At 43.1% G+C, this 121,896-nt stretch overlaps 5 protein-coding genes across 5 annotated transcripts; 1 reads left to right on the top strand and 4 right to left on the bottom strand.

Moving 5' to 3' along the window:
- Window positions 1–2,317: 2,317 nt before the first annotated feature.
- LOC309338558 (sulfotransferase 6B1-like) lies at window positions 2,318–12,599 on the bottom strand. Its single transcript, XM_081855883.1, has 7 exons — window positions 12,386–12,599; window positions 11,256–11,401; window positions 8,875–8,964; window positions 8,630–8,753; window positions 6,433–6,527; window positions 4,981–5,137; window positions 2,318–3,333 (listed from the first exon to the last, which is right to left on the bottom strand). The coding sequence occupies exons 1-7, from the start codon at window positions 12,582–12,584 to the stop codon at window positions 3,203–3,205; spliced, it is 942 nt and encodes a 313-aa protein (XP_081712009.1). The 5' UTR covers window positions 12,585–12,599; the 3' UTR covers window positions 2,318–3,202.
- Window positions 12,600–13,087: 488 nt separating this feature from the next.
- LOC309338623 (uncharacterized protein) lies at window positions 13,088–59,434 on the bottom strand. Its single transcript, XM_081855943.1, has 14 exons — window positions 59,068–59,434; window positions 57,404–57,648; window positions 56,385–56,521; window positions 55,305–55,394; window positions 52,811–52,937; window positions 50,914–51,008; window positions 49,796–49,952; window positions 20,410–20,691; window positions 19,096–19,241; window positions 18,540–18,629; window positions 18,297–18,420; window positions 17,655–17,749; window positions 15,786–15,942; window positions 13,088–14,327 (listed from the first exon to the last, which is right to left on the bottom strand). The coding sequence occupies exons 2-14, from the start codon at window positions 57,603–57,605 to the stop codon at window positions 14,197–14,199; spliced, it is 1,833 nt and encodes a 610-aa protein (XP_081712069.1). The 5' UTR covers window positions 57,606–57,648; window positions 59,068–59,434; the 3' UTR covers window positions 13,088–14,196.
- LOC309338557 (sulfotransferase 6B1-like) lies at window positions 24,925–44,993 on the bottom strand. Its single transcript, XM_081855882.1, has 7 exons — window positions 44,364–44,993; window positions 33,740–33,885; window positions 33,117–33,206; window positions 32,041–32,167; window positions 29,233–29,327; window positions 28,614–28,770; window positions 24,925–25,234 (listed from the first exon to the last, which is right to left on the bottom strand). Exons 1-7 carry the CDS (start codon window positions 44,557–44,559, stop codon window positions 25,104–25,106), a joined length of 942 nt encoding a protein of 313 aa, XP_081712008.1. The 5' UTR covers window positions 44,560–44,993; the 3' UTR covers window positions 24,925–25,103.
- Window positions 59,435–68,548: 9,114 nt separating the features above from the next.
- Window positions 68,549–76,902, bottom strand: LOC309338559 (sulfotransferase 6B1-like). The gene is made up of 7 exons (XM_081855884.1): window positions 76,589–76,902; window positions 75,844–75,977; window positions 75,290–75,379; window positions 74,019–74,145; window positions 71,274–71,368; window positions 70,093–70,249; window positions 68,549–69,095 (listed from the first exon to the last, which is right to left on the bottom strand). The coding sequence occupies exons 1-7, from the start codon at window positions 76,788–76,790 to the stop codon at window positions 68,965–68,967; spliced, it is 936 nt and encodes a 311-aa protein (XP_081712010.1). The 5' UTR covers window positions 76,791–76,902; the 3' UTR covers window positions 68,549–68,964.
- Window positions 76,903–102,602: 25,700 nt separating this feature from the next.
- Window positions 102,603–119,088, top strand: DACT2 (dishevelled binding antagonist of beta catenin 2). The gene is made up of 4 exons (XM_081856034.1): window positions 102,603–102,938; window positions 114,616–114,748; window positions 114,933–115,217; window positions 115,989–119,088. Exons 1-4 carry the CDS (start codon window positions 102,696–102,698, stop codon window positions 117,770–117,772), a joined length of 2,445 nt encoding a protein of 814 aa, XP_081712160.1. The 5' UTR covers window positions 102,603–102,695; the 3' UTR covers window positions 117,773–119,088.
- The last annotated feature ends 2,808 nt before the right edge of the window (window positions 119,089–121,896 follow it).

Here is a 121,896-nt window from a genome sequence, read left to right as displayed (position 1 = left end):
ATTCTGCCCCCTACTGAGGTCCAGCTCTGAGGGCCTTCTGGTGGTTCCCTCCCTGCGAGAAGTGAGGTTACAGGGAACCAGGCAGAGGGCCTTCTCAATAGTGGTGCCCACCCTGTGGAATGCCCTCCCAGTAAATGTCAAGGAAATAAACAACTATCTGAATTTTAGAAGACATCTGAAGGCAGCCCTGTTTAGGGACGCTTTTTATATTTGATGAATTATTGTATTTTAATATTTTGCTGGAAGACGCCCAGAGTGGCTGGGGAAACCCAGCCAGGTGCACGGGATATAAATAAATTGTTGTTGTTGTTGTTGTTGTTATGGTGCACCTGTAGCAGCTGGGGGCACTGTTATACAGTGGTTCCGCTCCTTCCTCCTGGGCCGTGTCCAGAAGGTGGGGGGGTGAGTGTTCAGACCCCTGGGCTCTCACTTGTGGGGTGCCTCAGGGTTCTGTCCTCTCCCCCATGCTTTTTAATATCTATATGAAGCCGCTGGGAGAGATCATCAGGGGGTTTGGACTGGGTGTTCATCAGTATGCAGATGACACCCAGCTCTACCTCTCCTTTAAATCAGAACCAGTGAAGGCGGTGAAGGTCCTGTGTGAGTGCCTGGAGGCGGTTGGAGGTTGGATGGCGGCTAACAGATTGAGGTTGAATCCTGACAAGACAGAAGTACTGTTTTTGGGGGACAGGAGGCGGGCAGGTGTGGAGGATTCCCTGGTCCTGAATGGGGTAACTGTGCCCCTGAAGGACCAGGTGCGCAGCCTGGGAGTCATTTTGGACTCACAGCTGTCCATGGAGGCGCAGATTAACTCTGTGTCCAGGGCAGCTGTCTACCAGCTCCACCTGGTACGCAGGCTAAGACCCTACCTCCCCGCGGACTGTCTCGCCAGAGTGGTGCATGCTCTAGTTATCTCACGCTTGGACTACTGCAATGCGCTCTACGTGGGGCTACCTTTGAAGGTGACCCGGAAACTGCAATTAATCCAGAATGCGGCAGCTAGACTGGTGACTGGGAGTGGCCGCCGGGACCACATAACACCGGTTCTGAGAGATCTGCATTGGCTCCCAGTACGTTTCCGAGCACGATTCAAAGTGTTGGTGCTGACCTTTAAAGCCCTAAACGGCCTCGGTCCTGTATACCTGAAGGAGCGTCTCCACCCCCATCGTTCAGCCCGGACACTGAGATCCAGCGCCGAGGGCCTTCTGGCGGTTCCCTCATTGCGAGAAGTGAGGCTACAGGGAACCAGACAGAGGGCCTTCTCGGTAGTGGCGCCCGCCCTGTGGAACGCCCTCCCATCAGATGTCAAAGAGATAAAGAATTACCTGACGTTCAGAAGACATCTTAAGGCAGCCCTGTTCAGGGATGTTTTTAATATGTAATGCTGTATTGTTTTTAATACTGATTGGGAGCCGCCCAGAGTGGCTGGGGAAACTCAGCCAGATGGGCGGGGTATAAATAATAAATTATTATTATTATTATTATTATTATTAACATGACGCCTTCATCTGCCCAACCTGCAACAAAACATGTCTCCTCCATATCGGTCTCTACAGCCACAGAAAACGCTGTCACTCTCCAATGGTTTGACTTTAACCCTGAAAGTGCACCCTTCAGTTGTTTTCCGAGACAGATGGATGAGCTTCCAATTGCTTTCTAGTTCTGCATTGTGATTTATTTCACAACTAATGTGGCCTTTTTAAACTACACCATAGATTCTGGCCCCTGATAGATCTGGAATGTCCAGAGCTTGTATGTCTCCCAGGGTAACAGAAGTTTTTTAAGTCATCTTCATCCTTCTCAGAACTTCTTTCCAAAAGGGTGCAACTATTGAGCAATTCCAGAGTAAGTGACTGCTGCAGCTGGTTGTCCAAGGTGAGAACAGAATGATGGATTAGAGAGGCCCTTGGCCTGATCCAGGAGGGTCTTCTAGCATTATCTATATGGCACTAGATCATCAGTATCTATCCTGGCCCATTCAGGTGCATTAGAGTCTAATTCTGATCTCCAGAACATAGCCTGGGAAATCAAGTACGCTTTGTAATACATAAATTGGGGAGAGTAGATCTTCTTTGTGCAACTGTGAGCTTAATTTAGAAAAAGCAATATGCGGCTTTATGCCTGCGTCCAAATAAACTTCCCAAACAGCTTGCCTAAAGGGAGGGTGTGAGGGGAAGACCTCTTAAAATATACATTGTATTTCTTCTTAACATGTGCATTCTAAGTGCATTTCTTCTTAAAATATGCATTCTGTCAGGCGGCAGAGAAACCAACCCCCACAGCAGGTTGCCAGGAACGGACAAGACAAGGAAAAATGCTTTACATCTGCTTTTATTCAATATTTACAGAGAGAGGCTTGGGAATGTAGCCTTTCGGAATAATGGCATTGTCCCGAGTGAATCTCCACCCCCTCCGTCTCTCCCACGTCCTCATTTGTCAATCTCATAGTCTCTCCTTCAGGTGCTGAAAAGTGCCCTCTGCCTTTGAGCTCTTTGCTCTCCTACTTTCAAGTCTCACCGGATTCTGGGAGGGGGAATCCAGAATGCTTTCTAAAGAAACTGAGTCCGTCAGTTGTTGCTCCCCTTCTTCTTCCTCCTCCTCCTCCTCCTCCTCCCCCTCCTCCTCTCCCATTATTTCCCAGCTTTTCCCCTCATCTGCCTCTGAGCTGTGACCTCCCTCAAACCCCTGCTGTAATTCTGAACTGTCTTCCTCTTCTCTGGAAGGGTCCGGCTGGGGAGGCGGTCTCTCCACCATTCCTCCTCTGCCCAGTCCCTGACACATTATAATACATAGTTTCAACTGGAAGCTGCTTTGCAATGTTCAGGGAAAAGCAAAATCTTAAGGATAACTATGTTCTGATTCATATAATAGTCCATGAGCAGAGATCAAGTCAGTTTGAATTAAGATCCACAAAGAAAAAATTCCTCAAGCATCCATAATTTAAACAGGCCATCCTACTTAAATATCAAAACTGCTGAAATTGCAAGACACAGGAAACATTATGGCTCCATCAATGTATTGATACACAGAGTGGCTGGGGAAACCCAGCCAGGCAGGGTGGGGGTATAAATATATTTATTATTATTATTATTATTATTATTATTATTATTATTATTATTATTATTATTGAAAGTGACAAAGCTAATTGTATTCCAAGAGACAATGCAGGAGGCAGGCAGCCATTCAAATATAGGTTGCCTCCTCAGATCTTACAGTAAACCTCATACTTCATCTTTGCTCCTAGTTTGCTTTTGGCTAAACACTCTTCAAACTTTCTGTCCATTTCTTGGTTCTGAGATTCTGAGAACAGGCTTTTCCAGTCACCGACAGATCCTGCAAATTTTTAAGATAAATGAATAGTTGTAACATATATTCAGAAGGTATTTTATTAAGCTGGAGTCTCTTCAGTGGGGTGGATTTGCAGCAATGGCTTCGCAGATGCAGTGTCACTGAGACTTGCTTGAAAAGGGAGCAGATGGCCAAGAGGGGCAGCAAAATTATGGCAGTGTGATGGCAGTCTTTTACAAAGGAACTTTTCTTTGCAGCTAAGTCAAATTTAACTTTAAAAGAGGATAGTGGATTGGTTCTCGCTTCACAATAGGGTAGACAATTATGCAATGTCAAAAAAGTGGATTTGCATACATTTGAACAGAAATACATCTCACCAGATTGAGAAATACCCCAAGTGACTTGCCAACCTTGGACTGGACAGCCCTCAAACAGAGGACACCTTTAGCTAGAGAACGACTAGGAACAGCTCCTAAAAATAGATCACTGTCTTCTGTAAGGTAGGACTCATGGGCATCCTATTCCACAATCTCCAACCATCTCTTGTGGGATGTATGTCCAAGTGATATTTGAAAAATCACCACCAGTTTCTCTTTTAAAATGTATTATCCAATTCAACTACTTCTGACACCAAAGTAGGAGACACAAAAGACAGGACTACCTGATGGTGTGAGGGGGACCTTGGTATAGTTCCTTCTGATGGATCCCTCCCATGCCAAGTCCCCCATATAATATGGGTGCCCTCTTAGCTCTTGGAAACAGGGGGCAGAATCAAATCTTTGTGGGAAATCTAAGTGGTGGCTCCCAGTTGCTCAGTGCTGTCCACTACTGGGGGGGGGATATAATAATAATAATAATAATTTATTATTTGTACCCCGCCCATCTGGCTGGGTTTCCCCAGCCACTCTGGGCGGCTTCCAACAGAGATAAAAAATACACTAAAATGTCACATATTAAAAACTTCCCTGAACAGGGCTGCCTTCAGATGTCTTCTGAATGTCAGGTAGTTGTCCATCGCCTTGACATCCGATGGGAGGGCATTCCACAGGGCGGGCGCCACCACCGAGAAGGCCCTCTGCCTGGTTCCCTGCAACTTGGCCTCTCGCAGTGAGGGAACCGCCAGAAGGCCCTCGGAGCTGGACCTCAGTGTCCGGGCAGAACGATGGGGGAGGAGACGCTCCTTCAGATATACTGGACCGAGGCCATTTAGGGCTTTAAAGGTCAGCACCAACACTTTGAATTGTGCTCGGAAACGTACTGGGAGCCAATGTAGGTCTTTCAAGACCGGTGTTATATGGTCTCGGCGGCCGCTCCCAGTCACCAGTCTAGCTGCCGCATGTGGACAGGAGAGTCCAGAGCAAGCATTAGAAAGGGGTCCCAATGGGGCATGAGGAAGTTCCCAAGTTTGCTGCATGTTGATACCAGAGACATGATGATGTTAGCTTTTTCTCCAGCATAATCCTCAACAATTTCTGAGCTGATTTTATTCAATCAAACATGGATTCCTTTTCCTTGCCTTGAAATCACAGGTCTGGACTGAAAATTAAACCTTGCAACCCTTTGTGGCATCCCTACTTTACAAAAACATACACAAAAAATAACTTGATAAGTAACTGTAGATGGTTGTGATCACTTAGCAGGCAACTATTGGTGAAGAATCTTATTAACTCCCACCATACTCTAGAAATTTACCTTTGCGGAAAAGAACATCTCCAAATGCTCCATGAGTTTCAGCAGATTTCTGCTTCATAGCTTTGAAGCTGCCTTTTTCTGCAACACTTTTAATTTCTTCTTCAGTCAGGGAAAACCCAAAGAATTTAGCTATTTTTTGCAATCCTGATTGTAGATCCTTTTGTTTTTTCATAAACAAGAGAGAGCATATTGCATATGTCAAAAACATTACATCTATAGTGGAGCAAAAGTAATGTGTTTGTTAAGTTAACCTATCATCTACTACTCAGTAGTCCAAAGATTTCACTACCCTTTTGTCAATCTCATTTAAATACCTGTTTAGGCATATGGACATATGAAGCTATATGTTTAAATTAGGATTGATGGATTATTATTTTTGTATGTCAGCTGGCAATGTTTTTTCCCTTTCTTTTTGTTATATTTTAAAATAACATTACTTAAAAATATAAATATAAAAATGATGTTTTAACTCTACGCTGAAGGTGGAGACCAATGTCATATAAAAAGAAACTCACTCAGCTGTGATATCAGACCTGCTTCCTCCTGGCCTTGTAATAGTGACAGGTGTAGAGTGATCTAGGTATTCTAGCCTAATACATGCTTTTGCTTTCAAAACTCTGGCCAGAAGAAAACATCTCTTTGGCTTAGCTTCCAGCTTAGGCCACAAGCCTACACAACAACTGTGTTATGAGCATTTCAGGAAACAGTCAGGAATGAAATGGCATGTCCATGTTCGGATTCCTGCTCCGTGTTTGTAGTCATGGGATTGTTGTCCATCACGTGACGGTGTATGTTTTCTTTTTCTTTTTTTAATAAATATTTATTAAGGTTTTTAAATATAAATGCACACATAATAAACAATCTTATTTCTGTCATAACAATTTCATCACTTCTTTGGACTCCCTCACGTCTCCCGCTCCCATTTACATCGTTAACGACGGTGTATGTTTTCATTCCACAGAGTGGAAAGTGACGGAGACAGAATGTTTTGATATTACTGTGTTCCGGAAAGTGGGACTATTGTCCTTGTTCTTTCTCTCTTTGCTATGTGATGAGAAAGAGGAAGGAGCTAAGTCAGAATGTTCCGAGTGTATTATATGTAAATAAATGTAGATTAGCCAAAGTGCTGTGCTACTGAGTTCTGTTACGCAAACTGCGAATACTCTGTGGATCCCTAAGTGTGCTGATGTTTCTTGGTATCAGTCACTGTGATGTTCGGGCTGAAGAAAGCTTTGGAAGCTCCCGAACGACAGACCAGGAGGGAGAGAACATGCCAGTTGGGCATGTGTCTCTACTAGGGTCCTACACGAGAATAGGACGATCCTAACAGTCTGTGTGCACTCATCACAGACAGGACATTCACCTATAAAGTGCCCTTGTGCATTTATCTCTTCAACAGCATTTCACAAAGAAACCTAGTTTTGATATCCCTGGGGCTAATGTTAACCTCACCTCCTTAAGTTCTTCGTAACATATGCCCATGACATTTTCATCATCAACGTACTTGTCCCATTCTGAGACATGGTCAAAGTAGGAGCCCCAAGACACTGGATAAAAAGGAGAAGAGAGCTGCATGATACCAACAATTTAAAGCTTATCATTATAAGCAAATTCAGCTATACAAAATAGAATTGCTGGGGGAAGCAGCACTGTTTTCCACAACAAACACATTGAATTAGAAATTATACAAATTAGAGGAGCATTTCATCAGTTTTTCCTTTCTGTGTGGGGGTTTAAGAGGTTCCTAGCGCTTTCCTTTTGGTGCGCAGAAGCTAGTAGCTTTATTTTTCAACTTTTTCCCCAAATAACCCAGACACAGCATTTTATGTCATTCTGAGTGGAAAGAATGTGTGACCCACCAGTACCCTACCAGAGTAAGCTCGCCAAAACATCTTCACCATTTTTGTGGCATCATCCCTGGTTTCTTCCATGCCCAGAGCCCCCTAGAATTCACACATACACCTTAGATCCTTAACGCAAAGACTATCTGAGAACTTTAAGCTCACCGCTAGCATACACACATAAACTCATGTGCATACAAACATGTGGGAATTCTCATTGGACTGGCATTCCCATTCATGGGGACATGGATGTTTTAAGAAGGCATGTACATGATGGCTGTCATGGTCTGGCTGGATGCACAGGAGTGGCGAGAGGCACCAGCTGGGGAATCCCAAAGGGAACCTCCAAGTGATGACAGCTCAGAGCCCAGGGAATTGGTGGTGGGACAATGATGAGTTGTCAGAGGGAGAAGAGGGAGCAGGCTGGGAAGAGGGGGTGTCAGAAGCTGAAGAGGGGAAAGGGTTTAGTGAGCAGGAAGAGGCTGGGGCAGAGAGCAGTCCAGAATCAGAGAGAGAAGTGGAGACTGGAGAGGAGAGGTGTCAAGAGGCAAAGATCAGGCAGGCTGCTGAAGAATCCAGGGGGTCTTCCCCTCCTGCTGCAACTAGGTACCCCCCGGTCTCCCAGAACCCATAGGGGTATGAAGAGGGCAGAGTAGAGGCAGGCAAGGTGATGGAGCCTCAGATTGCTTGGAAAGGAATTGGGGGAGGAGTAGTCTTAGGCAGATGCGGGAGGCGGGGGGACCTTTAGTCCTTGCAACTGTCTCATTGGGGCAAGATCTAATGGGAGGAATTGCTGTGCTCACTAGACCTGAGCTGTTTTGTCGCTTTGAATAAAGAGTTAACTTCACCGACACATTGTGAGTTATTGCTGACCTGCTCTCGATTCCCGCCCTGATAATATAGGATTTTAAAGGTTGAAACCAGCACATTGAAATTAGCTTAGCTTAGTGCAGCTCATGTAGGTCTAGGGTCTGGATACTGAGGTCCAGCGCCAAGGGCCTTCGAGAAGCGAAGTTACAGGGAACCAGGCAAAGGGCTTTCTCAGTTGTGGCGCCCACACTGTGGAACGCCTGCCCATCAGAGGTCAAAGAAATAAACAACTACCTGTCTTTTAGAAGACATCTGAAGGCAGCCCTGTTTAGGGACGCTTTTTATATTTGATGAATTATTGTATTTAATATTTTGCTGGAAAATGCCCAGAGTGGCTGGGGAAATCCAGCCAGATTGGCAGTGTATAAATAAATAAATTATTATTATTATTATTATTATTATTATTATTATTATTATTATTATCAGGTCACATGTGGCCAAAGGTTAGCATCCAACAGAAGTTATGCCGCTAGATTCTGGAGTGATTGATGTTGCCGGTCCATCTTCAAAGGCAGAACCAGGTAAAAGCACACTAGAGTAGTCAAACAGTTATCATACATTGGAGCCAACTCCTAGGGGCCGAGGTCTCCCTTCGCCCTCCCCCCATAAAATATTTGAGGTGGCCAGCTCCCACCGAAAGTTGATGGACATTTCCATTCAAATTGTGTCTGTGTGCTACTTCCTGAGATTGATTATGCGGGGAAGGGCTTACCTGCCCCTCCTGACATTTTATTCAAGTTGGCACCCTTCTTTCCATAGCATTCTTGACTGAGTCTAGGTCCTAAGTCTCTTGGAAAGGATGAAGCTGGCATATTAACCAGAGTGGACAGTACACACTCTCGGCTTCTGCTGCCACCTTGATATCAAAATGGGGTGCTGGATCCAGAACCTCTTCCCATATATTATTTTTGACATTTGCTGTAAAATAAAAAGGATACCTTGTCCATTCATAAAATCTGTGAAATATGCATCCCATGTTGCATTAGGAAAGCCAGGAAAAGTATTGTTGAAATGAAAATAAGACACCACTGTATCTTTGGGATTCCGAGTCAGCACCAGTATCTGAAACACAAAGATATAAATCATGCTTTAAGATTGTGCTCTTAATGCTCTGAAATAACATTTAAGTGAATGCTGTAGTAACACAGTCTTAGCTGAAAGACTATAAGATGCATGTACTCACCTTGGCTTTACTTTTGAAAATAGATTTGGGTAGTAAATGAGGAGGGAGATGAGTTACTATGATCCTTCTGGAAGGTAATTTCGTCATCCTCTTAAATAAGATAGGAAATAAACACTGTGGTCAATTTTGAATTTAATCAGTTCATTTCTTCGTTACATTGTAGTATGGATTGCAATGGAAACACTTCCTTCGAGATTTTTCACTAGATCTATTTTTATTTTATTTATTTAATCCCTAGCCTGCTTGGTTCCTATATGCCTACATAACACACAAAGCGCTCTTCCCAATTCTGATTTTCAAACACAGCTACCACTGTTCTGGGAAACATTTTTTGAATATGTGTCATGTAAATAAAACTCTTTGATTGTGTGCACAGTTATCAGTATTTTACAGTTAATTTTTTAAAAACCTGGTGTTAAAGAATGATGGATAAACTGCCAACTGACCAGGAAAAAGGAAAAAGAAACATGATGATGAGCTAGATTTCTGGCACTGGCAGATTTCTCAGCTGACATAACAGTTTATTTGTGCTGCTGTTAGTACAAATGACACAGTGAAATCAACATCTGTAAGGGAAAGTGCATCTCCAATCTAAACCAAACAAAAATTGCAAACCCTCTTCCATGACTTCAGGTGAGGTTGTACCTCCCTGGTACATGTTATTATTATGCCCTATGTCTTCAATCTACTCTTAGGCTAAAAAGAATAACAGTCAGAGATGGGAATACATGCGACTGCACCATGAAATGACATGAAACAAGTTCAGAAAATAAATACATAAATAAACTTGCTTCAGAGACACGGTGTCCATCAGGCCATGAATACTTTGGCTTGGCCATCTATGCCCCTCAGGCTGACGCTACATAATCACCTGGCCAACTGCTACCAAGCCGCAGCTTCTTATACAGTGGTACCTCAGGATGCGAACGGGATCCATTCCGGAGCCCCGTTCGCATCCCGAACAGAACGCAAGATGCGACAGTGCGTCTGTGCGTGTGCGGGTCATGTTTTGCCGCTTCCGCACATGCGCGTGATGGCATTTTGACCGGAAGTAACACGCTCCATTACTTCCGGGTCACCGCATAGTGCAACCTGAAAACGCTCAACCTGAAGCGTATTTATCCTGATGTATGACTGTAGTTAAAAATAGGGGAGAAGACAGAAACTGGCCACCTCATCAAAATATTACTCCCCTCTTGAAATGAAAAAGGTATTTAAATATACCTTCTCGAAGAAACCAGAGGCCTTTCTCCTGGGTATGGTTAGCCATGTGGTGTTAAAGAAGGATAGAACTTTGTTTTTGTATGCCACAACAGCAGCAAGGATCCTTATTGCAAAGTATTGGAAGACACCAGATCTACCCACTTTGGAAGAATGGCAGATGAAAATGACAGACTACATGGGACTGGCGGAGATGACGGGCAGAATCCGTGACCAGGAGAAGGAGACAGTGGAAGAAGATTAGAAGAAATTTAAAGACTATCTTAATAAATACTATAAGATTAATAAATGCTAGATTGACAGGGGTTTAAAAATAATGTGGTTTTCAGAGATCTTGATTAAGAAAAGGAATGGAATTAGTAAAAAACTCTTGGGAAATAAGGGAATGGATTTGCTGATTGGATAATGAAATTAGAATACAAAACGGGGAGGTATGAGGAAGTCGGGGAAAATAGGTTGAGAAAATAAGATTGGAAATTATACCTGTTGGGTTTTTGTTTGTTTGTTTGTTTTGTTTTTATTGTTGTTGTTTGTATTTGTATGTTCTTATTGGAAATTTTAATAAATATCATCTTAAAAAAACAACAAAATATTACTCCCCTCATCCCAAAGTGATGCAATTCCCCCCCCACACACACAAACACACAAATATAAGCAAAATCTCCATGGAAGGTTTTCCCCAAACACCAAAATGTGCTAGGGAAAGCATTAAGGCAGATCCCCACTGTACATTTAAAGTACCTGTATGTTCAATGCGCATTTGTAACAGAGCTCACAGAGCTACAATTCCCAGCAAACAAACAGTTCCCAACTGTAACAAACTATAGTTTTCAGGATTCCTTGAGGGAAGTTAAATGTGTGGTGTGGCTCTGCAGTAAGTTGAACAGATAAGTTGAACACCCAATTGATTGGAAAGAGTGTGTGCTGCTGGTTGACATGAGCTCATCATATATGAAGGAAGGCCACTGTTATTTCCCTCTAGCACGGGAATCCAAATGTGTGCTCCTTGGGTGACAGAGATCTGCACGCCATTCAAGGGGGTCTGATGCTTCCTAAACTCATTTTTTAAAAGAGTGGTTCTCCTAGACAATGAGCACTATCTGTCTGCTTTTCAGAGACTAATTAATGTCAGTGATGGTGCTGATTGCTGATGAACTAACCTTGATGGCATCTGGATCCTCAAACTCAAGACGTGGAGGCAGTGCCAATTCCTCTTCAATCGCCATTCTTCTTTTATTTTCCTCTTCTGTATATTTCCCAGCCCTGAATTCCAAGTCACGTAGCATGGTTTCAAGCCAGTTTGTACCTGGATGAGATGCAAAATGTCTGGGGCATGTGCTTCATGCTTCTTTTTAATAACTTGCTCATGGAAATCCCTGCTGCTCAAGGGCACTGTCCTCAAATAAAGAATTTGTCCAAAATGTATAAGTTATGATTAAATTGGCATTTAAAAGACGAAATTGTTAAGGATGTAAGAATATAATAGTAAAATGACCCCAAGACTTCAGATATACAATAGAATTGGAGAAATGAGAAAATCTTTGAAAATATGATATCAAAGTTACAGCCTGCTATTTAAAGAAAGAAAACTTTTTAAAAATGATGTATAGGTGGTACCTCACTCCATCAAAATTGGTGAAAATGAACAAAAAAAATCAGTAGTAAGTACTGGAGATGTAAGTATAAGGATGGGAATCTATTCCACATGTGTCTTTAGAAAGCATTCCAGACCCCCCCTCCCAGAACCTGGTGACCCTTGAAAGTAGGAGAGTGGAGGGCTCAGAAGTAAAGAGCCCTCAGCACCACCCGTAGAATAGATGACGAATGAGGAAGTGGGAGAGAAGGAGAGGAGAGATTTACTCGGGGCAATGCCATTATTCCAAGAGGCTGCGTTTCCAAGCCTCTCTCTGTAAATGTTGAATAAAAGGCAGATGGTAAGAACTTTTCCTTGTCTTATCCATTCCTGACAACCTGCCACAGGGGTTGGTTCCTCTGCCTCCTGACAGTAATGGAATTAGTAATGGTCAGACATGAATGTGTAGTCTGGGGGTGAAGCCAAATCAGACAGTTCTCCATTTTTTAGTGTATCAATAGGGAGAGTCATACTGTATAAGTACTTCTCCTATGACTCTTTCCTCATCATGGTTGGGCTATTGATATTCCTTGGCTATATGTAATTGCACCTATGTAATTTGTTTTTCATACTGAATATGTTCCACGTGTGGTTATGTTCTTCATATACTACATTTCATAAGACATTTTTGTTAGAGTGGAAAAGATGGCTACTCACCTGTTTTAGGATATCCTACCAGGATCACATCATCCGTTCTGGCTTCAAAGGTTTCAAGAGCTTGGAAATTTTCTAGCTTGCAAACAGCAAGAGGATACAAAATCCCTTTATAGGTAAATAGCTTATCTTCTGGAGCTAGCTTGTCACCATCAGCCAAAAACTTGTCCAGAACTTCAATACGTTTCCTGTTCGTGTTCATCTTTGTGTCTGATGGGATGGACACTTGATGAAGACTGAGATTTGAGCTATTCTGCCTGAACAGATTAATACTTATGTTGATCAGAAAAAGTTAATATATTACCAAGATTACGATTCATATCTGGTGATGCAGTTCACAGTGTAAAGTTACTGTTTAACCAAGATGCCTGTAAAGTACCTCTAGCCTTACATTTCCCATTCCATGTTCACAGCTGTCCTTGACATTTGGGCTTCTGATTCTTTCAGAAGTCATCAGCATCAAGAATAGTTTTGCTGGATCAGTTCAAAAGCCATCTTACCTAGCATCAGGTTCTCACAGAAATTGGTTTAGTGTCTTCAGAAAACAGTCATTGTGTGTGTGAAACAGGCGAGAGAGACTCATTAGTAAGTGTGGTAAACAATGAAAAGGGCCAGTAAGTTGTACAGCAGCCATAATACCATGTATATGTCCATTGATTGAAATTATAGCAGTGCAAATAAATGATTTTAGACCACCACTTCCAATGGTTTGTAAAATAGTGTTATTTTCCAACAGCATTTTACAAGAAGATAAACAATGAGCCATACACAGTTGATAACCTTCATCCATATCAGCTAGTTTCTTCTGCTTTTGTCTTAAGAGAGCTATTTATTTCTCTGGCTAAGTTTTCTTAAACTATTGCACACAGTAGTATGAACTACTGTGGCCACACCCTTACATAAAAGCTTTGCTTTAAATGCCTTATCTTGGCATTCTGAGACCAAATGCCACCCTTCAAAGTTTAGCACCTCAGGCTCTGAGAATGAGGAAGTGAGTGGGGAAGGAGTTAGCACCAATTAAACTGAGCTGACTGCAGCTTCTGGGAGCTTATGACCAGAGGCTGTGACCAGGACTCATAAACAGGGGAATTTGTGAGGATGTTGAGCAGGGAAGGCCCTTGGTGCTGTCTCATGGTATGCATAGACCCAAGAGACATGGGAGATGAGGAAGCTGCTGCAGTGACCTGCAACACCTGTACCATGTTTGTCTTCCTCCCAGAGAGCATGCAAAAGTACACTTGTGGCAACTGGAAACTGGTTGCCTTGTTGGAAGAGAAGGTATAGCAACTTGAGGCCCACCTAGCCCTACTTTGAGCTACAGAGCAAGAATTTTTGAATAGAGTTGAGTGGACCATGCTGGACTAGTAACACAGGTGGGGTGCGCCTAGAGAGGAAGAAGATTGCCCACTGCAAGTGATGAACCCCTGGAGGAACATGACACACAGAAGAATGGCTGTCAGGAGCCATGCTGCATCACTGGAGCTGCAAAATGGATCCCACACGCTCACCTCACAGTTTCAACTGGGAGCTGCTTTGCAAAATTCAGTTAAATGCGAAATCTGAAGGATAACCAATTTTTATACAATAGTCCATGCACAGAGATCAAGTCAGTTTGAATTAAGATCCACAAAGAACAAATTCCTCAAGCATCCATTATTTAATCAGGTCAACATGATTAAATATCAAAACTGCAGGAATTGCAAGACACAGGAAACATTATGGCTTCCTCAATGTTCTGTACAAGTACACAAAGCTAATAGTATTTCAGGAGAGCATGGAGGAGGCAGGCCGGCCTTTGAATCTAGGTTGTGTCATCAGCTCTTGCAGTAAACCTCATACTTCATCTTTGCTCCGAGTTTGCTTTTGGCTAAACACTCCTTAAATCTTCTATCAACTTCTTGGCTCTGAGATTCAGAGAACAGGCTTTTCCAGTCACCAACAGATCCTGCAAACATTTAAGATAAATGACTAGTTTTAACATATATTCAGAAGGTATTTTATTAAACTGGGGTCTCTTCAGTGGGGTGGATTTGCAGTGTCATGGCCACTTGCTGGAAAGGGAAAGGGAACGCCAAGACAGCAATGAAGTCAATACTGTGTGATGGCAGCAATAGGTGTTCTGCTGTTGCTCCTGTGCAGCCCCACCCTTGCCACTTGCTTAGCCTTCCCTTCCCCTGAATAGCAGCAGTGGCTCCACTGTTGGAAGGCTGTGGTTTCACCTCTGTTCCACTGAGCCTGCTGCTCCTGTTGACTCCTTTGGAATTTGTTAGCTAAAGGAGGTAACTGACCTTGACAGAAAGGAACCATAATTGTTTGCTCCTCAGCCAAACATCACACAGCTGCTGTTAGGATTTACTATGAAACATGCACTCACCGTGCATAAGTCTCTCACACAGGAGCTGTTAATTACAACTAAGTCAAAATTAACTTTAAAAGAGGTCAGTGCATTGGTTCTCGCTTGACAATAGGGTAGACAGTTATGCAATGTCAAAAAAAGTGGATTTGCATACATTTAAATAAAAATACATATCACCAGACTGGGAAATATACCAAGTGACTTGTGTGCTCTTTAAACAAACCTTGGCCTGGACAGCCCTCAAACAGAGGACACCTTTAGCTAGAGAACGACTAGGAACAGCTCTTAAAAATAGATCACTGTCTTCTGTAAGGTAGGACTCATGGGCATCCTATTCCACAATCTCCAACCATCTCTTGTGGGATGTATGTCCAAGTGATATTTGAAAAATCACCACCTGTTTCTCTTTTAAAATGTATTATCCAATTTATCCACTTCTGACACCAAAGTAGGAGACACAAAAGACAGGACTGCCTGATGGTGTGAGGGGGACCTTGGTATAGTTCCTTCTGATGGATCCCTCCCATGCCAAGTCCCCCATATAACATGGGTACCCTCTTAGCTCTTGGAAACAGAGGGCAGAATCAAATCATTGTGGGAAATCTAAGTGGTGGCTCCCAGTTGCTTTGCGCTGTCTACTACTGGGGGGAAAATATGTGAACAGGAGAGTCCAGAGCAGGCATTAGAAGGGGGGTCGCAATGGGGCATGAGGAAGTTCCCAAGTTTGCTGCATGTTGATACCAGAGACATGGTGATGGGAGCTATTTCTCCATCACAAACCTCAACAACCTCTGGGCTGATTTTATAAAATCAAATACAGATTCACATTCCCATACCCTGTGTTCTTGAATGATAAATAAAAATCCAGAAGAAGAACTTGGATGCCTTGAAATCACAGGTCTGGACTGAAAATTAAACCCTTTGTGGCATCCCTACCTTTAAGAAGGTTACGCAAAAAATAACTTGATAAGTAACTATACATAGTTGTGATCACTTAGCAGGCAACTATTGGTGAATAACCTTATCAACCCCACCCTAGAAATTTACCTTTGCGGAAAAGAACATCTCCAAATGCTCCATGAGTTTCAGTGGATTTTTGCTTCATAGCTTTGAAACTGCAATTTTCTACAACACTTTTAATTTCTTCTTCGTTCACGGAAAAACCGAAGAATTTAGCGATTTTTTGCAATCCTAAATTTGGATCCTTTCCCCCCGAAAACAAGAGATAACATGTCAAAACAGTATATTCAGTCCTTTCATTTTAGCTGTATGCAACAGTGCGTAGTACTGCCACCTTTGGGGAGGGGGAGGTAGCACGAGGGCTCTTGGAAGCATTTGTCCAGCTTAGGACAAGGAGGCACAATGCTCTGACAGGATCCTGGCGGCCTGCTGTCTCCTTCCCAAAGTCAGGCAGGGGAGGCTTCTTCACCCAAGCAGCAGCACCCTGGTAGGTGGGTGGGTGGACAAGGGAGCATCAAGCAGCCACTCCACCCTCACCGCCCAGACTTGGCATCAGGCCATGCCCCCCCCACTGGCTCCTCCCCCTGCTTGCTGGTGAGTACTGACACTTTTTTCAGTAAAAAAGCACTGATTGCATCTATAGTGGGACAAAAGTAATGTGTCTGTTAAATTAACTTAGTACCATCTACTGCTACAGGTCTGATGGGTGGGGTATAAATAAATTACTACTACTACTACCCTTTTGTCAATCTGATTTAAATACCTATTTAGGCATATACAGCTATATGCTTGAATTAGGATTGATGGGTTAATTTTTATTGAACATGTTGGCTGGCTTCCCCCCCCCCCCTTTCTTTTTGTTATATGCCCATAAAATAATTAAAAAATATAAAAGTTCTAACTCTACACTGAAGATGGAGACCACCCCAAAGAATTCAGCTTTTTTCTTCTTCTTCTTATTCTTTTTGCAATCCTGAATGTTGATCTTCCCCCCCCCCAAAAAAAAAAAAAAATCCAAGAGATAACATATTGCATATGTCAAAACATTACATCTATAGTGGGGCAAAATTAATGTGTCTCATCATCATCTACTACTCAGTAGTCCAAAGATTTCACTACCCTTTTGTCAATCTCATTTAAATACCTATTTAGGAATATGGACATATGAAGCTATATGTTTAAATTTGGATTGATGGATTACTATTTTTTTGTGTCAGCTGGCAATGTTTTTCCCCTTTCTTTTTGTTATATTTTGAAATAACATTACTCAAAACTCTGGCCAGAAGAAACCATTTCTTTGGCTTAGCTGCCAGCGTAGGCCACAAGCCTACACAACACTGTGTTATGAGCATTTCAGGAAACGGTCAGGCATGAAATGGCATGTCCGTGTTTGGATTCCTGCTCTGTGTTTGCAGTCATGGGATTGTTGTCTATCACATGACGGTGTATGTTTTCATTCCACAGAGTGGGAAGTGACGGAGACATGATGTTTAGGTATTACTGTGTTCCGGAAAGTGGGACTATTGTCCTTTGTTCTTTCTCTCTTTGCTATCTGATGAGAAAGAGGAAGGAGCTAAGTCAGAATGCTCCGAGTGTATTATATGTAAATAAACGTAGATTAGCCAAAGTGCTCTGCTACTGAGTTCTGTTAAACAAACTGCAAATACTCTGCAGATCCCTAAGTGTGCTGATGCTTCTTGGTATCAGTCACTGTGATGTTCGGGCTGAAGAAAGCTTTGGAAGCTCCCGGACGACAGACCAGGAGGGAGAGAACATGCCAGTTGGGCATGTGTCTCTACCAGGGTCCTACACGAAAGTAGGACAATCCTAACAGTCCGTACGCACTCATCACAGACAGGACATTCACATATAAAGTGTCCTTGTGCATTTATCTCTTCGACCACATTTCACAAAGAAACCTAGTTTTGATATCCCTGGGGCTAATGTTAACCTCACCTCCTTAAGTTCTTCGTAACATATGCCCATGACATTTTCATCATCAATGTACTTGTCCCATTCTGAGACATGGTCAAAGTAGGAGCCCCAACACACTGGATAAAAAGGAGAAGAAAGCTGCATGATATCAACATTTTAACACTTAACAGACTCTCTGTTAGCGTACTCACATAAACTCACCTGCATACACACATGTGGAAACGCTCATTGTATCTGCTTTCCCATGCATGTGGACACTGATGTTTTAAGAATGCATGTGCCTGCATGTAGGTTTTTAAATGCTGAAACCAGCACTTTGAAATTAGCCTAGATACAAATTGGGAAACAGCGCAGCTCATGAAGGTCCACTATCATGAGTCGTGCTGCTAGATTCTGCACAGATGGACGATACTGGCCCATCTTCAAAGGCAACCCCAGCTAAAGCACATTACAGTAGTCAAGTCAACAGGTTGCCATAGCATTCATGACAGTGTCTAGGTCCAAAGTCCCTAGGAAAGGATTCAGTGGGCATATTAACCAAAGGTTAACACTCCCAGCTTCTGCTGCCACCTGGACATCAGAATGGGGGGGGGCAGATGCAGGACCTCTTCCCATCCTGTGAACTACACTTGCATGTGTGTGTTTTTTTCAAAATAAGGATACCTTTTCCATTCATAAAATCTGTGAAATATGCATCCCATGTTGAATTAGGAAGGACAGAAAGGTTATTGTTAAAATGAAAATAAGACACCATTGTATCCTTTGGATTCCGAATCAGCACCAGTATCTGAAACACAAAGATAAATCACGCTTTAAGAATGTGCTCATAATACTCTGAAATAACTTTTAAGTGAATGCTGCTGTAAAGGAATCATAGCTGAAAGAATATAAGATGTATGTACTCACCTTGGCTTTACTTTTGAAAATAGATTTGGGTAGAAAATGAGGAGGGAGATGAGTTACTATGATCCTTCTCGAAGGTAATTTCGTCATCCTCTTAAATAAGATAGGAAATAAGCACTGTGGTCAATCCATTCCTTTCTTCACTACCTTGTAAATTGCATGTAACAGAAACATTTCATTCTAGATCTTTCATTGGAGTATTTTTATTCTATTTATTTAATTCCTTGCCTGCTCAGTTCCTATGTGTTGACAACATACAAAGGGCCCTTCACAAATTATCGCTTTCAGGCATAGCTACCATTTCTTTGGAGAAAATTGAATATGCGTCATGTGATAAATACAACTCTTTTATTGTGTGCACAGTCACCCACATGTTTTTATATTTCCTGTAAGGTGCCCAGAGTACCTGAGGAATCCTAGCATGATGGGTGCATAATAATAATAATAATAATAATAATAATAATAATAATAGGTGTTTTTAAAAAACCGACAACTGTGCTTAAAATGCTTTTCAGAGATGAAATAAAGTCAGTGATGTGCTAATTGCTGATGAACTAACCTTGAATGCATCTGGATTTCCAAACTCAAGGCGTGAAGGCACTGATAATTCCTCTCCAATAGCCTTTCTTCTTTCCTTTTCCTCTTCTGTATATTTCCCAGCTCTGATTTCCAAGCCGCTGAGCATCGTTTCAAGCCAATTTGTACCTGAAGCAGATGACTTATGTCTTATGTATGTACTTGAGACTGGCACACATGACCACTCTGGCTTCGTGCTGCTTTTAAATATTTTGCTCATGAAAATCCCTGCTGCTCAAGGACACTGCCCACAAATGTCCCCTGGTATCCTTTACTGGTGACTTCTCACCAATGAGAACTGCATGGGCAGAAAACCTCAGGGGATTGTGGTTATACAGGTAATATCCGTGTGTTGCCCCTACTGACTGACAGATGGGGACTACAGCACTATGACTTAGGGATGGGTGAATTGGTCGGTTTTGGTTTCTCTCAAAGCTTGAGATCTTTCTGAACTTTTGGAGTTCTGGATTAATTGGACTTGTTGAGATGCCAGAATGTTGAAGTAATTGGTTTTATTTCTGAAGGAACCAATGCATTAGGAATTCAGCAATGTTCTCATTTTTTCTTTCTGAATATTGCAGATATGTGCTTCAGTTCATTGGTCATCCTGCTCCCTTCACATCACATGATAATTGATACTGATAAGTTGATATATGAATAAATTGACATTGAGGACATCTCAAAAAAGCAAACTTAATGTAATTGCACATACAATTCTGTCAAGACTCTTTTTGAATGGACATGTGGGCACAGTAACAGCCCCACAGAAAATAAATTGTGCTGTAGTTGCATGTACAAGCACAACAACTTTGCTTTTGTTGAAGTGTTTTATCAAACTACATGTGCACATTGCTGTCATCAGGGTGTGGGAGAGGGGAGAAGTAAATGATCTAAAGATGTGGAGAACAGAGTCGTGATGTCCATGCATCAATTCTGAATTTTTGACATTCTATTATAAATGAACTTTTAATCTTGACTTTATTTTGACTAGATCAGTAATGGAATTATCAATGATCAAACATGAATGTGTAATCTGGGGGTGAAGTCAAATCAGACAGTTCTCCATTTTTTTGAGTATATAAACAGGGAGAGTCATATAAGTACTCCTCCCATGACTCCTTCCTCATCGTCTACATAGATACATCGTCTACATAGATACATCGTAAAATCTTGGCTATATGTAACTGCACCTTTATAAATTGATTTTTATACTGAATATTTTCCATGTATGGTTATGTTCTTCATATACTGCCTTTCATAAGACATTTTTGTTAGGGTAGAAAATATGGCTACTCACCTGTTTTAGGATATCCTACCAGGATCACATCATCCGTTCTGGCTTCAAAGGTTTCAAGAGCTTGGAAATTTTCTAGCTTGCAAACAGCAAGAGGATACAAAATCCCTTTATAGGTAAATAGCTTATCTTCTGGAGCTAGCTTGACACCATCAGCCAACAACTTGTCCAGAATTTCAATCCCATGTTTACTTCTCATGGCCATCTTTGTGTCTGATGGGATGGGCACTTCAAGAAAACTAATATTTTCTGTATTCTGCCCAAACAGAACAAAGTTAATAGATTACCACAGTTGCAATTTGTATCTGCTGAGGCATTCAGAATGTAAAGTTACTCTTTAACCAAGATTGCTGGAAGATGTCTAGAAAACATCTCTAGCTTTTGCATTCCCATTGCATGTTAACGTAAGGTTACCAGACGTCCCCGTTTCCTGGGGACAGTCCCCGGATTTAAAAATCAGTCCCCATATAAAATCCATTTTGTTGCTCAACCCCCTTTACAACTGTGCTTTGGGGCCCTGCAGATTTCTGTTCTTTCTCTTGAGCTACTTAATATTGACATTGCTGTTGGGAAACCTTTGCAGCTCGAGGGTCACATTCCTGCAAGATTCCAGGAGCCACATGCCAGTGCTGGGCAGGATGAGAGGCCAAAGTAGACAGAGCAATGAATGCAAATTTTTACCTTTCTATAGTAGGTACACCCACACGTAGCCCACTTTAGCATTTATCCAGGTAAGCCAGAGTCATTATCAGAATCCAGCCAGATAGAAACCCTCATGAAGAGTATGAAACATGGCCTGTGAGGGGGGTCGTTTGAGGAGAGGAGTGTGTTGCTTGGGAGGGATATGTCCTGGAGAGATTCCCAAGGGCCAGATAAAGAGGCTTTGGGGCCATATTTGGCCTGTGGACCTGAGGTTCCCCACCCCTGATCTACAGGGAACTCCCAGGAGAGGTCATCTAGAGATGTGGGTGGAGATATCACCAGTATATGGTGATATACAGCTTTCCCTCTCTTTTCTGTCAGATGCAGAGGAGGCTGTGGGTGTCCTGAATCAATGCTTGGGCATGGCAATGGGCTGGATGAACGTGAATAGACTCAATCCAGGCAAGATGACGGTGCTGTAGGTGGGTGATTCATACACCCAGCTAAATGGGGTTCAACCTATTCTGAACAGGGTTGGCATTCCATCTAAAGAATCAGGTTCATATCCTGGGGTCAGTTACTGATCCAGCTTTGTCATTAGTGGTTAAAGGGACCTCTGTGGTTTCTTTCTATCAGCTTCAGCTGAAATGCCAACAGCAACCATACCTAGGTTGAGATAGCTTGGCCACTTTCACCTCCTATTCAGACTATTGTGACATGGTATATGGCAGGTGGCTTTAAGGACAGCCCAGATTCTGCAGAATAACTAATGGAAATGGGCAGTTGGATCATATTGCACTACTGCTTTGGTCGGCCAATTTAAGGTGATGGTTATTATCCTTTTAACCTGACTTGGGACCAGGTTACTTGAAAGATCAGCTTCTACCATATATACCCCCCTACCAGTCATGGCATGGCTATACATTATCTCCTGTAAGAGAGGCAGCATACCTCAGAAAAGCAGTTGCTGGGAAACAAAAATACCTAACACGCTGTTCTCTCTACAGGGCAGTAGGAACACTAGTGAAATTGTATTGTGAGTACAAGCAACTGGAGTGTTGTTTTCTAGCAGCGTTTTACAAGAAGATAAACCATAAGACAGCACAAAGAGTAATATGAAGTTGAAGACTTTTATTCCATATCAGGTGGTGTCTTCTGCTGCTGTCTCAAGAGAGCTATCTATTTATCTGACGAGGTTTGCTTAAACTTTTACACACTAGGAAGGTATGAACTTTTGGTTCCACACCCTTACACAAAAACTTTGTTTTAAATGCTTTAACTTGGTTTTCCCGGAACTTAAACCCCACCCTTTGACATCTGGCGCCCCAGGGCCTATGAAACATAAGAGCTCTTGCCTCTCTAGTCTGGTGTGTGGTTTCCCACAGAAGCCTCTGAAGCCCCCATGGGAAGCCCACCAGCAACCACAGGAAGGCAACAGCCCTCTTCTGCTCTTGTTTGCCAGCAAATGGGATTCAAATGCTGCCCCTGACCATGGAGGTAGAGTGGTAGTCATTTTGACTAGTAGCCTTATTCTCTATGAATTTGTCTAATAGCCTGAATTCTTGCCATCTCCACATCTGGTTAGTGTGAGAATGTTGAGGAAGGTAGGAGAGGATATATTGATTAAATATTATCCCTCCTCACTCACGCTACTTAAGCAAACAGCAGAGCACATTCCATTGCAGATTGCTGGAAGCAAGTTGATGATTTGTTAGAATCCTTTAAATTAAGCAATGTAGTCTGGCTTGTCTGGTCTGGCTTGTTCCTGGTAAGTTTCCCCTTTATTTCCATTTTAAAATAATAATAATAATAACAACAACAACACAACATTCTTCTTTAAAAGTAAGAATAAAGTTGACTTACATTCAGTTCACAGCAGTAATCTAAAGGTAGGCTTTATCTTGTGCTTACATTTACATTTGTGGAGAAAAGAAGTCTGAGCTGGGCTGCAGACTTTCTGTCCTCTGTAAGGAAGAGCCAGAAGATGAAGTCCACGCCTATCTACCTGGTCACACACAAGGGGAAGAGGCTCCAGAGCAGGTATGACAGGAACTGGAGCCACATTCCCCTGCATGTCCACTCTAGGCAAAAGGAAAATGTTGCATTTGACTGCTTCAGTGATGATACATCCCACAGTTAGGTACTGTGCAGATTCCAGCAAACTGCTTTCACCAAGACTTCTGGGACAAAGCGATAGAACCTCCATTTCTGAATATGTGAAATCCAGTAGTTATTCATATCTGTCTCCAGTCCAGATACATCCAGTCCAGATAAATGTAACTTTTAAATTTGTCATATGCAAAACATAATCTGCTCAAAAAAGTAGTCTTCAAAATCATTATACCAAATTTAAAAATGGAAATTAAAATTCTTAAACATTTTCCAGCTTAGGAAGTCTTTCTTCTTTCTGTTCTAGTAATTAGGTCAGGCAAGTTTGAGGCCCTCCAGAGGTTTTGGGACTACAACTCCCATCATCCCTAGCTAACAGGACCAATGGTCAGGGATGATGGGAATTGTAGTCCCAAAACAACTGGAGGGTCGAGTTTGGGGGTGTCTGAATTAGGTGAATGATACCACACAAGTCTGCTCACCCCTCTTTGTGCGGCAGCGTTACAGGATGGCAGAGGCTTCACAGGGGCCCCGACGAGGCAACTGAAGCAGTGGTGCCCTACTTGGTAGACGGTGGGGGCTTAAGCCCCCTCCGCCTATCAGGAACTGGATCATAGCCTGCACCCGGCTTTGGTGAATGGGGATGCAGGCTGTGGACTTGGGCTGAGCCAGGGCGCAGAGCCGACAGAGCAGGTAGGCTTCCCTCGGATCCACCCATTGGCCATTTAAGCAGCCCGCATTTAAGCAGTCCTTCGCCAGGTTTTCTTCCCTGCCCACCCACCCTCAGTTTCAGCTGATAGTCAGTGACTTTGCTGTGGCTATGGTAGTCGCTGTTCTTTATAGGGCCGGGTAGGAATTTGCCCACCGGGCTAATTGGCACCGACCTGGTGGTTGTGCTTACCTCATAGCAATTGTCACAACCAGTTTGGCATTGTGTCAATCCTTTGTTTTGGATGGAGGGGAGGTTGTAGTCTCTGCCTGCCCCTCCAAATGCTGGGGTATCCCATTAAAGGGATCCAGGGGGAGTGGCCATGTCTGTGTGCCCAGGCAGGGTCAGGGCTGAAGGCACTCCCCCAGATGGCGGTCCCCATGGGTGTCACCCTTGTTGGGAATTCCATTCCACCCTTTGCTGCAGATATGTGGATTGTTACATGTCACATGTCTGTTTACATTCCAGCACAGATTGCTGGCATGAGTGGAACTTCCGCTCTATATTGCTTTTGTTTTTTTCTCTCTCCGAGAAGACGGCAAAGAGAGAGGCCATGTTTTCCTTTGTCCTGATTTATGTAGAATAAATGTGTAGCTTAGTATTGTATCCACGCATCAAGCCTGATCTGTTGTGCAGTTTATACTGCTGAGTAATGTGTGCTCAAGCATACGCTGCAGCTTGAGTCACAGACACATGCTGGAGGAGGATGATGATGGATCTCCACAGTGGCAAGGCTGAGAGGGGAGCCACTCTGGCTGGGGCCAAGCCTGCTGGCTTTTCAACCCCCAATTCCGACAACCCTATTTGATGTAAGTCTTAGGAACCCCCATCTGGATTGACCACACCTCACTTCCGGCCAGCGGGCCGGAGGTATTTTGATTGTCCCATGCCCAAGCCAAACCTCTTTCATTTGTATTCAATAATGTTGTGGCCTATTTTGACCCCCAAAAAACCAGCCTCATTGGACTCTTATTTGCATGGGTTGGGGGATGGGAACCTGACGCCTGGTCCTGCAAGTACAGTTTCAGTTCAGAAATAATAAAAACTGTTGGAAATAGTTGACACTTTGAAAAAAGAAATTTTAATAAATTTTACTATGAAAAATTTATCCATTTTATTATGGGCATGGAGGGGGGCATATACCAGAAAGACGTGCCTTTAACAAAACCAACCCAAACATGTCTTCCTTTATGGACAAAACTGAAGGCATGAGAGAACTGTAGCACCATTGCCCTCCTTAGCTCTTGCAATATAGGTCGTACTTAAGCATCTTTCCAAGCTTAGTTTTTCCTGCAGCCTCCTCAAATTTTCTATCCATTTCTTCATTCTGGCTCTCAGAGAAGACACTCTTCCAGTCACCTACTATGCCTGCAAATATAAAGCATAATAAAGATTATAGTACAAGAGAGAGATATTTATTGTGCCATGAGCTTTTGGTGACTGGAGTCACTTTATCAGACACATGGAAGTGTTATCTTAAATGAAACCCCGTTTTTAATTCTCCACAACTACCGCCAGATGGGCCCCCGAAACTGGACCTTTTCAGGTGCCTAAAACGTAAAGCAGCTCCCCAAGTCAGGTTCACTTGGCCCCTTTGCTGCTTGTTACATCAAAAGCCCTCTTCTGATGTCTAAGACACACACACATGGGCTAAAAGTCAGGAGGAGACAAGGGTGCACAGGAAAACAAAGTCCCTGGTGTCCCCACCTGTAGCAGGGGAAATTTGAAGGGGGATTGTTAATATGTTTTGGTAAACACACTTAGCATCTTCCTTGGGACTGGGATCCCCTGGGATCAGGAAGTTGGGCAGGAATACTGCATTGGAGAGTGCATGCATGCTCCTGTCTCCTGCCGATTTTCAGCCCACACACATCTGGGTGAATGCCTGAATAGGGCTGTAGAATATTTCATCTCAGTGAGCTTTTGTGGGTTGCCACCTTGCAATATGTGCTTACTTATTTTAGAGCTCCAAAGAATGTTGCACTGAGTGGTATGAAACTGAGTGGTAAGAATGAATACAACAATTACAGCCTGGGATTGTTTCAGACTGATTATGGTTTTATGGACACCTCGTTGTTGGTAGTGATGGTTTGCTGTTGTTGTTTTGCTGAAATCCACCATTAATGTTTTGTTGAGAGGGTGCCCTTCAGAGGCAAAAATATATTATGATAAATATATTTGGCTCAGAACCGCAATACCTCAAGAACCACCTCTCCTTACATGAACCAACCCAGACCCTGCACTCATCATCTAAGGCCCTTCTTTGTGTGCCCTCTCCATGAAAAGTCTGTGGAGTGGCAACACTAGAACAAGCCTTTTCTGCAGTGGTTCTCCACAGGGAGGTTCAGCTGGCCCCCTCATTATATACCTTTAGGCGCTAGGCAAAAACTTTCCACTTAAACCAGACCCAGTCAGTCTGACATCAATACCAGGGAGGATTCTGGAGCAGATCATTAAGCAAACAGTCTGTGAGCACCTAGAAAGGAATACTGTGATCACCAATAGTCAGCATGGATTTCTGAAAAATAAGTCATGTCAGACTAACCTGATCTCGTTTTTTGACAGAATTACAAGCCTGGTAGATGAAGGGAACGCAGTGGATGTAGCCTACCTTGATTTCAGCAAGGCATTTGACAAGGTGCCCCATGATATTCTTGTAAAGAAGCTGGTAAAATGCAGACTTGACTATGCTACCACTCAGTGGATTTGTAACTGGCTAACTGACCGAACCCAAAGGGTGCTCATCAATGGTTCCTCTTCATCCTGGAGAAGAGTGACTAGTGGGGTGCCACAGGGTTCTGTCTTGGGCCCGGTCTTATTCAACATCTTTATCAACGACTTGGATGATGGACTCAAGGGCATCCTGATCAAATTTGCAGATGACACCAAACTGGGAGGGGTGGCTAACACCCCAGAGGACAGGATCACACTTCAAAACGACCTTGACAGATTAGAGAACTGGGCCAAAACAAATAAGATGAATTTTAACAGGGAGAAATGTAAAGTATTGCACTTGGGCAAAAAAAATGAGAGGCACAAATACAAGATGGGTGACAACTGGCTTGAGAGCAGTACATGTGAAAAGGATCTAGGAGTCTTGGTTGACCACAAACTTGACATGAGCCAACAGTGTGACGCGGCAGCTAAAAAAGCCAATGCAATTCTGGGCTGCATCAATAGGAGTATTGCATCTAGATCAAGGGAAGTAATAGTGCCACTGTATTCTGCTCTGGTCAGACCTCACCTGGAGTACTGTGTCCAGTTCTGGGCACCACAGTTCAAGAAGGACACTGACAAACTAGAACGTGTCCAGAGGAGGGCAACCAAAATGGTCAAAGGCCTGGAAGCGATGCCTTATGAAGAACGGCTAAGGGAGCTGGGCATGTTTAGCCTGGAGAAGAGGAGGTTAAGGGGTGATATGATAGCCATGTTCAAATATATAAAAGGATGTCACATAGAGGAGGGAGAAAGGTTGTTTTCTGCTGCTCCAGAGAAGCGGACACGGAGCAATGGTTCCAAACTACAAGAAAGAAGATTCCACCTAAACATTAGGAAGAACTTCCTGACAGTAAGAGCTGTTTGACAGTGGAATTTGCTGCCAAGGAGTGTGGTGGAGTCTCCTTCTTTGGAGGTCTTTAAGCAGAGGCTTGACAACCATATGTCAGGAGTGCTCTGATGGTGTTTCCTGCTTGGCAGGGGGTTGGACTCGATGGCCCTTGTGGTCTCTTCCAACTCTATGATTCTATGATTCTATGATTCTATAAACCAGACCTTGAGCTGATTGACATCCAATGCCTTTTTAAATGTGTTGTGGGTGGGAGAATTCTTATTTTTATTCCCATTTTCATTATGTATTTTGTGTTTTTTATATTGTAAATCTATGGATGAAGGGCAGTGTACAAATTTAATAAATTATTGTTATCATTATGGTTATGATCATTAAAATGCTATACCACTTAACGTAATAAAAATATCTAAACAGCTTATATTGTAAATGATGAAAACAGAACATCCAACATTCACTAAATATGTGGATGAATTCATGTGGAAAAACTGTAAGCAGAGCCCTGAAATCCAAGAGGAAAGGTAGGTTTGTGGCATATTCATGAAAACAACAGATTCTAGGCTACTTTCTACCTGATGTAACTGAAGCATTACGGAGGTGTGGTTTCTCTCCCTCAATAGAGCATCACTGAAACATACAATCCTGATCTACATACTAGAGTGGTACAATCCAGTCCTAAGACTGTGCTACATTTATAGATTTACTCTAAAACATTCCACTTATAGGCTTACTTCTCATACTGCACAATGTTTCTGGAAGAAAATGTACTAGAGAAGCAAGGTATGTACTGTTGATGATAGTAATTTAACATATTGGAACAGGGATCGGCAAACCACGGTCTGCGGGTTGGATTCGGCCCAAGGGGGTCATTAAACTGGCCCCCGGCCCTTGCCACCCACTCAGTCAGTCCCTGCGTGGAGCTAAACCGGGGCAGTGCACTGTTTAGCTCCACACGGGGACTGACTTCCGGGACGCAGCCACGGCTTCCTATTGGCTGCAGGAAATTCCTACAGCCAATAGGAAGCCATTGACACCTCCTCGTCCTCCCCCGCCATGGCTCCGAAAGCCAGCGAGGAAAGAGCAGCGGGCATGTGTGCATGTGCACGAGTGTACATGCTCCTGTGCGCAGGCGATCTGGCCCACCGGCGGAAAAGTTTGCAGACCCCTGTATAAGAATGTTACCTTTACGGAAAAGAGTGTTGCCCATTTTCCCATGGGTTTCATTGGATTTTTCTTTCATGCTGTTGAAACTGGTCTTCTCCATAATGGACTGAATATCTTGTTCCGTCACAGAAAAATTAAAGAATTCAGCTATTTTTTTTATTCCCAGAGTTGTGTTCTGGATAAAGAGAACAAGGGTGTCACAAGTGAAAAATACTGTGACCTCATGAAACTTTTCCAGATCCCCAGTTCCTGTTTTCGTTCTGCGTTCCACACAAGAGTTGCAACCAGCACATAACTTTCTTCAATCCTGCTCAGTTGTTCTTTGACTACTAAACAATATGTTTTGTAACAGAAAAATATGTGGCCTTATTATTGTTTCCAGATGTGTCTTTCCTTGCAAGCTGTAATTGTTTGGAACTGTCTATGAAGAAATAGTCCTCAGTGACTTCCAGAAATCCAGTCAAAATAAGATTTAACAAATCCAGAAGTTGTATTTTGAAAGAAAACATTCATGAGCTGTTTACCAGTCAAAGAGGGTAGAGATGAGCAGAAACCATGATTTAAATCCTGTTTCAATTTCCTTCACACACTCTCCATTAGAAATGCTTTAAAAATAATTTTTAAAAGTGTTATTTACCTCTTTTAGTTCCTCATAGGTAATAAACATAATATTTTTGTCATCCAGATACTTGTTCCATTCAACGATATGATTAAAATAAAGGCCGTAGGGAACTAGTAAGAAGAAAGCAGAACATTTTATTCATGTAACAAATCTCTGATAAGACAATGATAAAGGCTTTTATGTAAAATCTGAATTCATTTTCCACAAGTAACATTTGCTTATGCAAGCTAATGTTTGGAAAGGTAGCATATGAAAATGTTTTTCAAAATGTATTCCATGGATCTTGTTGTTGATGGTCCTATGTTATGTCTTTTACGCCAAATCCGTAATTCTACCGAGGGAAGACTAGCCTCTAGGCCAGTGGTAGCCAAACTTGGCCCTCCAGCTGTTTTTGGGCTACAACTCCCATCATCCCTAGCTAACAAGACCAATGGTCAGGGATGTTGGGAATTGTAGTCCCAAAACAGCTGGAGGGCCAAGTTTGGCCACCACTACTCTAGGCGTTTGGTATACAGGGTGGTACAGAGAAAATTTGCCTTAAAAACTTTGATTGGACAGCTTCCGAGGATCCAAGGTCCAAATCTGAGCCCCATATAATAACTGTGTGAGGGGTTTAGCTTGGAACACTTCCAGGACCGATGGTATATGTTTACCACCTTTTGTGTAGAACAAACATGTCAGAATTTTGGCATTTTGGGACGCTTTTTCTTTTGCACATTTCTGGTGTGCTCCCCATGACCCCATAAATTGGAAAATAAGGCCAAGATATTTGAAGACTTTGACCTGTTCAATTAGCTGGTTGTCCATGCGCCATCTATGGGCCTTATGTAGTTTCTTGAGAAAACCATGACTTTAGTTTTCTTGTAAATCACAGCCAGCTGTTCTCTCTGTTATGTCTTTTACAATGATTCATGAGGTTAATTAAGTAATAATAGTTTTCAAATGCTCTTCACTTATGTGCCTGTGCATTGTGTGCACCAATATTTATTATATGCGCTAGTTCAAATGTAATTCTTTTCACTTTATTCACTTTTCTGGAAAGTATAGACCACCACACATAGCTTAGACCACTTTGGCTTTTTGCCTCTGGTGACTGCTTGCACACAAATCACAGGTTGTCTGGACTTGTTCTCCAAAACTTAAATTCTGTATGTAAGCCAGTCAGCAAAGGTATGTTGTATAAAAATTTATTTATTGTTTATGATGCCATGCAAGATTTCTGGTGCTTTTTTAAAAAATGCATTTGCAAAATTGAAAATCTAAAACTGCTCTACTAAAGATTTGTGAAACTCCAAACAGTTTACAGCAGTGTTTCCCAACCAGGCGCTATATGGCCCCCTGCCCCCCCCCCGGATATTCCAAGGGGGGCACAGGTGGAAATTACGTAATGAGGGTGCACAGAGGGAAGTGAAAAAGAAAAGTGTGTGTGTGTGTATCCTGATTGGCTGGCTGGCTATCTGCTTGCCCAATCACAAGCAGGTAAGTGGGCAGTCCACCAGGGGGCCACCTAGTACTTCTTTTTGCCCCATGCATTTTCTTGGAGCAGTCCTGGTTTGTTTACAGAAGGAGAGGACAATCATGATTGCACCTGTTCTGACCCCTGCTTGTAGCTGCCACCAGTATTGGGCCAGGTGGCAGCCTGGGCCTGACTCTGCAAGGCACAGGGTGTGTTCCACCTCAGTGCCAAGCAGATCAGTGCCTGCAGATGTTGCCAAGGGGCACAGGGCCCGTTGACAGCATCAGCCTGCCTCTGCAGCCCCAGCACCTAGCCGCATCTGGTGCTGCTGACTTGCTAGTAAATAAGTGTCTTTTTAGAAGAAAGCCACACTGAGTTCAGTGGGCCTTACTCCCAGGTAAAAGTGTGGGGGGTTATAGTGTTTTATCTAGACAGCCAGGGCTCCTCTGGATGACAAGATATTTTTGCACCAGGTCAGTAAGCACCGCTTGCTTTTTAAAATTCTCCCATATATACAGAACTCCCTGTGAGCCTTTTGCAGACCCTCCAAGTGTCCCTATCTTCCAGGGACAGTCCCAGATTTACAGAAGTCATCCCAGTTTCTGATTTGATGCTGGAATGCCCCGCTTTTCCTTAGGACGTCCCTATTTTCACCAAATGTTGAAGGGTATGGAGTTATTCAACTCGTGAGCCATCTGAAGGCAGCCCTGTATAGGGAAGGTTGGTGTTTTTTTTAGTGTTTAACATTTTATTATGTTTTTATATATGTTGGAAGCCACCCAGTGTGACTAGGGCAACCCAGTCAGATGGGCGGTGTATAAATTGTAAAATTATTATTATGGAAGAGGGCGTCCCAATTTTCATTGGAGAAATGTTGGAGGGTATGCTCACAGATGTTTCCCCCTCTGTATCAAATAACTGTGGTCAAATAAGTGTTGTTTACGTTTTATAATACATGGAAGATGGATCTCCCTTGGGAGGATCTGGAATTTCCTTCCTTGGAGGTTTCAAAGCAGAGGTTGAATGTCATGCATGCTTTAGCTGAGTTTCCTACATTGCAGGGGGTTGCAGTAGAAAGATGACCCTTGTAGTTCCTTCCAGCTCTCTGATTTTCCCCCTTCAGTAAAATTTCATTAAGTTCCTTTCATTTTATGTAATTGTACTTTGTATAAATTTAAAATAAAACATGTTCTATTTAGAAATGAAACATTTCCACAGGAAGGAAACAAGGTTGGAATAGGGCCACGGTCAGAGAAAAGTTGGGAAACACTGATTTAGAGCAACATGATCTTTTCTTCTTCTTACAAATTCACATTTCTGTTGTACCTAGTCTAGAATTTAACAGGCTGAATGGAAGAGGCACATACCTATTCCATTCATAAATTCTGAGAAGAACTGATCCCAGGTTTTCTGATCAGGGATGATGCTCATGCCTTTGGAAAAATGGAAGTAGGATACAGCCGTGTCTTTCGGATTTCGAAACAAAACCAGGATCTTCAAAACAGAAAGAGGCAGAACAGGTATGCAAAACTAGGGGGACAAAGTTCATATCCATAACACCAAAAACATAAATCATCTAAACTTTTTCTTTAATACATAGTATGAAAATATTCATGTATTTGGCCATGAATTAATATGACGAAGTTTAGAGAAAGAGTATAAAGCAAGGGGACAAACCCCTTAAAAAATAATAATAATGAGATGAGCTCCTAGCTCATTGTTAGAAATTGTTCGCTGAACATGGAAGTCAATTCCTCAGAATCCCAGGTAAAAATTGTACAGGATTACAGCATCAGGGTGGAATCCAATGTAGCCCCAAAGCCACTGTTCCATCAGCTCAAGGATTTCTGCTTGTGCAACAGAAGGCCTCACCCTCTCCTTTCCTTGTACTCCCCCTTAAACTACTCTGGAGTTTCCCCCAACCCTTTGGAGCAGATTTGGAGAGGACATGGGGCATGTACAGAGAGAGGCAAAGACTTTTTGAACAAGTGTAAATCCTTTGGTTGATGGAACTCCTTAGCAGAAAGCCATCCTTAGGATGGCAAAAGCCTCTGCTTGAGACCCTGATAAACTTCTGCCATGCAGAATGCAACCATTCAGTGGCTGGGCATGATGCTAATGTATTCTTTAGCATTATTTTTTTAAAGCTGCAGCAAACCTTAGACTCATGGGCTGCACCTCTGCTCTCTCCTCCCTCTTATACAAGGAGACTGAAAACTTCTGCCCTTGGTTTTGAATAAAACAGTTTTCCATTGTAAAAATGAAAGAAACAAACCTAAAGATTATTCTTACCAGAATCTGAAACAAGAGTTTGTTCATTGCCATATTTTGGTATGTAAGCCAATTTGATGAACTTTTCATGAAAAGTGGTATATAAATATTCTAAATGAATGGATGGATGAATGGATGGATGGATTGAGGGAACTTTAAGCAGTGAACTTACCTTTGCCTTCTTTTGGAAAATAGATTTGGGAATCTTTTGAGGAATGAGATGTGTTTTTATCACTCTTCTGGAAGGTAACTTCTTCAACCTCTTTAGTAACATGTTAGAAAAAAGAGAAATGTTAACATTCCTTTGTGTGAAAAATAGCATGGTGGTTTGATTGTACTATAGGAATAATCCACAGCAAGTTTGACACATTGAGAGCTGCTTCACATAACTCTGAATGTAACCATTTCTCTGCAGAAGTAAGTCTTATTGAATTCATTGGAGTTCACTCCCTGGTAAATTGGGTTAGGATTGCAGCTTTAAATATTAGGAAGCCAGACAAGGCACAGCTGAAGTCACTTGTTTTTGTCTCTGGCTTGTACAAGCTCATCCAAACAAAAATGCCCAGAAGAGGTTCTGAGTTGAGCTTTGGCACTGAGTTGAGCTTCGGCACGGAGAAACTGAATTCAAAGCAGGGAAGCCAGCTACACCAATGTGTTCTCTCTACCCACCCCAATGGCACTAACTCATCAAACTGACTGCATATTTCTGGAGGGCAGTAGGTTGGAGAAGACCATGTGGTATCTCTCATGTCATTCAAATGCATCAAGCTATGCACTATTCTCACCAATACTGACCTCAAACTTCCCGGGATCTCCAAATTCAAGGTATGGCAGTAATTTTAATTCTTTCTCTATTTGCTGCCTCCGCTTCATTTCTTCTTCATTGTATTTTCCAGATGTGGCTTCCAACTCTTTTAAAATCTGACCAACCCAGTTAGTACCTGAAGGAATGCCAAAGGACTGTTAGAAATCACAGAAAGAGACTCCTCATACCTACTGTAACATAGGCCTTGCATCACTATTGCACAGCCAAAGGATCTTCAGAAACGAGATTCATAACCATGGAATTTGAATGTAGTTGTGGTGTTAAAGAATAGTAAAGGTTAAGGGACCCCTGACCATTAGGTCCAGTCCCAGACAACTCTGGGGTTGTGGCGCTTATCTCACTTTATTGGCCGAGGGAGCCGGCATACAGCTTCCGGGTCATGTGGCCAGCATGACTGAGCCACTTCTGGCAAACCAGAGCAGCGCTCGGAAACACCGTTTACCTTCCCGCCGGTATGGTACCTATTTATCTACTTGCACTTTGACGTGCTTTCAAACTGCTAGGTTGGTAGGAGTAGGGACCGAGCAACGGGAGCTCACCCCGTCGTGGGGATTCGAACTGCTGACCTTCTGATCTGCAAGCCCTAGGCTCTGTGGTTTAACCCACAGTGCCACCCACGTACAATCAAATTGAATGTTACGGGAGACTCCAAAGGGGGTAGGTTGTTTTGTTTTGCAGATGAATACAACATACCAGGTGGCGCTATGGGGACGCTTGTGGCACTGTGGTCTAAACCACTGAGCTTCTTGGGCTTGCCAATCAGAAGGTCAGCTGTTCGAATCCCTGCAGTGGGGTGAGCTCCTGTTGCTCAGTCCCAGCTCCTGCCAAGCACGCCAAAAAGTGCAAGTAGACAAATAGGTACTGCTCCAGCAGGAAGGTAAATGGAGTTTCGGTATTCCATTGTGCTAGAAGTGGCTTAGTTATGCTGGCCACATGACCCAGAAAAACTGTCGGCTCCCTCGGCGCCGCAATCCCAGAGTCGTATGCGACTGGACTTAACTATCAGGGGTCCTTTACCTTTACCTTTTACAACATAGATAAGACCATATGTGTGCAGTGGTTTGCATTGGGGGTTTTTTTTTGTTTTTTTTTGCAGGGGTGATAATGAGGCTGACTGGTTCTTTCCCCTAGACCTAACTTAAGAATGATGTCCATTAACCTCTCCCAATTCAGATCAGGGTCCCCTCTGTAATAAACAAAATCTGCCCTTATTCCCTTATGGGGGACACAAAAGGCCTTATAGAGTCCGTTGTAGGTTCTCCATCAGTAGGAGAAAATAACAGAGGCCAACCAGAGAATATTGAGAAGCAAAGCAGCTAGTAAGCCTGATCTTTATTGAAGTGTTGCAACAGAGTGCCTTCCTCACACGCAGGTAAGGAGGAGGACCCAGAACCAAGGTGTGCCTGCCCTTATATAGACATTTTTAATTGCCTTCCTTGGAGCCCAAGACCACCCCTCCATACATCATACATACATCACAGAAAAGGTGGTCTACAACAAAAATTATAATGTTGTTTTTCCTGTCTGCCAGGTTATCTGATAATGCCTTATCTGATTGCCTTTCCTGGTAGTCTGGCCATTCTTTTGACATGGTGATTACCCACTTCCTGAGACAATGGGAAGGTTCCCTCACCCCCTCTCTCCTTGCAGAGAAAACATTTGGTCAGTTTGGGAGTCAAAATGGCTTCAGGGCGGTCTTCCTGTGCTGCTCCAGACATGTGGTCCACATATCTATGTATGTGCTTGGTTGGTACATTTATGAACATTTTATATATATATAAGACCTTAATTTTTTTTATTTCAATCCCCCCTTTGGGGCTTAATTTTTTTATTTCACCACTGTCACTCTGTTCCTTTGAATTCTGCCTTTATAGATCTATGTTTTCTCATATATCTCTGTTTCTCTAGGTCCATGGGCTTTGCAAGAAGTAAAGTTGTGATGGAGCTGAGCAGGGCAGAATGATTTTATTGTATTGAACCCTTCAGGATTTTGTCTATACACCAATAAAAGGTTTGAGATTGAGATTGAGATTGAAAAACAAAACAAAACAATGTTATACTTGCCAATAGTGTGATGCCCATGATAGGGCACCCCATTTGTGGAACAGTCTCCCCTCACATATCTTGTTGATGCCAACTCTGAGGGGTTTTAGGTGCCTTGTAAAATACATTTTTATTTATTTAGGCATTTTGTTAGCCGACTGTGAGCAGGGGTGTAATGAAGCAGGGTGGATTTGATTTAAATCACTAGTCAGTAAGACTTGATTTAAATCATTTTTATTTATTTTTGCAGAAAGACTCATTCTTGCTGGTATAATCTTAATATTTACAACCAGATGAAGGTTTCATTTTTGGAATAATAAATTTTCAGAGTAGATTTTACACTTATATCAAAAATTACTGATTTGGTTGTACAGTACTATTAGAAATACATAGACAGTTAATTATGAAATTATTGTGAGGTTTAATAAGTTAACTGTTTATATTTGGACAACATTTCTGCTGTACTTTATGGGAAGAAAACAAACAATCATTTCCTTAATAACAATTTAAACAATTTATTTAACTAAAGCAATAACATGATATCATATGTATCCATGTTTGTTAACTGATATGGTTAAACTTTTTTAAAAAAGAAAAACTTAGACTGAGTTTTAGCACACATGAAAAACTTAAATCCTTATTTCCTGATGAATAGCCTTTGGACTATAACGTAACTTAAATAGAAAACTATTTTTAGAAAGATTTTTCCTCCAAAAGCATTTTACAGTCATACCTCGGGATAAATACACTTCAGGATAAGTATTTTCGGGTTGCACTCCATGGCAACCCGGAAGTAACGGAGCGTGCTACTTCTGGGTTTTGCTGCTCATGCATGCGCAGACGGTCAAAATGACGTCACACGCATGCGCGGAAGTGGCAAAACGACCCACGCACGCGCAGAGGCGCAGTCACGTCTTACATTCTGTTCAGGATGCGAACGGAGCTCTGGAACAGATCCCATTCACATCCTGAGGTACCACTGTATTTCAAAAATCCAATTTAAATTTAAAAATCCAATTTAAATATAAAAAAATCCAATTAAAATTTTAAAAAATCCGATTTAAATAAAAAAATCTGGGACTTCCGGTTTTGGTCGCGGACAGTGAGGAAGCGCGGAGAGCCCAGCTCGGGGTTTTCCGATCATCGCGGAGGCTTTGGGGAGACGCAAAGGCTCTGCGCACCCCAAAAATCCCAGGGGGGAGACCCCTGGGGGATAGGCCGCCCAGCAGCGTGGGAGCGGAACCGCCGTCTTTTCGGGGCGTTTCCTGGAGAGAGGTCACGAGGACGACGGGCCGTGAGCGCAAACGGGAAAGGATCGACTCCGCGTTGAGAAGCCTCTAGCTTCCACTGGAGAAAGCGACGAGCTTCCATAAAGATTAGAATGGATTCCCCAGTGTTTACAGTCTTTTTATAAAAATAGGACGTTGGCTAAAAGCTGGGAGAATCTTGGATGCTTTTGGATTTCTATTTGGTATCCACCCGGTGGACGGATTAAAATGGCGCAGATACAAAGTTGCAGGAATGAGGAAGGAAATTTTTGCTAGTCCGACTGAGTGAGTACAAACCGAGAACCCACGGCAATAGAGGGAACTATAGACTCTAAATTTTAAATAGACACTGTGGGAGAACTTTTATATAAAATCATAAGTGACAAGGAGGACGCCAATTGGATATACTCGCTAACTCTTAATTAGACTTGCTTACATGGTTTCCCCCCCTCCGCCAACGTTCTCTATTTAAGGGATTCTAAAACCTTAAAGCGGGTGAAGAAACGACGGATAACTAAAGATTTTCGGAGGTGACGCTGTGTGTTGATATTTCTCCACGGCGGCACATATATTAGCTCTCCGTCCCATGGTTTATTCCACCGTGTTTTGAACTGGTTCACGGAGCTTGTTAGCCGTCCATCTTTTTTGGTATTGGTTCTTAGATGCTTGGACATTGTAGTATATTTTTGGGGGGATTGTATGTTATTTTACTTTATTTGACCGCCGAGTTCTCACCGCTGGTTAAGATACCTCCTGTGGATTGGAGTGAATTGACGTACTCAAGAGACTTACTGAGAACTTTCGAGTTCCGAGCTAGAGAGATTCCCTTGGTGGGGATTAGAATAGTGTTCCCTCACTGATCAGAGACACTGCTCCGACGAGAATTCCCCCTCCTGATTTAATATAAGCTAAGATACCCCTCCTGGGTCTTTACACGGTTTTTTCCTCCAGACCCCTTAACCCTCCCCCCCCCCACTCCCAACCGCTTGGAAATGTCCTTTTTATTTTTCCCTGCGTTATTGCTGTTTGTTTCTCTTTTCTGTTCTGTTCCAACATCAGTGACTCCCCCTATTTTACCTTCCTACTGTTTCTGACTCCTTTGGCAACAAAACCGCGGGCTTGTAAGAATAATAATTAAATAAGAATCAAAGCTACTAAACAGCGGATTAAGTAAGAGTGTGAGCCCTTTAAGGGAGAGAATTGGCAATGACGGGGAGAGATGGGAAAAGGGGAGGGGGGACTCCAGGGGACAGGAAGCCATTAAGACATGAAGAAATTAAAGACCTAGAAAGCTTATGGATAAAAATAAAGGAGGAATTTAAACAAAATGAATCACACATGGAAAGTAAATTGGGCGAAATGCAGGAGATGATTGATAAAAAAATAGAAGGTGCAGTAGGAGAACTCTCAATTAAGATCCAAGAGCTATCTGCAAAATCCAAAATAATCGAGGAATCCAATAAAAAAATGCAGAAAGAGATGAGGGAACAGAAAAAAGAGGCAGTAAGGATGAAAGAGGACCTGAGAGAATTAAATAAAGCACAGGAAAGGATTTGGGATAACTTAGCCATGACAGAATTGCGACAAAAACAACTTCACCTAAAATTTAGGGGAGTGGGAGAAGAAAGGAATGAGGATATAAAGGATAGAATGACTAAGGAATTATCTAAGTGGCTGGGATTAAAAGAAGAAGAGATGGCCCTATCTATTGAGAACGCGTTTAGAATTAAAACGAGACCTCAACACTTAAAATCAAACAAATTCCTGGGTGACTGTCTAGTGATTTTTAATTCACTAGAAATGAAAAATCGGATTCTAAAAACGAGCTACCGGAATAAGCTAAGAATTGGCGGGAGGACCATTATTATCTATAAAGAAATACCAATAAGACTGCTACGTAAAAGAGAAGGGTTTAGACAAGTGGTAGGCGTTTTAAAAAGAAATGACATACAGTATAGATGGGAGTTCCCTGAAGGGATCACCTTTTTTTATAAAGATAAAAAGTTTAGGTTATTGGACACCCAGGAGGCTGAGAAATTCCTGAGAAGGTATGAGAAGGAGCTCGGTAAGGTAGAGAGTAGGCTAAAGGATGGGGAGGAGGACGAGGAGGAGGAGGGATGGAGGGGGAGGGGGTCGGGAAGGGAAGAAAGGGAAGCTGAGGAAGAAAATGAAGAGGATGAAGCCGCGGTGGGAGAAGAGGCGGCAGGAGAGGAGGAGGCCCTAGGGAACAAAGGCTCTAGATTATAAGTTTGTTAAACCGTCTAGAGTGTTAATTACAGTTAAGAGTTAAACAATAGCCTCTACATTGAAATTTTTATCCTGGAATGTGAATGGGGTGAATGAGAAACTTAAAAGGAATAAAATTGAGAAAGCCTTGAAAAATAAGAACTATGATGTAATTTGTTTTCAAGAGACACATATAGCAAAAAAACATAAACACATCTTGGTAAATAAAAAATTAGGGGTAGAATTTATTAACTCGGAAACAAATAAGAAAAAGGGGGTAGTGGTATACGTTAAAGAAAAATGGGACCCGGTACTAATCTGCAAGGATGATGAGGGGAGAATACTGGGAATACAACTTAACTGCCAGGGAGAAAAAATTAATGTAGTAACGGTCTATGCCCCTAATACAAATAAAGCTGAATTCTTTGTGAAGTTAGAACAAATCCTGCTAGAATTAGAAGATGATAAATTAATCCTGCTCGGGGACATGAATGGCGTACCAGTACCGGAACTGGATAGAAATGTAATGAAGGGGAAATTGAACCAAGGGAAGCTCCCAAGATCATTTAATAATCTTGAGGAGAACCTAGACTTAATTGATATATGGAGGCATAAGAACCCTGTAACAAAGCAATTCACACACTTTTCAGAACCCCACCAGAGCTGGGGTAGAATTGACCAGATCTGGGTGTCAAGAACATTATCGACAAGAGTAAGGAAATGCGAAATACAACCCAGGACTTTATCAGACCACTGCCCAATAGTCCTCGAATTAAAAAAAGAAATATCCGGCCCATATAGGTGGAGGATGAACGAATCCCTTTTTGAAATTGAGGAAGTGATAGAGAAAGCCAAAAATACCTTAAAGAACTATTTTGACTTAAATCTGCACAAGGATACTCCCATTGATATAGTCTGGGATGCAGGTAAGGCAGTCCTAAGAGGCCTCTTGATACAACAAAATAGTTATAGGAAAAAACTGAGAGAACAAAAGAAAGAAGAGATTCTCACCCAGTTAAAAGATTGTGAGAAAAAACTGGTAATAAGGCGAGGAGACGATAGGCTTAAACAAACTTCCAGGATGCTACAGGCACAATACTCTGCATTATTAAACCAGGAGGTAGAATGGAAAATCAAATTTATGAAGCAGAAATATTTCGAGTCAGCGAACAAGTCTGGGAGACTATTAGCCTGGCAGCTAAGGAAGAGAAAAAAGCAAAATGTGATAAATAAATTAATAGTAGATGATAGGATAGTAGAAGATCCAACTGAAATAGAAAGAAGGTTTACCCAATTTTATGAAAAGCTGTACGAGAAAGGAGAAGAAGAAGTTGCAGAAATAGAAAAGTATTTGGCTGAATGTGGAGGGATCTGTTTAACTGAAGAAGACAGAAAATACCTAAACAAGAAGATCACAGTAGAGGAGGTAAAGGAGGCCATCAAGAAAATGAAGCCTGGGAAGGCACCTGGCCCCGATGGACTAACCACTAAATACTATAAAATTTTAGGAGATCATATAGCCCCAGTACTTAGTGATGTTATCAATAATATCTTTCAGGGAGGGAGGATCCCCGAATCATGGAAAGAGGCACATATTACATTAATACCGAAAACGGAAACAGAGAAAATGGACATAAGAAATTATAGACCGATCTCCCTGCTCAATAATGACTATAAAATCTTTGCAGATATTTTGGCGAATAGGCTCAAGAAGTACCTAAAGAGATCTATCCATAAAGACCAAGTGGGATTCCTCCTGAATAGGCAGTTGAAAGATAATGTTAGGCATATATTGAATATTATTGAATTTTTAGACATGAGGATAGACATTCCGGCAGCATTGATCTTCATTGATGCCGAAAAAGCCTTTGATAATGTTTCCTGGAATTTTTTAACACAGTGCATGAAAACAGTAGGAATAGAAGGCCCTTTTCTGGAAGGTATAAAGGCAATATATTCAGGGCCAAGGGCCAAGTTGATTATTAACAATAATCTTTCCAGCTCCTTTAAGATCACGAAGGGCACAAGACAAGGCTGTCTATTATCTCCCCTCCTATTTATTATGGTTTTGGAGATACTTGCAAATAAAATAAGGGAGTCATCAAGAATAAGGGGGATAAGAGTTGGAGAAAAGGAGTATAAATTAAAGGCGTATGCCGATGACCTAGTATTATCTCTAGAGGAACCAATGGACAGTGTTAGTAATGTTTTAAAGATTCTAGAGGAATTTGGCAGGCTGTCGGGGTTCAAATTAAATAAGAAAAAAACCAAAATCTTAGTGAAGAATCTGGATGAAGACGCAAAGAATCAGTTGGAACAATTGGCAGGTATTAAGGTAGTGAAAAAGGTTAAGTACCTGGGAATATGGATCTCTCCAAAGAATATAAATTTACTAGAAGATAACTATACTAGGGTCTGGAAAGAAATCAAAAGAGACCTAGATATCTGGAACAGGCTAAAACTATCATGGACAGGAAGGATGGCCGCGATTAAGATGAGTATCCTACCAAAATTACTGTTTCTATTCCAGAACATCCCCATAATCAGAGGAACATCATGTTTTAAGAACTGGCAGAAAATTTTGGCGAAATTCATATGGCAGGGGAAAAGGGCTAGAATTAAGTTTAAACTCCTGACGGATGCGAGAGAAAGAGGGGGCTTTGCAGTCCCAGACTTAAGGCTTTATTACGATGCTGCCTGCCTTTGTTGGATAAAGGAATGGGCCATTTTAAAAAACCCAGATTTACTGGATCTTGAAGGCTTTGACGCCAGGTTTGGCTGGCACGCCTACTTATGGCAGGATAAAGGAAAAGCCCACAAAAGCTTCTCCAATCATATTATCAGAGGTTCGCTACTTGAGGCATGGAATAGGAATAAAAAAGTGATTGAAAGAAGCATGCCCTGGTGGCTCTCTCCAATTGACATCATAACACTAAAAAAAACAAATCAGGAAGGGGAAAGATGGACATATGAAGATCTTTTAATTAAATCAGAGGGAGGCTGGAAGATTAGACCCTATGAAGAGCTGAAGGGAAAGTTAAATGGTTGGTTACAATATCATCAGATTAATGCACTGTGGCTCGAACACAAAAAAACAGGGATGAGCGAAAAAAAATCGAAATATCAGGTTGAAATTCTGGAATGTAATACCAAACTCCTCTCTAAAATGTATAAGCAACTGTTGGCCTGGGAAACTAAGGACGAAGAAGTTAAGGGGGTTATGGTTAAATGGGCCAGAGATTTGGGACATAATCTGGAGCAGGAGAAGTGGCAGAAATTATGGAAGAGCGGTATGAAGTTCACGGCATGTGCTGCCCTCCGAGAAAACTTAGAAAAAATGATGTATCGCTGGTACATCACTCCGGCAAGACTGGAGAAGATGTACAAAACCGGAAGCAGCACTTGCTGGAGATGTAAAAACAAGGTGGGAAACTTCTTTCATATGTGGTGGACTTGTGAGGCGGTGAGAGGATTCTGGGACCAAATCTATGATGAATTAAAAAAAATACTGAAGTACAATTTTCCTAAAACACCGGAGGCGTTCCTCCTAGGTATGGTAGGAGAGGAGATCAAAAGAGAGGATGAAATTTTTTTTCAGTATGCTACAGCTGCGGCCAGGATCTCATTGGCGCAAAACTGGAAAACGCCTAATACCCCCACGATCAAAGAGTGGCAGATGAGACTGTTCCAATATATAGAGCTAGCGAGATTGACACAAAGAATTAGGCATCAAAATAACATTAAATTAAAAAATGATTGGAATAAATTTTTAGGCTATATTGAAGTTAATTTCGGAATTAATAAAGTCACAGTGGACGGAATTTAATACCTGCAATGTTTGGATTATAGTAATGGTAGTATAATCTGTGAGAAGGTTATAAGAGTTCCTAACCCAAACTGGGTCGGATGGAGGTCATTGTGTTTGTAATTTCTGTTCTTTTGTTTATTATCTTTTGTTTTGTCATTTTCTCTTATATATGTTCTGTTGTCGATTTTCTTATATGTTTGTCTTTTGTATGGTGTATTTTGTAAAAATTTAATAAACAGATCTTTAAAAAAAATAAAAAATAAAAAATCTGATTATTATTTTTTTAAAAAAAAAACATTGATTTTTATCCACCCTGTAATGAAATGTAACAGGGTGTAACACGGGGCGAGGTTCTGCATGCTCTGCCAACATGTGAGAGGGCCAGGAACAGAACCCCCACGCAAAATGGTCGCTGCCTATATATGTGTAAATAAACCATATACCCTCATGACACCACACCACATTCTCTGCTGTGCCTCATTCCAAAACAAACACGAACCCTGGGTAAGCGCCTGGAACCCCCGGAATCTCGCACTGCTCAGAGATTGGGGTGCAACAGTATGCGTGCAAGGACATGACTGGGAAGGATAATGCCCCCCCCACACACACACACACCCGTGCTGCATCTCACTGTAATGCTTATAGAACTTGGCATTTTTATTTCCATGCTTATTAATGCATATCATTTAACATGTAGGAGGTTTTTAAAATCATAAATGGCAAAATCTCATTTTGCAGGCCCTGTATTTCTCCCTACCCCCCACCCCTTCTCTTAAATCATGGGTAGGCAAACTAAGGCCCGGGGGCCGGATGAGGCCCAATCCGGTCCATGGGCGGTCTGGGAATCAGCGTGTTTTTACATGAGCAGAATGCGTCCTTTTATTTAAAATGCATCTCTGGGTGATTTGTGGGGCATAGGAATTCGTTCTCCCCCCCCCCAAAAAAAAAACCCGCACCCCCCCCCATAGTCTGAGGGACAGTGGACCAGCCCCCTGCTGGAAAAGTTTGCTGACCGCTGTCTTAATACAAGTGTTTTGTCTTTTGAGGCACTTTCACCAAGAGAGCTCACTAAATGTTTCACAACTAGGTTTCTGCTGATTAAAAAAAGGATGTGGTGTTAATTACAATGAGAACCTTAATATTATAATATAAATGCTTTATTATTATTATTATTATTATTATTATTATTATTATTATTCTCTCTCACACACACACTCCAAGTATTTCTTGCAAGACAAGCATACTCACCAGTTTTGGCGTATCCCACTAATACCACATCATCACTCCGAGCTTCAAACGTGTCAAGAATTTTCATTGTGTCGGGACAACAGACTATGCTAGGATATAAACCCCCATCATGCATAAACAACTGGTCTTCAGGAGCAGCCTTTTCAGCTTCTTCCAACTTCTTGTCCATAATTTCCTTCAATCCTTCCTGAGACATGATTGTGCAGCATAGGAGACTAGTGCACAGGTAGACTGAGATCTCAACCAATAGTGAAATAAAAAAATATCGTCTAGTCACGTGCTAAAGAATAAGTTGCCGTGCCTTCCTTGAAGAAGAGAACTGGTTACAGATTAACTCTGAGTTGGTGTTTGGAGCGCAAGAAAGGACTCTGACCTTTTTCTTCCAGCCTGCACAGCATTTAGTGAGGGTGCGGCCAATTTGTGCTGAGCCAGGACACTAAGAAATGTTTGTTTCTGAGAGAGAAAATTGGCCAGAGGGAGAAGGAGGAGGGGTGCATTCCCTGGAAACATGCAAATAGAAGAAGGCAGTTTTGCTTGCTTCCACCCACGAGGAGGAGTAATAAACTAATTTCTAAGCTGAGATTTCAACATCTGGAACTCCAAATTGGACAGAAGCACGCACATTACTGGGAGTGGAACTGCTTACAATAAACTCGTACTCATGCAATCCATTTATTTTCATTATGCTGGGCAGAATCCTGCCCTCAACTTTCTGGATAATGCAAGAGGAGCGGATTCCCCTCGCCCTGCCTTTTTCTCAGGATGCTTTTTTTCCTCAGGATGATGAAATTTCAGCAGAAATTTACTTTACTTAAGGGGTGTGTGAGAGTGAGTGTCTTCTTCCATTATACTGTTCTAGATTAGGGACACACACACACACACACCAAAACCCTAGAAATTAATAAATGCTAGGATTTTGATTATTTCGGATGTGAAGGGAGAAATACCAGTTGCAGAGGAATTCCACATGGAAGGCCACATTTGGCCTATGGGTCTGAGGTTCCCCACCCCTGATCTACAGGGAACTCCCAGAAGAGGTCATCTGGAGATGTGGGTGGAGGTACCACCATTATGTGGTCTACTCTTGGCTTTCCCTCTGCTTTCCATCAGCTGCAGGGGAGGCCGTGGGTGTGCTGAAGCAGTGCTTGAGCATGGCAGTGGGCTGGATAAGGGTGAATAGACTTGATCCAGATAAGATGAAGGTGCTTTCAGTAGGTTACTCTTAGACCCAAGTTCTCCGTAGAGGTTGTGCTCCTTCTAAAGGATCAGGTTCACAGTCTGGGGTCAGTTATTGATCCAGCATTGTCACTGGAGTTCAAGAGGCCTTTGCAGTTTCTTTCTATCAAGTTCAGCAACCATACCTGGGTGGAGATAGTTGGGTCATAGTCACCTATTCTCTGGAAACCTCCCATTCAGACTATTGCAATGTTTTGCTGTGTGTCATTCTGCCTTTAAAAAGAGAAACAGCCCAGATTTTGCTGTTGATCCAAAATAGGGCCACAAGATAACTTACTGCAACTATGCAGTTGGATCATATTACAGTGGTACCTCGGGTTAAAAACTTAATTCATTCTGGAGGTCTGTTCTTAACCTGAAATTGTTCTTAACCTGAGACACCACTTTAGCTAATGGGGCCTCCCCCTGTCGCCGCGCAATTTCTGTTCTCATCCTGAAGCAAAGTGCTTAACCCAAAGTACTATTTCTAGGTTAGCGGAGTCTGTAACTTGAAGAGTCTGTATCCTGAAGTGTCTGTAACCTGAGGTACCACTGTACACCACTCCTTTGTCAGGTAGACTGGCTCCTTGTCCATATATTTGTATTTTTATGTTGCCCTGTGATCTTCGGAGGAAGAGTGGTATACAAATTTAATGAATAAATAAGGACCCAGTTAAAGGGTTAGGACCCTTTAAGGCAGGGGTTGGCAAAGTTTACCTCGCCTGGGCCAGTTCACTCCCGCGGAGATTGCTCTGTGGGCCGGAACGCATCTGCGCAGGTGCAGGCACGATTTCCAGCGTTTGCATCTGCGCAGATGCGATTTTTGGCATCTATGCATGTGCAGACACGATTTCTGGCGCCACGGAAGCAAGTCCCCGCTCTGCGCTGCGCCAGTCTAGTGCAGCGCGTGGGGACTCGCCAAGCAGGCAGCTCGGTTCGGGGGTGGCTCGTGGTCCATGGGCTGCAGGTTGCCGACCCCTGCTTTAAGGTCTTTGTGGCCTGTGATCATGTTACTTGAAAGATCACTTTCTTTCATGTATGGCTACTAGTCATGAATGGCCACAGTGGTACCTTAGTTCCCGAACAGCTTAGTTGTCAAACAAATCGGCTCAAACCCAGAAGTAAGTGTTTTGGTTTGGTTTGCGAATGTTTTTCGGATGTTCTGGAAGCCAATCAGAAGCTGCACCTTGGTTTTCAAATGGTTTCAGGAGTCGAATGGAGTCCCGGAATGGATTAAGTTCAAGAACCAAGGTACCACTGTATATTATATCCAGTAAGAGAGGTAGCATACTGTAACACAAAATAGCAATTGCTGGGAAACAGTACTGCCTGATCATTTTCTCCCCTTAGAGGGTGGTAGAAACATAGGTCAAAGTGTTGCTGTGAGCACAGGTAACTGGGGCAATATGTCCCGAGAGCATTTTACAAGAGGGTAAACAATGAGAGTGCAAAGGGTAGCACGGAATAAGGCAATTGATAACCTTCACCCCATAAGCAAGCTTGTTTCAGAGCTATCTGATTGCCTTCACTGGATTTTTCTTAAACTATGGCATACTAGGAGTGTATGAACAGCTGTGACCAGACCCTTACATAAAAGCATGCTTTAATTATGCTGGAAGCCGCCCAGTGAGGGTGGGGCCAGAGTCTGACTAGGTTTGCTTAAACTTTTACACACTAGGAGGGTATGAACTTCTGGGACCACGCTTTTACATGAAAGCTTTGCTTTAAATGCTTTAACTTGGTGTTCCTGGAACTCAAACCCTACCCTTTGAGGTTTGGAGCCCCAGGGCCTATGAAACATAAGAAGAGCTCTTGTCTCTCTAGTCCGGCATGTGGTTTCCCACAATGGCCTCTGAAGCCCCCATGGGAAGCCCAGCAGCCGCCCTCTTCTGCTCTTGTTCGCCAGCAAATTGGATTCCAGTGTTGCCCTTGATCCTGGTAACCATTGTGACTAAGAGCCTTGTTCTCTATTAACTTGTCTGATGTCCTTTTAAAGCCAACTGAATTCTTGCCATCACCACATCTTGTAGTAGGACATTCCATCATAGCTGTCAACTTGTCCCTTTTCTTGCGAGGAATCCTATTCGGAATAAGGGAATTTCCCTTTAAAAAAGGGAAACGTTGACAGCTATGCATTTCATAGTTGGATAATGTCCAATGTAAAGAGGTGGGAGCTGGATGGGACTAACCTGATTCAGCTCTGCCTGCCTGGATGCTCTCGGCAACACCAATCCAGGCCAGAGGGTCAGCAGAAGGCATTGTCATAGTTCATAGAACTGGTTCTCACACTAGGAGCTACACTAAAGGACTTGCATTTGGCATGGTGCCGTGGAGACAGGCTGAAGATGCTTTCGGTATATCACCCACTCTCCTGCCCAGTGAGCTCCCTGATGGAGGTGGTCTCTGGTGCCATGTTGGAAGAACCCAAGACTGTGCTAAGACTGACTCGGGGTCACCTCAGAAGTTCAAAGCCTCCTGTGGTCATTATGGGACTGTCTCAGAGCAGAGCATACCATTGACTATGATCTGAAAAGCACAATGTGATTGTTTAAGAGGCACTGTAGGCTTAGAATAAAAAAAGGCATTCCCTGATCAGTAATGTTGCCTGCACACAGAACTAATGGATTGGCTTGCATATGTAGTAATGTTTTACTGTTTTCAGATAGATCTACTGTCTTTTGCCATTCTTTTGCAATGTTCTGTTGTGTACTGCTTTTGATTTTTTTGAAATCTAAAACAGTATATAAATATTTTTAATTAAATAAAATGAATAAGTAAAACAAAAGATCCTGGAGTAGTTCTTCGAATATTAGGGGTTGTGATCTCCAAGGTGACCCATGCAAAAGGTTCACAGGATCAGAGCAGGGCAGGCTTTACAGGCTATCCCCCTTGCAACTTCTGATGATGGGATTTTGACAAGTGTGTGTGAGAGAGAGGCAACTCACCTGTCAATCATGTGATACTGCAATGCCATCATGTGACTGGCAAGCAGATTGCTCCACCCACATCACAAAGCTAGCCCAGAAGGTAAGAACCAAACAGATTCCTCAACTGTGGTCTAAGGGGGGGAGGGGTGTTTGGCAAAGTCTAGTTTTGTGGAGGTTGGCAAAAGGTGGGGGGAGTTTGGCAAGTGGATAGGTGGGGCTGGTGAGCAACACAAGCAGAGCCACAACCCCTAGTATAAACATTTTTGGATAATACATCTATTTGACAGTTTAGTGTAATAATCTAAAATGCATAACCAGGCTAGTCTACCTGAGGAAAAATTAGTGAAACGGAAAAAGTGTGTTTCTACACTAACAAAAGACTAATCAAATAAAATATATCATTTTACAAAGTTTATATCTTTGAAAGAACAATCTGGCATCGATCTGATTAGGATTAATTATAGGATGAGTACATGTACGGTATATATTGAAAGTTTTCACCAAAAAAGCTGGTATAATTTCTCTTGCCCTTTCGTATAGATATAATGTTGATGAATTCATTCCAAAAACCTGGATTTCTTGCTGTCCTTGAAATTCAGAGGATCATTTATGAATCCTCTCCTAGTAGTTACATCTGTTCTTCAGTCTTCATTATTTACAATAGACATCGTATTTTATATTTGATCCCACCTTGGTCCCTGCTAATCTTTCTTTAAATATTCTGTCCATTTCCTGACTATTTTCTTGACTGAAAAGTGTCTTCCAGTCACTTACACCACCTGAAAACAAGGAAATATAAAATTATATATATATACTTCCACAAGCAACCATGATTTTCTATTTGTGGTCCAGAAATCACATATTTGCAGTTGCAGGTAAGCATTAGTAAGTCCAAAGCATTATTGGAACTACTAAAGCATATTAACTACTTTTGTGAATAAGTAATTTTATTATTTTTACCCCGCCCTTCTGGCTGGGCCTCCTCAGCCACTCTGGGTGCCCTCCGGCACACATAAAAACATAATAAAATGTCAAACATTAAAAATGATGAGTAACACAATTCCTACCCTTCGTGGTGCTGCCATTTTGTTACTTTTTCAATTATTGTTATTTTTAGACATTTCACTATCTTTTTCTGCATTCTAAATAAAATACAGATCCCCTGAAGAATTTTGGGGTGCTTCTCCTGAAATCTTGTTTTTTATGCAATGCATAAAAGCTATTTATTTGTAGCCTTGGGTGATTTTTCCAAAGCTGGAAGAAGAGTATAGGTTGCTTTATAGCATTTACCTTTACGGAAAAGAACATCACCAAATTCTCCATGGGTTGATTTGGAATTGCCTTTCATAGCTTTGAAAGTGCTCCTTTCTGCAACACCAAGACAGTCTTCGTCACTTAGGTTCAGTTCAAAGAATTCAGCTATTTTTTTGGCTCCTGCAGCTGTGTTCTGCAAAGGGAAAAAGGAAAAGCAATGTGTGTGACACTCCGATTGGATGTTTGATGAAGTAAGTTAATCAAACTTACTTATATAAATTCATACATCCAACAAATGAATCCAGCTTGCTTAGGGAAAGTCACAATGCAACACACTTTACTCCCATTTGCAGTAAAGGACCCCTGGACGGTTAAGTCCAGCCAAAGGAGACTATGGTGTTGCGGCGCTCATCTCGCCACTGACCTAATCCCATAGGGCTCGTCTTATGTTCTTACTATCTACACTGTATAAGCTCACATAATGGTGTTTCTGGGGATAGAGCCTGGGGCCGTCTACAAGCAAAGCAGACATTTTCTCACTAAATAATGGCCTTTCCCCATACATACAGTTCATGTATTTTCATGTATTTGTATTACAGAAGTGCCTGCTGGGGTTCTTGTTCTTTATAGCCTGGTGTGGCGACTCAAATCCAAGTTCTCCAGTTATATATCAAAACACTGCCTGTAACATCTTCTGCAGGTATGAACCTCAGTTCAGTTGAACTAGGTTCAGCTCAAAGGGGCCTCTTCCAACCTAAAATGGGGTCATGCAAGAGATATTTGAGGACTCTGCTTATTTCACTTATGGAAGCAAACACTTGTGTGCTGCTTGGAACATTGTTGTCCTCCTGCTTTTGCATTGCTCTGAATTTTGTGATGGAGTTTTTGGCTTTAATAATGTACATTAGGCTGTCGAAAATGGGCGGAAATGTTAGGAAAAATCCAAACGTATGGCAACCCATGTAGGAAGTGTAGTTTTGGTGAATTTCCTTAAAAATAGCTCAAAAACTCAACAGCTTTGGCCAAAAGAAAAGGGGGGAAAGCTCAACAGCTTTGCTAGGGTTTCCATATTTCAGTTTTTGAAATATGGCAACCCTCTTTTAGCTGAACACTTGCCTGAACTACAAGGTATATCTGAACATGATTAACCTTACCTCTTTCAGCTCTTCATATGTTATTGGCATGACATTTTCTTTATCAATGAATTTGTTCCACACGCAAAGATATTCAATATAGGAACCCCAGGGCACTGGCAAAAATCAGATCATACAGCAATGGTGAGAGCAAGATTTATACACAATAATCTTGTAGTAAGTCCCATTGAACCCAATGGGGCATACTAGGCATGCATAGGGTTGAACTTACACTCTTACTGTTAAGAATAAGTATAGAATTCGTATAACCATCTTCATTTTCCGCAAACACCATGGCTAAGCTCAGGAATAAATGTTAGACTTACTCTATGCCCCTCAAATTGGGAATGTGCCATGCAGGATTGTTCCACACACCATCATGAGGGAGAGAAGAGGATAGACTGGGATGTAGCCTTCACAATGGCTGACTGTCATGGACAGTGGTGGTGGGGTTGCTGGTGCTTACCTGACCTCCCACCAGCTGAGTTGCTGCTGCTTACCGGGAGGGAGTGGGATGAGATGGTGCAAAAGCAAAAGATTGCCTTCATCAGTATGTTTGCACCAGACTGAGCTTACTGCAGCCTTGACCTTCTCCTCTCCCACCTGTAAGCAGCAGTGGTGACTTAGCCAGCAGAAGGTCAAGAGAATACCTGAGGACTACCATTGCCCAGTATGTCCCTATCCAGAAGTCCTGATTAACTGGGGGAAAGAGAAGTTTGGCACTAGGAAGCAGCCATGCGAAGCTGAGCACAACATTGGGGGGGCAGTCACATGTGCATGACATCACATGAGATCGTGGGAGGGGGAGCAGGAATGGCGAAAACATCCTCCAAGCCTCCTGCCCCACAGGAGGCAGGGGATGGTGGCCCCCTCGATATTGGGAGGGGTGAGTCCCAGGCCTCAAAATATTGAGGGGGCTGAAGCCCTTTGTGCCCCATATACCCCATATACACGGCGGTCCTGCTAGAAAGCAATATTAATCCTTCAGCTGCAAGGAGCATGCCTGCCCAATGTTCTATGAACTGATCATGAAAATACAAATATGTATTTTTGATGTGGAATGAAATGTGCCTTCCTTTTGCGTCAACTCTCACCCCCAAACCCTGGGCCTTAATAGTATCAAAAGTCTGAGAAGCACTGGAATCAACATATGGTAATGTTGGTGCTCCATGGTTCTCATTTAACTGAATCTCAAAAAACAAATTTATGATGGTATAGTAAATCAGGATTTTGAGCATGGGAATTAGGACTGTCCAGCTGATGGACTTGTCAAGGAGGCATTCAGTCTGAACTGCCTGTACAAGTCAATGCAATGACAATAAAGATTCTTATGCAAATCAGATCTCTAGATATCTAAGCAGCAAGTCTGACACTTCCTAAGAAGTGTACATGTAACACCATAGTTTAGTGTTACATACAGGAGCTTTTGACTCATGTGTTTCCCCTTCCTACTACTCTTCAGTTCTCAAGGAGATTGGAAACATCTGCTTCCATTTTCAACTAAATGTCATTTGTTGTTATGTTCAATTTGGGAATTGTGATTGGTGTTAACTATTTTTTATCGGATGAAGGTAGGATCATTATCCACTGTCAGATGATGCCTGAATGAAATGGAATGTTTTTTTTAAAAAATGGCTTTACAATATAATCCCTTCAAATTCAACATTGGATGACTTTAGAGAAGACATAAAATCAATAGGTTGTATCCAACAAAGTCATCCAATTTGTGCAAGGACTTCCTCTCCCTTTCCTCTTCCTACATACCCCACACTCCCCAAATCTGCTTGAGAGGGTTGGGGATCTCCCAGAACAGATTTGGAGGATGGCACACGAACAACTTTGTTAGATGCAAACCATTGTGCTGTTCATATTATATGCATTATTATAGTTGACATAGATAGGAAAAGGGAATTTCTACTTTGTCCTTCCATTAAAGCTCGGAAGTAATCTTCAAATTTATCATAAGGGGGATATGGAGCGAAGGTGTTCGAGAAATGGAAAAAAGATGCAGCGACATCCTTTGGATTCCGAATGAGCAGCAATATCTAGAAAACGAAAACATGGGAATGATAAGTATGAGATGATGGAATTGCACTATCTACAATGCACCATATTTCTCATAAATCAATGTCAGGGACTGGACTGAGGAGGAAGAGTGGTGGAGACCACTCCCCAACCTGACCCTCCCAGGGAGGAGGAAGAAGAAGACGGTATAGCTTTACAACAGTGATTTGCGGGAGGTCACTGTTCAGAGGCAGAAGAGAGGAAAAGTTGGGAAATAATTGGCCATGAGGAGCAGGCAGAACCAGAGCAGCAGCTGGCAGACACGTTGTCACTAGAAAGCATTACAGGCCCACCATCTCCTAGAACCTGTCGAGCTTTAAAAGTAGGAGAGCAAAGAGCTCAAAGACAGAGGGCACTTAGCAGCATCCACAGAGGAGGTGATGATGGTGACGAATGAGGAAGTGGGAGAGACGGGGAGGGTGGAGATTCATTCGGGACAACGCCATTATCCAAGAGGCTGAGTTCTATAGGTTCTCTCTGTAATGTTTGAAATAAAAAAGGGCGGTAAGAAACTTTTCCTTATCTTTATACTTCCCTGGGCAACCAGCCAGGAGCCGCTGACAGTACCCTGACAATCAATTAACACACCACATGTTATCACTGCAATCTAATGCACTGGGAGTGAGACCCATTGCAGTCATTGTGATGTCTGAATACAAATTGAGAGAACTGGGCTGCATAGCACATAATTGACAAGAATGTAGGAAGGACACTGTAGGATCCCACAATGGCCCATCTAGTCCCATATGCTGTTCTTACAGTGGCCAACCAGATGCCTATGGGAGGGCCACAAACTGGACATGGGTGCAACATTCTTGTGTTCCTCAGCAACTAGTGCTCAGAGGCATAACACTCTCACAGCCATCATGACTAGTAGCCATGACTCATCTCATCTTCCATGAATTTGTCTAACCTCTTTAGACGAGAAGCTTTCACCCCCCAGGACTGGCTGTCATCCACATTCATTTTATCTGGTAAAAGCTACCTTCTTTCCTGCTGCTTTTAGCTACTGATTTACAAGTACAAACATGTCCTGTTGCTACTATAGGATTTCCTATGCGGTGCAAATTGGACCAAGTCACGCTACACAAAAGGTGGCCAGAAAACACACCTTCAAATCTCACACTGTGGGACAATTGTTGCATTGTACTTAAGGGACGCGGGTGGCGTTGTGGGTTAAACCACACAGCCTAGGACTTGCCGATCAGAAGGTCGGCGGTTTGAATCCCCGCGACGGGGTGAGCTCCCGTTGCTCCGTCCCTGCTCCTGCCAACCTAGCAGTTCGAAAGCACGTCAAAGTGCAAGTAGATAAATAGGTACCTCTCCAGCGGGAAGGGACAGCGTATCCGTGTGCTGCTCTGGTTCGCCAGAAGCGGCTTAGTCATGCTGGCCACATGACTTGGAAGCTGTACACCGGCTCCCTCGGCCAATAAAGCAAGATGAGCACTGCAACCCCAGAGTCATCCGCAACTGGACCTAATGGTCAGGGGTCCCTTTACTTTTACCTTTACTTAAGCGGAACAAGGGACAGAGTAGAATGTCAGCACCAGGATTAAAGCAATAAAGCAGCCCATTGCAGTCCTGGCAGGACTTATTTCACCAGCTTTGATGGGCCATTGTTGATGGGAACAGGCCTGGGTCTATTTCCCACACCAGCCTGGGAGCTGGCATAGCAAAATTAGAATTTGAACTTTCTCCCATACCACTCTTCTGCTCCGGCTGGTGCAAGTAACAGGATTGTAGATGCAGTTGTGGCTATGATGCTCTGTTATATCTGATTTTGTTTAATTTTTTTAAAGTGCTTGTTTGTATATTGGATTCTTACAACATATAATGACATCGTGCACACATATAGTAAAATATCCCTCCCTAACCCAGAAGACAGAGTCTAGGCATACATGCAAAAAAGAGAGTTAAGTTCCTATCCTAGACAACCATTTGTATAGAAAACAATAAACAAGTCAGGTTAACTAAAAGATTACATAATGTGAGGAGAGTCCTCTGTGTTCATCTGAGCTATATGCATAATAAAGCTACACCAATCAGTTACAAAAGAGTCTTTATGCTTCGCCCTTGTGCCAATGTTATTTTATTAGTGAAATTTTCCACAAGTGCTATTCTACATGCTTTACTGTACCAATTTGTCAGAAAAGCACCCTCTAAGTTCTTCCAGTCTTTCAAGCCTGGCTGCTGGTAAAAAAGAAAGCTTATTAGAGGTTTGAGCTGTAAGTTAACATCTACCGGTACCTTGAAAAGCACTTTACTTGTTTGCTTACAGTTATGAGCTGGTTCAAGGCTGATCTACATACAAGTACCACTTAAAATATTTTTGTGATAACAGTACTTACTTTGGCTTTATTCTTGAAGACAGATTTTGGAAGCTTATCAGGGCGGAGATGAGTAAACATCACTCTCCTGGAGGGATAGCCGTTCATCCTCTTCCAGAGGCCAAATTAATAGGCATGAAATGGAAAACAGATGATTCATTTTTTTAAAAAGCCAACTTAAAAAAAAATATAATCAGTTCTACTATTTGCCAACAGCATAACTGATTGGGCAATCCAAGCTTTGTGCATGACTCTTGAAAACACTTCCAAGAACTTCAACATAGAAATTGAAGCTGAGCTGAAAATTTGCAGAGAACCCTTCCTTTGGGCAGCTTCTTTTAAAACTTGTTGTTGTTGTTGTTGTTGTTGTTGTTCCTGCTGCCACATCTAGAGTAGTAGCAGCAATGGAACTCTCCTTAGTGACCACTAAGCCTCTAGATGGTGGCTGCCATTTTGACTCCCAGAATATCCAAAACTGCATACTATTCTGGGGCATTTTTGGAGGGGGAGCCTTCCATTGGGGGCCACAATGCTATGCCCCTTCAAAAGGCATCTGGGTTTTTTAAAAAACCACAAGCTTCTTGGGAGGGGTAAGTTTTTCCCACCACAAAATTTGTCCTTAGCTGCACTGGTGTCAGTGCAATGAGTCAATGCCCTTTTCATGGAAGTGATCAGGGAAAACTTTGCCCAGGACTCGCCAGTGTGGTGTAGTGATTAAGAGTCACGTAATCTGGGGAACCGGGTTCGCGTCTCCGCTCCTCCACATGCAGCTGCTGGGTGACTTTGGGCCAGTCACACTTCTTTGAAGTCTCTCAGCCCCACTCACCTCACAGAGTGTTTGTTGTGGGGGAGGAAGGGAAAGGAGAATGTTAGCCGCTTTGAGACTCCTTAAAGGGAGTGAAAGGCGGGATATCAAATCCAAACTCTTCTTCTTCTTCTTCCTTAGGAAGGTCCACATTAAACTTTAAGAACTATTCTACCAGGGTAGTGGCACTCATGGTGGCATTGGTGACAAATGTGACAATGGGAGGGGGGGTTATGTCTGGGCAATCCAATGATGTCTGAGCAATCCTGGTTTCATTACAAACAAAGAGTACTAACCTGATACTTTTCAAGATCTCCAATTTCAATGTACGGAAATTCCGCAAGTAGCAATTTTTCATTCAGTTTCTCCGGTTGATGTTTCTTTGCAGATGTGACTACTAAATCTGTAACTATTTGGCCAACCCAGTTGGTACCTAGGAAAACACAGAGCTGGGAATGAAATGCTTTTTTTTCAGACTGCCAACAAATGCATAATAATCGGAGAACTGATTAATTCATGAACAAGAATAGTGAGTTTCAAGAAACTCTGATAGAAGACATTCTTTCCCAATTTTTTTTTATCATAATTGTTTTCTCTCCTCAAAAAGCAAAATTACTTTGCCAGAAAACAAAGGAAAAAGGAGATCTTTAAAGACTGCAATAGAATATTCACTAACATACAATCATACTTAAGGTGTGTGTGTTATATAAACAGAAAGACTTATTCACATATACTTGTGAGTGTCACCTAGCTGTTTATTTACCTTCCTGTTTATTTCATTAGTCTACCAAGACAGAGCAGTCTCTAGGCAACCTTGACGGTAAAGTTTTAAAATATTGTTTAAAATAGGCCTTAAATCAAATTTAAGAACAAATCAAGACAGAAGACAACAGCAGAAAACTAACTAATCTGAGTGATGCTAACATTAAGTCTTATCCCATCAACTGCCTGGGAGAAGAGGAAGACCTCCCTACATCTAATCAGGATCCCTTGGTGGTTATATCAGCTAAAGACAAGTGTCCTATCAAAACAACCTGTCTCTTTTGAACTCTCTCCCCACATTAACATGTCTACATTTGTAGCATATCCCCTTGTCATCAAAGTTCTGCAGCCAAAAATATTCAGAAGATTAGAACTGAGGTTTGTTGTTGTTCTTGAGAACCATATTTTTTTTCTGTCTTTAGGTCTTTGCAAATTATGGTATTATACTGCCATTTATTCAATAATTTTTTTATTTTATTTTTTTTGCATACTATCATTCCAGTCTCCACTATCACTTTGACTTTAACTAATGTTAACATGGCCACACACTCACCGGATTTGCAGTATCCTGCTAGAAACACATCATCACTTCTTGCCTCAAAAGATTCAAGAGCTTTGAACTGCTCTGGGCTGCAAAGAGCTGTGGGGTACACAACTCCGTCATAAGTAAATAGCATTTCCTCTCGAGTCATCTTTTCACCATCTTCCATTGCTTTTTCCAGAATGTCAATGAACTTCTGTCTAACGTAAGGCATTTTTCAAAGGTCTCTTATTCTTTCTCTTCTGGAAGTGGAGTGACTGTAAAGGAAGGCAGAGACTTTGGCTTACACACTTGAGTTACTATAAAGGTAAAGGGACCCCTGACCATTAGGTCCAGTCGTGACCGACTCTGGGGTTGCAGCGCTCATCTCACTTTACTGGCCGAGGGAGCCGGCATACAGCTTCTGGGTCATGTGGCCAGCATGACTGAGCCACTTCTGGCGAACCAGAGCAGCGCACGGAAATGGCGTTTACCTTCCCACAGGAGCGGTGCCTATTTATCTACTTGCACTTTGACGTGCTTTCGTACCACTAGGTTGGCAGGAGCAGAGACCGAGCAATGGAAGCTCAGGGATTCAAACCGCCGACCTTTTGATCGGCATGTCCTAGGCTCTGTGGTTTAACCCACAGCGCCACCCACGTCCCTTGAGTTACTATAGGTGCTGCTTTTTTTAGGACAGCTTGCAAAAAGTACCGTATTTTTCGCCCGATAGGACGCACCGGCCCATAGGACGCACCTAGTTTTTTGGGGGGGAAATCAAGGAAAAAATTTTAATTTCCCCCCCCCCCAAGTTTGCGCAGCCATCCCCAAGCTAGAAGAGGGAGACGGAGCGCTCCATCTCCCTCTTCTGCCTTCAGGGACAGCCTCCCTAGCCTCTGTGGGGCAGCGCACTCTGCTGCCCTGCAGAGGCTTTGCGCAGCCATCCCCAAACTAGAAGAGGGAGACGGAGCGCGTCTCCCTCTTCTGCCTTCAGGGACAGCCTCTCTAGCCTCCATGGGGCAGCGGCTTGCCCCGCTGTCCCCCGAGTTTGTGGGGCTGGCCTCACAGATCAGGTCGGGGAATAGCGGGCTGGCGGCGCTCCGCCTCCCCGCTATCCCCCGAGCTTGTGGGGCTGGTGGGGGGGAGAAGCAAGCTTGCTTTTCCCCCTCCCCCCGCCAGCCTCCAGACCAGGTCGAGGAATAGCGGGGTGGCGGTGCTGCGACTCCCCACTGTCCCCCGAGCTTTTGGGCTGCAGGCTGCTGCCCGCAAGCCTTGCGAGCCCGCGGGACCTCCCGCCGGGCTTGCAAGACTTACGGATAGCTTCCTGAAGCCTGGAGAGCGAGAGGGGTCGGTGCGCACCGACCCCTCTCGCTCTCCAGGCTTCAGCGAAAGCCTGCATTCGCCCCATAGGACGCACACACATTTCCCCTTCATTTTTGGAGGGGGGAAAGTGCGTCCTATAGGGCGAAAAATACGGTAATCAAAGCCATAATTTTTAAAAGAAAGCATATAAAACAAACAAAAATAAAAGCAGGACCAGTTAAATTTTAAGTTTTGTCTTTTGTGTTGAAAAAGAAGACCCTCAACCCTCAGCATTTTTAACAGAATATAGATTGAAATAATGTAATTGTTTTAGTCATTTAAAAGTTAGCAAAAGCATGGCCAAAGGTGCTTCTTGGGGGGGGGGAGTCTCTTACCTGACCCCAGATTTTTCCCTTCTGTGATCTGAGGAGCTCCAGTTAGGTTGAGCTGTGGACCAAACTGAGCAAATATCTCCTTCCCGATCCCATGAAGCCTTTATACTCGTCCCAAGTCTCTCCCTCGTCCTGCCCTCCTTTTCATCCCACCCTCCTTTATTCATGTATTTCTGGGTTGTTATGCAATCGCTGCAGATTTTGCAGTATGATCAAGTCCAAAGTACAGGTCCATCCAGGTTGTGGGAGTATGTCCAGTTTCCATCAAATATTACTCAAGGGGTCAGCTGGCTGCAGTTATCAGGCTTACTTGTTGCCTTGCTTCTTCATGATGTTGCAGCCTACAGGGAGCCCGAGAAAAAAATGAGAAAGCAGCATGATCAGCCTCGAAAACGTGCCCAAACCAGTTATTCCCATTTGGCTCTGCTCTCCTTCCCCTTTTATTTTTGCATTCCACAATGCTTGCCTCCTCCTTTTCTCTTTCTCTTTTAGGATTTTTTGACCCTTACTTTTTCCATTTTCTTTAACTTTTTTCACTGAGTGTGTTTCTCAGATAGCTACTGCTAGAGATCCGTTCCTTTCTTTTTCCACCACATGACCACAAGCACCTCTTCTATATTTGTGGAATTTTTTTTGAGCTATGGTTACTAAATAAAATGAGAAAGCCACTCTGCACATGCTTTGGTACCTCGGATTTGCAAAATCACCCACTGACTTTCCTTGGACCCTATTCTTCATTTGCCATGGTCTGCACCCCTTTTAGCACCAGGAGAAACCATCTGATATTCAAGAAGTAGAGGACATTCAGTAATGAGGATCATCTCATAGATTGCTCATAGAATGGTGCATAGATATTGCTTGTGCTTACAATTTCCTGCCACCAAATAATATTTGTTGTTGTTTAGTTGTTTAGTTGTGTCTGACTCTTCATGACCCCATGGACCAGAGCATGTTAGGCACTCCTGTCTTCCACTGCCTCCTGCAGTTTGGTCAAGCTCATGTTGGTAGCTTCGAGAACACTGTCCAACCATATCATCTTCTGTTGTCCCCTACTCCTTGTGCCCTCAATCTTTCCCAACATCAGGGTCTTTTCCAGGGAGTCTTCTCTTCTCATGAGGTGGACAAAGTACTGGAGCCTCAGCTTCATGATCTGTCCTTCCAGTGAGCACTCAGGGCTGATTTCCTTAAGAATGGATAGGTTTGATCTTCTTGCAATCCATGGGATTCTCAAGAGTCTCCTCTAGCACCATAATTGAAAAGCATCAATTCTTCAGCGATCAGCCTTCTTATGGTCCAGCTCTCACTTCCATACATCACTACTGGAAAAACCATAGCTTTAACTATACGGACCTTTGTCGGCAAGGTGATGTCTCTGCTTTTTAAGATGCTGTCTAGGTTTGTCATTGCTTTTCTCCCAAGAAGCAGGCGTCTTTTAATTTCGTGACTGCTGTCACCATCTGCAGTGATCATGGAGCCCAAGAAAGTAAAATCTCTCACTGCCTCCATTTCTTCCTCTTCTACTTGCCAGGAGATGATGGGACCAGTGGCCATGATCTTAGATTTTTTGATGTTGAGCTTCAGACCATATTTTGCACTCTCCTCTTTCACCCTCATTAAAAGGTTCTTTAATTCCTCCTCACTTTCTGCCATCAAGGTTGTGTCATCTGCATATCTGAGGTTATTGATATTTCTTCCGGCAATCTTAATTCCGGCTCGGGATTTATCCAGTCCAGCCTTTCGCATGATGAATTCTGCATATAAGTTAAATAAGCAGGGAGACAATATACAGCCTTGCCGTACTCCTTTCCCAATTTTGAACCAATCAGTTGTTCCATATCCAGTTCTAACTGTAGCTTCTTGTCCCACATAGAGATTTCTCAGGAGACAGATGAGGTGATCAGGCACTCCCATTTCTTTAAGAACTTGCCATAGTTTGCTGTGGTTGACACAGTCAAATGCTTTTGCGTAGCAGAAGTAGATGTTTTTCTGGAACTCTCTAGCTTTCTCCATAATCCAGCGCATGTTTGCAATTTGGTCTCTGGTTCCTCTGCCCCTTCGAAATCCAGCTTGCACTTCTGGGAACCAAATAATATATCCATCCACAAAACCAGGCCAACACAGATCAACCTTTCACACAATCCAGATTCCAACAGTGGCATATGGAGAAAGCAAGCACTAAAAGTGTATAAATCAAGTAGCTGTTCTCAACGGCAGCCTACATATCAAGTCACACAAGTAGCATACATATATGTAGGAAAGTACAGTTGACCCTTGGTTCTCAAACAGCTTAGTTCCCAAATGTTTTGGCTCCCGAATGATCGAAACCCAGAAGTGAGAGTTCTGGTTTTCGAACTATTTTGGGAAGCCGACGGGGCTTCCACAGCTTCCGATTGGCTGCAGGAGCCTCCTTCAGCCAATCAGAAACCGTGCTTTGGTTTCGGAAGTCGAACGGACTTCCGGAACACATTCTGTTCGAAAACCAAGGTACGACTGTATTAGGAAAGGAAGTTTTTATAAGCAGTTTAGGCTGCAGACCTATAAGCACTTACCTGATGGAAATAAGCCCCAATGAAAACAACTGGGTTGACTTTTAAGTGGGCATGTATAGCAGGGGTAGTCAAGATGGTGCCCTTCAGTTGTTCTTGGGCAATTGTCCTTGCTGGCTTGGCTGATGCACATTGGAGTTTAACAAGATCTGGGTGGCTCCATGTTGGTAACTGTGAAAAGGGCACATTCTGTGCTAGAGATCATTAGGAAAGGAACTGAAAAGAAAACTGCAACCGCATTTGTATTACTGTTTGTACAGTTCTGGTTGCCTCAGTTAAAAAAGGATTATTGTAGAGTTGTGAAAGGTGCAGAAAACAACCACAAGTGATTCCCTATGAATAAAGATTGCAGTGCTTGGAACTTTTTAGTTTAGAGAAAATATGAGTAAGAAATGACATGATGGAAGTTTACAAACCTATGCATGGAGAGCACCACAGTAATACTCATGTTGAGACACATCTAAGGCCCTTCTAATTCTGTTTCCCATTTTACAAATGGGAAGCACAGAGGTGGAAAGTCTCTAGTCTAGCAGCTACTGCACACTGAGGCTGACATCTTCACTGGGTCGACATCTTCATCCAGCTATCTACTATGACCCCAAGGTCTTCCTTCTGGTCCATCACCCCTAGTTCATACCCCATGAGTGCAAGGGTGAAATTAAGGTCTTTTGTTCCAACATGGGTCACTTTACGCTTGTTTACGTTGAACTGCATTTGGTGTTCTACTGCCCATTCACTCAGTTTGGTGGGGTCCTTTCAGAGCTCTTGATAATCTCTTTTTGTTTTAACAACCTTGAACAATTCAGTGTCATCAGCAAACTTGACGTTTTCCCACTCTTTGGGGGAGGGGAACAGAAAGCATTCAGAAAGGTCACTCTGACCTCTGCAGTCTGCATGCAGGAATCTATTCCTATCTCAGCAGTAGTGCTGTAGTGGTGGCACTTTTCAACAATGACAGAGGCAGTATGTGCAAGGCAAGGAGAATTTGAGGAGCCTGCACCAAAGGAGATGTAGGGGTGCCGCACATCTCCCACAAGGCATAGGTAGCTCACCTCTGCATCATATCAATGCACAATGCTGAAAGAGGCTGCGGTTTGAGTGCGCACTGCAAATCCCATCCCAGTCTCCAGCTTCTTATCTTCCATTGTCTAGTTCATGACAGACAAAGCAAACCTGCTTGGCCTTGGATTGAGGGTGCAGAGATTATAGAGGCAGTGTAGTATAGTGGTTAGAGTGTCAGACTAGGACCTGAGAGACCAGATTTCAAATCCCTGCTTGGCCATGCAGCTCACTGGGCAACCTTGGGCTGGTCACTGTTTTTCTCCCTAACCTTACCTCTCAGGGTTGTTGGGGGGAGGGTTAAATGAAGTAGAGCATAGCCATGGATGCCACGTTGGACTCACTGGAGGAAAAATTGAGCTTTAATTACAATAAATAAATATTCACACCAGCAACAGGTTCAAACGACAAAGTCAGCAGAAGCTTTTGTGCTCTGAGTGGTTACTGGAAAACTCAACATGAGCACATAATTTCTTAAGTAAACAACTTTATTTTTTTAAATGTAGATTTTTCTAAGCCTCTGAGGTTTCACAACATTCAAGCAGTATATAAATATTGCGAAACAACTAACTAAATAAACATTAAGTGCAGAGAAGGAAGGGATTAAGTGGCTGGTTTAGAACAAAACATGATTTTAAAGGGGAAGTTTCACCCCTTGAACAAAACCTGGGTGTTCCCTGTCCAACTGCTATGCCTGATATGCCTTTTCACCACCTGTAAATGAAAAAAAACCCCTGTTATTCTGGAGAGATAATGAGGGTAGGGCAAATACTATAAATTATGTTAATCCCATTGTTTGCTCTTGCATTCACTCGGGTTTTATCTTCTTTTAGAAATAGTCATGTGTGGTGGTTTTGAGTCAGACAGAATGAGAGATGGGAACTTTTTTCTATTTGCCCCCACTCCAAACCCATGGTCCTGATCTGACCCCCCCTGCACCTGCAGTGTCTATGGATGGTTGAAAGTTGCCACTGAAGTGAATGGGAATGCTTTTTCTCATGCAAATTGCAGGTGCAAAGGAGCTGATCTGGATCAGGACTGTAGCAAGGGCAAAGGGGGAAAACTCTGGCTAACTCTGAAACTGCTCCCCCGAGGAATAGCCCCATTGATTCTGAGCGACCAGTTTCAGTCTGGCTGGCAGACAGCAGTCTTAAACAGTCTTCAGAAACTAGGCCTTGCTCCCCAAACCCTCATAACTATGGGCCTGGGCAAGCTAGAACCATGGTTAGGCAAAGAATCGTGGACATAGAGAGACAACAGGACTGTAAAAGGGTCCCCGATTATAAAATCATAGAAAACGGGAGATACGTAGCTGCTCCAGCAACATATCTCTATTTCCTCACATCCAGAAACACAAGAAGGGCTTTCACTCTTGCTAGAAGCTCAGCTTTGCCCTCACCGGTTCCAGAAGGCTCCTATGGAAGAGTCCTGTACGCACAGAGACTTTGCACCTTCCCATTAGGGGAAATAGGAAGCCCTGAACATATATTTTTAAGATGTCCTTTTTATGTTGAGATTCGTAGAGACACCATTGATCCTTTGCTGAAAAGGCTCGCGATCTTTCAGACAAGTCTAAACTTAATTCTCTCCTCTTAGGCAAAGATCACAAGACGACCCGGCTGGTAGCCAGATTCTGTGCCCAGATTTGTAGGCACAGATCATCCTCTAGAATAAATAGGGAAATGCTGAAGTCTCCCTTTGGGGTGCCTCAGGGTCAATTTTTATGGAAGCCCAAATCTCAGTTGTACGAGTGTATGTATGTATCTCAATTTTAACTCATGAGCTATTGCTGCAATCTGCTCCGATTGTATATTTTATCTTTATGAACGCTGTTTTTATTGTGTTATGCGAGCTGGTCTTTGACGGTAATAAATTATCTAAATTATCCCTACCACCATCCCCAAACCAGGGCCCCAATCCAAATGAGGGCCCCTATGCTGGTGTCAGGGACTGAACTGCAGAGGAATGGTGGAGGCTGCCCCCCACCCCACCCCCGTAGCCCAACAGCTGGCTATTTGGGAGAGAGAAATCATGCACTGCAAGTGACGCCATTAAGAACATGTGCAGCTTGGCCTTTAGTCTCCAATGGCAGAGCTCAGTCCTCCAAAGGTGCTATGGAATTCCCTCCACTCAGACAAGGGAGCCCCTAGAAATAAAGACACTGGAGCCATAAATCACATTTCTATTAAACATACCAGCATTTTGGGTTATATCTAATGCTATTTTTCTAGAAAAAAAAAGGTGCCGGATCTCACCATGACCGCCTCCCTTGTTCTCTTATAATGGCAATGACTCCCACGTGAGAGGTGCCAGAACTGAGTTCCAGTGAGTTTCAGCTGGAAAAAAAGCCCTGGTTAAATTGTAATTTGGGGAGTTGGATCCAAATGAGTAAATACGTGCACCTTGGTTTCCTTGACTTCATTTTGTCATTTATTACTTTACTTATTGTATTTATATATTGTTCTTCCCTCTAAAGGAACCTAAGACACGATGTAATAAAAACAGCACGATTTACAACACACCACAAGCACAGCTGGATTCAAAACAGGTTTATCTCCTTAAAGTTCAGGGGAACAAATGTCAAGGAATGGCTAGATGAGGAAGAGTGATGGGAGCCGCCCACCCAAGAGCCCCCCAGGGAGGACACAAAAGACAACGACTTAGATCCTGGATCCTGGTGGTGGAACACTAAAGATCAGTTTGCAGAAGGGACTAGCTGGGAGGTGCTAGAAGCAGGGAGTTTGAGTGATCAAGGGGGGGGCAGAAGGAGGGCCTTCCAGGACAGGCTTAGAGGCCGAAAGTCACAGTGTGAGTGCAGACTCAGAAAGAGAAGAATCAGAGGCTACACAGCATCAGGACAGTCCCAGTCTGCTGGTTCTCCTCCCCCTCTGACACCCCGCTTAAGGAGAATCCTGCAAGTTGCTGAGCAACAGACCAGGCAGCCTCCTCGCTCACCCCCTTGCCGCAGCCTTTGTCTGCTTGTGGGGGATCCAGAATGAAAGGCTAGAGGGGGAATGGCGGAGCTAGTGGTCAGTTTCAGCAACGTCTCAGCTGGATTAAGACGAACCAGAGGACTCTACTGTGTTGTTATTTTCTATAAAAAGTTCTATAAAAAGTTAATTGCATTCCCTGTCTCCCATGTATGTGCCTGCCCTGTGGTTGACCTGGCTTGCTTGACAGCTCCTTGACAGCAAATATGTTTTCAGTAGGCATGCTTAATCATGGGTCGAGTTACAATCTAATATCCAAAATCAACAAAAGTTCTATTGTAATTCCGCTGCATTGTACACCTTCATGGGTATATAGTTGTGCCTGTAAATTCAGTTTGCTTTGGAGGTTTTTACACAAATTGCCAGCACTGGAGAGGAGAGCCATTCAGAAGCCAAGTGTGGACTGCTTGAATTCATTACACATATACCAGGCTTCCTCAACCTCGGCCCTCCAGATGTTTTGAGACTACAATTCCCAGCATCCCTGACCACTGGTCCTGCTAGCTAGGGATCATGGGAGTTGTAGGCCAAAAACATCTGGAGGGCTGAGGAAGCCTGACATACACTATGTTGTGGGTCTGAGCTGCATTAAACCCTCTCCCTACACTCCCGCCCTCATATGTGGCAACTTGCATTTGTTAAAACAACTTTGATCCATTTTAATGGGATTTTGTTTCCTTTGCAAATTGCGGGTGTGGCTCTCCCAATTTGGGTCAGTGTACAGTGAAAGGGAGGGATGCGGGTGGCGTTGTGGGTTAAACCACAGAGCCTAGGACTTGCCGATCAGAAGGTAGGCGGTTCGAACCCCCGCGACGGGGTGAGCTCCTGTTGCTCGGTCCCAGCTGCTGCCAACCTAGCAGTTCGAAAGCACGTCAAAGTGCAAGTAGATAAATAGGTACTTGCAGTGACAATTTGTGTAATTAAAAAAACAACACATCAAACAAATCTGTACTTACTGCACAGTATTGACATCTAGTTCACCTCTCAGTGAGTTTTTATTTGAGATACTGGGTCATTTAATTTGTTTGCCAGTCCTAGAATGACCAAATCAAACATGTTTGATCTTTGCACCTGTTGCATCACTCTTAAACGGTTTGGAAGATTAATGGATCTGTGAGCATATAATAAATGATTAAATAGCTCTTCAGAAGAGGAAAGTACACATTATGGGCCAATGCCTATAATAAAACCTTGACAACGGATACTATATATCAAAATGAAAGCACAGTCATAGGCCTTTAAATACCCCTATGTTCTAAGAGATAAGGGCACCATAGTTTCTCTTGCCCGTTCCTGCCCCCAGTTCTGTCATCCATCAAGTCTCCAACTTGCTGCAATTGACCAGGACTCCAAGTATGCCATACAGCACAGGGATACCATGGAGGTGTGGAAAAAAGTAAGACCCAGATAGGAATGCTTGAATCTGTCAGTTTCCATTTCTTTCAGTTTCCTATTTTTCCAATCTTCAAATCAAGTCATTTCAGTACATAATTACTACTTCTTAAAATTCCTCTTAAAAATTAATCAGCAGTTTTGTGTGCATCTATCCAAACATACACATTTTTGTATGCACTTTTGACTTTGTACACATTTTTGCATGGAATTTTCCCTAATATAATGCATTTCCATTTGATATTTTAACCAATCTCTTCATGTTTATGCACACTTTCCCCCAACAGACAGCTTTGTGTTTTGGCTACATGTTTTTGGGAGACTGAATTTTTTATAGGTTAAACCGTGAAAGTAAGGTGGATCCTAAAAACATATACCTCAAGGGTCAAAAGCCAGGGTAAAGAGTTGCATCTGCAGCATTCTCTGAAAGCTGTCTAATGAAGATGCCAGATGCATGCCTGGAGAGATTTTCCTCAAGGGCACCTCAACATTCCTTGTGAGTTTCATACAAACCAGCAGAAGGTCTAGCAGGAGAAACATTTTAAAATGTTTCAACTGTAAAGTGCCTGGCACGAAAACAAAACAAAACCCTTGGTCCTATTTGACTGAAATTTTGATGCCCTGCCCTCAATCCCTGCACATTTCATAAAGTTATGTTCAGAACTGTAAACACTATAGGCTCCCTGGGACTTTGCCAGAGCCATAGCTAGGTGATCTTGTATCCCTAGCAGAACCATCCAGATTGAGTCCCACAGACAAATTACCGTAGTTCTTCTTTCTGCCTCTCCTCCAACCCCCCTCCATTTATGAGGTAATATTTATTTATTTATAAATATTTATGCACATATTTTTAAGTCAATTTTGGGGGGGCTCGCCTGCGCCCCCGGTGGTGGCCTTTCTCACTACCCCCTAGCGACGGCCTTGGACTTTGCCACTCAAATCACTGGAAAACACAAGCAAATCTTCATTCATGAAATAACCTCATAAAGCAGGAATGAAATGAAACAACATATGCTCACAAAGTAACAAAAGATAGTTCACACATTACACTTAAAAGGGTACACCTCACATGTATAAGTGTTTGTGTGAAAGAGTGTACACTTCTTGACTTGTATAGCAGTGTTACAAAAGCAGTGGCAAGAGTCCATGGGGTCCCAGGCACACACATAGGGTCTGTGGCCCTTTGGAGAATAGAAGACACGGTGGAGACTCTTGTGCTTTAAGAAATATGGTTTATTCACCTATTTACACCTTCAGTCTACATGGAGAGAGTCCAGATCTTACGGCATAGTCATTCCAAGATGCAGCAGCATAAGCTGCCTGCAGCCAGCACACTCCAAAGACGGATCTCAGCCCTTTCTTCCTCCTTCTTTCTCCCAGCAACCTTTACTCAAAACCTCTCTCTTCCTGTCCCCTCAAACACACCCCATCACCTTGGTAACAGCTCACTCCCCAGGCTAAAGGATTCTTCTCCTCAATGGTCCATCAACTAGGTTTGTTTGCGTAAGCCAGCCCAGGAATTCCTTTGCAGCTTGCATTCTCCTTTCATATCACAAATAACCAAAACCCTATCATTTATTAACTTCCAGGGTTTACCCTAAATCTATAACAATATGTTCACAAAGTAACAAAAGACAGTTCACACATTACACTGAAAAAGGTACAGCCTCACATGTATAAATGTTTGTGTGAAAGAGTGCACACTTCTTGACTTGTATAGCTGAACTATTGTGTACACAGGTACAAAGACTGGACACTGCTGAATGCAACTTGTAAATGCCTCTATACAAATAGATAGGAGTTGCACATCTCTACTAGATACAGACATAACATTTTGAGCTTTGGCACTCCCCTCATTATGCTCAGTTTAAACAAGCTTAGCTCTAGGATTGAGGGAGTCCTGGGTCAAGACTTCAAGCCTTGCAGTACACCCCATATTTTAACTTTCTTCCCAATTCTGTTCCACCCAAGCGTTCTTCAAATGTTGCATCCATTTTTTGGTTGTGCTCTTCACTGAAATGATTCTTCCAGTCGCTAACACCACCTGAACAGAGTAGAATATCATTAATAATAATATCCTCAACAATACGTTTTGATCAATTGACAACTTTTCCTGCAATTCCAGATTCAGGGTGCTCTAATAACATTTCCCCCCTATCCACTGGTGTGCTATTGCTTTCAAAAACCAAATCTGCTCACTGGTGTGTCTTCCTCAAAGAAAGGGAAGAGAAGACTGGGCAGTACTCTGAACTAAAGAGAAAATATCTTCTGAGAAAGCCCAGATGGGGCTAGACTAATGATCTAATCTGAGCCTTCATCTGCACTATACATTGAATGCAATATTAAACAGGCATGGCTCCTCTCAAATAATTCTTGCAACTGTAGTTTGTTAAAGTTCATGAGAGTTGTTGGGAGACCCCTACTCCCCTCACAGAGCTTCAAATCCCAGAGTTTCCTGAAGAGAAGGGTTGAACGTTAAACCACTCTGAGACCTATAGCTCTGTGAGGTGAACAGGCTCTCCTAACAACTTTCAGTGCCCTTTACAAACCACAGCTCCCATAATTCTTTAGGGAAGCCAAATAATGGCTTAAATATGTGTTGCAGATGGAGCCTCAATAAATGACTACCACTCCTAATGTCACAATGAGGCCACCAAGCCATTCTGTTCCTTAGATCAGGAGATGTGCTCTTAGTGATGCTTCCAGAGGCCTTAGTTTCACATATGAAACTCATCAACCAACCTTTCATCACCAACTTGCCTTCAACATAAGGGGAATGTTGTGGTCCTCAAAATTCTTCTCCGGCTTGGATTTTAAGCTGAGTGGTAGAACTCCTCCCTCTTTCCCACCCTCTTTCTTATCAGACTGCCACAGCAGTTCCAGTGTTGACAGGGAGAAAGGCCTCCTCTCCCTGACTCTGTCTTTGACTGAAATGCAGCTATATCAACAATCCAGGCACCCAGAGCCCCTGGACATGCAATTATATGGTTGCAGCTATTTTTAAACTCTAGCAGAACATTAACATTGTCTTTGAAGTTTACCTTTGCGGAAAAGAATATCACCAAATGCGCCATGGGTTTTTCCAGCATTTTCCTTCATAGCTTTGAAACTGCTTCTGTCCACAACCCCTTGAATCTTGTCATCAGTTAGTTGCAAGTCAAAGAATTCACTTATCCGTTTCACTCCCAAAGGTCTATTCTGAAGTAAGGAAAGTAAAATATGCAACGTTAAGTATTAATTGTTTCTGGAGGAATTGTCAAAAATGCAATCATTGTGGGATCTACAATGGAGAAGCATGGAGGGTACAGTTCTGCGGTATCTTGGAAGGCTTTGCCAGGAACCATAGGATGTAAGAACTACCAAGGCACTTTGGGGAAGGAGGGATAGAAGGAAAGAAGGGCCAATAGCTCAACAGCAGAGAATCTGTCCCAAGTTCAATCCTGGGAATCACCAGGTAGGGCTGAGATATGCTCCTTGGCTGAAACCCTGGAGAGGCACTGTCAGTCAGCATTTTTAGGGTGGGGTGACTGGTGTGGTCACACTGGGTGCCACGCTGCAGGGGGCACCACAACAATGGGGTAGAATGATTGGATTAAAAAATGCTGCAGAATGAAGAGTGAGAAGCGGGGTCACCAAATTTTAGTATCACGCAGGGCACCGCTGGAATTTGAGAGCCCAAAGTCTGCCACTGAACAATCATCCGACACAATATAAGGCAGCTTGCTGTGGTTCGAAGGCCTTTACTAGTCATTCGATCACATATCACTCAAAGATTATAATTACTGTACTTTATGCAAGATACTTCTCTATAAAGAAAGACGCATACATTTTGATGTAATACAAGTGTTTTGACTGGTTCGTGTACAGTGGAACCTCGGGTTACATACCATCCTCCTTATGAACGCTTCGGGTAACGAGCCTCGCTAACCCGGATGTAGGTGCTTCTGGTAGCAAACTTTGCGCCAGGATGTGAGCGGAAGTGCCGTGGTGGTGGCACGGCAGCAGTGGGAGGCCCCATTAGTGAAAGCGTGCCTCATGTTAAGAACGGTTTCAGGTTAAGAATGGACCTCCGGAATGGATTAAGTTCGTAACCGGAGGTCCCACTGTATTCCAGTTGAGCCTACCATTAGGCATCGTTTTCTTGACTGGATTCTGCTGGCCAGGATTCAGCAGTGCCCTTTGCCAAAAGTGCAGGGCATCCTCTACACAGCAAAGCACTTACCTCCTTCAGCTCCTCATACATGATTGCCATGACATTTGCATTGTCAGTGTGCTTATTCCATTCAAAAACAAAGTCAAAATAAGAGCCCCAGACCACTGCAAGGAAAGATAGAAATACAAGGCTGGTTAGTTGAGGATCAAAACATTCCTGTGAATTCTGAATATAATGAGGCTTTGCTAGTCAGGTGTAGATGTTATATCATTCAAGGTAAAGGTATCATTGACCACTAGGTCCAGTCGCAGATGACTCTGGCGTTGCGGCGCTCATCTCGCCCTATAGGCTGAGGGAGCCGGCATTTGTCCGCAGATAGCTTCCGGGTCATGTGGCCAGCATGACTAAGCCACTTCTGGTGAACCAGAGCAGCGCACAGAAACGCCATTTACCTTCCCGCCGGAGCGGTACCTATTTATCTACTTGCACTTTGACGTGCTTTTGAACTGTTAGGTGGGCAGGAGCAGGGACCAAGCAACGGGAGCTCACCCCATCGTGGAGATTCGAACCAACCTTCTGATCAGCAAGTCCTAGGCTCTGTGGTTTAGACCACAGCGCCACCCGCTATCATTAGGCACAGCAAATCAATCCCTTCTTCATAGCTCCATACACAGAGGAAAGTGACCCCTTTTTGCCATCTGAGGTGAAAAGGGTATGTGTTGCCATGCGACCCTGCCCCTGCGCCACCCTGGGAAGCCAAAAAGGCAATGCCCTGAACAGTGGCAGAAGAGACACTGGTTTCTGGTGAGCTCTTATGAAATCTCACTTGAAATCAGTACCACTTCTCCAGAGGTGCCGTGGTGGAGTGGGGCACCTGCGGGGTGCCACCTCTTTGGCTTCTGTTTCACCCTGTCTCAAGGGGGGCGGGGTCAGCCCTGTCCATACACCTTTTTTCTTCTACTTACCCTTGCCCAGAGACAGCATGCAATTTGAAACCATGGACAAACTAGGTTTTCCCCTAGATGCTCCTTAATATATGTGGAGAATCTGCAGGCCTGGCATTTCCTAACCAAGAGCCATGAGAGAGAGATGCCCTCTTACCCTGGTCTGGAAGGAGGGGCATCATTTAGATCAGCCTGTATATCTGGCCCTCAGAACCTTTCAAACACCACACTTTTCCAGAGCCGCACGCCTTTCTCCTCAAGCTATACACCCCTCTCTGGTCCTGCTTCACACCCTCCTTGAATGTCATTGTCTGACTGGAATATGTACACCAGCGTGGCCCACACATTTTACTTGTCTAGATAGAGAAAAAAGGGGTATGTTTGTATAGCGATCAGTTTACTGTACAAAGGTAGAATTTACATTTCTCACTCTAGCCTCTGGTCTCTTCAAACACTGGCTTGTGACCCCTGTAAGGCTGACCTTGAGATAAAAAAGATTCCCAGCCTCTACTTTCTGAACTTCTGGAATTAAAGACAATGACTGGTGGCTGTAATGGGCATGGGGTCAAACGAAGTATGAATCCTATCTCTGTTTCTTTCCTTTAAAAAAATACTGTAACATAGTGAGCATGACTAATAACCCAAAGGTGCAGTAGCAGAGTATTACATGCCCTCCAACATTTCTCCGATGAAAATGGGGACGTACCATTCCATAATGATAATTTTACTATTTATACCCCACACATCTTACTGAGTAGCCCCAGCCACTCTGGGCAGCTTCCAACATATATAAAAACATAATAAAACACTAAACATTTTTTAAAAGCTTCCCTATACAGGATTGCCTTCAGATGGCTCATGGGTCAGATAATTCCATACCCTTCAACATTTTTCCAATGAAATAGGCACGTCCTAAAGAAAAATAGGACATTCCGGGATAAAATCAGAAACCGGGACAGCTTCTCTAAATCAGAGATGTTCCTGGAAAATAGAGACACTTGGAGAGTCTGATATTGATACAAAATGTTCCTTTTCAACCAGGCCTTTGGCTGATTAACATCTTATACCCCTTTTAAATGTGTCTGTGAGAAATGGTGGTGGGGAGGGAGGTTTAATATGTTTATTGGTTTGTGTTTTTTGTTCTTGTTTTTTCATGTATTTTGTGTTTTTATATTGTATTTTTATGTTGTGAACTGCCCTGAAATCTACAGATGATGGGTGATATACAAATTTAATAATAACAATAATAATAATCACCATATATAATAATCACCATATACAAAGCAAGCAAGAACACAGACAATAAGAGGAAGAAGTGGTAACACACCAATATGAATCAAGGCATCCATATTCATATTTCCTGAAGGGGCATTGACAGTGAATGGCGGTCATCTAAGTTCAAAGCATAAGAAATAAAACCCAATCCAATGACGCAAAAGTGTTCTGGATTTTGTGGGCCAAATTTGGCCTGCCAAGTCTTTCTTTTTCACCTTGAGGCCATTTTATTCATGCCATGCCCTGTTGACTTAAGGGCAGGTAAAGGTGAGGTTTAGCCAAAAGGGACTTTGCATTTCCAAGTCCCACAACAACCAATTGTGACATCAGATGGCTGAGTAGGTGTCCCACTCACTTGCCCAACCTGGTCCACAGGGTGTTGTGGGCCAGGTTTAGCAACCAGGTTGTGGTCCAGGTTGTGGACCAGAGTTGTCCCACCAGGTCAAAAAGTTCCCTTACCCCTGGACTAAATTGATCAAACTGTGATATTGATCCAAATTAATGCAGTCATTCTGATGGGCCTACAGTGCTTTTCTTTGCATAGTTATCTACAGATAAATCTCAATGCTTTCAGTTGGGATATGAGGGAACATACTTTGTCCATTCATAAAAGCTGTAAAGAAGTCATCCCAGGTATTGTAAGAGGGAAGAGGAGATAACCGATTGACAAAATGGTAAAACGAGGTGGCCACATCTTTTGGATTTCTAATGAGCAGCAGTATCTATAAATAAAAAACAATATTTATAATGTTTACAAAGCTGATTTTAACAAAACTGTTGTAATAAAAATATTATTTGCTTGCTTATTTGTTGGCATGTGCGTGCTACCCCATAACTCTCACAAGACATATTGTGGCTTACAATACATAATACGAAGGAGAAGGAGGAGACCTAATGTAAAAACAAAATAAATAAAGCCATAAATAAAAATCTACATGTATACAACAAAAGCAAACTTCATTCAAAATTAGAAATAAACACTTAAAAAACAAAGGCCCAGGTTACCTAAGTTATTAAATGAAGTCCTGGGTGAATGGAAAGGTTTTCCCCTAGCACTGGAAAAGTCAAGAAGTTGGTGCCAAGTGAGGCTCCTTGCAAAGCAACAACAGCAGACCAAAACTGGCTGTCACAAGAACACCTAATGGCATGCCATTGAAACTCTAAAATGGACAATGAGCCGCTAGAGAGCTTAGTAAATCTAGCGTTGTCATATTTCAAAAAGTGAATCTCCGGACAGAAAAATTTGCAAAATCACAAAGAAATTGGACGTTTCCCCCCACCCCGACATTTTGCCAATTTCCATGCAGATACTGCTTGCTGCTGCAGTGTTCCAGATATGTCCGTGAATTTCCTGATTTACTACATAAAAAAATTCCTTCCAGTAGCACCTTAGAGGCCAACTAAGTTTGTTATTGGTATAAGTGTGCATGCACACTTCTTCAGTATCTGAAGAAGTGTGCATGCACACGAAAGCTCATACCAATAACAGATTTAGTTGGCCTCTAAGGTGCTACTGGAAGGAATTTTTTTATTTTGTTTCAACTACAGTGGTACCTCAGGTTAAGTACTTAATTTGTTCTGGAGGTCCATTCTTAAGCTGAAACTGTTCTTAACCTGAAGCACCACTTTAGCTAATGGGGCCTCCTGCTGCTGCCACGCCACCGGAGCCCGATTTCTGTTCTCATCCTGAAGCAGAGTTCTTAACCTGAAGCACTATTCCTGGGTTAGCCGAGTCTGTAACCTGAAGCGTATGTAACCTGAAGCGTATGTAACCTGAGCGTATGTATGGCAGACCAACACGGCTACCTACCTGTAACTGATTTACTAAATCAGTCCAAGTTCTCCACACCATGAAGACTCACTCACCTTGGCTTTTTTCTTGAAGACCGATGCAGGAAGATTTTGAGGAGTGAGGTGAGTAAATATGACTCTTCGAGAGGGTAAATTTGCCATTCTCTTTGGTAAATTGTATGGGGTAGAGAGACAGTAAATAAAGTTTAGCATTTCAAACAGAAAGTTAAACCGAGCTTTGAAAATCAACAACAAAGTGCAACCCTATATACTGTATATGCTCAGGAGTGAGCCCCATTGAGTTCAGAGGTGTGTACAGGATTGCTACCTAAAAGGTGCTGATAGAGAAGATGATCAAATAAAATAATTTAAGGGCATTTGGAATAGCTTTTCTCAACAGCTGTGTGAAGAAAAGGTTTGAAAATGGTACAGAGTAGAGTTGCAAATGGTTCAGCATCTTTCTGGAATGAAAGAACATCTTTCTAGATTGATATATAAAGTTCATCCCCTGGTACAATGCCATCTTTATCATGTTATATATACCATACAAGCTGTCACTAATAAAAGAGAATTCACTGGAATAAATCAGAGTCCCTTTCCACAGTCTTAGTAAACACATTTTTATCCACCTGGTACTTCTCTGGATCTCCAACTTCAAGATAAGGAAATTCTTCCAGTTCTTCATTATTCAGGTTACTTGTCTCTTCATTATTTGCAGATGTTAGTACTAAATCTGTTAGGATCTGACCAACCCAGTTTGTACCTGAAAAGTGGAGAGAGGGAATGTGACGTTTTTACCTCACAGCTACAATGATTAAACAGTTATCAGTGCTAATGTACCAGGGTACTTTTTCTTTTTATGAAAAATACATAAATATAATGAATGAATTAATAAAATTGTAAAAATGGAAACAGTACACATATCACACATGTCTTATTACTACCTCTCAAAATAAACTTTTATCGTTTTGACACCAAGCAAGGACTTTAAAAACAAAACCCTAACCCTGGTGGCATGGATGGATGTGCACTGCAGATGCAGTAGTGGATATTGTGGTTGTGATTTCCTATGATTATGATCTTTTTTTTCTTCTTGTTTTCTTGTTGTTGAAGATGAAGCTAAACCACCCCTTGCCAGCACTGCAGTCTAGTTGCCCCCTCCCTCATGGTTACTATTAATTGTTTCCTAATCACAAATCATTTGTCATGATAGCTGTGACATATTTTGGCCCTGATATCTCTGACATATCAGGGACGGGTCCTTGGACATTTCATTTTAACAGTGTGAGCTATGCCCCCTCCCACCCCTACCAAACCACCATTCAGAATTATTCTGAACATGACATCTGTTTATAGCAAGCAAATGATATTTACCAGACTTGGGGTATCCTGCTAGGAAAACGTCATCACTCCTTGCTTCAAAGGACTCAAGAGCTTTGAAGGTCTCAAGGCTACAAACAGTACTTGGAAACAAAAGTCCCTTGTAAGAAAACACTAGCTCTTCCGGTGCCATCGTTTCAGCATCAGCCATTGCCTTATCTATTAAGGCAATAAACTTCTTCCTGTGTGTGGTCATTTTCTCCTCTTACTTGCCCACAAGTCACTGTGAGTGGAAAGCACTGTGGAGAGGCTGAAAGCCAAAGCCTTCCTTTTAATAAGATCTGTGAGCAGAGAGAATCGGATGAAGAACCCTTGTTCTGTCACACAGCTGTATATAGGGATGTGGCTCTATACAAAAAACTTCCAGTCCGAGTAATTGAAAGTAATCTCATAAACATTGTGTTGGAATCAGCCCAAAAGGGGTTGGGGGGAATTGAAGAACTGAATACCTTTTTTCTTTTTTTCTTCTTTTTTTTAGCCAAAAGACCTATCTGATTTCAAAATGTCACACTTTCAAAAATAAGGTGCCATGGAATTACCCCCTGGTACACTTGCATAATACATAACCCGAAAACAACACAACTGCACTCTGAAGGGGTATGCCTGCAATTTCACATTTCATACAGATGTTCTGTTATTCACAGACAGCATCACTGAGGGGAGAAAGAAGCATTTATGCCAGGAAAATAGAGAGGCATCATTCTTATGTGTAGGGCTTTGCGTTTATCCTATATATTGGGCAGTCAAGGTTGGTCTTCAGGGAATAATATTTGTTCTTTCTAGCAGGAGTTTGTCTCAGGACTGCTACTGACTGTGGGTTATGTTTTGTGTGAACAACACCGACTAATCCTCTGTTTGAATTGTGTGATGGAGTTTGTGGTCAGATCCACAGGGTATCCCCACCCCTGAGGAGTTTGTCAACTGCCCTGTAAGATGTTGTCCTCTTCTTAAAGATAACTCTTCTTAAAGATAACTGTGAAGAATTGAAGACTTCACATTATCTGATGCTCTTCTGCATGCTGTTTCTGATTCATTATGGGAGAGTTTTCTAACACAATTGTAGCTATAGAAAACAAATAAGCAAAAGAGTGAATAATTTTGGCAGAAAAGAAGACATTGAATACATCCCAGGAACATTTGAGCCTTGTTACATCATTGTGGTATCAAATTATTTCCTGAGAACCATGAGAGGATGGTGTCATGTTTTGCCAAAGTTCTAGAAGCTGTGTGGAACAGAAATGTGATAGTTAATGGACAGGTATTTCAAAAACATCACAACTTAGGTTCAAAATCAGCCCTCTTATGAAGCGATTTGGAGGCTGTGCACAATTTGAGGATGATAGGCTTTGTCCAAGAAAGTTCTTCCTTTGATTTTTAGTTCACTTGGCCCAGTGAGATGGCACCTGGCATAAATATTTTGTGCCCGCTCCCTGGGGTGGTTTATCAAAAGTGAAACAATAAGCTTCATGTAAGACATTTGCTGAAGAACAACTTTTAGGAGCAATTGATTGACCTAATGGATGACTTTACACCAACATGTGGTAAGAGATGGTTGGAACAAGAGCAAGAAAACTCCGCAGCATTGCCCTGCAGACACAGTGAAACACGACCATTCAAATGTCCATTAAACAAAAGGGTGCCCTTGAGAAGCCTGCTATATGGAGTCATGTTTATGGAAACTGACAGAAATTGACAGATATATGGGAGAAGAAATCACCCTCATCTTAACATTTGTGATTATATGTAATGGAGCAAGTAATCTCTATGGTATTTGGTACACCTGTAATTGTGACATTGTAAAAGTCAAGGTAAAGCCAAAATGCCACACCTTTTGCAGTTGTTCATAATCACTTGCATCTTTACCTTCATTTTGGGGGCCAGAGGTCAGACTTGTCTAACATGTCAGACTGGAACAGATGAACCGGAGCAGCCAAGATCAAACTGATTATGGGAGCTATCAGGAGGGTGGAAAGGAGGGCTCCAATAGGCCCCACTTGTGGCAAAGCAATTTTGTCCTCCAACCTGTTTTTATGTGAACATGCAAAACAACTCAGACATGTCAAAAAGAACTGCACTGAAGTGAAAAAAACTATTGTTATAAAAGGGCGAGGGAATCATAAGAGTAATTGCAAGAAATAATATAAAAATACTAATCAACTGTGAATCATTTTTCATATATATATTTCGAAATAATTTTTGCAACTCTGTTTATATGAGATCTTGCTCGAAGCTGCCACCACACAAACCCAGGTAGTGGCAGGATTCTGCTGCCTGAGGGACCTGCTTCAGTCCACCTCATAAGGGTGCCGGCCCTGCTTGCCCATAGTGTGGTAAGGGACAATGTTCTAATACGATTAACACTATAGAAATAAACAAAAGAGCAAAGCATTTCTGACACAAAAGCGGAATTTAAAGATCCCATCAACATTTGAGCCTTGTTACATCACCATGGTGTTTAATCCTTTGCTGAGAACTGTGAGAAGGTGGTGTCATGCTTATGAAACCGTTACATAACCCATGCGGAAAGTTGATATGTACAGCATGTGCTAAAACATAAAAGAGATGGGCATGGTGTTTGTTATTAACTCTTCTGCTTTTAACTTGCTTTTAACTTTTTATGATTTTACCATATGTTTTTATATTGTTATAAATCACTGTGATATATTTCTATGATACTGTGGTATATAAATATTTTTTATAAATTAAATAAATAAAATAAAATACTCAAAGCAAACATAAACCTTCTGGCCTGTTTTTAAAGGAGCACATTCTAGCTCCATCTTGACAGCAGTTTAAAGGCACAATCTTCTGCATGCTTATTCAGAATGCACTCCCACTTCATTAAATAGAGGGGAATTGTGCATAGGATCACAGCTAGGGATGTGCTGACAGGCGGAACATATGTAATAATACAACGTTGAATGTGTTTGCTACAAAGTTTTTTTCCAATGAAGACCAATTTATTTGTTTTTTCCTATATGCAGAGAGACCTTGGCCATTTTTAAAAGCCTCATCCAGTGTCATTGTATCACACACTGTCTGTCGTTGAATCAGATTTCTCCTTGCAGATTTCTCCCACTTTACACTAACCATGGTTGCCATCCGAACCATGTCTACTTGGAAATAAGTCTCATTGAATTCAGTAGGGTTTCTTGCCAGGTAAGTGTGGCTAGGATTGCAGCCTAAATATGAACATCATGGGGAATGAAGTTATAGAAATTGGCAGTCACCCCACACTGAAAATAATCTCAAAGTGACAACAATGAGCACCATTGTCTGTCGCTCAGGTGCTGCCACCAACAGGATGGAAAGACCAAAAGCCTCCTCTCTAAAACAATGTTTATTTTTCCCACAATTTTGTTCGGCTTCTGTCAACACAGTGCGGGTTGTTTCACATTTTTAAATTGCTTAGACAAAACTAGTGAAACTGGTTTCTGGACTTTAGACTTGCTGGGAATGAAGCTGCCTCACAAAAGGCAGAATGTCTTGGATCATAGCAGACTTTCTACTTCCATATCTGTTGAATTTGGTAACATTGCGGTGAGTGTTCCTAAGCAGTTTGATAACACTTACGTCAGACATCAGATTCTGGCCACCATTCAGGATTAGGTCCAAGGTCACCTCCCTGCTAGTCAGTTCTATGGTTAAGAGCAGTGCTATTTTTCTAGGAAAATAAGGTGCCGGAGCTCACCATGAACTTTCCCCTTGTTCTCTTTGAATGGCAATGGTGTTCACCTGAGACGTGCCAGAGCTGAGCTCTGGTGAGCTTCAGCTGAAAAAAAAAGCCCTGGTTAAGAGTAACATACCGTATTTTTCGCTCTATAAGACACACTTTTCCCCTCCTAAAAAGTAAGGGGAAGTGTGTGTGTGTGTGTGTGTTATAGAGCGAATGCAGGCTGCGCAGCTTTCGCTGAAGCCAGGAGAGCAAGAGGGATCAGTGCACACCAATCCCTCTTGCTCTCCTGGCTTCACTTTGCTGGAGAGGCGCTACGCAACTTTCCCTCTCTGCGCAGCGCCCCTTCAGCAAAGTGGGAGGAGAAACAGAGCCCCTTCCATCTCTCCTCCCGCTTTTCTGGAGAGGCGCTGAGCAGAGAGGGAGAGAACATTTTTTTTCTTGTTCTCTTCCTCTAAAACTAGGTGTGTCTTATGGTCGGGTGCGTCTTACAGAGCGAAAAATACGGTAATCCTCCCTGCCCACCTACCCATATGCTGCTCTAGGGATTCTCCTGACTCCCCAAACCAATTTGGGGGGGGCACAGGGAGTGTGGGGCAGGCAGGAGAGGAGGAAAACCCCACTGCACAAGTGGAAGCCTTAGTTTCGACTCATGGGGTTCATTGGGTGAATCCTGCCCGCCTTGTTTATTATGGTATCTAGGTCTTTGCGTCACGAGTTGAATGCACATTTTCTCCATCGACCTGAAGGCGGTTGAAACAACCCAACTTCCTTCATGAAATCTAGCACCCTTAAGTTTCATCAATGAAAAGTAAAATTCAAGTGCAAGATTTTAATATTGGGTTGTGATAATACATATTAAGCCTGGTGTGTTGCATGGATTATTATCTGATCATGTCTTGAACCAACATAGTTAGCCTTCATTCTGCCAAGGAGTCCAGGGCACATATTTTCCTTCACGGTCAGATGTATAATCAGAGAACTCTTTGGATATGGCAAGTTTGCCAGAGACCCCTTTCTTCCTAAGTGATAGCATTAATGGACTCTAAGTGAAAGGCACATTATGGATCACATAAAAATTTGATGGCTCTTTATACATCAACAATGCCAGGAATATTTAGATCAACTCTCTGCCCAAAATCCAGAAACAATATCGTTTGATTTTACAAATTATTCATTTTAGGGGAAGGGGAGACATTTGAAATGAAAGTCTTAATGTAGGGCATCCCTAGTTAGAACTTTGGGGAAACTTCCAAATGACAACAAACTGGTTTCAGAAATATCTTAACTATCCAGCCATATCTAATGTTCCCTGCTGAGTATGGTGAGGAAAGCCTCAACAGATTACAGTCATTGACTGACAGGGTCTATCCCAAGTCACCATGCAGCTTTAGAGCTCAGAGGTCATTAACAGTTGGCATGATTTTTTCACTGCATCAGCTGCAGGAGAAATACCAAGAGCAGAAGACGCCTCTTGTACATCACTTTCATAGACCTGACAAAGGCCTTTGACCTCGTCAGTCAAAAAGGGCTCTTCAAACTGCTCAGCGAGGTGGGACCTAAAGTGTAGTCTGTTATCGTACCACTGGGTGTCACTCTAAACCAAAGAAAGGTGCTCAGATCACATTTTGAATATGAGCACTATCATCTGTCCAAAGGTAGATTAAAATGTCTAAAACAAGCGCCAGAGGGATGCTCAGAAGCCTGTGCATACATTCTTTGCCATTAGGATAGCCAACCACATTTTCAGGAGGCCAAAGTATTTTATACACAGAACTCCTGACTCTTGTACCAATGTATGTTATAGATGGAGACTGCAAAAAACCAAGAGGAAGACTAGAGGTCCCCTCATCACTTGACTTTTGGAGTTGATCTGAGCAGTAGAAAGAAATCAATTTATCTTATTCATGCAAACTTTTTAGGAATGAAGCCACTAGCAAAATGCAAAAAAAAAAAATCTGGAAATGTATAACATTGATGTGTAACTTTTACAAACATACACATGCAGGGGATCATTTTTAAAGCATGTTGGTTGAATGCCAGTTATATATAACACCAGGCCTTTTATAATGGTAGAACTGCTCTGGGCTCAGAAACTGTCTTCAGGGCAAGGGGGGAGGAAAAAATGAAGGAACCTTGCCAGGACTGTTTATCTGCAGGTGTAATTAGCTGCTATCATGCCAACTTCCTTGGCTCCCTTTAATTTGATTTGCATCTTCTTTTTGTTTCTGCCAGACCTTGAAGCATATAGAAAAATGTTTCATATTGAAAAATGTGGAACAGCAGCTTGCAGTTGATCTGGAACAGAGCTTGGCATAAGGACTGAAAAGTGTTGTCTCAGCTTTTTTCTTTTTCTGATGTGCGTAACAAAATCCTGTGTGTCTTCTTTTTTAAACAAAACAGAATCAGGTTGCCACAGTTAGTCTAATATGACATTTTCCCTCCTGTTGTAGGACTCCTCCAGATTTACTGAGCATTCATTATGCAATTCTTTTATGGCAAGGAGGGTCTACGACAGTCAGCATTTTGCTTGCACTGTGTCTATGTCTTGCTACTAATCATTTATTCACCCCACACCTTTCAGTGTATTTCCCCATCTCTTTACAAACCACAAGAGATATGTATGGTGTCATTGTTTTTTAAAAGGATTTGTTGTGCCAAGGTAACAGAGAGTTTTAAAAAAGGTGAAGGACCCCTGACAGTTAAGTCCAGTAGTGAACGACTCTGGGGTTGCGGTGCTCATCTCGCTTTACTGGCCAAGGGAGCTGACAGTTTTTCTGGGTCATGTGGCCACCGTGACTAAGCCGCTTCTGGCAAAACCTGAGCAGTGCACGGAAACGCCGTTTACCTTCCCGCCGGAGCAGTACCTATTTATCTACTTGCACTTTGACGTGCTTTTGAACTGCTAGGGTGGCAGGAGCTGGGACTGAGCAACAGGAACTCACCCCATCGCAGGGATTAGAACCACCGACCTTCCGATCGGCAAGCCCTAGGCTCAGTGGTTTAGACCACAGCGCCACCGCGTCCCATTTTAACAGAGAGTTTTAATCCACTTTAATTGTACAAACCTACATTTCTGATATGTACCTGAATCTCTTCCACAAAATACTGATGTCTTGGTGGTGACTAGTGAAATGGTTTGATTTGTAGAATCAGCTGTGTTCTGAAGGTCCACTGTTGAAACCTCACTTCAGTCTCACCTGGCCATGGGACCATCTCAAGGTTTTGTTATCCTTGCTGAAAAAGATTGGCCCATTGGGAGAAGTGCTAAAATAAATACTGAATCCTATTTTGTTGTGTTTATAAAGATCATTACCTATGCCAATTAAATCAAAGTACGATGTCTTAATGTGCCTTGACCATATCACTGATATCACCTATGAATTCCAGCTTCCTTTTTTATTTAACTAGAGAGAGGAAACACAACCTTGTGCTTCTGGTTGCTTTAGAAGCACTATAATGCTTCTCTCTTTGATGACTGGAAGCTGGCCATCTTTAGAGTTACCTTGTAATCCAATCAAGTTTATTGTTATAATATTTTACTTTTTTAAGGAGAATGTCTGATGTGCCACAGCATGACTGAACTGGATTGGGCCTTCTGCCTGCTTATAATAAACCCTAAAGAGAGGATTATAAAGAATAAAGGTCATCAGATCCATTCTGCAATATCTGATTAGTCTCCTCCAGTCTGAGGTGGTTCTCCCCCCCCCCCAATTTTTCTGCAACATCTCCTATCATCTCTGGCCACTGGCCAGGTTGGCTGAGGCTGATGGAAGTTGGAGGCCAGCAACTTCAGGATGGTCACAGTTTCCCCACCGCTGTTCTGCATAAATGCTTGGTTTTGGTTCTTCTTGTTCAGCATTTGAAAGGGTATAAACATGAACTGTTGCATTTCATGATGATCAAAAGCTTTCTGGCTAGAAACAGAATGATCTCTAAATTAGAGAACAATAAGGGCAAGAATCAAAGTCTTGGCCAGCCCCTACCCCAGGGTAGCCAGTGTGATTGTTGGCATCCATTTGTCTCGGGAGACAGTGGAGGAATGCACCTTCGGGGGTGGAGTCAAACCATTGGAGAGTTACAATGCCTACTGTGGCTGCAGAGACCAATGAGACTGGACAGACATGTTTCATTGCAGCTAGGGCAGATGAAGGTGTCTGGTTCTGCTACTGCAGATCCACCATGGCATTTCTTCTCTCTGCGCTCCTTCCAGCATTCATTCCTCCTCTGGTCACAGCTGCATGACCTGACTGTCTCTAGTCATCATCTGCAAGGGATTCCCACATGGCAGGGTTAATGTTGCCAGTCTTCGTGTCATATTTGCAGACATTTTTGCAATGCAATACCCATCATCCGTGACCATTGGCTATGCTGGCCAGGGTTGATGAGACTTGTAGCTTAATAACATCTGGAGGTGTCAGTTTGCATTTCTTAGTGCAGAAAGTATTGATCTGTTGTTTGGAGATCTTTCCTATTCTAATTAATTCAAGAGGGTTCTGGAAGCTTCTCTGTGTGAAAGAAACAAGCAGGGGGTTCATGATACAGTGGACGCTTGGGTTGTGAACATGATCTGTGCAGGAGGCACGTTCGCAACCTGCAGCATTCACAACCCACAGTGCCGCTTCTGCGCACACGTGGGTTGCAATTCAGCATTTCTGTGCATGCGCAAAGAGCGATTTAGCACTTCTGCACATGCGCAAGTGCCGAAACCCAGAAGTAACCCCTTCCGGTACTTCCAGGTTCGACGTGGTGTGCAACCCGAAACCACGTAACCTGAAGTGTCTGTAACCCGAGGTACCACTGTATTTGGGTTATACCTTCAGAGAAGCTGAGTACAGATGGCTTAAACGGGTTCTGTTATCTTTTTCAGTCAAGGTCATGCTGACCATAAAAGTAGGCCCAGAAGGAGCCTGGGTTTCCCTTTCCCTTTCCCTTTCCCTTCTGGTGTGCTGTTCTCTACATAGTATGCTTAGTGTTAAGGTTTAGACTTATTATAAGTTATTGTAAGTTTAAGTTACGTCTGCTGCAACTAGATATCTTATGGACAGTGCCAATCCTGAATGTATTGGATTTGTAACCATTATGCTCATTTGCCTTCAGTAGCAGTAAAGCTCTGCTGGATGAAATACAATTGCCACTGGTCTATTTTTTGGGAATCCTGCAACATGTTTAAATGTTTACTCTGCTAACTATACATTGGAATCTGCTCTGGATCAATACTGAGTGGAATTCCATGACAGGAGGGCACTATGTTCTCGGCTGCCTCAGCCCTATACAGTGGTACCTCTGGTTAAGAACTTAATTCGTTCTGGAGGTCCGTTCTTAACCGGAAATTGTTCTTAACCTGAGGTACCACTTTAGCTAATGGGGCCTCCTGCTGCTGCCACACAATTTCTGTTCTCATCCTGAAGCAAAGTTCTTAACCTGAGGTACTATTTCTGGGTTAGCGGAGTCTGTAACCTGAAGCATCTGTAACCTGAAGCATCTGTAACCTAAGGTACCACTGTACAGTATTGAGTAAGGTGGTCGGGGGGGGGGAGAGAGAGAGAAGTACAACATCAGAAAAAGAAAGAAAGCAGTTCTGTTTCCACTACAATATGCAGATGGATAAGATATTCCTGGTTTCCAGCCAGGAAAGGCTTAAATACAAAATGCATATTATCAAGTCATCAGGGTAAACCCAGCATGTACAACTGTGGCTGAGAAAGAATTATGCAAGGTTTCCACAAGAATCTACTTGCTGACAAGAATTGCTTTGCACTTCAATTTGTTTTTGCAAAAGCTCCATTATGACAAGATCCTTCAGACATGCATATTTTTGCAAGTGTGTCCATGTCTGCTCTTAATCTTTACTGTTGATACTTAGTACAACAGCATCATTGTGTAAGAATTGAAATATTCATCTAAGCAGGTCCCACGCAAGCAGGGAGTAAGGCCAGCTGAAGGAAATGGACTTACTTCTGACTCAGAGTAAACATATTTAGGTTCAAGCTGATAGTTGGGGGGGAGGGAGCCAAAAAAAACCAACCCAAGCTGATAGTTGGGCTAGAGAAACAGAGAGATAGTGAGATAGGCAGATAGATATCAAGCCCCTAAAACACTGACCTTGGAGCAGAGTAAATTTCCATGCTATCTTTTGAATGGATTAGCAGATAATAACAAAAAAATGGAATTCTGACATCTGTGGTGTTCATCTTTTACATTTCCTGTGAGAGTAAAATAGCTAAGGGAAAGGTGTGGTCATTTGCTTGGAAAGAAGAGGAAATATTTGCAGAGACATCCTCCTAGGGATGATGAAGATGAATTAATACCTGCTATGGGGGCAACAGGACAGAACTTCCTCTGACAAGTGGGTTGGCTACTCAGTTTTCAAGCTGTGTGTATCATTTGAGATTACAAATAGGCCATATTCCATGGTTCATGAATCATTTTTATTAATTTGTTATTTTAGGGATTTATAACTTATTCTTCAATAGCATTCCTAAGGCATCTTCACAAAAATTCAAAGCACAATAAGACAAATTTAAAACATATATTACATATCTAGATCCAAAGGCTCCCTTGCAGTGGTCTGCGCATACACTGGGCCCATAACCTTCCCCTTTTGTCCCCTAAAACTGGCTGAGAAAGGTCAGGGAGCTTCTGGAGCAGCATTCAGTGCAGCACTAGGGCTGCAGCTGGAAGAGGAAAGTGTCTGTGTCCTGATATACATGCGGAAGGAGTGGGAGCAGGTGGCGCTGTGGTCTAAACCAATGAGTCTCTTGGGCTTGATGATCAAAAGTTTGGCGGTTTGAATCCGTGCGATGGAGTGAGCTCCCATTGCTGTGCCCCAGCTCCTGCCAACCTAGTCGTTCGAAAGCACACCAGTCCAAGTAGATAAATAGGTACCACTGTGATGGGAAAGTAAACGGCATTTCCATGTGCTCTGGTACTTGTTATGGTGTCACATTGAGCCAGAAGCGGTTTAGTCATGCTGGCCACATGACCCAGAAAGCTGTCTGCGGACAAACACCAGCTCCCTGGGCCTGAAGCGAGATGAGCACTGCAACCCCATAGTCAAGTTTGACTTTACTTAACCGTCCACGGGTTCTTTACTTACTTCCATGTGCAGAAGTGCGGAAGTGCTTTGTGTTATTTGCACAAACCTCTTTGGATCCCAGCAGTGACCCTCTTCAGATGTTACTTGTGCAAAGGGGGGAAAGCATGGGCAAAAGTGGCAGCAGGGTGATGAGCTTATCCCTGCTTGACCAAACCATGCAGCTTGTTTTGCACCTGCTATTGCCATGTTAGGGCATAACCTTTGAAGCAAGGACCCTGCATTACATGGAAAGAATTCCCATGTAGTTTAGAACCTTGGCTGCTCAGGGTTCTATATTGCACATGGAGCCGTCACACATGGAGCCGTTCCACCCACATTCAGAATTTTTACGTGATTGGTGCAGAGAGAACCACATGATATTGGGGCTGTGGCTAAATGTGCATCCCCACTGCCCCTTTCACCATACTCGTCTTCTTCCCTTAACACCTGAAAAGGGCTTACTTTTTTTTAACAAAAGGGAAAGGGAAATAGCACCCTTTTTTTGCACCAACAAGTTGTTTGAACATTTTGCAAGCTCCCAAGGGATTAGGTTCCTCCTCAGGCATAAATGTTCAAAGCAAACATTAAATAATTAGCTAAATGAATTAATATCTTATAATCTCACTTTAAACATTATCCCAGTGATGTGGGAAGTTATTTATCTATGGGCAAGTTCCTGTGTGGCTGGGAGAGGAGAATTTTTAAATGGCACACAGAGAACATGGGTCTTTCCCAGCAGTGTCTTTGTGAAAGACCCACTTGATCTGGCCCTGCCCACTGAGTTCAGTTATTTAACTGTTCTCCCAGCCACTGAGAAGCTGCTGATGGATGTGGCTCCCGCTCAGATGGTGAATTCTTTTAATGTAATTATAAAAAGTGTGCCATAATCTCCAGATGACAGCACATGTCAGACAGTAAGCAAAACAACCAAGTCAATAGTGCAGATGATGTTCGAATTAACATGTAATGGTACTTTACAAAAAGCTGTTGATAGACTTTATTTCCTTCAGACGTCTTCCCTCCTGCCTTCTAAGTACCTTTATGCAAAAATGATTTACAATTCCTCTTTCTGTCAGTAATCAGGGCTTCTCATCTGCAAAGTAAAATGCCTTCATCTTTAATCTGATTGAGATGATGCCACAACTGAGGTGAGGAAATCCAAAGTCATTAACCTAAGGCACTCAACATGCTTCACCTTCTGTTTAATTTGTGTTTTGTTTTGCCACATATCCTGGGGGCAAAAAGGATGAAATCAAGGACCTTTCTGGGGAAATGGGCATTACAGAATCATAGAATTGTAGAGTTGGAAGGTATCCCAAGGGTCATCTATTCCAACCCTCTGCAATGCAGGAATCTCAACTACCATATTTTTCGCTCTATAACACGCACCCGACCATAACACGCACGTAGTTTTTAGAGGAGGAAAATCCGTAGGCATGCCACCCGTAGGCATTCCCTCCATAACATGCACAGACATTTCCCCTACCTTTCTAGGAGGAAAAAAGTGAGTGTTATGGTGCAAAAAATACGGTAAATCATACATGACATGTGGCCATCCAACCTCTGCTTAAAAACCACCAAGGAAGGAAAGTCCACCACCTCCCAAGGGAGTCCGTTCCACTGTCCAACAGTTCTTACCATCAGAAAGTTCTTTCTGATGTTTAGTCAGAATCTCCTTGCTTGTGACGTTTCTCCAGAGCAGGAGAAAACAAGCTTGCTCCATCTTCCAGGTGACAGCTCTTTAGACATTTGAAGATGGCCACCATATCTCCTTCAAGACTTCTCTTCCCCTCAACTCCCTCAATCATTCCTCATATTTCAATGTCTAAAAGCACTGATTCATGTAAACCAGCCTTTCTCAACCTGTGGGTCCCCAGATGTTGTTGGACTACAACTCCCATCACCCCTAGCTAGCAAGGCCAGAGCTCAAAGATGATGGGAGTTATAATCCAACAACATCTGGGGACCCACAGGTTGAAAACCACTGAAACATTGCAAGCCACTCAAATCGCTTTGCAACCATTGTACAGTAATGGAGTCTGCATGGGGCAGCCGTTGGAAATGGTCCAGAAATTTCCATTAGCTCAAAATTTCTCCACTCAGCTGTGTTTTGGCAGGCTGGCTGGAGCATATTTCTCCAGTCCTATTTAATCTTTACTGGTCAGCCATTCATTTCCAGGATCAATCCAAGGTACTGGTTTTTACCTTTAAAGGTCTAACCAGTTTGGAACTTTAATGGGGACCCTTTGTCTATATACTTCCTCTTGTTTGTTCTGGTCCAATAGCATCAAAGTCCTGCTCTGGGCTCCCCTGCCAACTGATGTAGTGGGTAAGAGGCAGTAATAATACAACAATAATAAATTAAATAACAAGCCATTTGATGCCCTTTCACAAAGCCCCAGATCAACCGCCTGAGGCAGCCACCTCACTCTACCTAATAGTAGGGCCAGCTCTGTGCCCAGAGACCATGAGAGGAGAAAGCAGGTGCATTCTCACATTGTGCCAGAACTTGCTGAAATCAAGAGTGTGCCTCACTGCAAAGAGAGTGTCATTCTCTCTGGCCTCTGAGTTGCTCTTGGTATAGCATATGTCTGTCTATACCAATTACTAGTACTGACCATGTTTCTATCAATTATGCTTCTGCTGTTTGGGGAGTGTGGAGTAGTGGGCTGTAGAGGTGTTAGATTATTTATTTCATCTGCAACCATAAACAAACTTTCCTGGGAATGAGCCCCATTGGACCCTGTGAGGTTTACTTCTGAGTGAGTGTGTGCAGGCTTAAGAACATAAGCAGAGCCTGTTGGATCTGGCTAATGGTCAATCTAGTCTAGCCACCTGCTCTCGCAGTGGTCAACCAGATGATTGTGGGAAACCTGAAAGCAAGGCTTGCACCCAACAATACTCTTCCCACTTGTGATTCCCAGCATTAAGAGGCATCCTGCTTCTGACTGTCATGGGCCACAATTCAGCGTTGCCCGCTGAACAGCAGCCTGAAGGGGGAGAAGGCAGCGTGACTCCACCTGCAGCTGATCAACCTTCAAGGACACAGAGGAGAAGGCACTGATGAGAACCAGCTGGCTTCAGTCTTCTTAAACAGAGCTCTCAGCAGCAGTCAGATGCTGGAAACAACGTCTGTGGTTCCTGGCCCTACATTGCTGCTTCCCGCTCTCCATCTTTTGGCTCTGTGATCATCTAGATTCCCTAACCTCTGGGCTGTCTGACTTCATATGGGGATTCTGCTCTCAGGCAAGAGTTCCTTGGAGACTCCTAGCCCCTGCTCACTTGGCAACATGACTCGGATGGGGCTACAACACCAGTATTGTTTATATCCCTTCCATCTCTGTGGTTTGGTTATTCTTTTGACCCAGCAAGGGTGGCAATGTTTCCAGTGCAGGATGGAAGGGAAGTCAATTCCTAGGGAAATTTACATTATTAAAGTCAGATGGAACACTTCAGCAAATAAAAGCCTCTCTGCATATTTCAAGGACATTTGGAGCAGGTACTAGTGAACAACAAGCTGTGTGAAGTCATAGAGCACATTGTGTTACTAATAGCTGTTCACTTGGTTAAGTAATATTCAACATGTCTAACAATGCATAAATGCACCTCATTATTACACTCTAATGGTGTTACAAAGAGACAGAGATTGAGATATTAAGGGGGTATAAATTGAGAAGTTAATATGCATAACAATTGGACATTTTGCCTCATGGAGAATGTGTACATCCATCCATGAAGAGGGAAGTGTGCACATTTCCTGATCAATATAAATAATGTGCTTCTCTCAACAAAATTTTGTACATGCTCTAGGCAATATGCACATTTTCCAGACAGTATGCAGTCACCAATAAAGAAGTCTTTTTTCTCTCCTATCTCTAGTTCAGAAGTGTGTAGCCTGCACATGGCCACATCCAGGCTGCTTCAGGTCCACAGTTTAATCTTACATGGCCCACAATATGTCCTCCCACTGATAAACCAAGCAGCAGGAATAAGGGCTGGAGAGCCAGACAAACCTTTTCTGCAGCCCACACACCCTGAGTCACCTGAGCTCCTTAAATGAAAAAGTGGGATGTAATAAATAAAAAACCTTACATTTTCATTCTGCACACCCTTGCAATATATTCACCAAGCTCTGTGGCCAGCTTTCCCCCCCACATTAACCACTCAACTTACATTTCCCTTCATATATAGATATATTTGTTTCTCAGCTTGAAAGCCTCTGTTGATAATAGACACACTGTGCTGCACTGGCCACCATGGTTTTTATTGATTCACTGGTTCAATAAGAGCAGAAAATCCATGCTAAGTAGCACATGAATATCTTTCTGCATTAAGATAGCAATAGCTCAAACACTCTCTAATGAACGTTTTCAGATCTTTAGGAGGAGTGCCAAAAACAGCCCCTTCTGACCTCCCAGCCGCCCGCATCTCATCAAGCCACGCAATATAATGTGCCATGATATTGATCACAAAATGTAAATAAAAAAGGAGATGCCATTAAGCAAACAAGCACACTTTCAAACATAAGTAATAAGAAAATCAACATTTAAATCTACAAGGGCAACATTTATTTAAAAGCTCAGTTCTTTAGCTGGCTAAACCCACTGCATTTCTATCTTCAGTAGGCAAAGGAAAATGCTCAGATAAATCTACACTTGCAATGGGCCGTATTATAAACAAATGTGCAATGCTTTGTTCCCCATGTGTGCATAGCACTGTTGTCTGCTGTTGGCACACTTGCTGTTTTTCTACTGGGAATTGGGGGGGGGGCGCGTTTCACATTTATCTGGCTCCTTCATTCTTCTTGGATTTTACCAGGTCTTTCCTTTCTGTGTGTTCTATTCCCAAATCCACCAAATAGATTTAATGTGGTTCATATTTGCCTTTATATCACTTGATTACTTAGCACTTGATAACTTACAGGTTAAAATGTGAACCAGATGTATTGGAAAGTGCGTCATTTGAGGGCGTTCAAGGTGATATGCAAGTTTTCTTTCTGGTGTTTGATCTGTGGTTGTTCAGCCATGAGTTATTATTTATTTGACTTGGGAATTGGTTCCCCTGAGGCATCCTGAAGCAATCGTGAATTTAATGCAATTACAACAGTTTAAACAATTGCATATAAATAACAGCAATTTTAAAAATATTATAGATATAAAAACAGATGAAGAAAACAGCACGTACAGGAAATCAATTAAAATCCAAGACAGATACCAGTTGGAATTAAGGTATTCAAAGGCTTGTTGAAAGAGGAACGTGCAAGTTTTTATTCTATCCTGCAGTCACTGAGGCTGTATTCAGATTCCTGTTTACTGTATCCCCACTGCATTTCCAGGGTTAGGTTTTTAATCCATGTTCACACACAACATTATGCAAAATGTACGGGCTTCCAGGGCTTTATTATAAAATACTGCTTTTTGAGGTGTTCACACCCATTGGCTTCCATAAACCATTCATAATTCATCTTGAACCAAGGTGTAAACACCTTTTAAAGACATCCTGGGTTGACAGAAACAAACACTCCCTTATTGATGGATAGGCAAGTAGGAACCAGCACTTTCAATATTATTTCTATTGATTTAATTTTGGAGTGTTGAAATACTGCCCTCCCTGCAGAAACTCAGGGCAGGTAGCAGAACTATTAAAAACAATATAGTCAAACTATAAAACACTAATAAACAAACCCCAGTAACGCATTAGAGCAGTGCTTTTTTCTGGGGGTATGCATACCCCTAAACATTTTGTGAATCTTTGCACTTTTGTCCATTTACTGTACAGTGGTACCTTGGGTTACAGACGCTTTAGGTTACAGACGCTTCAGGTTACAGACTCCGCTAACCCAGAAATACTACCCCAGATTAAGAACTTTGCTTCAAGATGAGAACAGAAATCGCACGGCGGCAGCGGGAGGCCCCATTAGCTAAAGTGGTACCTCAGGTTAAGAATAGTTTCAGGTTAAGAACGGACCTCCAGAACTAATAAAGTTCTTAACCCGAGGTACCATTGTATTTATTTTTCCCAATTTGAACTATCCCATGGTGATTTTCTTGAGTTAAAATGAGAGTACCCCTAAACATTTTTTAAGAGGGGGGGAAAACACTGCATTAGAATATAAAAGCAGAAATCAGGAGCTAGCAGACCCCTGGGTAGGTGCATTCCTTAAAGCATCTTGAGTAAATAGAAATGAATGCAAGTGACATTTGAAAGCTATCGGGATGGTTTAATGATAATAATACACTTTAAACAGGAAACATATTAGATCCAAGTTAGACCCAGGTTTTGTTAAATGCTTCTATTTAATGTTGTTATACAACCAAAAAGCAGTAAAATCTTTCAACTGCTCCTTTACTATATTAAAAAAAACCCCACCAGGACTTGTTTTGAAGTAATGTTTCTGATTACTGCTACTGCTTCTCAGATGCATGTTTACATTGCAGTGGTGGAAGGGAAAGGTTAAAAGGAATACTGTCAGGCTAACTAAATCACAGCTGCATTGGAAACCTCTCCCATATGTTTGTTCTGCAAGAAAATGATCAAACTGTAGCCCTGTAAAAAATAAACTGAAAATGTCAGAAAAGCAGATGGGCATCCTTCTAATCCCCACCAGTCAAGGGGAGGATTTTGCTCATGTTTTTAGAAGAGTCTTCTGTCCAAATACTCTTATCGAGTAAAATATGTTTTCCTAACAGAAGCTAGAGCTGTGTCAACTATTTGCAGATTTCCTCATTTCTTTTCCATGATTATACCATATAAGCTTTGCTCAAAACGTCCCCTTTGCAGCTTCAGGGGACATTCAGAATGAGAGTGCATGTTATTCCCTTATCTCTAGCCGGGAGGAAGTATGCGAGGCCCCAGACTTTCAAAGGAAGGGCTTTAAAATGCTTTCATTGCATCACAATGTTTTCCTACAAAGTGATTTGCATGCAAGAGGTACATCACTTTTGCACATAGTCAAGCATTTCCCCTTGTGGCAGAACATTTGCTTCAGTGATCTATTTGTATATTACTGAAGCTGCAAAATTCAGTCATTGGGAGAAACATGACCAACCCACCTCCAAGCTGGAGCTTGTGGCAGTTGTTCTTTGGCAGGTGGTCAGGATCTGCTGGACAGACTAGATGACCCAGGGTTCTTTCAGAGAGTGATAAGGCAGATGAGAAAGTGTTATCAGGGCAGCTAATTCAGCATCGTCAGGAGTGGGAAACCACCTAGGCAAATTTCCAAGGGTCACATGTCAGTTGTGGTTGGAGCAACAGAGACAATTGTGTCAGGAGTTCAGCCTACGCTTGAGTAGGACCCTGGCAGAGACACATGCCCAACTGGCATGTTCCCTCCCTCCTGGTCGATCATTCAGGAGCTTCAAAAACTTTCTTCAGCCCAAACAACACAGCGACCAATGCCAACAGACACCGGCACACTTAGGGATCCGCAGAGTTTGCACATCTTGCGTGACAGACCTTAACAACTCAGCATTTTGGCTAATCTACTTTATTTACATATGAACACACACCGAGCACTGCAACATGGCTCCCTCTCTCTCTAGCATCAGACAGCAAAGAGAAAAAGAACAAAGGACAATAGTCCTACTTCATGGAACACAGTAACACAAACATCCTGTCTCCATCACTTCCCACTCTGTGGAGTCAAAACATATAGCGTCATGTGATAGACAACAATCCCATGACTGCAATCACGGAGCAGGAATTGCTATTTCATACATTTCTTTTTTTCTTTTTCTTTTGTATAACATTTTTTCCAAGTTTTTCAAGACTCAAAAGAATTAAAAATTAATTAAGGGCCACGATGTCTCAAGACAGGTTGTCCGCACTGAGCATTCTGTACATTGACAGTGACAAACAAATTTCGATGAAGTTTTCTGATGTCCTTTAGAGGAGAAATTGCAGAATTTTAAATACCCGTCATCATCCTTGGCTTCACTCAATTTTGTTTATAATACTCTTCTATTTTCTTCTGGGGGGTTGGGAGGGGCCTCACAAGTGGAGTAGCCTAGGGCCTCTCTTCATCTAAATCTGGCCCTGTATAAATCCCTGCATATTTTATATAAACTAAACCATTCAGTATTCCGTTCTTACATCCATTAAACCTTATTTACACTGTTGAATTTATCTTAATGCTGCCAACATTTTCAAACATACACAACTGTCCTCCATATTTTCAACAAGTGTTTTCTAATCTTCTCTAAATGTATGTTCTTCTTGTTCTCTTATTCTAAATATTAGGTCCACAAGCTGCACATATTCCATCAGTTTAAGTTGCCGTTCTTCTTTAGTTGGGACTCAGCTTGTTTTCTATTTTGGGGCTAACGAAACATGAGCCGCAGTAGTGGCATACATAAATAACCACATTTTAACCAATTTCTATGCACACCCACATATCCCCCTGTGTGTGCCATCCAGGCAAGCAAAAAATGTTAATCAGAGTTTGAGGACAAATTCTAGCCAGGCAGAAACACCTGGGAGTGGTAAGCAGGACCACCAAGGGGTGTGGCTTATGGAGAGAGGGTGTGGCCTGTGGAGAGGGGTGTGGCATGTGAAAAGTTCCAAGGGCCAGAAAGAGGCTTAAAGAGCATTTGCCCCCCTCAAGAGGGCTAAGGCTCTCCATCCATGGTGTAAGCAAGTGACTTAAGTGCAGACAGCAGTACGTATCATGGTCATAGGTGATGACACCTGTGGCCCATAGCAGATGCTGCTGTCTACCCAACATCACAGCACTGAAATAACAGCCCCGGCGCCTCCATCACTGCCAGAATGGGCACTGGGTCCCATTCAGAGGCAGTCAGAAGTGGAAGCTGGAAACTGACCAGCCAACCACAGCATGTGCCACCACTAACATGAGGCATATGTACATAGCTAGCACGTCCACTGCTATTGTGCTGTGTGCAGCACCAGGATTGCAAAACTCTTTCTGAATTGTGGCTATACAGAAAGCAGCACTTTTATTCTTGGGAATAGGATGCTATTCTGACATCTCAGGACAAACGAGAAGGATTTTCAAGCTATTTCCATTGCACAATGCAGGCACAAAGCTATGGAACCGAAACCGCAATTGAGTGCTCAAAAGAAACGTATGTCTATCCACATTTATTCAAATTGGCAATTTTTTCATAAGTTGCTTAAGTCTGCAAGCTCTGTTGTGAACCCAGCAGTATTCAAGCATTTGCAGAAGCTGGAACACATGCATGAATGTACAGATCAGCTTGACAACAACTTGAAACTTGCTTTTTCATTTGGTCCTATGCTTGTTTCAAGGTCATTTTTATTTTTGCACCGGACACAGTTCATTTAACAGCGGTGTGTAGATGGACACTTGTCATCTTTGCATCAGTGACTTTTTCTAATAGCCCATTACTTTATATTTATTACCTAAAGGAGCACCATCTACATTTTTCTCCTTGGAATTCCTTTCTACAGCTTAAAATCATCCCAGTTGACCTAATAACTATATAAAGCCCTGTATTTGAAAACTCACAGGCTGATAAAACTACAGTGGTACCTCGGGTTACATACGCTTCAGGTTACAGACTCCTCTAACCCAGAAATAGTACATCGGGTTAAGAACTTTGTTTCAGGATGAGAACAGAAATCGTGCTCCAGCGGCACAGCAGCAGGAGGCCCCATTAGCTAAAGTGGTGCTTCAGGTTAAGAACAGTTTCAGGTTAAGAACGGACCTCCGGAACGAATTAAGTACTTAACTCGAGGTACCACTGTATAGATCTGATAAACGCCATTACATCCAGTTCCTTACTCTACTCTATACCCAAACAGTCAAAAGAACAGATAGCCAAGAAAATTAGATGCAATATATAATTATGTTTACAGTATATGGCAAAGAAAATGTAGCAAAACCTGCCCAGAAGCCTCTGGCATATCCCTGTGGAAGGAAACTTATCATCCAACACCAATTCTGGCAACCAATAGATCATGAGCCTGTTTTACTAACTAAAGTAAACACTAGGGAAGTATACTACATGCCTGCTTGGAGTTGGAGACAATGGTTAAGACACACTGCAGGGCGGAGATGATGGAAATGTGTACAGTAATGTAGACAGGACTATGAGATGTATTAACATAATGTGCAGTATTTTTGTTGTTGCTATACGCAAACCTTATATATACATCTGTTTCCTCAAGTCTTGCTCACTTTCCAAACAGCATCTGTGCTGGTTGTTGCTCACATCCATGGTTCTCATTCATTCATTCATTCACCTGCTGCTGTTTCCAGGTCTGTTAATTGAAATAGTATTTGTTAGTAAGAGGTATTTTGGTTGAGAAGCATGCAGAGAGGTATGAGGTGGGAGTAGGGATTGGAAGAAGGGTTGCTGATGTCACAAAGAAACGAGTAACTCCCTAGATGAGTGGATCCCAAATGGTCCATGGACCCCAGGGGATCCACGGAACCCACCCGGGGGGGAGAGGTGTCTGTCTGTGGCACCATTCACATAACAAAAACTATTATAGATATCAACATTTTCAAAGGTAGGGAGTCCATGGCTTGGCTTCTGAAAAACAAGGGTTCCACAGTACTTAACTAATTGGGAACCACTGTCCTAAATGATGGGAGATTAGTACTATTGGGGGATTCTTTCATAGATGAAAATTTGCAGACTCTCCAAACTTTGTTCATAACCTCCCTACTGGCGCCTGCATTAGCAGAACAGAGAGTCATGGGAAGGTCCACAGAGTCACGTTTAAAACACATTCAATTCACAATTAAGGCACATGATTTCCTGCAAAGAATCCTGGGAATTGTTTAAGGGTACTGATAATTATTAGAAGACCCCTATCCCCACCATTCTTAGAGTGGCTGAACAATCAATCCCTCTTCTCAGACGATTCTGGGAGTTATAGCTCTGTGAGGGGAATAGAGGTCTCCTCACAACTCCCAGCAACCAAACTACAAATTACAGTTCACAGGGTTCTTTGGCGGAAGCCATGCCTGTTTAAAGTGGTATGACACTGCTTTAAAGGTATAGTGTAGAAGAGGCCATATTACGTTTTTATTTAAATTACAGCAATCATTTCTCAGTATGCCATGAGCCCTGTGAAGATGTCCTGGATGGGGTGGCCAGATCAGGAGCAAGGGTGGGAAAAGACTGAAAAGCCAGAGCAGGGGTCAGCAAACTTTTTCAGCAGGGGGCCGGTCCACTGTCCCTCAGACCTTGTGGGGGGCCGGGCTATATTGGGGGGGGGGAATGAACGAATTTCTATGCCCCACAAATAACCCAGAGATGCACTTTAAATAAAGCACACATTCGACTCATGTAAAAACACTGGGCAAGCCCCACAAACAACCTAGAGATGCATTTTAAATAAAAGGACACATTCTACTCATGTAAAAACACGCTGATTCCCGGACCATCTGCGGGTCGGATTTAGAAGGTGATTGGGCTGGATCCGGCTGCCGGGCCTTAGTTTCCCTATCCATGAGCTAGAGTCTCATGATTCCAAGGGGGGTCCCAGCAGGTTGGAACAGACCTTATCCAGTCCCCAGGAGGTCTGGAAGTTGGCCGAGGAAACTATAGGCACAGAGTCAGATATGGAGAGGGGCCAAGAACGTTTTCTGGGGAAGAAACCTATCCTCATGTGACTTCCTAACTTGTTTCAGTCACCAACTCCCAGCCTAACCTACCTCACATGGCTATTGTGAAGATATAGAAGAAGGCAAAAAATAGGACTTAGTGTTTATATCATTAGCATCCAGTTTTGGTTCCCAACTCCTAAGCACAAGGTAAGAGAGAAGGTTAATTTAAATGATGTCTAGCCCTGTATTGTGATGAGGCTGTTTCTGCAGTTCACTCCAAAATTATATTCTTTAACCCAGCTTGAGCAAAAGCATAGTCTCCCTTGGACTTGATTTTTTTTCTTGGATATAACTGTTGTTAAATAAAAATGACCCACTGATTCTACTGCTGTGCTGTATGTTAGTGTTTTATTTTAAGCTGCTCTCCAGATTCTCATCCCAGAAAATATTGGCTTATCTAAAAAGCTGCAACCATCAAATTGAAAACATATGAAGCTCATAGATCACTGGCTCTCCCTCCCTGCTTTCCCCCACTGCTTCCGTACTGCAGGCTTTTACTGTATTTTAAATGAAAACTCCCTGAGATTAAAGCTGCTGTGAAGCCTCCTGTAATCACTTTTTCTGCTGGATTTATTCAGCCTAGACATGTTCCTTTTGTGAAAAAGTAATAAACTTCCTCCCTCCCTCCCCCCTCCCCTCCAGGAGATGGGGAAAGAAAAGGAGATTGGTTAAGGCTGCCAGATCAACATTTCAGAAGGAAAAGACACTGGAGTGCTCATCTTCTGAAGAGCTGTGTAAGGTTGGCTGCAATGATTTCAGCATAGCTTTGGGGTTTGGGGGTGGGTGAAACAAATCAGTGGCAGAAGCCTGTAAACTCTCTTATTATGAAGAGTGCTTACTTAGAGACTGCAGTATCAAGGCTTCATTTGCTTGGGCAAAAGAGCAGACTATCACCTTAGACCAGGGATGAGGAATCTGTGACCCTCCAGATGTTATTGAACTCCAACTCCTATCAGTCCAAACCTACATGGCCACTGGACCAGCAATATCTAGAGGAAATGTGGAGAACCTTGGATCCTCCAGATGTTCTGAACTACAATTCCCATCATCCCCGGCTATTGGCCATGCTTGCTTTGGCTGACAGAAGTTGTCGTTCAGCAACATCAAGAGGACCAAAGGTTCCCCAGCTCTCATCTAGAGGGACATAGGTTCCTCATCCTTGGCCAGACTGAGCCACAGCCGTCTTTCCTATTGGGCTTACTGGTGCATTGCACCAGGGCACTGGCCTCTCAGGGACACCCCAGTGAGTGGGGAAGCTGTGTGGTTTTGCAGGTGGCCTCCCCTTTCCCTGCACGCCTGCCAGCTGTGCCCCATCAACCGTATGGCTGGCGGACGTGCAGCTTGCCTCCTTAGCCTCCGTGGGAGGAGAGCAATCCCCGCAGAGGCTTACGATGGAAGCTGCCCCCACTAACTATATGGCTGGTGGGAGTGCAGCTTCCTTCCCAAGCCTCTGGGGGGATCACTGGGAAATGGGGGGGGGGTGCCGGAGGGATCTTTGCACCACGGCGCTGGATATGCTTAAGACGGCCTTGGACTGAGCTTTCCTGTTACTGCAGCTTAAACATATACAGTGGTACCTCGGGTTACATACGCTTCAGGTTACAGACTCCACTAACCCAGAAATATTGCTTCAGGTTAAGAACTTTGCTTCAGGATGAGAACAGAAATTGTGCTCTGGCGGCGCAGCAGCAGCGGGAGGCCCCATTAGCTAAAGTGGTGCTTCAGGTTAAGAACAGTTTCAGGTTAAGAACGGACCTCCGGAACGAATTAAGTACTTAACCCGAGGTACCACTGTATTTTTCAATGGAATCAATCCACACATTCCATTGCAAGTCTTCAGTTAATAAATCAAGTGATTCCTATTTATGTGTGAATCCTTCCTCAGCCTAAGACCCACCTCATGTCAAATACTTCCTTTATCAAAGTTTTTTCAGTGTGGGAAAGTACTCGAATCATGCTTCTACATAAAACAGAATCATACATAGGTACATCACATATGGAAGAGATTTCATTGGTGTAGGAAATCAGTCCTGTGCAAGCTCATTAGGTGCTCAAGTTCTGATCTTGACATATGTGGCATTCAGAAGACCTATTTATTTGGTTAAATTCTAATCCCTTGTTCAAAAGTTGACTTTCAATGATTTCACCAAAATCCAAAATGCCTTGTTTCTTGCTGTCTTTCTGCTGGGTGAGGGAGATCAAGACATTGGGATTTACATCTGAACCAGTTGTATGTTGACAACCTTACACATTTTTTAACTTTCAGAAATCCCGTTTTTCAGCTACAGCTTCCCACCCACCTCTGTCTCTAATGAGACAGATCTAGATTAGAGATTGAAAAATGCCACACTGTCTCACCCCTGCAAATTTCATTCTTGCTCAATAATGTCTGTGTGAGAGAGGGAGGGATTAAGGCCACACTATTACTCAACTACCCTAATTTGTTTGTTTGTTTTTAAAAGTCTGCTCTTTAAAAAATAGCGCACAATTTTAAAGGAGAGAGCTGTGCCATATTTCTAACACCCACAAAGTTGTTGAGCATTTTTAAAAGGAAATTGTTGACTTTTGCGGGGAGACCTCCCCTAAAAATAGTGGTTTTAAGCTTTTGGAACTGTTTCCACTGCTTTTTCCATCGCGTTGCCATACACCTGGGTTTTCCCTGACATTTTGCCAATTCGGCAAAGGTGAAAAAGGGAAGGTAAAGGACCCCTGGACTGTAAAGTCCAATCAAATGTGATTAGGGGGTTGTGGCGCTCATCTTGCTTTCAGGCTGAGGGAGCTGGCATTTGTCCATAGACAGCTTTCCGGGTCACGTGGCCAGCATGACGAAACCGCTTCTGGCACAACGGGACACCATGATGGAAGTCAGAGTGCACGGAAATACCGTTTACCTTCCCGCCGCAGCAGTACCTATTTACCTACTTGCACTGGCATGCTTTCGGGCTGCTAGGTTGGCAGGAGATGGGACAGAGCAACGGGACCTCAGGCCGTCACAGGGATTCAAACCGCCGACCTTCTTCTTATAATTTTTCTTATTCAAAAAGTGAACTCCGATTCACGTTCATAACTGTTCATAACTCATTCTCGAATGCCCCCCTTAATAATCAAATCGCCCCATGTTGGGAACCACGGCATTAGATGATCCTCGAGGTCCCTTCCAACTTTTGGCAAGCCCAAGATGCTCAGTGGTTTAGACCACAGTGCCACTTGCAATTTTTAACCCCTGAGGCCATTTTTACACTCGAAAACCAGGACACGTCAGGAATTTTCCTGACCTACGGCAAGCCTGAGCATGCCTACTTGGAAGGAAGCCCCACTGAGTCCAGCAACGCATCCTTCCTAGCAGGTGTCATTGACTCAGGATCGCAGCCTGAAATCACTGGCCACGTGGTGGTGATGGTGGGGCGGGGGGGGGGAATTGCGCATGTATGCCCATGCTTGGGGAAAGCGGCGATCCACATGTCGTCTAGACCCCGGGTTGAACCTTCCCAGCCTGGGGGGCGGGGCTTGCGGGATGAATGAATGAGCTCGAGCCGCGATTGGCTGCTCCGTCGGCTGGGCTCGCTCGGCGTTGGCTCTGCGTCTGCCCCGCGCCGGGGAGGGCGCTGAACTGCAGCTTGGCCGCGCGCGCCCCCCTCGGCCGCCGCAGCGCCTGCATTCGCTTGGCTGGCGGCGGAGGGAGAGGTTAGCGCCTGCCTGGGCTCCGCCTCGCTCGCTCCGGCGTGGCCTGTGGCTCGGACGGCGTCGGAAGATGCTCCTAGGGAGGCCAGCGCAGCAGCAGCAGCAGCAGCGGCCGGGCGGCTGGGACCGCTGCCGGGTAGGCGAGAGGCTGCAAGCCGCCCTGGCCGGCCTCCAGGAGCTGCAGGTGCTGCGGGAGAAGCAGCGGGCGCTGGTGAGCGGGGCGCTGGCCGAGCAGCCGACCGCCGACGGCAGGCAGGCGCGCAGCAAGGAGCGGCGCCTCGAAGCCACCCTGAGCGCCTTGAAGGAGCAACTGGTAAGGGGTCTCCCGCCGGCGAGGGGGTCTGGCCGCTGCGCCACAACTGCGGCGGGGGGCTAGGGGAGAGCGGGGATCCCTTGATGGATCCAGGCGCCGGGGATCCTCCAGGGGTCCCTCCTTTGCATGCAGAAGCGCCCCCTCCTCCTCTTTCCAGGTAGGACCGGGACAGAATCCTGCCTGGAACCGCGGAGAGCTTCTGCCAGTCAGAGTAAGCCGTGCTAGGTTAGAATCCTAAAAGTTGGGAGGGACCTCGAGGATCATCTAATGCCGTGGTTCCCAACGTGGGGCGATTTGATTTTTAAGGGGGGCAATTCGAGAATGAGTTATGAACAATGAATGGCCTTTTAGGCATCCTCCACGTGAATCGGAGTTCACTTTTTGAATAAGAAGAATTATATTTCGTGTCAGGATTTTAGAGGTGCTTAGGGGCATGGCCAAAAAAAAAAAAAAAAAAAAAGGTTTGGATCCACTGATCTAGTCCAACTGCCTGCAATGCAGCTGGCTCATGCAGGGAATCGAACCCGCGACCTTGGCATTATCAGCATCACGCTCTAACCAACTGAACTATGAACCACGTTAATTGGACCAGTGGTCATACTGGGTTGGTACCTCTGGCCGGGCCCCCACTCAGGTTACCAGTCTCAGATTTATTCTATTTAAATCCTGTGGTGAGTGAATTTATTCTCACTAAATGGTTCCATTGCAGTTATAGAGCCATCAGCAAGTCTATTATTTGCTGGCTGCATGATGGCAGAATTATTTCATTCATGCTTAGGCAAACTGTGCTTTAGGGGCTTTTTAGGGACAGCCTACATTGGCAAAATCTGTCCTGGAGCAGAGCCTCATTATGATCTGCCTTCCCCCTAACTATACACACACCCTAGTTGCACAATTTTAGAGCTGATCCCCTAATTTAGGTTTTATCTATTTAATCTTTCGTTTCCACTAGAAAATCTATGGAGGATGGTGGTTTGAAGGGTGATGACTGAGAGTGCACAAGTTAATTGAAGAGATCCATAAAAAAAGGTTCAAAGACTTTCGGTACATCGTAAAATAGTAATGAATAGTTTGGTTTTTAAAAATGCAACATTCAGGGCTGTGTTGTTGCAAGGTCCGAGAAAGGGTATGTCTGTATGTATGTGTTTGATGTAAAGAATAACCATTCTATGAAACAGGGATGTATGATAAGGAATAATTACTTAATTAAGGAATCAATCTCTTAAAATTACAGGCTTAACAACCCTGAACCAGTCCGTGTTATCTTCTGCCTTAAATCTAAGAGGTGTTTCAGATGCTGCACTTTCCCAGTTACATTTGTAACATTTGTATTGACACAGTCTCCATAGGCAATTGTCACATTTGACAAACTTTCTTGCTTTTTCGGATGTAACAGCTGAAGCTGCTCTAAATCCGTGTAATAATACATTTCCATTAGTGGCTACATGTTTTGACTAGGCTCTTGTTGTCAGTGAGAAACTTCTCATGGGTAAGTGCATTGGAGGCTGAATTGCCTTTGATCTGCTCCACCCATTACCTGATGTCTTCTTATTTTGTTTTTTAAGCCTCAGCCTCTCAATCCATGGAAGTAAGTCCTATTGACTTATTTTATTGGAACTTACTTCTGAGTAAACACACTTCAGATCATCCTACACAGTCCTACAAACAATATTTTGCCATATCAGTTGCAAGGTCTCAATGAATAAATTCACTGAAATGTCATGGAATCTGTGAAGAACTTAAATTTCTGGAGGGTGGGAATTTTGTTTTGAGGTCATTCTTTAAACAAGGCTGAAATAATAAATGTGTGACCCTGTGTATATAAAATACCATTGACTTGGGGTTTGGGTTGGTTTTTTTAAAAAATAAAGCATATTCCTGAGTGTCTTAAGATTGGTATTTGAATAAATTCAAAAACTTGTTTTACTATTAACTGGAAATGTAGAGAGAAATTCACATCATACAGAAATAGCAGATCTTCAATGCCTGTGAATGGCATCTTTCATCTTACCTTTGGAAGAAAAGGGGTGCAAAAACTCTGCCACTACAAGTATCATTTGACAGGCTGATTGGATGCTGCTCATTTAATATATTTTAGTCCATTTGGAAATATTACAAAATAATAAAAAGGCAGCCATGATTTGCAAAGAGCAGGAAGGGGATTAGTAGTGATCTGGACCAACTTCCTAGATTGTGGATGGAATAATATATGGGGAACCTTTGTCCCTCCAGATGTTGCTAAACTACAGTCCTTATCTTCCGAGGACAGGCTTATTGGAGCTCAAGAAGTTGTAGTTTAGCAACATCTGGAGGGACTAAGGTTCTCCTTCTATACCATTGGCTGTGCTGGCTGGGAATGTTGGAGTTGGAGTCCAACAACATCCAGAGGACCACACATTCTGCATTCCAGGCACAGGATGACCAACTTATTCAAAGGAAGAAGCAAAAACAACACAAAGCGATTGCTATTTACTTTTCATTCAGTTTAAGCAATGCACATTTCAACTGTGCTGTCTAACGGGGAATAGTGCAGAGAGAGTGGATAAATATCATTTTTATCTTTCAAAAGTTGGTTGTCAGTAGGCTCAGGAGAGACAAGCAGAAATGTACTTCTTTGCTCAATGTGTAATTACTTCATGGAATTGACTGTCACAAGATGTGGTGATAGCCGTTGGCTTAGAGATGACTTTCAAAACCCATCACCTGTTCAGATTACAACTAGCACAAACAACCGGTGTTGTAATAATAAAGACTAGAACAGCTCAGGAAATTTCTTCAGCATGATTATTCAGTGAAATATAGTGGCTAGAGCAGACTTTGGCAGCCAGGTGCCCTCAGCTGTTTTGAACCATAGCTCCCATCCAAAATATCCTAGATTGGTGAAGGCTGGGGTAGAGTGTTGAGTTTAGATGCAGGCAACCCAACTTTTCTCTCTGGTCTGCTCCACACATTATTTTGATACAGGTTTATGCCTAGGTACAGCAAAAGTGTACACCATAAATGGTGGATATGGCCAAATCTGCTGCAAACTATGCATCACACAAGTACATTTGCTGAAGAGTTGTAATCGACTGCAGTCAAGTAAACACCCAGTGGTAAATCTAGGCCTGTGCTTGCAGCCATTTGAGAATTTTGATCAAAGTATCTTATTTCTCAGCCTTATTCTGAGGTGAAAAAAGGCTTGGGAAGGAAAGGACAGAATACAAATGTAGCACAGATAAGTAAAACAATATGATGCACATTATGAAGGGTTTGCCCCCCCCCCCAGCCAAAAAAAAGTTCCACAGTGTAAAAGCTCTGACAGAAATCAAGTTTGCTTTGAGGCAAGCTTTCTGTCCAGACTCAAATGCAACAGTGAGTCAGACCAGAAGTATGAAAGCAAGCCCACCCATTTATAAGAGGACTTTCAAGTTTACTTGCTCATGTATGGTTCTTGGCTTTTTCCTTCAAGTATACCCTGTCTGAAGTCACACCTGCATAACTGAGCTTCACATGCTGCAGACCTAAAAATCTGAATGGCTTGTTCATAGGTAAAGAGGCTAATAGTCATTAACTGGCACTACCTGTTAAATTGATTAAATTTATATCCAACCCTTCCTCCCATAGGAATGTAAAAGTACATTAGAGGCTTTCTGGCACACTAACTTCTTGCCACACTACATTGTGCTGGGTTTCAAATATATCTCTCTATACCATGGGTAGGCAACCTAAGGCCCAGGGGCTGAATCCGGCCCAATCACATTCTTTATCCAGCCCGCGGACGGTCCAGGAATCAGCGTGTTTTTACATGAGTAGAATGCAATTATTTAATTATTTAAAATGCATCTCTGGGTTATTTGTGGGGCATAGGAATTCGTTCATTATTATTTTTCTCAAAATATAGTCTGGCCCCCCACAAGGTCTGAGGGACAGTGGACTGGCCCCTTCTGAAAAAGCTGACCCCTGCTATATTTCTGGAAGAAAAATTGTTGTCATGCTGCAGTTTGCACGGCTGCCAACAGGTGGCCACACCAACTGCGGCCTGAGAACAGAAAAAGCAAGCAGCCCAGGCAAGCTGCTGATGAAGGAACACTGTTTGAAGGACAGAAGGCATTTTTCTGAAGCCTCACCCCGCCCCCCCTTCCATTAAATATCACTGGAGCGGCGTTTAAAGGAGGCTGGCAAGTGCTTCAGAGAGTGGTTTGGCAAAGCTGCTCTCTAAAGTGCCTCCCCCATCAAGCATCACTGTTTAAAGGAGGGAGGGAGGAGCTTTAAAGAGCCTTTGGGTATATGTATTCTGTCTGAAATACTTTTCTGTGTTAGAATTCTGCGTTAGAAAACTTCCAGCACTCATATGGGTCCTTTGGGTAAGCCACAAGTAAACACCTTGTAATTTATTTGCTAGAAACCAGTCTGAATGACTGCTGGAAGAGTCGCCATGTTCTTCACTACTCATGCAAAAAGGTCTCATGTTGTACCAAAACATGGCCGAATCTTAATTGTCTGCAAAACACCTCCTCCATGCCACCATAAACTATTACAAAGTGCACACGTGGTTCCCTGCCCCCCAGATCATCTGTTTCTCTTCACCCACACCTTGCACTTGGTTTTGCTCAATATCCAGCTTGATGCATTGTTCTTCTTAATAAGTCCAAAGCTTGCTTGCTTCCTTTGTGACTTTTCAGTCAGCCCTAATAAAACTGGCATGTAGCTGTTACTCTATATAGCAATGTTTATTTTTGCATCCATTGCCCTCCAAATTACAACAAGCATGTGAGGGGGGGGGGATTTTTTTTTGCAACTCCTACATCCAGTGTTCAAATAGATGGCATGATCAAAAGAGGAAAGTGATTGAATTTGTGTGACATCAACTTCTTTTTTTAAACCCTTGTGCATTTTTTTGTGTGTGGATTGGCAAATATATATTAGGACTGGAATTCATTTCTGGGGTGGGGGAATAATGCAATCAAAATGTTATAGACTTTAATCTCTCCAGTACTGGCAATTACACACTTCAGTAAACTCTGAGTTAATTCTGATCTCCCCTGCCCCCTCCTCCTTATTGGTGTTAGACTTGGCCATCAGTTATCAATCAGGTGTGAAAACACAAAGGGTATTCACTAACTGTAGGCAGCTTTATCAGAAGGCATCTCAGAGTGAAAATTGGCTTTAACCTTCAGGGGCTGCTTAAGCCCCACTTGTGAAACATTGCAGCAAGCATATCTTGATTAGAGTCAAAATGGCAGCACAAGTCTACTGCCAACCACTTGATTACCTGTCATTGATAATGTTAACTAATCACTCCGCTTTATTCTATGGAAGCCCAAAGAGAATATGATTTAAAACATTTATGGCTTGCTCAAGGCCAGCAGGTTAATAGGAACACCCAGTGACCTCTGACCAAAGCAATCCATTCCTATTTGACACACGTGCTTTGTGCTGTAAGAGCTCATTTGTATGTGTGTTTTGTTCCCAGTAAGACTTGAAAATGGAGGATTAGCTTATCAAGATATGGCAGACACTTGACCAGGGTTTAAAACAGGGTAAAAAAGAGAGTTCATGGTGTTCCCCTTTTATTAGGAGAGACAGAGCTTTCTCTGCATTGGTCATAAGGAATGGGTTGAGTCATTTTATCATAGGAATAGTAGCATGTGATGTTTGGGGAAGAAACTGCTGCATTCTTGGCTATCCAAACCAATTTTGACATAGCTAGCAACATCTGGAACTCTGGATGTGTAAACTCTATCTTCTCACTAACGTGCATTCAGCCCATCCAGAGTGTTTGTTTATTCAGAAGTAAGTTCCACTAAGCTCAGAGGCACTTGCTTCATCAGATCTAGACAAGAGCAGGCATTCAAAAACTTGGCCCTCCAGCTGTTTGGGGACTACAGTTCCCATCATCCCTGACCACTGGTCCTGTTAGCTAGGAATGATGGGAGTTGTAGTCCCAAAACAGCTGGAGGGCTGAGTTTGGGGATGCCTGATCTAGAGTACCCAATCTCCATATCACTTATCAGTTTCTGTTCTGCCCTAGCCTGGATAGCTCTGTTGGTTAGAGAGTGGTGCTGATAATGCCAAGGCTGTACATGAGGGACTGGGCCCAGAAGCGAATAGGCAACCAGCACAGTTATCTCAGGTGCTACATTATCCTCCCCAGGTGTGCCTCTCAGCAATTTTGCAGCTGCATTAGTTGAAGCTTCTGAACAACCTTTGAGGGATGCCCCATATACAGCATGCTACCCCAAGATGGAAGGTTACCAGAATGTAGATCGTGGTGACCAAGTCTTCTCTTTCCAGGAAGGGCTGTAGGTAGCAAACCAGTTGCAGCTGGAAAGAGGCATTCCTTGCCACTGAGGCCACCTAGGCTGGAACAAGCTGGATCAAGGAGCCTGAGTTAAGGGCCTGCCCTTTCAAAGGGAGTGTGACCTTGTCCAAGTCAGGCCATCTCCTCACCTCCCAGACTTGAAAACTTAATGCATGCAATGCCTCCCACCTTTTTATGGGTTCTGTTTCGGTTTATTGGCCCTCATCCGATTCCAGCTCATTGCTGCCTCCAAGTATCTGTCAAGAGCCTGAGCAGCCTCTGCTGATTCAAATCCCCTGATGACAGCTCCCAACTGCACACAGGGTCTCGCTACACATCACCAGGAACTCATCTGCTTCCTCAGTGGCATGATGGAGATAGTCTTCATCTTTTTTTCCTCTTTGCTGCTCTTCAAAACATTCTAGGACCAATCCACTTCATCCTCCGCCCCAAGCTGCAAAACATAGTCATACCATAAGATTTTATCTATGATATCATCAGAATAGTGATTACACCGCACTCCAAATGCCCCTTCCAGTGAGTACTCAGGGCTGATTTCCTTCAGAATGGATAGGTTTGATCTTCTTGCAGTCCATGGGACTCTCAAGAGTCTCCTCCAGCACCATAATTCAAAAGCATCGATTCTTCGGAGATCAGCTTTTTTTATGGTCCAGCAACATAACATATAACAAGAATACAAAGCTGAAAATGAATGAACTGCAGCTAAAATAATATGTTCATTTTTCACATAGTCTAGTCCTTTCCCTGCCCACCCCCACCCCCTAATATTTAACAACAGTTGTTCAACACTTCTGTGTAGAGGGAGATCTTCTAAAGAAAGCAAATGGCAATTTCCCCTTCAAAGCAAATGGCACTTTCCCCTTCTCACTACAAGACATTAGTCTAGCTTGTGCTGATGGAACAATTGCCATAGTGCTACGATGAATTTCTCCCATTGATCTGTGGTCATTCCCTTATGGCAGGCATGTCCAACTCCCAAGAGACTGTGCTCTACTCCCACTATAAAAAAACTGGCAGTGGTCTACCCTTTGGATTGACCAAAGTTGTTGGACTTTTTGGGGGGAGCCTTCACCAAAGTTGTTGAGCCATTATTATTATTATTATTATTATTATTATTATTATTAATTATTATTATTATTATTATCATCATCATTGGGCAATCAATCTGGATCACGCAATCGAGCAGGATCGAGCAGTGATGCCCCACGATCAACCGGTAGATCGCAATCAACTAGTTGAACATGCCTGCCTTATGAGATTTCCAAAATATTTGATCAGTTCCTCTGATATTGGCCTACGTGTTGCATAAGAGTCCCACAGATTTTGCACTTTGACTGTTTAAGTGTACCAGCTAATGCAATTTGCACAAATTTCTCCTTAGCAAAATTCCACAGGGGGCTAGCAGACTCCAGGATCATGGTAAAGAATATCAAAGACCCAGATGAGTGATTATAAGCAAACTTTGGTCTTTAGCAGTTGGGAGTTAATGGGAAGTGTCGAGTCTCCCAGCAACATGAGACCCACCTCACTCCCCATAGCAGGAGACAATGGGAAAAGAGGAAAGGGTTAACCAGGCAAATATAAATCATTTTCTGTTGGTTAAAGTGCTGTAAAATTACAAACAGATCCTGGAGGTGCAATAAATTATCTTTGAATACCTGAGAGCCTTGTTGAACGCTTTGTGGCCTCTCTGCCATTAATCAGAAACCACAAAGGGAGGGATTGGCTGGCAAAACATTAATCATTAAGCAATTAATTCCAGCCATGAAAACAAAACTCTCTGACTTCCTGAACGGGTGAGGCTAAGGGAAGCATAAAGTGTTTCCTCCACCACCCTCCATGCAGGAAATTCAGAAAGGTAATGCGCAATTATTAAATTGGCATCTTTCTATTTCAAATGTGAATGATAGCTGTCCGAACATTTTTGGAATAAGTTTTAGTGGACACAATACCTTGTAGTAAGGACACTTTGGGAAGCTGTGCCTTGTGTACAACTGTCTGTGGGTGCTGAGAGAAGTATAGCATAACTTCATATTTATACTGGTAAAACTAAGATTGAAGTCCACCAGGTGTGTGGCAAAGTCCTCTTTGCTTCATGTGGTTTGGGACAGATGACCAAACCAACGGGGCCTCTCCCTGAGGGATGGGATCTCAAGCTCTGTACAGATGCTACCACCATGTGAAGTTGGGCTGCTTGCACTGGACTCTCCTCCAAGATCCCCGTCCATTCTGACTCCTCTCGCAGGCCTTCTGGTCTGGGCTCACAGCAGCCAGCACAATGATGGGGCTTCACATCACTCCTCCTTTTCATCAGCTTGTTTGTATGGGGAGGGGGAGATCTGCATCTGTTGAACTGGTGGATGGTCTAGGGCAGGTATGGCCAAACTTGGCCCTCCAGATGTTTTGGGACTACAACTCCCATCATCCCTAGCTAACAGGTCAGGGATGATGGGAATTGTATCCCAAAACATCTGGAGGGCCAAGTTTGGCCATGCCTGGTCTAGGACGTAGGCAAAGAGATTGCAGCCTGCCTTATCAGCACCACCTCAGTAATTTGTTATTTTTTAATTGCTGCTACAACAGCCAAATTGCTGGGGTTCACCAGAAAACACTTGAGGGAGGATGGGGTCCATGGCCTTTAAGTTAGCTGTCTCCACCAACACACGCACACTAGGTCTTAGTCATAAGAACGGAAACATAAGACAAGCCTGCTGGATCAGGCCAGTGACCCAGCTAGTCCAGCATCCTGTTCTCACAGTGGCCAACCAGATGCCTGTGGAAGGCTCACAAGCAGGATCTGAGCACAGCAGGCTCTTTGGGATAGCAGCGTGCTACTGAAATGGCAACACTTTTAACAATTCTATTCCTGAACTGTAAATCAAGAATGTGTCCATGTTTGAATGTACTTTGGGCGTCAAAAGACACTTTAAAACTTATTTGTTTTTCAAGAAGTCAGTACGTGAAGAGTGTTGTTTTGTGTTACAAAGTCTTTTATCTAGAAATTTATTAAGTCCGTGTAACTGGACATAATGCCATTTTGGCCCGTTGGCTTTATGAGCCTTCTCTGTACCTCTTTTGAAGTAGACGAAAAGTAGCATTTTGCTGGGAATTAAAAGGGCTCCAAGGTGTTCAGATGAGGAAAAGACAAGTTAATCCATGGGTCTGAAATTAACAGAATGTTTAGTGAGGCAAATAATAGGTTGCTGGTTTTTGCACATACTGTGCTTTAGGCTCACTCTCTCCGGCCTAAGCTGAGATCCAAAATACTTGTTAAGAATGCAGCCAGGACTTTGCTCTTTCCCTTTCAAACCCCTAGCCTTTTATGCTGCCCCAGAGGTTGTTGCCTGATTTACTGGAGTGGCTTGTTAGGGGGTCCTCTGGACATAACATGGGATGGGATTCTTCACAGGAACACAGGAAGCTGCCATATACTGAATCAGATCGATGAAAATCTATGAACTTTTAGGTGTGTTTGTAGGAAGGGAGTTTATTGGTTTGTTATTTTTTTGTATACATTTTGTGCTCTCATTTTGTATTTTTATGTTGTGAACTAGGGTCGCGGGTGGCACTGTGGGTTAAATCACAGAGCCTAGGACTTGCTGATCAGAAGGTCGGTGGTTCGAATCCCCGTGACGGGGTGAGCTCCCATTGTTCGGTCCCTGCTCCTGCTAACCTAGCAGTTCAAAAGCACTTCAAAGTGCAAGTAAATAAATAGGTACCACTCTGGCAGAAAGGTAAACTGCATTTCCGTGCGCTGCTCTGGTTCGCCAGAAGTGGCTTAGTCATGCTGGCCACATGACCTGGAAGCTGTACGCCGGCTCCCTCGGCCAATAAAGCAAGATGAGCGCCACAACCCCAGAGTCGGTCACAACTGGACCTAATGGTCAGGGGTCCCTGGGTTCTTCCCTGGGTTCTTCAGATGAAGGAAAGTGTACACAGTTAATTACTAAATAAAACAAATAAGTAGTTCAACTTATAACATGATGTCATAGGGTGGAGAGCAGGAGTGGTGGGACTAATCCATTTTTGGTGGAAGTCACATAAAATCTGATTTGGAATTCAGAAGCCCCCTGTGCACATGTAGAAGCTGCTCTTAGAGTGTTCTGGGAGCTCACACCAGACCAGTGTTTTCAAAGTGATCTTTTAGAGGAAATTTGGGACATGCATTCAATGGCCAGAATTTAAGCAAATAACAGTTCAATCACGTGTTTGTGTGTTTAAAAGTAAGTCTCTCCGAGTTCAGTGAGACTTATTCTCAGGAAAATGCATGTAGAAGTGAAGCCTAATAAGCTGTTTTAATGGACTGTTATATTTTTAAAAATAATGCTTTTGTTCCTACCAGTTTTATTTTTTAAAAAAAATAATATTTATTCAACTTTTAAAGATTACAAAGAGAAAAAACAAAAAACAAAAAAGAGAAAAATAAAAAAGACAGAAAAAATACAAGCAATTAAAAAAAAAAAACAGATCAAACCTTTACATAACTTTCTTTCCTTTGCTTATTTCCTTGACCTCCTCACACCTCCCTTTTTTGTATTCTAGTTCAATTAGATATTTCAGCAAATCCTTTCCAGCTTTGTTTTTATCCTATTAATTTATCTTAATATACTGTAATTTTACATTCTCGTCTTTCACCAATTAACAAATCCATTTTTACCTAATCCTTTATATCATTTCTGCTAAAACCACATTACTTCATTCCAACATCCTTCTATGTTTCTACCAGTTTTAAAATATTACTTACCCCCAAATCTTTGCAATATGATGGAATACGAATTTAAACAGTATACATTTACATAAATATATAAAAGACAATTTGCTTCCATATCTGCAAAGATTATGCAGTTCTGTCAACCAAGTTGGTTTCTCGCTCCATTCACAAGCGTTCTAATCCTTTCATTCTAGTATGATTACCTTTGCATTGCTTACTCTAGTGCAGGTGTAGCCAATGTCCTACTCGCCAGATGGTGATGAACTACAGCTCCCATCATCCCTGTTCATTAGCCTGAGTTGTTGGGAGTTGCTGTCCAACAGCATGTGGAAAGCACCACATTGGCTTTCCTTGCTCTAGTGTAGTGCTTCCAAAACTTGGGTCCCCAGCTGTTTCTGGACTACAGTTCCCTTAATCTATGACCATTGGTCCTGCTAGCTAGGGATTATGGGAGTTGTAGTCCAAAAACAGTGGGAGACCCAAGTTTCAGAAACACTGCTCTAGTGTGTCTAGTTTGTTTGGGGTATGAGATCTTCCATGTGGCCAATCTGTGTGTATTGTTCCTCTGAAGGCGGGCTTAACCCTGAAAGATGACACAATTTGGTCTGGTCCCTTAGAACTTGTCTGAAAGTGTCTCCTTCTTACTCTCCCATTGCTAACAGTCACGTCTGAGGAGACAAGATGTTGGGTTGAAAGGCCACCTGGATCAGCTGGACCAACAAATTAGTGAACTGAAGTTGGATGTTGGCAAGACCTCCATTGAGTATCTTGACAGTGACAGCAGACCCAGCTCAGGTAATGTGAGAATTGATTGTTGAAAGACATCTATGTAGTTATTATTTAAACAACACTCTGCATCTAGATTTTCCACAGAAAATCTTTCTTTCTGTAAAAAGAAAAACATGGGAGTGCTTCACTTGGGTCATGCTGTACATGTGTTCCCTGTAATCCAGAAAATGTCCTCTTTATCTCCTCACAGGCTTTTATGATCTGAGTGATGGCGGCTCCTGCTCCCTGTCCAATTCCTGTACATCAGTCTTCAGTGAATCCATCTCTTCTTCTCATGCCAGCCTCTTGCCAAGTTCCCAGCACCCCAAGACCCATCTCAGCATCTTCGATTACCGCCCCAAATCTGCAGATGAAACCACAGTACACAACCAGTTCCAACAGCAGGGAGCCTACATCGGTGATGAATGCCGAATCAAAGCTTGCCCTGATGTTTCAGGAACTCCTACCAGGTCCAGGCCAAGGCCTGTTTCCACAGGTAACTACACACACATCCCATTAAAGCTTTCATATCACCTTGCATCTCCTCAGGCATGATGGTGCTTTCCAGTTAAGTTGCATCACACATTTATATGGGAGGCATCAAGAGTTAATAGGACAAGTAATGTAAAGCAAGAGTGAAAGCATCCCTTAGCTCAGCCTTTCTCAACCTGTGGGTCCCCAGATGTTGTTGAACTACAGCTCCCATCACCCCTAGCTAGCAAGGCCAGAGCTCAGGGATGATGGGAGTTGTAGTCCAACAACATCTGGGGACTCACAGGTTGAGAACCACTGCAGTAGCTGGTCTAAATTCTTTTAACCCATCTTAATCATTTCTGTAGAGTAATGAAAGCTCATTTTCTGGTGTGAGTGTACCATGTGTACACACATATGGGGGGGGGAGATGGAAGTCTACTATTGTGTTTCATTTTTTTCTGAAAGAACTTATTGATGAGGACCATAATGGTGGGTGTAAGATGTAATGAGATCTTGGGCATGTGTATCTTTCTACCAGTGGGGTGCCTGAGGCCCTATTTAGATGTTTTATTAAGGACTCAGGAATCAGCTTTATAGCAAAGGAAATGTTCAAGAAGCGAAATAAAGTTCAGCACTGCCAAGTTTGGGTGCAATAAGATTTTGAGAGCTCCTCTCATTGCCCAGTAAAAATACTCCAGAGAAAAATGAGAAGGGGTTTTAGTCTTTGGTGTCTTGAGACAGATTTTCATTCTTACGTTGTTGACTACCTTTTTATAATCTGTTCTCTTACCAGGTGACCTTGAAAGACTCACCCTGGCAGATGCAGGATATCCTAAAGTAACTGACCCCAAATCCTTTCCTCTGCTTTCCCCTGGAGGGGAAATCCAGTTCTTCTGTGTGGACCCCAAATACCAGAGTGACTTAGTCTCCAAAAGTGGGAACGAAGTGTATCCTTACCCTAGCCCTCTTCACGCTGTGGCTTTACAAAGTCCACTTTTTTCCCTGGCTGGGCCCCCGTCAGAAAAAGAGGCTCACCCCTTGCCTAACAAAGTTGCCCCTCACGCTGTTGGGCCCAGTTTGATTAGGACACTGCCCGCTGCAGAGTCCAGGCCAGGAGGTTACATCAACAAACTGCTCCAGCTGACACGCTCGAGAGGAAACAATCAGGCGGACGCCGGTGAGAGGTGTCCAACAAAGAGCCAGCCATTCACAATGCTCCAGAGGCTCATTATAATCCCCAGCCCTGGCGGAGTGAAAATTAACAGCAGTGGCAGCCAGATGGAAAAACAAGGGAGCTCTCTGCATGGTAACAAAGCGGAGGGGAAGCTGCGGAGGGGAATGCCTGAAGGGGAATGTGCCAAACAGCAGGAGACTCAGCACAGTGCAAATGTTGAGCAGGCAGCTGCCCCGGCCCATGCAGAGTCTCCGCTGGCTGTGAATGGCTGCTACTCTGCCAGTTCGTCATCAAGGAATTCTCCTCTGACCGAAGCCGGAGAAAGCAGCCTGGAATGCAGCTCTTCCAGCTCCCAGCTTGGAACGGAGGATTCTAGCCTAAGCCCCGCAAACACGAATGTCGCCCCAACCAAGAAATCTCACAAGAAACCTTTGAAGGCAGGAGGCCATGACCTGGTGCCTCAGGGTGGCTTTGTTCATGCCAAGTTTGTCCCCGCAGAATCCCACCAAGTCAGGGTCAGGTTTGCCAACTCTAAAATGAAGCCTGTGAAGGTGAAGAGGAGAAACAGCGAGAAAGTGTCGAGGCCTGGGAAGCAGGCTTTCTTTGTGGAGAAGCCAAGGGGACTCCACCATGTTGCTGCCAGGCTGCCCGTTGAGTGGAGTCTGCCTCAGAGGCAGCTGAGAGGAAGGAACCTCATGAGGAGGCCTACTTTTGCTGGGGAAGCTACAGGGAGGTCTTGTTCAGAGTCCAGCCTGTACCCTGTACCATTCAGACTCCCTCAAGTACCCTCTGGGCCTGAACTCTACCAGGCCAATGCCATGTATTCTCTCGAGGCGGCCTACATAGACACCACCAACAAGAAAAAGCAGCGTAAGTGGCAGTCTACGGTGGAAATCTCGACAAAAACCCAAGTGGCCAGCCTTTCAAGCGGCTTTGCCTTGGGGCCACCAAGGCAGTCAGCGCGGAGAGCGGGGATTACCCGCTCTGTCACAATGAGGGCCCGTTCCAAGAACCGCCACCCCTTTCGCCCTGGTGCATATGCCAGAAGTGAATCCGATCACTCTGAATACTCTGCAGAGTGTGCCTCCCTTTTCCACTCCACCATTGCGGAGACCAGTGAAGGGGAAGTCAGTGACTATACAGCCAACCGCTTTGGGGACAGCGAGTCCAGCGAAAGCGATTCAGAGGGCAGCAGCAATGGCAGCAGCCTGACTCTTGACTACGACGATGAGCATGAACTGGTCTGGCCAGATTCTTCTCCCAGGCAGCCAGCAGCTGTTCCGACTTCGTCCAAGTCTCTTCCGCCAATGCCCAAACTCTGTCGCATCAAAGCTTCAAAGGCCCTCAAGAAGAAGATTAGGAGATTCCAACCGGCCTCTCTGAAAGTGATGACCATGGTTTGAAGTGAGAGGGAGCATCTGTTTTGGCAGCTGCCTCTGTTTGCAAAACAAAGGAGGGGATTGAGACTTAAAAGGATTCTGTTAAATGAAATGTGATGAAATCCCTAGATCGCTGGGCAAAGGACCTTTTCTTATGTGCTAATGCCTTTATGGATGACACTGCTACTCTTTACCTCTCTCTGGTTTTTTTCTTTTGTGTGTGTGTGTGTATGTGACTTGATAACCCGCCCCATTCTGATAGAGATGAAGGGTTTAGATGAGATGCCCCCCTCAAACGGATCCTGTCTGATAGATATTTTGGGAAGATGTGCCGCCTGCAACACATGGAAGATTTCCCAAAGTTGCCAGGGGAGAGAGCATTGCAGTGGTACCTCTAGTTATGAACTTAATTCATTCTTTAGGTCTGCTCTTAACCTGAAACTGTTCTTAACTAGAGGCGTGCTTTCTCTAATGCGGCCTCTTGCTGCTGCTGCTGCGCTGTCGGCACACAATTTCCATTCTCATCCTGAGGCAAAGTTCTCAACTCGAGGTAACTCTTCCAGGTTAGCAGAGTTTGTAACCTGAAGCATTTGTATCTCGAGGTACCACTGTATTACTAAATATGGCACTGCAGCTTCCTCTTCTTTTTGCTGAAGATAACTTTTTATTTTCAAGGGGATCTCCTAACAGTTCACAAGCGCTCACTATACTGGCCTTCCCCAGCCTTGGATGCCCACCAGATGTTTCAAACTTCAACTCCCAGCATCCCTTATCATTGGCCATGCTTGCTTCAGCTGATGGGAGTTGTAGTCCAAAACATCAGGAGGGCAACAGGTTGGGGAAGTCTGCATTACATGGTCACAGCTCTTTCCCCATAGCCATCCATTGCTAATATTGCTTACCCAGTAGCTCATCCATTTTCCTTTGAGATATGCCTGTGGTAGCCAATCTGGTGCCCTTGGACTACAAATCCCATCATCCCTGACCATTGCCTAGGCAGATGTGAATTGTAATCCAGCATGTAAGACACCATGTTAGCTATCATTTAAACATGGGGGTTAGGGTCAGTATGTTGGTCAGAGGAATGTGCCAGTATTGCTATGTCCCATTTACAAATTCAACAGATTCAGCAAAATATAACCCTGACCATAACAGCTGTAATCTTTTTCTATTAAGATGTTTGTGTGAGTGTTTTTAAAAAGTATATCTATGTGGGTCAACTGCATTCCGAACACTGTGTCACACACAGCACGTTAATAGCTGCTGTGGCTGAGAGCATAGCATCTCTCCTCTGATTTATTGCAGGCTCAATAAATGCTATGATGATCCACTACTCTAAACAGCTGTCTGGTTTCCTTGTGTTTAAAAGGTAGGGGTGTCATTTAACTATTAAAAAAAAACATATTCTGAAAGGAAAAGCATACTTGAGAGTTATTTTTCTTCTTCGTGCACAGAACCCCTGACTATGGCTGTGATTGTGAACACACTTGCCTGGGGGGTATGTCTCACTGAACTCAGTGGGACTTACTTCCGAGTAGACGTGTCTAGGATCGCATTGTAAGTGACTGGAGAAAAACTACCCCAGGTTGATTACAACTTCATTCACCTATTGCATAGCTGAAGCAGTGTGGCCAAGTTATTAAATGAGTTGGGGGCTGTATGGCAAGGCACACCTCTTGGTCCATAACTAGCTGGTGCCATTAGTGCCCCTGCTGCCCCTACCAGCTGCTTTTTATCAAGGATGGGGAAGCGCCATAGCTCAGTGGTAGAGCATCTGCTTTGCATGTCAAAGGTCCCGGGTTCAATCCCAGGCATCTCCCAAGTAGGGCTGGGGTAGAATCCTGTGTGAAATTCTGGAGAGCCACTATTGTGTAGAGTAGACGATACTGAGGTAGATGAACCAATTGTCTTAAGTATAAGGCAGTTTCCTATGCCCCCAGAAGCAGCTTGGGCAGAAGACACAAATCCTTCTGCGACAGGAGGGTGTCATGGCAATCAAGCTGGGTTGGCCTTAAATGAGGATTAGGTAAATCCATGGAGGAGGAGAGGGTTATGGATGACCACTAGCTAGGATGGCTGTGCTGTCTGGGAACCACAGGAGGGAAGAGTCCTCCGGTGCTCAAATCCTGCTTGCTGGTTTCCCACAGGCGTCTGGTGGGCCACTGTGATAAGTCTAGGGCAGCAGCTGGCCTGCTGTCCCCCACTGACATGTGCTCCTGGTCCTCAGTACCCTGCCCCATAGCCCTCCATCTGGGGACAATGGAGGGTGACCCCTTCCTCCTCTGGTTTCTGGGGTGGCTGGATTAGTTGCTCCAGCTTACATCTGCCATGCAGAAAAAGACCAGCACGGAATTGGGGTGTTGAAGTGTTCCAATACGTAGCCAGTGTGGTGCAGCCATTAAAAGTGTCAGACTGGGACCTGCAAGAGACCAAGGTTTGAATCCCCACTCAGCCAGGAACTCACTGGGCAACCTTGGGCCTGGGCTAGTCATTCAATCCCTGCCTAATCTACCACACTATAGCCATGGTGGAAAACCCTTTTCACCCGACGGGCAATATCTCTGGAGAAACATTTCAGGAGCCACGTGCCCAAAGTGCTATGGCTGAGCGGAAGTGGCCAAGGCAATAAAATTATTTTTTTCCTGCTTACAGTAGGCTAGTTTCCACACACACCTCACTGTCCTCCATCTAGTCAACAAAGAAGCATGATCAGAGTTCAAGGACACACACAAAAAGAAAGAATTGCTACATTTAATAATATAAAATACCTTTTTGATATTTCATAAAATGGACAGTAGGAATGGCCAAGTTTGCCATAGGTGACTGTGGAATATGCTGTTGTAGCAGCAGAAGAAGAGTTGATGTGGTGAAATGAAAGGCCTTCTTTGCACAGAAATATACCCGGCTCTTGCCAGAAGCAGAGAAGAAAGGTCTTTGGACCCTTCTGAGAGAAGGTCAGAAAACTGGAATGGTTATGGTTCTTTGGTTCTTCATCAGTGCAAAACTACATGTTACACAGTAGATCTGTGCTGGGGCAAGGGATCACTTTCTTCCCATCCTAATTTCCAAATCAAACTTGGCTCGCTCTGGGCTAGGCTTCAACTATTTGGTTAGCGAAACTATGAGGAGGAAAGGCTACGCAAACATGATTCCCAATTCAGCCCTGCTCCTATAGATTAGTTAACATCGGCTCCATGTAAATTGATGGAAAGCATTATTAAAGGGAGAATGTGTATGTATAAACAAGGATGTCTTCCAGATGTTATTGTATCCTAAACACCTTTCTGGGAACTGAATCTCCTAGATCAGTGGGTCCACATAACCCACCCAGGGGGTCCATGGCACCACCCACATAACAAAAACTACCATAGAAATACCAAAAATTTCAAAAGTAAGGGGGTCCATGGCTTGGGCTTTTGAAAAACGGGGGGTCCACAGTACTAAGAAATTTGGGGGTCACGGTCCTAGATTTCAGATGGTAGCTATGTTTGTTTGCTACAGTCAAAAGATCGAAAGGACTTCTACACCTTAAAGACTGACACATTTCTTGGCTTAAGATTTTGTAGACTACTATCCACTTCATCAGATTCATGAAATGTTATGCTGAGTTACAGGTATATATAATAGACATAGACATAGGCTGCATTCACAGGGCAGTTTATTACATTTTCACCACTTCCCCAACTGTTTAAAATCCTGCATTATATCTGAGCATCCATGTAATGTGAAAGCCATTTTTGGAACTATAGTGGGTTATAGTGCACGCTTAGTGATCTTTTCCACATTATTTCCTTCCAGAGAAAAAAGCTACTTTCAGATAACATGGAAATGAGCAACAAACTTGTGCTATATTCCACTATAGTTCTGGAAGTGGTGTTTGCATCATGTGGAAGCTCAAATATAATGTGGAAGTCAACAGTTAGGGAAATGTGAAAATGGAATAAACTGTAATGTGAATGCAGCCAGATTTTGATGAAGGGGAATTTAAACAGTGAGGTCAGAATGAAATGTTTACAATCTCTTCCCTGCCCTGTGTATTTATGTACACACAGAGAGAGACAGACAGACAGACTTACAACTTGAACTAACCCTTTATTCATCTGATGATGTTATGTGTACTCCATGAAAGCTAATTTTTTAGCCTTTAA

This window comes from Podarcis erhardii, assembly GCF_964252035.2.
Source record: "Podarcis erhardii genome assembly, chromosome: 3".
NCBI classification, from domain to species: domain Eukaryota; kingdom Metazoa; phylum Chordata; class Lepidosauria; order Squamata; family Lacertidae; genus Podarcis; species Podarcis erhardii.
The sequence above is the reverse complement of the archived record's forward strand: the minus strand, read 5'-3'. Positions and strand labels throughout refer to the sequence as shown.

Bases quoted from the DNA above. Each gene is read 5' to 3' on its own strand.
- LOC309338558 (XM_081855883.1), bottom strand. From the start codon at position 12,584: ATGAACACGAACAGGAAACGTATTGAAGTTCTGGACAAGTTTTTGGCT. The intron at 11,402-12,385 runs GTGAGTAGCCAT...CATCTCATCCAG, and splicing joins GGTAGGATATCCTAAAACAG to GTACAAACTGGCTTGAAACC. The intron at 8,965-11,255 runs GTTAGTTCATCA...ATCTTATTTAAG, and splicing joins AGGATCCAGATGCCATCAAG to AGGATGACGAAATTACCTTC.
- LOC309338557 (XM_081855882.1), bottom strand. From the start codon at position 44,559: ATGTCTCAGGAAGGATTGAAGGAAATTATGGACAAGAAGTTGGAAGAA. The intron at 33,886-44,363 runs GTGAGTATGCTT...GCATTCCTTCAG, and splicing joins AGTGGGATACGCCAAAACTG to GTACTAACTGGGTTGGTCAG. The intron at 25,235-28,613 runs GTAACATTCTTA...TTATATTTGCAG, and splicing joins CAACACTCTTTTCCGTAAAG to GCATAGTAGGTGACTGGAAG.
- LOC309338623 (XM_081855943.1), bottom strand. From the start codon at position 57,605: ATGCCTTACGTTAGACAGAAGTTCATTGACATTCTGGAAAAAGCAATG. The intron at 56,522-57,403 runs GTGAGTGTGTGG...GTGTTTTCCTAG, and splicing joins AGCAGGATACTGCAAATCCG to GTACCAACTGGGTTGGCCAA. The intron at 18,630-19,095 runs GTTAGTTCATCA...ATCTTATTTAAG, and splicing joins GAAATCCAGATGCATTCAAG to AGGATGACGAAATTACCTTC.
- LOC309338559 (XM_081855884.1), bottom strand. From the start codon at position 76,790: ATGACCACACACAGGAAGAAGTTTATTGCCTTAATAGATAAGGCAATG. The intron at 71,369-74,018 runs GTATGTTCCCTC...CTTTCCTTGCAG, and splicing joins AGCTTTTATGAATGGACAAA to TGGTCTGGGGCTCTTATTTT. The intron at 69,096-70,092 runs GTAAACTTCAAA...TACTCTGTTCAG, and splicing joins TGATATTCTTTTCCGCAAAG to GTGGTGTTAGCGACTGGAAG.
- DACT2 (XM_081856034.1), top strand. From the start codon at position 102,696: ATGCTCCTAGGGAGGCCAGCGCAGCAGCAGCAGCAGCAGCGGCCGGGC. The intron at 102,939-114,615 runs GTAAGGGGTCTC...CATTGCTAACAG, and splicing joins GCGCCTTGAAGGAGCAACTG to TCACGTCTGAGGAGACAAGA. The intron at 114,749-114,932 runs GTAATGTGAGAA...ATCTCCTCACAG, and splicing joins TGACAGCAGACCCAGCTCAG to GCTTTTATGATCTGAGTGAT.